Consider the following 144,179-nt stretch of genomic DNA (forward strand, 5'->3'; position numbering starts at 1 on the left):
GTCTTTGGTTACGATACTGAACTGAAACTATGTCCTAGATGCTCCAGTACCATGTATGAACTAGTCAAAGCTGTACTTGGGTTGACAGCCTTCAGCTGATAAACTTGATGCTGCTCGTTACCTACCATAGTCTAATGGACGAGCTTACTATCTTCCAACAACACCAATTCGCAGGGTGCTGCCAGGACTGAACTTTCATACGGATGCCAGGAACGGGGCCTCTTAGTGTCTACATTCCTGTTCAACACTCAACTGTCTTGGGTATTGAAAGCATACTGGAAGTAGAGAGGACATAATTTGAGGACACGACTACCGACATGAGGTACATCGTAGATGGGTCATCGTGGAATTTCGAATAGGACATAGGACACTACAGCAACCGGTGCAACTTCTCTTTGCATTGGGCAATGGCAGTGTCCACTCACTGGCAACCCACTGTGTCTCTGGAGTTGCTAAATCTCAGCTGGGCATGCATGGATCCCACAGAACAGACATCAGCTGGAATCCAACAAGCAGCTGAATGAGCAACAGCCGATGCTGGTGCAGAAGCACGATGACCAGTACACATTGTGAATAAATGACTGGATTCTAGCAGTGTTTTACTAGCGTCGTTGATGCTCTACAGCGTTTCCGACCTCACACGTAAGTGACTCAGCTCGGCCATCTGCAGTTCTCCAATTATATTCACACTGCTACTCTTCCCTCATTTGACTATTGAACTCGTTAAACTTGTTTGGATGTCTTCCCCAGTTAATGAAAAATAACTTTCTAAATGTTCTAGATTTTCTCTTTAAATTCTTTTGTACTAGAACTTAGTTCTTTCATACTATCCTGCTGTTCTCTTCTATTATCTTGCCGTCGATCGTTTAACAAGACTGTACTATCTTTTCGTGCTTCCTGCACTTTCTTTGATTTATGTAATATCATTTCTTCTAGTTCACTCATATCCTCCAATAATAAGCTACCCATATCCCAATAAAGGTTAATCTGAGGAGTGGAAGCAATATTACACTGATCGAGCTGAACGCTGTTAGCAGTACGAGGCACACAGCTACAATTGGACAACACCTCTTCACTGTTAGTTGTGTCAAAAGGAGCCATCAGTTCAGATTCATCTCCGTTTGCAGTAACACTGACGCAACTGATCTACTCTGGTGCAACATTATCACTACATACACCAGTATTCTCCCTCTGACTATCTAATACACTAACAGAGATTTTAGGTATAAACTTCCTAGATTTTGTTACGAGAACATATTGTAATTTCCTCTTGGCTGTAGTACAGAAGTACGACTCGTATTGTTCTCAACACCTTTGCTCATCGTGCCACTCTTGGTCACTTTATTATTCGAAAAATTTAAGACCTCAATTCCTGATTCATTTACTCTGCTGCATGAACCTGCAAATGACGGTATCTACAGCATGGAGAGACGAAAGAGGTATTTGAACATGAATAACATGCAGTGTTGTTGATGAACTGGGAAGAAGAATTATAGACCATCAGCCTCGTCTACTGGCTCTTATAGAACTCCTCTCATTTCTCTTTCGGAAAAATGTTTGACTGCACAAAGAGCTCTGAATTCTAATGAGATTCTTCTATGTTAGTCTAACGCACATTTTGGCACCAACTGATATCCATTTTCCCCACAAACGGTTTTGATGTGTTGGCAAGCTCGCCACACGCAACCAAATACATCGAACAGTACTGGAGGGTCAAGAAATCAGTGTTGTTATCATGGACTAGCTTTCAAACACCTGAAGAAATCCGAAGAAGATCGAGCCAGATGGTGTGTGTTCTGTACATAAGAATGAGGTAGACCTCAAATACGCTAAATGAGCTGTCATCATGACAGAGTATACAGTTTTCTGACAAGTCACGTGTGACTGATATCTGACGCGCTGTTCTTCAAGAGAACAGGAAAGATGACATAGTAGCAGATTTTTTTCCTCAAAACATCACCATGTCTTCGTAATGGAATGTATGGTAATTGTACTGGAGGATATACGGTTCTTTTCCGGATAGATCATTCTTTAGTATGCTGGTGTCACTACAGAGCGTTTCTATTTTATGAATGACAGTTCCCGGGTGTATCAGGCTCAATAACTGGCGTACATGGCACAAGATGAAGTTACCACTGAAATGCTTTGCTTCCTACACTACTCTCTGCCAACTTCTGGATTGCTTTGTAAGACGTATTACGCAACTCTTGGACATCATGCATTTTTTATACGAAAAGATTAAATTATCAGTCAGATGCTTATCATATCCTGCCGTGTACGTGCGGCGCAGTGATCATCGAACATGGGAAACACAGTCCGTATTAGGTGACATAACAACGATTGAATTGCTTGGATTTGCGCTATTCCAAGGATTACCCTCACAAGTGTGGAGTTATTAGTCAAAAGAGCACCAGCATTAAAACAGTCCAGTAATTTACATTTTATGACCATAGTATATCGCGGCCTGAGTAGATTTTAACAAAATTTCTTTGAGCATGAGGCTGTATCATCGTCTATTTCTTCTCAGCGTTTTCCCAGTATTACTGAGATAGCTTTGTTGATCATGATTGCCACTTTCTTTGATTCAAAACATATTCTGTATTGGGTCAATTATAGGCTTACACTGAGCGAGATTATCTGTCCACGGTTTCTGTGGCCTCTCTGGTGTTCATCTACAATGACTGGGCAATTAGACCTTATCATATGCTGATCCCTATACACATCCATTCCATTCAAGACGCACCTCTCTTAGTTTCTCGGTGGTTGGCTCCAAGGTGAACTGTTTTTGGATAGTTTTAGTTCTTATGCAGTCGTCAAAGAGACTATTGTTATCTGAAGCAGCATCTGCATGTACCTGACTTGGTGGTATTGCTCAGCGGTGTGTTGTACATCTGTTTGGTGTACTTTGACTTTAAGTCGAAGTTGAATATTTCCGTCACACAGAAGTCACTTTACTTTACAAAATTTCATCCTTGCAGCAATGACTGAAATGTGCGTCATAACCAACACTTTGAACATGGAGTTGTTCTTTCTGTAGTGTTATAACCTTTGTTGCAACGGACCGATGGGTCTATTATTGGAGATTATATGCAGCTTATATTGTATGAGTAGATTATGCCAGATTAAAGCTTCGTCTGGTAGTAGATGCAGCGCAAAGCAGCGTGCATCGGATTCCTATCTACAGACCCCTATGATGCATATAACAAACGGCAGCCGTAGTAATGAAAATCTCTGATCCACACCACCTACCATCACTGGAAATCTTTCCCACAATGCTACTGTTCGTTACACTCAGATATGAAACTACCGTTTCTCCTTCTATCGCATGTACGTTAAGACGCTAGCCTAAATTGTTTTATATACTTTGTACTATATCTCAAATTACATCTTCCCATCTGGATAAGTAGAGTGTATTATAACCATATCTTCGCAGGTTTGTAATATCTGCCTACAGACCATACAAGTTTTGCCGAGTCTATAAGATGATCCAGGAAGGAACAGTAGTTATGCAACCTACTTTCGAACACAACGAGATGCGTTTGGCATGTTCATTCTGAGGAGAGGTACTGCTCCAGTGCTCATTTACATGTTTGCTATGAAACGGAGGCTTTTCTTCCAGAGTTAGCTCTTCCATCGCTTGCGGATTAATTGACCGTCAATCATGTGGTCAGCTGTGTGTTACTTTTAGTCGTTTAGGTCATTATTTATTGAGCTTTTAGCCGTTTCTACTTAAAAACTGCATATATGGTTATTAGCAGAAGTATGAGTGTGTGTGTGTGTGTGTGTGTGTGTGTGTGTGTGTGTGCCTGTGTGTATGTTCATAGTAACCAGTTTACGCTACAGGTCGGAAACGCCTATATGAGACAACATGTGTCTGGCGCAGTTGTTAGATCGGTTACTCCTACTACAGTGATAGGTTATCAAGATTTAAGTGAGTTTCAAGGTGGTGTTACAGTCGGTGCACTAGAGATAAGACACAGAATCTCCGAGGTAGCGATGAAGCGGGGGTTTTCCCGTGAGATCATTTCATGAGTGTACCGTGAATATCAGGAATCCAGTGAAATATCAAATCTCTGACATCGCTGTGCCCGGTAAAAGATCCTGCAAGAATGGGAACAACGACGACTGAAGAGTATCGTTCAAAATGACAGAAGTGCAACCCTTCAGCAAATTGCAGCATATTTTAATGCTGGACCATCAAGTATCAGTGTGCAAACTATTCAACGAAACATAATCGATATGGACTTTCGGAGCCAAAGGCCCGCTAGTGTACCCTTGATGACTGCAGGACACAAAACTTTACGCCTCGCGTGGGCCAGCCGGCACTGACATTGGACTGTTGATGACTGGAAATATATTGCCTAGTCAGACGAGTCTTGTTTCAAAATGTATCGAGCGGATGGACGTGTACGGGTATGGAGTCAACCTCATGAATTCACGGACCTGTATGTCAGTAGGGGACAGTTGAAGCTGATGGAGGCTCTGTAAAGGCGTGAGGCCTGTGCAGCTGGAGTGATACGGAGCCCCTTATAGGTCTAGATACGACTTCGACAGGTGACTTGTACGTAAGCATCCTGTTTGATCATCTGCATCCATTCATGTCCACTGTGCATTCCGACGGACTTTGGCATTCGTATCATGACCATGCGACACCCCACACGTCCGCAATTGCTACACTGTGGCTCCAGGAACACTCTTCTTTGTTTAAACACTTTCGATGGCCACCAAACTACACAGACATGAACATTATTGAGAATAACTGGGATACCTTGCAACGTGCAGTTGAGAAGGGTACTCTTACGGATTTATGGACTGCCCTGCAGGATTCATGGTGTCAGTTCCCTCCAGCACTACTTCAGACATTAGTCGAGTCCATGTCGCGTCATGTTGTAGCACTTCTGCGTACTCGAGAGGGCTCTACATGATATTAGGCAGGTGTACCAGTTCTTTTGGTTCTTCAGTTTAGGCTGTTACTTGAAAGGGAAATGAAAAATATTCTTCCGCCGACAACTATTGCGAGTACAATAACCTACTTTTCCGCTCCATTTTGCGCCTGCCGTAATCAATAATTCTTTTTATGGTTAACTGGATTTCCTAAAATTCAACCAGGGACTCTGGGAGAGACGTGAACAGATAATCAAAAATACTATACATCTACTGTGTGTACCTCCTACTTTTAAATAATTAGTAGTAAGCATAAAAGGAGAAGGTCAAGTCACTTAACGTGTTTGTCTCAGCTTAACCAAAGTACAAGACTGATAAGTAACAGAAGCAACACATGACATTTGAGGGCGATAGTAGTCTCCTTATCACTTAATGGAAATCGCCGATATCAATGTATTGCCTTATTGTTACTGATTTAGATCACGATAGTGTGTTATAAGGAAAGACACAATCCGCTTAAGAGTTTACGGATATGACTAATGCGTTTTCTGAAGAGGATTTTTTACGTATCATTATATGATAAAAGGCTGCTTACTTTCAGAAGGTAGTGCTGACGGACACTAGACCAGCCTCCCACTGACGGTATAGCGGATCATGGCGAGGGGTCTAGCAATTTTGCTGTCCACGGCGGCAGTAATCCACCTGGTCAGAGCTGCGTCTAACAGCTCTCTCAACCAGTTTCCCGATGGCTTCCTGTTGGGAGCTGCTACCGCCGCCTATCAAATTGAGGGCGCCTGGAACGAGGATGGTGAGCTTGTATAGCCGTTCACAAATTATGTACACTCATTCTCCTTTTCAAATCATTTCTAACTTGAACTGATCTCAAGAGATGTATTTCACTTTAGCAATCGCAACATACATGCGTCTGTGAACAGCTTACTGTTTAACTATCGTTATATCATGGACACGTTTCCGCTTTTCGTTTCGAGCTTATGGCAGTCATTGTTATAAAATATTCTAGACTGAAATTTTTACAATTTAATATAACAAAGACGATGAATTATTTGTTCCATATAACAACTCACTTTCTAAAATTAAGTTGAAAAGTTTACTACAATGGTAAGCCGTAAGTTTGACCATCTTTAGTAAACGCTGCATTTATTTCCGATCTACCTACTTTCACTAGCAGTGTTTGTAATTAATCCAGGATATATCAGTCATTATTTATGTAAAATGTTTATTTAATTTAAGTCACTATACTGTGGAAATTTTTATGATTAAAATGCTGAACCCAAAGCGTTACAATTCCTGTGGGCTACCCTAATACCAGTTTCCTGTCGTTATTCTAAATCATTTAAGGTATTTGCCGATTCGGATTTTTCTGAAATAAAATAAGAAGAGATTGCCGATTTCTTCAATATTTGTTCGTTTACTGCATTCGAGCTCTGTCTCAGACACGAAAATAGGAGGGACCTTGCTGTATAATCTTCGCTGCATCACTCAGAGATAGTTTCAATACTATACGTAGGGCTCATATCATCATTGCCATCAGTGTTCGCCAAAAGGCAGGTTTTCACATGGTAGTTCTCCAGGATGTCCGGTCTTCTGCCATCCTCTTCAGGTCTACATAATTTCCTCTTCCCTTTATGTCGTCTGTTATCTCGTATCTCCTTCTTCCTCTCAGTCTTCTCCCACAAGAGAACCCTTCCAAAGCATCTGCTAGTAAGCACTTCGTTCTCAATGAATGTCCCAACCAGTTCCTTTTCCTTTCTCTTACAACCTTCAGCAGACATCTTCTCCCACCAACAGTTTCCAATACTCTTTCATTACTCACTCTTTCCATCCAGCTTATTCTCTCCATTTCCCTTCACATCCACATCTCAAATGTCTCTAACCTTTTATCATCCTCTCGTCTCAGCGTCCATTTTTCTGCCCCATATAGTGCCACACTCCAGAAAAAACATTTGCCAAGTCCTTTCCTAAGTCCTTTATCTAATTTGCCACATAAGTCTCCTCTTTCTGTTGTGCCTCCTTCGCTATTGCAATTCGAGTTTTCACCTCCTGGTGACATCTCAAGTCTTCAGTTATTGTGCTTCCAAGATATTTAAATCCGCCTACTTGGCTAATTTTAGATTGTCCTATTTCAGTATTGGACAGTCTGCGTCTTGTACTGATGACCATACTCTTTGTTTTTGCTGTGTTTATTTGCATCCTATATTCCACATAAGCGTCATTCACATCTTTCAGCATGTTATTCTCTGTCCGCTCATTTTCTGCCACTAATACCATGTCATCAGCAAATCTTATACATTCTATTCTCTTTCCACCAATATAAGCATCAATAAACAAAAAAAAATGCCTTGTTTATGAAATACATGTCGTCTGCTTACTGTGTCACTGCTTTAACACAATTGCTAACCCTCGTATAATTTCTAATACAGATTTCTTCATTGTCTTACATATAATTTCAGGTAACCTTTAATGAGCAAAGTTATAACAGACAATTACAGTTTTCCATTTGTTGCACTGCTTTACACTTTAATTTTTATAATAATGTTTATAGCGTTGGGACACTGAGTGGTACACGCAATAGTCTTCGTAACAGCACTGTTTGCAGTAACAAGTTGACGCAGGATTTCGCGAATGCGTCCACCTCCGTCAGGCAGTGAAGTTAAAGAAACGCCGAACGCCCCTGAAGCGTTGTAACAGGAGAACTACGGGGCGCCTGGGGGATTACTCGTCTCATCCTGGTGTTTAGAAATACTGCCTGCCAAGACAACAAGAGGCATCGAATCGCTGATCACTGTGGAGTAATTTGCTTTTATACCTTTGGGATTTGCCGAAAAACAGTTAAAAATAACCTGAAACAATATGTATGCCACATGGTCCATAGAACGATCGTCACTTCACCGTTGTTTATTGGTGCAGCCATCATCATCTCACATCCTACGAGACAACCCGCCATAGAAATCATCATTAACTCTAGCAAGCCTCTTTAAGCATTATTTGGCAGACGTCGAGGGCTGGGATTCGCTCACCCAGATGCTCCTTGCTTCTTTGCCCGTCAACCTCGCCCTCTGGTTGTGGGAACTTCACCCCCGTTCTAGGCTGAAGCTAAGAAATAAGTGAACTGTTTCCAGGCTGACTGTGATTGCTTACTCACCAGAGATCCCTGACACTGAAATCTGAACTTCATAAGGTATAGGGGTGCGAGAAGTGAATCCGAACTCTTCCAATATAATAGACACGTCGCTGAGGGACATTTTCCGTAGTATTTTGTATGAAGGACATGTGGGGTCTAGAAAGTAATCTTGTAATTATGATTTATACGGCAATGCTGCCCAATTACGTTTATTTCTATGAAAATATCTTCACAACATGGATTTGTCTGTAATGCGAAAACATCGAAACGTAAAACATAAAACACAAAGTAATTCCTAAGTTTTGTGAAGTAGTTGCCGTGATGTAGTGAACACAAGCCTGAACACAAGCCTGCCAAAAGATGAGACGTCTGGGAATTCAGCCGTCATTGACTGGGTATGCACGTATGGGATTGGCGAGCCCGGATTTCGTGACCACATGACTGGTGAGTGGATGCCAAGTGTAGACTGTAATCATCGGGGAACAGCAAAATTTGGTGGATATTCTGATACGCTGATGCGAAGCCGATTTACGGTGGAAAAATAATTTGTTCCTATTTTAGCCACCAGGTACAAATCTGGCGCTGTGAATGCAAGAAAGACGTACAGAAATGTTTCCACTTGTAATGTATTAGGAACGGGACGTGGACTGAAGAGGTAAAACAAGTGAAAAATGCAAATGGTTTGCTCACAGTTGTGCTCCTACAAAGCAGGAATCACATGCTGTACAAGGAGGCCTCGATAGCGTATAGACCTCATGGAACACCTGATAGGCCCTCAGGGTGTATTCCCTTCAAAGAATAACGGACCGAGAATAAGGGAACTTGTGATTCCACACCATGCATCGTCTTTTCGTGCACACCGCGCGGTTTAACAGTTTCCTATATTCGGCAGTCATGTGTAATTACTGCATCCTGCAGAATAAAATGTTTCATCACTCCCTCATGCCATCAACTATGTTCTGTGCCAGAAACCAATGAGCAATTTCCGAACGTTGCTGCGAAACATGGTATTTCAGTTGCTGCACCATTGTACGTGTACCAGTTTGAAACAGACCGCAAAACTTCCCGTGCTGTTGACCACAGGTTGGAATATTCTAATGACACTGAACGATCTGTAGCATTACCCGTGACACTTGCTGCATGGTCAGTTCCAGCAACAGCAACCTCGGGATAGGATGCCTTCCACTTTTAGGTGCCACGCACGGCTCACCCGTATTTTAGAATTTTATTATCATCTACTTTAAGCCATTTCGAGACGACGTCCCACTCCTCAAACTTTTCAGTCGACGATAATCTCGCGATGCAACACTGTAATTACTCTAATTACTGCCGTTCATATAAAACAGTTTCAGTAACAGCGAATGATCTCTCTTCTCAATAGCCACACAGTTCACGCACGTTACGGCTTGCAGAATGGCCGCTTGGATGTCATATAAGCGATGTTGATTGGTTGGTTGATTTGGGGGAGGAGACCAAACAGCCACGTCATCAGTCTCGTCAGATTAGGGAAGGATGAGGAAGGAGGTCGGCCGTGCCCTTTCAGAGGAACCATCCGGACACTTGCCTGGAGCGAATGAGGAGAATGACGGAAAACATAAATCAGGATGGCCGGTCGCAGGTTTCAACGGTCGTCCTCCCGAAAGCGAGTCCAGTGTGGTAACCACTGCGCAACATCTCTCGGTATACTAATAGTGCGCAAGGACAGATTTGCACCTGCTGGCGGCAACTGGAACTAATGTTCGGCCATCTTGAATCGGTTGCGCATTAAAGCATTAGCATTTCTACAAAGTTTCACTGCCATACGATAATTACAGCCCACGCTGGACACCCGTGAGATCTGCACTTAATTTATAATCACCCAGTATGACTGTTTTTACTATAACTCCCTTTTCCACCATGTGTGCTGACTGTTTTGTCTTCATACATACATTTTAGAACTTTAATTACGTGCTTCAGATAACCTCTTTGAGTTATGACTTCCCATAATTTCTGCATATATTCTCGGTCAAATCCTTAAGATTTTCAAGGTTGAATTCCTGTGTTTCTCCACTGTCTACCTAGCTGTGAAAGTGGTATGTGTACAGGTATGTCCCTTTGCAGAACCGTTTTCAAACATATTACTTATACAGCCACCGGTTGCAAATGACGTTAGTTTCAGCCGGTTGGCTCTAGAATTCCTATATATGAACGATATATACGGCTGCTAAGAAAAAGGCCAGCTTAAAACTGTAAAACCGTTTTGTTCTTGTGATAAGACGTCTGTGACGGCTCGTATCCTTTTACCTAATAAGCTTGAATAAGTATTTTACATTCTATATTCAAAACACTTATTCCCCTATCCTTTCACACCTACCTTTTGCACTTTTTTTCTAATATGTGCATAACTTGTTCATAAGACCAGGATCTTGGAATCTTATATTCTTTCCAACATCTATTAATTATTTTCAGAAAGCTCTGATTTAGTATTGGGCCCTCATATCTCCATAACTCTGCATTTACTCCATCTTCTACCGTATCCTTCCGTTCTTCATTTCGTTCAATGCTATTTCTAATTCTTATAAAGAACGTAGCAACCAGTCGCGGAAACATAGTTTATGTATCTTTTTGCAAATCGATTTCGACTGATTTCAGTCATCATCGGTGCATTTTTCTAATCGATACATGCCATAAGTAGAAGTACTGTCCTTGGCAAATGAAGTGACACACCATAGGTCAACACTTATTCCCCTATCCTTTCACACCTGACATTTGCACTTGACCTATGATGTATCACTTCATGATAGAAATCTTCCAAGGACAGTACTTCTACTTACTGCATGTATCGGTTAGAAAAATGCACCGATGATAACTGATATCAGTTGAAATCGATTTGCAACAAGAGAAACTATGTTTCCGTGACAGGTTGCTACATCGTCTATAATTTTATATTCCACGGTCGCTGCACAAACAGGGACCCTTATGACGCCCAACATTCAAAAAATTCTAGTTCTTCTACATTTAATTAATCTGCTTGTCCACAAATATGCTCTTCGTCTTCTTCCTCTGTTTTCATTAAAGTATTAGACCTTAAATGTCTGTAATGTTGTACCCATTTTCATCTTAGGACATATTAATATTTGCTACATCTCTTTCTCCACTATCTAGATACTTAGATACTTGATGTGCCATTACCTGTCACCCATGTGTATCATCTTCAACGGTGCTTATATTTTTATTCCAAGTCTCTTGGTGAACTTCCCTTCCAATATTTTTCCAGTTATTTCGTTTAACACTATATATCTCTCTTGCATCATTCACTTGTTGTAGAGGAGCTAATTTCTTGTCTGTTATTATGTTTGGAGTTTCTTCATATCACGACGTTAATCCTCTTTCCTTTCACTGATTTCTTTTTTTACCTCACATTTCATTGGCTGTAGTTCTTGCTGCTTGTATAGCGTTTTCCTGTTCCTCATTAATACTCTGGTTTATTTCTGGTTTTTGAAGGTAAGCATACAATCTTGTTTCGTATAATTTTTATACTCAGTTATTTTAATAGTTTAATTTTAAACATTTATTGTGTGTGTGTGTGTGTGTGTGTGTGTGATTTGAGGTTTTCGGGTTCGCTCTTCATGTTTTCATTATATTCCAACTTTTCGGGAGTCTCTGTTTAGGTATTAGCAAACACTGATACAATGATACACCACTTCCCTGTTGACTCTTAAATCTTTCGCTTGTGATGACAACTTTTTATTCGTAATGACATAAGCAATTAACGATCTACGTCGTTTCCGCACCAAATGAACTTACTTATGTCATTATTTACAAAGAACATACTTGTTGTCAAGAGTTTGTTAAATTCTTGAAACTTTCTCAGCTGCTCTCCAATATCGTTCAATGTATCTTCACCAAATGTACTTTTAACATCTTTCATTGTGATTTTACCAACCGGGCATCCGGATCTTGTATTTATGTATTTTGTTCTTCATAATCTCTTTAACTGTCTTCCATTTCGCCTTCTTCGGGGGCATATTTTCCAATTAAGATCGAGTGACTGCCGTGTATCTTAATGATGTTGTATTCTGTCATTCACAAAAGAGTGAATTCTGTGTTATTAGCCCACTTCTTATCAACAGTTAATGGAACTACACTAGCTGCTCTTTGTTGTTTACTAACTCCACTATGAATCAAGTTGTAGTCTCCTATATATTGTGTTCCTTAGAATTTGTTTTTTCGTTTCTGTTACAATCACTATACTCCTCTAATTCTTTAATAATCTGTATTTTCTTGTTTGGTAAACCATAAACATTTCATGCTCTCAGAAAGTCAGTTCAGGATGCCAATGTCACGACACAAAGATACATTATGACAGTTCTAACACCTTCATTTGGAAGTGGAACTGCAAAATCTCTCTTGCAACAAAACCTATAGCTCTCCCTAGGGACTCAGGAAAGAGCATGGGTGCTCCATTGTAGAGCTTCCAGTACTGCAACTGTTGAACTCCAGTATACAGAAATGCCTAATGTCATTTAAGTTCCTCCAAAATTTCCTCCCAAAGACAATGCATAAGGAAAGTGTCAAACACAGAAGCTAACAGGTAGTAATATTTCCCCCGAGTATCTATTCTACTGGAACACGAAAGCATATATATGTTACAGGTCTCACACTCGACCGGCAACAGGTGTCGTGTTTCAGAAAGTTTCATGATATCGCATGAACTTTGCATCCTCTACAAAAGCAACCATACACGCACTTCAACATCCTCGGCCAGTCACTTCTCTTTCGCTGTCAAATCCTCGCAGATTCTATTCAGTGGAAATTACTGGTAAGCTTCAGTCCGGTGACACCAATCTGGATCTATCTTCCAGGTGGAGAAGCCCCGAAGGCAAGCCACTAAGTTGGATTATCAGCAGAGCAACCTTGACCCTGTACAGCCAGAAGCTTGTTTTTTAACACCGAGGCAGCGTCCCTGAACCGTTCGACCACACCACAAGTATGACCCACTATGCCATTGATACATACACACCGAACTTCGTAGATAATCTTAGCAAGTAGGTTGTGCCTTTGCCGTAACATAAGTGTCAGTCAGGAATCTGGGTGAAGCAAGCAGCTCTGCATCGATTTAAGTAATGGGCAACAACGAAGAAGCTCGCAGCCTATCGGGTAATGAGAACCAAACTTCGACACACAATCAAGTAGAGCAACTAGATCATAGAAAGTGTTCTTGTATTATTATTAACGTGTCCAGTCGTTTTACAGAAGTATGGAAATCCATGAAGATTATATCTAGTAAATATTGCAGTTCTGAAGTAGGCGTCTCCAGACAACTTCTAGAGACATGGTCCAGACAATGGTAGAGCATTTCGCAATGGCCACTGCAACTGACAGCCAGGTTCTAGCATTCCGTAGCGGAAGTGTGAATATAGAGAGGTATAGATTCGGCCTCAAACCTAAACATTCCTAAAATTCTTGTCACGCATGCATGTTGTGCCCATTCACACCCGAAATCAATGCAACAGGCTACGGCTATCGCAATTGGAAAGAAAGTTCTCTTAGAATGTTTTATTTCGGTGAGGCAGAGAGTTCAGCATCTCATCTCGTGAGGGGAAGCAATTTTGGTACATATCCCCAAACTAGGTACGACTGAACGGGTCCCAGGACCTGCAGACGCATCGCTTTAACCTCAGCTGTAGAGGATAGACCCTGGACCGAATTATCATTGGTCATCTGGTCTGGACATCAGTGATCAGGCAGTTCTTAAACCATCTTGTATAAAATAGACATGGCTTAAATCCAGAATTTCTGCACTTGATAATGGCATAAGGCCGAAATGGCAATAGTGGAAATGAAAAGTTTAACAGTCGCTGGCAAAAATATGATGTCTTTCAAGAAAGGTATCAAACCGTTCTCAGAAGGGTTTCACGATTTTTCGATCAATTGTGGAACATATGACTGCTCTACGCTGTTGCAGAGCAGGCTTTCTTACTTTGGCGGCACAGTATATCGATATTTTTCTAAGTAAATAAAGCTTACGACTGTACCTGGAGACACAATATTCAACAAAATCTCCATCAATAGGGCTTCCTAGCACGGCTGTATTCGCACCTTCTCGTCAAAGGTTTTTTTTAAAAATATTTAGACTGTTCAGTGCCATTTAATCGTTTTGAGTAAGAGTGCGGTGTACCGTAGGAAACTGTTTTAAGTATTACACTGTGTGCCATAGCCTCTACCGGTACAAATTACACAGTAAGGTGTCCTCTTGAATGATTCATATTTGTGAACGATTTTGTGTTTTCTTGTTCCTCCTCTAACCCTGTAACAACCAGTCGTGAGTACAACTCACAGTTAAGAGGCTGAAGTGGGCTACAGAAATTAGTTTTGAGTTCTTTTAGATAAGCGTATATATATATATATATATATATATATATATATATATATATATATATGTGTGTGTGTGTGTGTGTGTGTGTGTGTGTGTGTGTGTGTGTGTTTAATCGTTTTCCTCGAAATTACTAAATTACCTGCGTTGTAAATGAGAGATACCAATCTACATTTTCAAGACTTAATCAGGTTTCTGAGTCCCATATTTTATTCAAGACTGTCATTTTTACGCAATCTAAGGGACCTGAAGGCAACAACTGAATCTCTTTAAGTGCCTTGCACACAAATACCTACGTATCAAACACACACACTTAGTGACAGTCGTCCCTTTGCAACCGCATGACGTCGTTGTGCATCTCTTCTACTGCATTCAGCGAACCCGACGCATATGTCTACCAACTATTTATTATAAACTTGTCGATACTACTGCATATCACAGTCAACGCATAACTAACACTGCTGGAAAGATAAATCCGAGACGAAACTGAGCAATACCAAACGCAAGATTCAGGGCAAAGATCAAGAACGAGATAACAAGACCGAGAGTAAATGGAACACGTTTTTTGTCAAACAAGACACATAGCGCACTCCGCTGACATGCACGTCGTTCTGGAGATATTTTATTGGCAATGTAGGAACAAAAATAAGCTGGCGTAAGAAATCGAACAATCACAATTACTCTGAAACCTGTTTTCGAAAACAGTAAATCTATTACAACAAAATACTCAGGAAACTCCCAGAGAAATCTCCGAAATTTTGTAGGTGATATTCGTGTTTGTCCTCTATGTTGACCAGCATAACACAGGTATATTCTTACATTGCGCAAGCAGGCATTCTTTCGCAGTAAAGCCCAGAGGAGGATTAAACGGATTCAGGCTAACATGGAAGCCTGGTGACAGTCTTTCTCCTGTCTCACAACTTTCGAAAATTAAGTATGTAGTGTAAAGAAATGATACTAAAATGTTAAATAGCACTATAAATAGAGTGGACTAATTTGTATCGATGAAAATACAAATAGCAAATAATACTTTCCCTGAGTGTCAATCACTCCACCTTTTTTTTTGTATATGTGCAAACGTCGTTACGTCATTCAGTCTAATCACTGTCTTCAACTCATTACAGGTAAAGGTGAAAACATTTGGGACCACATGTTCCACGAGCATCCGGAATACACGAACAACGGTGCTAATGGTGACGTAGCTTGTGACTCGTACCACAAGTATGCAGAAGACGTCGAGGCTCTTAAAGGTATCGGGGTAAGTCCAGCACATCTCCTTCTGAAACCTTTGGAAATGACTGCAATACGCCTTTTAGAAAAGGCGCTTTGCTATGGTGTCAGAAACGGCTACGGATGTGTTTTATACTTAATGGAAATTATAAAATAAAATTTACTGAGACTGCATATATGTGACACTCAATTGCTGCTACATTTTCAAAATTTATTTCAGAGAGAAGAGGAAGGGTTTCAACAGTTTCTGTGACATTACAGCATAGCATAACAGCTCACAAACACTGTCTCTCTCCGTTATTTTAGCTATACGTTACTTGTTACATATAAAGTCGAAGGCTATCCTTGACTGTATCTTCTGGGTTTACGATTTAGTTTGTTAATAATATTCCATCCTCAATCACAATATTTTTATTTTATAACTACTGTCCAAAGCGTTTAGAAGCTATATCTCCATTTTTTAGAGCTCTTTAGTCATAATAAACGATACTTCTGCTTCAGTTCTTAGCCGAACAGTTACAGAACGATACAGTTGCTTCTTTGTATCAAGAAAACTGACGCAATAGTAATCAGCGAAATGCTAGAGAAATGAGAGAAATAAAATATTGTAAAATATTACATGCACCTTACCTCATTACATTTGTTTTCTACATCAGTGAAAAACCTTTACAGTTACACTTACATTCTGAAGGATTTAGCACTTTTTTGACAGTCCTGCATGACTCAAATGGCGCAGATTTAACCTAAGTGGATATGTTGCAATATAAAATGTCGTATTATTCCCGTTTTCTTTTATAGGGCATATCCACCATTATTTAGACCTTCCACATTGTCCCTAGCCTTTGACATTTAGATGATAAGCTGAGCTGATTACTGAAGTAGGGGCTGCCCGAATGATGTATCGTTACCACCAAACTCTCCATTTTTGCATCATTTCTTTGATTGTAGCCACTTCAGATAGTTATTGAATAGTTTTACTGTTGATTACCATTGTGTGGTATATCTTTGATTTTAGACCTATAGGCATCTTCTTATCCCAAAGAATACCAGTGACGTTGAATTGCTTGCGAACAAGAAGAGCAACTAAAAATACCCAATATATTTTATTGCTTTTATCGCTAAGCCTCCCCCCCCCTCTTGAACCATGGACCTTGCCGTTGGTGGGGAGGATTGCGTGCCTCAGCGATACAGATAGCCGTACCGTAGGTGCAACCACAACGGAGGGGCATCCGTTGAGAGGCCAGACAGTCTGGATGATTGACTGATCTGGCCTTGTAACACTAACCAAAACGGCCTTGCTGTGCTGGTACTGCGAACGGCTGAAAGCAAGGGGGAAACTACGGCCGTAATTTTTCCCGAGGGCATGAAGCTTTACTGTATGGTTAAATGATGATGGCGTTCTGTTGGGTAAAATATTCTGCAAGTAAAATAGTCCCCCATTCGGAACTCCGGGCGAGGACTACTAAAGAGGACGTCATTATCAGGAGAAAGAAAACTGGCGTTCTACGGATCGGAGCGTGGAATGTTAGATCCTTAATCGGGCAGGTAGGTTAGAAAATTTAAAAAGGAAATGGATAGGTTAAAGTTAGATATTGTGGGAATTAGTGAAGTTCGATGGCAGGAGGAATAAGACTTTTGGTCAGGCGAATACAGGATTATAAATACAATATCAAATGGAGGTAATGCAGGTGTAGGTTTAATAATGATTAAAAAATAGGAGTGCGGGTAAGCTACTACAAACAGCATAGTGAACGCATTATTGTGGCCAAGATAGACACGAAGCCCACATCTACCACAGTAGTACAAGTTTATATGCCAACTAGCTCTGCAGATGACGAAGAAATTGAAGAGATGTATGACGAAATAAAAGAAATTATCAGATAGTGAAGGGAGACGAAAATCTAATAGTCATGGGGGACTGGAATTCGGTAGTAGGAAAAGGGAGAGAAGGAAACGTAGTAGGTGAAGATGGATTGGGGGGGAAGAAACGAAAGAGAAAGCCGCCTGGTAGAATTTTACACAGAGCACAACTTAATCATTGCTAACACTTGGTTCAAGAATCATAAAAGAAAGTTGTATACAAGGAAGAAGCCTGGAGATACTGACAGGTTTCAGATAGATTATACAAGGGTAAGACAGAGATTTAGAAACCAGGTATTATATTGTAATACATTTCCAGGGGCAGATGTGGACTCTGACCACAATCTATTGGTTATGAACTGTAGATTAAAACTGAAGAAATTGCAAAAAGGTAGCAATTTAAGGAGATGGGACCTGGATAAACTGAAAGAACCAGAGGTTGTACAGAGTTTCAAGGAGATTATAATGGAACAATTGACAGGAATGGGGGAAAGAAATGCAGTAGAAGAAGAATGGGAGCTTTGAGGGATGAAGTATTGAAGGCAGCAGAGGATAAGGTAAGTAAAAAGACGAGGGCTGCTAGAAATCCTTGGGTAGCAGAAGAAATGTTGAACTTAATTGATGAAAGGAGAAAATATGAAATTGCAGTAAATGAAGCAGACAAAAAGGAATACAAATGTCTCAAAAATGAGATCGATAGCAAGTGCAAAATGGCTAAGCAGGGATGGCTAGAGGACAAATGTAAGGATGTAGAGGCTTGTCTCACCAGGGGTAAGATGTAGAGGTATATATCACTAGGGGTACGATAGATACTGCCTACAGGAAATCTAAAGAGACCTTTGGAGAAAAGAGAACCACTTGTATGAATATCAAGAGCTCAGATGGAAACCCAGTTCTAAGCAAAGAAGGGAAAGCAGAAAGGTGGAAGGAGTATATGGAGGGTCTATACAAGGGCGATGTACTTGAGGACAATATTATGGAAATGGAAGAGGATGTAGATGAAGATGAAATGGGAGATATGATGCTGCGTGAAGAGTTTGACAGAGCACTGAAAGACATGAGTCGAAACAAGGCTCCGGGAGTAGGCAACATTCCATTAGAACTACTGACAGCCTTGGGAGAGCCAGTCCTGACAAAACTCTACCATGCGGTGAGCAAGATATATGAGACAGGCGAAATACCCTCAGAATTCAAGTAGAATATAATAATTCATATCCCAAAGAAAGCAGGTGTTGACAGATGCGAAAATTACCGAACTACCAGTTTAATAAGTCACAGTTGCAAAATACTAACGCGAATTCCTTACAGACGAATGGAAAACCTAGTAGAAGCTGACCTCGGGGAAGATCAGTTTGGATTCCGTAGAAATACTGGAACACGTGAGGCAATACTGACCCTACGACTTATCTTAGAAGCTAGATTAAGGAAAGCCAAACCTACGTTTCTAGCATTTCTAGACTTAGAGAAAGCTTTTGACAATGTTGACTGGAATACTCTCTTTCAAATTCTGAAGGGGGCAGGGGTACAATACAGGGAGCGAAAAGCTATTAACAATTTGTACTGAAACCAGATGGCAGTTATAAGAGTCGAGGGACATGAAAGGGAAGCAGTGGTTGGGAAGGGAGTGAGACAGCGTTGTAGCCTCTCCCCGATGTTATTCAATCTGTATATTGGGCAAGCAGTGAAGGAAACAAAAGAAAAATTGGGAGTAGGTATTAAAATCCATGGAAAGAAATAAAAACTTTGAGGTTTGCCGATGACATTGTAATTCCGTCAGAGACAGCAAATGACTTGGAAGAGCAGTTGAACGGAATGGACAGTGTCTTGAACGGAGGACATAAGATGAACATCAACAAAAGCCAAACGAGGATAATGTAATGTAGTCGAATTAAGTCGGGTGATGTGAGGGAATTAGATTAGGAAATGAGACACTTAAAGTAGTATAGGAGTTTTGCTATTTCGGTAGCAAAATAACTGATGATGGTCGAAGTGGAGAGGATATAAAATGTAGGCTGGCAATGGCAAGGAAAGCGTTTCCGAAGAAGAGAAATTTGATAACATCGAGTATAGATTTAAGTTTCAGGAAGTCATTTCTGAAAGTATTTGTATGGAGTGTAGCCATGTATGGAAGTGAAACATGGACGATAAATAGTTTGGACAAGAAGAGAATAGAAGCTTTTGAAATGTGGTGCTACAGAAGAATGCTGAAGATTAGATGGGTAGATCACATAACTAATGAGGAGGTATTGAATAAGATTGGGAGAAGGGAAATTTATGGCGAAACTTGACTAGAAGAAGGGATCGGTTGGTAGGACATGTTCTGAGGCATAAAGGGATCACCAATGTAGTATTGGAGGGCAGCGTGGATGGTAAAAATCGTAGAGGGAGACCAAGAGATGAATACACCAAGCAGATTCAGAAGGATGTAGGTTGCAGTAGTTACTGGGAGATGAAGAAGCTTGCACAGGATAGAGTAGCACGCAGAGCTGCATCAAACCAGTCTCAGGACTGAAGACCACGATAACAACAACATCGCTAAGTGCGTAATTTTGAGTTGTTGAGAGAGTAACTTGGAAATAACATAATATTACACTAGTTATGCATTCAAATGGAATGAAAAAGCCTACTAAAATGTGACAGTGACTGCAATGTGGTGGTAGTGGGGGAAAGGAAGTGTGACCGAACAGAGAGAGGAAGAGAAAGAGATAGAGAGAGGGGAAGGGAAGGCCGAAGGAGTTTCTATGAGATGGAGATGAGAGGGTTTATTTTTATTTGAGACAAGAATAAGGTAACAGTATTTGCTGTATCTTGTGAGGCTGTTCTATTCGACAGTCATTACTAAATACAGAAAGAACTCTGTTATATGTTCTGTTTGTTCACTTAGCGTTAATAAGCTGCTGAATGTGAGTTTCAGCCTCCTGTTATCAACAGAAGAAGAAAATGGATGTAACCTAGTTGTTTGAGAAAGGCCTCATTCCCAGTATCAGGTAAAAGTTATACCAATGGACATTTGATCCGTAACATCAAAAAAGATGCAAAATTTGGTGTAAAAGACCTCACAGAACAGGTTGTATTGACGTGTAAAGTCTACTTGTCCTTAAAAAATCACTTGAGGAACCAACACATAATGAGAGAAAACTAGCCAGGATTGTAAGTTAAAAATTGAAAGAAAAATCTATAGCTCTTAAAGCTGATGAAGGCAATGCCACTATTATAGTAAAAGTAGATGACGAAGCATAAAACACAGAAGAGTTTTTTGCTCAAAACAACATCAATGAAATTCAGAGAGATCCTGCACAGTATTTTGAGAGATAGATCAAAGAAACAATGAATAACACCAATTATCTCACCACAATTCAAGAAACTAAAAACATAATAATGAAAACTCCACAAGTACTGATTTAAAAACCCAAATCAAAGTGCCTGAAGGAGATATCTATATTATAAACGTAGCAAATTCTAAAAAGGCCGTTATTTCCATGTAAAGCACGGTCGTAAACAGCAGCTACATCGAGATAACAGACTGGCAGGTACCCAGTGAAGCTGAACTAGGATTTTTTGATATTGTAAATCTGTAATGAGGTGTCCCAATAAATTGAACATTAGAGATTATTAACAAAAGCTTTAGAAGTTTTACAGAACTACCAGAACAGAAATTATAGAACTTACAGACATTCTAGAGGAGGGGGAGGAAACTAGAATTTAACGTCTCGTCAGCGAACGAGGTCATTAGAGACGGAGCACAAGCTCTGATTAGGGAAGGATTGGGAAGGAAAACGGGCGTGCCCTTTCAAAGGAACCATCCCAGCATTGGCCTGAAATCACGGAAAACCTAAATCAGGTTGGCTGGAGACGGGTTTGAACCGTCGTCCTCCAGAATGCGGATCTAGTGTGCTAACCACTGCGCCACACCACTCGGTACAGACCTTCTAGAACTTGTGTTGAAACATAATTATGATTTTGAGCTTAACAACAAATTTTATGGTCAGCAAGATGCGTTAGCCATGGAATAAAATTTGTCTGTCTTGTTAGCAGATATTTATTTCGATCATTTTAAACACCAGATTTTTTTTCAAATCATGCATTACTTAGTAAAATCATTTAATTTACAGGCTTATAGATAACATTATCAGACTTTTCTAGGCTACTAAAACTGAAGTAGAGAAATTATGTAATATTTACAGCCAATTCCAACCTATTATCAAAGTCATCAGTGATCATGAGGGAGACGAGACGTAAAATGTCTTAGACCGAACAGTTTGCATAAAGAACAACAAATAGATCAAATGGCTCTGAGCACTACGGGACTTAACATCTGAGGTCATCAATCCCCTAGAACTTAGAACGTCTTAAACCTAAGTAACCTAAGGACATCACACACATCCATGCCCGAGGCAGGATTCGAACCTGCGACCGTATCGATTGCGCGGTTCGAGGCTGTAGCGCCTAGAACCACTCAGCCACACCGGCCGGCAAAGAACAACAGAAACACCTCGGCACCTACAGAAAATAAACTACAGATATAGCTGTCCACAATAGATCCCATTACATAAAATCTAGCACGATACAGTTAATGAGAGTATGAACGTCCGAATGCACTACTTGATTTTGGTGATGAAATTGTGTTATTCAAATAAATCACCTTGAACAATGTATACTGACCATCCACAATCGATTTCCTCCTTGATTACATCAGAAGAAAAGGAAACAAAACTGAAACTACAACTTTTTACCAAGAAGCACAACAACTATACAACATTTCAGTGTGTCTTAGATTGGAATAGACATTTATAAAATTGCCAGTCAATCCAAAAACAAAGTGGTATCAAAATGTGTTACTACACAAGCAGTAGAATAAAGCATGTCCTTCCTCATAGTGGCAGCAAACTTGACCAACATAAACAGCTGTCCCAGTATTTATGTAAGTAGTATAGGCACATAATTTGCCTTATGATGTAATGAACAGAAGTAAGTTTTACGTTTCCGTATTCATTGTACATCAGGAATGGTAACTCACCTTTAGGAGAGAAAATACATTCATCGAGTCATAAATCCAAATTTCACAATAAGCCATAGATAAACCACAGGCATTAAAGTCCACACATTACATGTGCTAATATACAGACAACAAATTTTTGCAAGACATTCTCAATGAACAAATAGATAGCGAGCATAATATATTACTTTTTGTAATCATTAATTAATGTCTCTTTAATACAACAGCCTCAAAGATATTACGATTACAGCCGGCCGGGGTGGCCGAGCGGTTCTAGGCGCCACAGTCTGGAACGGCGCGACCGCTACGCTCGCAGGTTCGAATCCTGTCTCGGTTATGGATGTGTGTGATGTCCTTAGGTTAGTTAGGTTTAAGTAGTTCTAAGTTCTATGGGACTGATGACCTCAGAAGTTGTGTCCTATAGTGCTCTGAGCCATTTGGACCATATTACCATTACAATTATCTTATCCCTATTTTAAATATAAATACACCCTCTTATATGAAAAACTTGGATACACAGTATAGGTTTCAACAAAAACATTAATTTAATAGTTCGTTTTGAATTGGTTATCAACTCTCTAGGTCATTGGCAGATAGCTGTAAACAGATAGTTCACACAACATCAATGAGAGTTCATGGTTGTACAAAGACTGATGAAAGAAAACCCAAATGCTAATTCTTAAATAACTATTAAATACATATCATTGTGGAATATCAATATTGTGTACTCAAGTTTTCGATATAGCAATGTTCTTGAAGTACAGAGTCAATATTCATAAAGGCCCTCTCATCATCATCTCTTTCCAGAAACTTCTCTCCCCCTCTCTCTGATTCTTTATCTCTCTGTTCAACCACACTTCCTCCTTCCCACAGCCGTCATATTTCAGTCACTGTCATGTTGCAGAAGGTTGATTTACTCCATTGAAATGCATTACTGAAATAATATGATGTTATTACTAAGTCACAGATTCAACAAGTATAAACTACACACTTAGAAATATTAGAACTAAACTGTAATGAGTGTTTTGAGTCACTATGTCTGTTTATAAGCATTACAGATCTCGAGGTTACAACTTGAGAATGTAAAAGAAAAACGGTTAACTGTCTCTCCTGTAAGTATTCTATTCCGTCAATCTATGTAAACAAAAATATTATAACATATAATACTCCATTTCATGAACATTAAATACGTAGTACTGTCATCAATATGCAATATCGTTTAAAATGTAACCATAACTGTAAAGGATATCGCCAGTGTAGACGACGAATGTTATGTGGTGAAATGCAAGTAATGTCTCCCAGTACTTTATTTCTTTCACTTCTCTAGCTGCTTATCAGTAAGCCTGCCTCATATGCTTTTCTTGTTACGTGAAGAACAATGGCTGGTTTATCGTCCATTGAGTTTACAGGGTTCTTGAAAATGAGTTGTAAGTTTGAAATACGCAGGATACTAATAAGAAAACAAAAATGTTGTCACTGAAGACAGAATACTATTACCAAATATACCCCTAGTCTACGCTACTTGGTTAGTAGTTACTTGCATATCCCGTGGCTCATATTTGGAACCTGTCAGTATGATGTAGAACGAGTAAGGGTTAGATTTTAATAGAGTCGTTTGTGGAACATTATACACTCCTGGAAATTGAAATAAGAACACCGTGAATTCATTGTCCCAGGAAGGGGAAACTTTATTGACACATTCCTGGGGTCAGATACATCACATGATCACACTGACAAAACCACAGGCACATAGACACAGGCAACAGAGCATGCACAATGTCGGCACTAGTACAGTATATATCCACCTTTCGCAGCAATGCAGGCTGCTATTCTCCCATGGAGACGATCGTAGAGATGCTGGATGTAGTCCTGTGGAACGGCTTGCCATGCCATTTCCACCTGGCGCCTCAGTTGGACCAGCGTTCGTGCTGGACGTGCAGACCGCGTGAGACGACGCTTCATCCAGTCTCAAACATGCTCAATGGGGGACAGATCCGGAGATCTTGCTGGCCAGGGTAGTTGACTTACACCTTCTAGAGCACGTTGGGTGGCACGGGATACATGCGGACGTGCATTGTCCTGTTGGAACAGCAAGTTCCCTTGCCGGTCTAGGAATGGTAGAACGATGGGTTCGATGACGGTTTGGATGTACCGTGCACTATTCAGTGTCCCCTCGACGATCACCAGTGGTGTACGGCCAGTGTAGGAGATCGCTCCCCACACCATGATGCCGGGTGTTGGCCCTGTGTGCCTCGGTCGTATGCAGTCCTGATTGTGGCGCTCACCTGCACGGCGCCAAACACGCATACGACCATCATTGGCACCAAGGCAGAAGCGACTCTCATCGCTGAAGACGACACGTCTCCATTCGTCCCTCCATTCACGCCTGTCGCGACACCACTGGAGGCGGGCTGCACGATGTTGGGGCGTGAGCGGAAGACGGCCTAACGGTGTGCGGGACCGTAGCCCAGCTTCATGGAGACGGTTGCGAATGGTCCTCGCCGATACCCCAGGAGCAACAGTGTCCCTAATTTGCTGGGAAGTGGCGGTGCGGTCCTCTACGGCACTGCGTAGGATCCTACGGTCTTGGCGTGCATCCGTGCGTCGCTGCGGTCCGGTCCCAGGTCGACGGGCACGTGCACCTTCCGCCGACCACTGGCGACAACATCGATGTACTGTGGAGACCTCACGCCCCACGTGTTGAGCAATTCGGCGGTACGTCCACCCGGCCTCCAGCATGCCCACTATACGCCCTCGCTCAAAGTCCGTCAACTGCACATACGGTTCACGTCCACGCTGTCGCGGCATGCTACCAGTGTTAAAGACTGCGATGGAGCTCCGTATGTCACGGCAAACTGGCTGACACTGACGGCGGCGGTGCACAAATGCTGCGCAGCTAGCGCCATTCGACGGCCAACACCGCGGTTCCTGGTGTGTCCGCTGTGCCGTGCGTGTGATCATTGCTTGTACAGCCCTCTCGCAGTGTCCGGAGCAAGTATGGTGGGTCTGACACACCGGTGTCAATGTGTTCTTTTTTTCATTTCCAGGAGTGTAGTTAGTTAGTTGTTCCACAGTTCAAATTCATGATAAACGTTATCATATGTAATATGTCAACAGAACAAGTGTACGACAATTACATTTAAAGAATAAAAATAATAATATTTACATGGGCACTAGTTGAATATCCGCAATTAACGACAAATAATTGCTACTGAAGAATTACTCTCTGAGACAGAACGAGCTGTCAAGAAGGAGCATCTTTAATCTACTATTAGAAACCCTTCTGCTATCTGTCAGGCAGTTTATTTCCACGGATAGACTATCAAAGAGTTTTGTAGCTGCATATTTCATCTTTCCTGTGCCAAAGTTAGACTACTTAAAGTATTGTACTGGTGAATATTTCTATTATTCTCAAGGCACTGTTAGGCTGTGGTTAATATTTCCAGCTGTTTGAAGAGATATCTGCATCGACATCTACATAAACAGCTATATATACCCATTGTAAGCCATTGTGTGGTCCCTGGTGGAGGGTTCACTCTGAACCACCATTAGTAATTTCTTTTCCCGTTGAACACTCAAGCAAAGCGAGGGCAAACCGATTATCTGCTTATTCGTGAACATAAACATTTCTGTCGCAAGGAAATGAACTGAAAATATGTTCAAGAGCTCTGCAGCAAATCGATGTTAATGATATTGGTCTGCAGTTTTGCGAATCGATCATTTTACCTTTTTCATAATATGCAGGAGTCATCTAAGCTTATTTCCAGCACCATACCTACGGGATGTACCACATACACACTTAGTTTTAATTATTTTCTTCCGCCCAATAAATACATTTTGCATAATTTCTACAGTCGTAGAACATTTTCCTATAACACATTAATGCATGAAAATACTCACTCACTTAAAGTGAAATATGTCATCTTCTCTGTTTTATCGCCTCTGTTACCTCAGTATCAGTTACACAAGTTAAATGCGTTTGGTAACCCTTTATGACGGTAATATGTCTCGGTATGATGATACGCGCTTTGCTTTATTTTAACCCCTTCAGACCATCTGGTAACAACAGTGTATATTAACGTGTTCTGTGTATTAGCTGCAACAAAAGGAATAGTATATTTCCCAATGGAAAACTAAAGTACCCATTTTTGAACATTCAGCCTTTTTATCATGCCCAAGTGCTGCCAGCTGTTTGGCATCACTATGAAAATAATCAGGAAGTCAATTTAGCGTGACCACCAGAATACACAGACGTCGTTGGTTCGCTATATTCCACTGTGTAATTAAATATTTTTATTGTTATTTTGCATGGTAACTATTGAATGACCGTTCTGCTAGTTACTACAATACAGAATATTTCGAAATCCGTTATTTTAGTTCATGAAATGGACCCAAGTATATTTTGGAAACGGGTACATATTTTTGTGTAGATCTTAAATCTAAAATCATTAAAAGATTTCGTAAGAGCATTATCACATAAGGAAAAATGTTCCTCCCTCCAGAAAAAATTTAGGTCTTAATGGGTTAAAACACTTCAGTCGTCTCTGGAATAAAGTAGTTTTTTTTATGAGACGTTTTGCTATCATCATGAAGAGTTCTCACTCTTTAAATTATTATGATAGACACTATTAATTTACCGTCATTAAAGTATTCATGGTATTGTTAAACGTTATTCTACACCTATGTGTTGTTATAGTATGCTACACAGAACTTGCACTGACACGAATATGTGTACATATAGAGTTACCTAATATGACCTAACTTCTGTATTTAGAAATTTTTACCTCACTGTGGTATGGTGCCGGGTGGTCTACAGTGAGAACATCGCTTATCTTATGTGATACTATCTTCATTGTGTCTGGATGGTTGGTATTTATCTATTGTATGTTTACTTGTTTTAATAAGTCTGGTTGCTAATGTTTGTTTGGACAATCAATATGTGTTTCTCTTCTATGGTTGCGTTTATTATAAAGTAGTTGTCTTACTGGGCTAGGAGATACTTATTGTTACTGTAACTGGATATTTTTATGTCACTGTCTATTGTGAAAAGTTGGAGTTTTCTTGGCGACGTGTTCTGACATACTGACTGCCTGCTGCCATATTTACAAACTCTTTTACATTCTTTATACCGTAGTTCAAATTCCGTAGTGGTCTATCCAAAGTATGCAGCATCGCAACTGTTTCACTGAAGTTGACAAATGCCTCTTTTTGATATATGTCAATGTCATCCCCGTTTATAAATGTCCGAAGAAAGAAATGCAGAATAAATGACCAAACAAACATTAGCAACCTAATGTTATTTAAACTAATAAAATACGCAATAGATATATAATAATCCCCCCACACACCATAAAAAAGATATAATTTATGAATGTACTCACACTAGATAACCTACCACCGTACCACAGCGAAGTAACAACTTATACAAAAATCACTCGAAAAATATAAAAATATACAAAGAGCTATAGCTCTAATTACCACCAATACAACACAAAGTATTAGTGCGTATTGCAATATAAGAACAAAGTAACGAGACGGCAGGGAGTCTATACAAAATAGAGACATAAATATAAAGTGGAAGTGCTGTGCACGAAAATCTTATAAATATGGGTGGTAGAACGTCGAGAGTGGTTTTAATTAGACTTGCACTACAGTCGCACAAAAACGGTATAAACCCATACAACTAGTAAAATAGGTTAGCTTACTGACATCCGTATCCTCAAAGTTGGTAATTACAGTTGTCGAAAAATTATCAGAATCTAAACAGTGTAGCATGTCTACAGTTTGGTTTTGCCAGGTTAAGTGTTCATCAGCATGCATACCTAACACTTTACTATTTTCTAATGTGTTTATCATTTCTTGTAAGGATACGATGCTAATAGGATGTGGGATATATTTGCTTGTAAAAATTGGATGAACTACATTTCTTCAAAGTTGTGTGATTTGTGCAAAACCTTTCAGCAACTTCCACAAAAACATCATTTACTGTTTTCTCTGCTGATGATTCTTTGATTTGCTTAATTACAGTGCTTGTAACACCGGCAAACAGGACTTATTCTGCCTCCTGATTCAAATAAAATGGTAAATCATTAACTTCAGCAAGAACAATAACGGACCAATTGTTGGATCATGCGGAACTCAAATTGTATCGTCTCCTCATGTAGATGCTGTGGCTTCACTTTATATATTACTGGGATACCCGATGGTAACTTTCTATGTGTGGTTTCAGGAGTAAGAACTAAACTAGGAATTTGCTTAACTGCAGAAAAACTTGACTTCTGCATACAATATTATGGCTGAAACAATCAAATGCCTTCGATAAGTCACAGATATTTTATCGTTTAAAGAGTTTAAAATGTACCTTACGAATGCATAAATTACTGACTCACTAGAACGGACCTTTTCAAATCCGAATTGAGAAGCGCTATGTATCCAATTAGTACCAAGTGAGCGAAAACCCTCGAGTACATTGCCTTTTCAAGAATTCCAGAAAATGATGTAAGGAGCGGCACTGGGTGGTAAATTTCTCAACTGTAGAGTCATCCTTTTTATACAGAGTTGTCAATGACATCATACGGTTTTTCGGAATAAACGATATGAGTCAATGAAGTATTACGTACGTGACTAAGACTATTCCGTGTCATTGGACCACAACTTTTTGATGTCTTATTGGAGATACTATCCTAGCCATATGAAATTTTGATTTTACAGTCATGATGATCTACCTAATTTGAGATGCAGATGTTACAATCATTTTTTTTCATTTGCATACATACCACAGTATAGTATATTGTAGTGTAGTCAAGTAGAGTGTTGCAAGGAGTTATAAATTCTCAGAAAAATACGATTACGGGTATACGGTGTAGGGAAATACAGGTAATGTACATGGTGGGGCTGAAGTATTTCTACAATTACCTGTATTTATTTTATAAAAGCTAAAGAACTTATAAATTTGCGGTTTATAGCAAACGAAAGAATAAATCACCAAATAAATTAAGGATGACGTTTACCTTCAACATTTGCACCGTTTGTTGCTCGAAGAATGTCTATCCCATATCGCTTCCACATCATACGTTTGACAACATTCCTTGTGAAACACAAGCAACATTACTTGTTATCCTTCCTTTTAATGCATCCAGATCAGGTACGTATGTAACGTAAACATTGTTCTTTAAGCACCTAAACAAAAAGAAATCTCAATGCGTTACGTCTGGTAATCTTGCAGGCCAGTCAGTGGGGCCATCAAGCCCAATTTACATTTCAGCCGGTTTCATTAATACTCGTAATATTTCTAATATGCAATATACAGTGTACCATCTTGGTGAAGAATCACGTCAGGCAGCAAGTCTCTCTGTTGCTGTTCTGCAAATTGTTGTAGCATAGTTAGCTATTACTGATCTTTCGGCCAATAGGAAGTGTCAAATGGCTCTGTTGTGCCAGAAATCTCACCACGCAGTCATTTTAGGGGACTCCCTAACGTGGCATAAAGCAACGTGTAGACTTTCCGAACCACATGTCCTTACATAGTCTTGGTTAATTTTACCTGATTTGGGGAAAGTAGCCTCATCTGAAAAACAGATTCGTTGAACGTACTCATTGTTCGCGTCGATTCGGGTCTGTATCACAGTCGCGAAAGCTGCTCGACAAGTTCTATCACATGGTTGTAACGCTTGTCTAATTTGGATCATTTGTGCATGCGGATGCAGTCCGTTGTTTAGAATTACTTTCACTGTGGTCTAGGGATGTCTAAATTGTGACATGCGCGTAGAGTAGATTTGGAGGGCTTCGTAAGAACGCCTGTTGCACAGCACCGGCATTTCATTCACTTACTGAAGGACGGCCTATTCGAGGTAGATCCAACACACTGACAGTCTGTTTAAGCGTCGTGTACCATAGAACAATACTCCTTCTGCTAGATGCTTCTCTTCAGCACTTTCTTCGAAAACTTCACTGCACAGTAAATAGCAATTTTGTCTCGCGATACCAAAGACTATACTGCGCCTCCTCGTTACGTGATGCCATTTTACAACAGCGATTGTAGTGGCCGCCTCTACCTGCGGCAAAGATATATGCGCTAACTTAGTTAGTTATTCTTTCATTTGTCACAAACGACGAATTTATAAGTTTTATAGTTTTCGTAAAACAAATGTTGATAACTGTAGAAAGACTTTAGGCCACCCTGTACAATCTGTGGAAGGAAGGAATGGGAAAAATTAGAGTAGAAGATGAACAACGAGATATTCGGACTAAAAATGGTGCATATAACGATGCAGTCATTATCTTCTACTGTTCAATCTCTTCACTGTATAAGCCAAGATAGTAATAAGAAAAAGTAGGGTTAGGCTCAGGTTGAATGGATAGAAATGTTAAGGTTTGCTGGTAACATTACTACTGGTAACATTACTATTAGTAAAAGTGAGGAAGCGTTACAGGGCCTGTAAAATGGAATTAGCAGCCTAAGGACTGCCCAACGCTGGTTGAGAACAAAGTTAACAAACACTAAATTAATGAAATGTAGCAGAAATTAAATTCACGATAAATTTAATAACCCAACTGGGGACCATGAGGTACACAGATTTAATGAATTCTGCAAAATAACAGATGGCTGACGGAGCAAGGAGGACATAAAAAGCAAACTAGCACAGATAGTAGTTTCGCTACGGAAATGAACTACTGTAGAATCAAATATATCCCTTAATTATAGGAAGATATATCTGGGAGTCTACATTTGGAACACAGAATTGAATGGAAGTTGAGCCACGGACTGTGGAAAAATCGAAAACGAAGAAAATGGGACCGTTTGAGAAATGGTGCTGTAGGAGGATGTTGTAAATTAATTGAGCTAATAAAATGAGAACTATGCTAATTCTCTGTGGGATCGGGGAGGGAAGCGGAATGTGGCGAACGCCGCCAAGAAGAAGAGATAGCATAAGATATCAGGGAAAAACTTCAGTAGTACCAGAGGGAGGAGTACCAGCTAAGATACGCACGGGAGCACATAGAATACATTTAACAAGCAATAAAGGGGAAAGAGGAAAGAGATGAAGGCGAAGAGAGTCCGTCTCACTGATATTAAGATATCACTTTGTTTTATACAATAGTTTGAAGATATTTTTTCCTTGGTCACTGCATAACTATGTTCACTCCGTGTGTCTGTTTATCTTGTAAAAAGACACATAATGTTCGTGCACATTCTTCCATGGAGTGGAGGGAGTTTAAAAAGAAGTATGACTTCAGCATTGTTTGAAGTTAATTTCACTATCGATTAAATTTTTTAATTACTGTGTAGATGATGAAAGATTTTTATGACTCCTTTCCACGCAACTCTGAGGCTGGACTACGTCATTTTATAATTTCGAAAAGTATCATGACGTGTTTTCGACTACTAGCAACATAAAACTCACACTTGCTTCAATGATAGTAAAAATCTAGCGAAGCAGCTATAGCGAAGTCATACAAATGTTTTGTCTCGCAAGTTCTATGAATCAGGACAGAATATCAGTTTGACGAAAATTGAATATCTGTTAGTTATTGTATTGAACCAGATATGAAAAACCGTAAAACTTGAATTGAGAGATATCAGACGGAATAGCCGAAGATAGATGTTTGTGAGACTCATCTTCAAGGACCTGGCATCTATAAGTGAGCCGAAAATTTATGAAGATGGACTGCATTTTGGAAGACAGGCAGCTGACGATAAAAATACAGCACAAATTGTTAAATGATATTACCAAAGAATGGTAACACGCTGAGAATAGGAGGTAAATAGAGCTACTGATGTTTTGGAACCTTGAAACAAGGACAATTTAACCAGTTTAGGAAAGTGGAGCTGTTTGAATGCAGAACTTTCCCGACGATTTATAGCCTAATGACTAATATATGTATGGTTGTCTTCCTCACTGGATCATTTCTTAGTGGACACGTTTATTAAGTGCTTTACACACATTTTACTGCTAATGGACTTCCCTATCATTACCCTTTGGTATTTCCTTACAGGCGGAAGTATATCGCTTCTCCATCTCGTGGTCGAGGATTTTACCAACAGGAGACCTGGACGTAATCAACCAAGCCGGCATCGATTACTATAACAACCTCATCAATCTGCTCCTCGAGAACGGCATCGAACCAATGGTGAGACCAAATCTTTTACTCTCCAGAAATGTGGCATGTAGTTCTTAAACAGCCTCGATTGTAGTGTTGCGTGAGCTCTTTTCACCTGGCCTCAATGAAATGTGAAAACAAAAATACTGTAGAATATTGTTTGGCAGTCAGAGATTGCGCATCACGTCAAATCAACAGATAGATAATTAGAATCAGTTTCTATTCTAGTATTAGGTGAGAATATTAAAGTAAGAATTTCAATATACTCTGTCGAAGAGTGTACTATACAATGCTCATCGTGATACCTAAATATGGAGATGTCACGTTGAAACCACATTGACAAGGACTGATAACCAACGAGGAACAAAACTAAAGGATGTTTTAGATTTATTGAAGAAACTATTCTAAACATAGACCTTCAATCATTTACGGATGCAAAGGAAAACGTAGATGTCTACAATATAACGTTCGGTTCATTTCCTCCCTGATGAATGTTGCCTTATGTGTTAGCGAGTGAGTCTACCAAGTCAAATAATTAAATCTGTCCCTAAATATCTCCCTTTATTTGCTCAATGACAAAATTGAACGTATAAAACCATAGTAGTTATTGTATAAAGTTACAACAACATATTAAGTTATCTGTGGTTCATGCAAAAAATTAAAACCCTTGGCATTGCAATTCATTGGTACTAGGGCAATAATATGTGTATAAAATAGTAGTAATTACTTTTCTGTAGCCTACAGCTTCTGAATGTCGAAGAGGACACTACACATACTGGTCATAATCGATTTCGTCTAAACTTTTAGTTTATGCAGGGCATGCCCAGAAATAAACGTGACCCAGGCGGGAGCTCCAGATGGCCAAGTGTTTAGCAAACAAAAGCAGTTCTGGTGCGAGTCGGGTGAGACATGAGTCATTATTATTATTATCGTATGCATCAATTACAGTAATACATATTTACAAAAACAAAGAAATATATATAAAAATTAACATTTGAAATTATATATAGTACACAAGTTTTAAAACGGCTCAGACTACACTTGGATGTTGAAGGACTCGATCCAGTAGAGTGCCTCGTGGGATGCTTGATGGAGCTTCTCAATGCCACCAGGGAAGTGTCTGATTGGACAGTCATTCACAATGTGGCTCATTGTCTGGGTGTCACTACAGTCACACACACACTGTCACTTGAAAAGCACCACTTGTGCACGTTGTATTTGCACCTACCCTCTTCAGTCCGATATCTGTTTAACTGCACCCACACCTCCCTTGGTTGGTGGAAGCCGGGAATTGGAACTGTTGGTTTGTCTACAAATTCGTGGTTTCGGGTTCTTGAAGCTTGTCACTCACGTTTCCACTCTGCGTCCTGGTCGAATCCTGTGGATAGCATTTGGACTCTCATTTCATATGCTGGTGTTCTTGATTTGAGGCGTTTTCTGGGCAGTGATAGCAAATCGTCATGAAGAGGGATCGAATTGTTTTCAGGAACTTGCTGACAGAGGTTGTAAAGAGCAGCCTTTCGACGGAGGTCTGGTGGACAGATGTTTGAAAGCACTGGTATCCAGCAACTAGGTGTAGACCGGACTGTACCACTAATTACTCTCATAACTGACTTCAATTGCACGTCTACTTTCACTACGTGGGCGCTTCGGAGCCAGACTGGTGCACAGTATTCTGCTGCAGAGTATACCAGTGCAAGGGATGCTCCTCGGAGGACTGATGTGGTTGCTCCCCATGTACTGCCTGCCAGCTTTCTCACAAGGTTCACTCGTGCTTGTTTCTTCTTGGACATGTTGGAAAGGTGTTTTTTGTATGTTAAAGTTCTGTCCAGAGTGACTCCCAGGTGTTTTGGGCTTTCTTTGTATCTGACTGTGGCAAGAGGGCCGAACTGTTGACTGATCTTTGCTGATGAAATGCGATTTGAGAGGTGGAACAGGCTTACCTCGGTTTTAGAAACATTTAGTCTCAGTCGCCATGTCTCAAAGTACTCATAAAGTTTAGTAAGTCTGTTCAGCAGGTGTTCTTCACATTCTGAAAGGTCTTCACTCTAATATGAAATTGTCGGGTCATCTGCATATTGAAATTTTCAGCATGTCAAATTCGGCAGGTCAGCTGTGTAGAGCGTCTGGAGCAGCGGAGAAGGTATAGAACGGTAATACGAGAGTCTTGGGTTGGATCCCGTAAGCAGAAACTTTTTGATCTGTTCTATTTTTAATTCATACCATACTTGCACTGAAAACAAGGGCAATATTGCTCAGTATACTTTATTTATTAATACGAGGGCATTTCGAAAAGTAAAGATACAGTGGCTCACAGTTCTTAAACAGAACATGTATTTAGAAAACGTCCGTTTCATCTTATTAACTGGATTATTTGTTGTTTTTCCACATAATCACCCCCATTATCCAAACATTTGTTAAGTCGGTGCACAAGCTTTTGTATCCCACATTCATAGAAGGTTGCCGCCTGTTGTCGGAACCACATGTCAACTTCATCTTTGGTCTCTTCATCGCCATGGAATGATTTTACAGCAAGATGTAACTTCAGGTAACGGAAGACATGGAAGTCGGTGGGCGCAAGGTCCGGGCTGTATGGTGGACGGTCCAATACGTCCCATTTGAATGGTTTGAGTAGTGCTTTGGCTACGAGCGCTGTGTGAGGCCGAGCGTTGTCATGAAGCAAGCGGACTCCACTTGTCGGTATTCCCCTGCGTTTGTTTCGAATTGCCCTATGAAGACGTTTCAAAGTCTGGCAATATACAGCAGCATTAATTATCGTTCCTGGAGGCATAAATACCAGCAGAAGAATGTTTTGTCTGTCCCAAAAAACAGAAGCCATGATTTTCTTCGTTGAAATCGACGTTTTGCATTTCTTGGCTTTTGGTGAATTCGAATGCCGCCGTTGCATTGATTGTTGCTTGGATTCAGGTGTATGGTAATAAGCCCACGTCTTGTCATATGTCACGAAGTGATCAAGGAACTCATCACCTGCTTCAGCACAGCGTGTAAGGAAGTAGAGTACAAAGCCCATACTTTTCTTTTTGTGTTCTTCAAATGGTTCAAATGGTTCTGAGCACTATGGGACTCAACATCTGAGGTCATCTGTCCCCTAGAACCTAGAGCTACTTAAACCTAACTAACCTAAGGACAACACACACATCAATGCCCAAGGCAGGATTCGAACCTGCGACCGTAGCGGTCTTTGTGTGTTCTTCCGTTAACAGTTTTCGAACCCAGCGCGCACACAATTTCCGTACCCTAACTTGACAGTCACAACGTCGTAAAGAGTTGTCATTGACACGTCTGGTATGATCTGATGCAATTCTTTCAATGTCTATTCACACGAATTGCTTCCTCCGTTCTCTGAAGAAGGGCATCAAAGATCACAGATGGCCAACCTGTTATTTGTTCGTCATGAACATCGGTCCTACCTTCAGAGAAATGACGACACCATTTCGTTACATTTTGTCGATTCATAATGTTATCATAAACAGAAACAATTTCAATGTGAATATCCACTGGTCGCTGACCTTTTGCATGAAGAAAACGTATGACGGAGCGCACTTCGCATTTGGCGGTATTCTGAATAGGTGCAGCCATTTTAAACATGACCTACTCCTACCAGAAGCAACGTTCAACTGCCGAACGACCGCGAGGAGAAAGCTAACGGTTCAAGGTTAACACCAGTGTTGCCAACTTGCTCGCCAAACTCTTCTGTTCCTCTGGCGTACGTTGCATCTTTACTTTCCGAAATACCCTCGTATATTTACAAAAGACGTGGAAAGAAGAGGCAAAAGAAAAACTGGCACTGAAAATAATTCCAGAGAACGGATTATACTACAGGATGGATCAAATAAAAACAGCACGGAGAACAGAGTTGGTTCAAATAGCTCTGAGCACTATGGGACTTAACATCTGAGGTCATCAGTCCTCTAGAACTTAGAACTACTTAAACCTCACTAACCTAAGGACATCAGACACATCCATGTCCGATGCAGGATTCGAACCTGCGACCGTGGCGGTCGCGCGGTTCCAGCCTGAAGCGCGAGAACAGAGTTCCAGGGTACAAAGAAACATAGTAGAGGAAAGGAAACACAGTACTAACCTGACTGTAGAAGATATGAAAGTGACCACCATTCATTTCTTAGGACTGGACAGATGGAAATGCTGCAGTGTCTTCCGATATGGTCTGCTGCAGTTCTTGAAGACTACGACCGTTGTTGCGACGCACCTTACTTGAGGGCTCCCAACAAAAAGTAATCGCTCGCTGACAGATCAGGCGTCCTGCGTGGCCACCCAGGGCCGCGACCAGACCGACCTCTGCTAACAACTCTGTCAGGCGTGAAGACAATGTAAATGTGCTCCAAGATTCGGCCGCCTGTATGGGCAATTGCTCCGTCCTGTTGGAAGTAACTATGGATCTTTTCCTCCTCCGTTAATGCCGCCTCAAATGGTTTCAAAATGTTGGAACTCGTGCGGGTAATGTTTATTTGCCCCACTCTCTCTTAGCGTCACGAATACTCGGCAAATAACTTTTCTAGAGGGGTTATAATTAAAGCCTACAGGACATGCGTTAGGCTTATTTTGACAGTCAACAGTCCTCCACAGCTGCATTGGAACAATAAGTTCCTCTTTTACGCGTAAATCGTCAACTGTTAATAGAAGAATCTAATTTTATATACCAAGTTCTCGCCCTACAACCGCTTCCTAGCAATTTATTTGCAGTTCCAAATGTTTATTTGTCTGTCTCTTTTCGACGCTTTTATGAAATTACTAATTAAACAACATACTGAACGTTATTTTGGTTTCTTCCAGTACAATTAACAGAAAAATAGAAAAGAAACCAAATTAAATGAAAATTTTCCACGTACGGACACTGACGCACATCCCGTGATCTGTCCACTGCACCAATCGCTGCCTTGAAATTACGTTAACGTAAATGGCTCATGTCTAACCCGATCAGAGCCAAAAAAGCTTTTATTTCTAAGCTCTTTGCCTTCTGAAACTCGTATTTGAGTCACTTTCGTTACTGGCAAGCCTACGTACACTACAAAACTGAAAGAAAACAGTGATGAGCACACGTGTCCACCTCGTAAGACTCTTCCTGTACGCAAAGAGATGCTTTCTTTTTAAGACATTTCGACTCCGTTGACGTGCATGATGGTTTTTCACCAATAAAGTATGTAAAACTAATCTCCTATTTTTCTGCGTCAAGGATATAAAAGGCATTTGTTTGGGAAATGATGAGATAAAAAAAGCAAGGAGGAAGAGAATATTTCTGTAACAGCTAATAGGCATGATAATCTCAACATTCCCTCATAATGCCGAATTTATGACCTGAGTACTGTAAGTATTACAAAAGCTGTGTAGTAGATTGACTGTCATAAAATATCTTTCAAAAAATGTTACTGTAGAATAATGCTACATCTGAAAAAAATAATAATGCTCAGAAATACGACAAAATACAATGGTTCCGGAGAGTCTCTGCATCTATATTAACAAAGAACTACTTATACCGTTAATTATAAAAATGTGTGGGTACAGTTTCACAAAAGTAAATGCTGCGTGTTACGAAATTATATTTTTAATTCACAATTGTGTTTATAGCATTGTATGGAATTAACAACAGCTGTACGGTATAGACTGTGAAGAGTAATCATCAGAAATAGTAACTGGTTACCAAAATAACACGATTAATTCTCGCGTAAGCTATTGTGGTTGTTAGATGTGTCACTTTAGTATAATATAGGTGCTGGATCTGATGATTAAACAGGTAAAGTATTGGCCGTTTCATTAAGTTTCGGATGTGCAGCCGCAAGATTTCTCCTCCTTCTTCTAATATTTCGGCGGAATAACGTTCAACCATCTTCAGAGTGCGCCGCAACACTGCCGCGTACAGGAGCGGTAGTGTTGCGGCTCACTCTGAAGATGGGTGAACGTTATTCCGCCGAAATATTAGAAGAAGGAGGAGAAATCTTGCAGCTTCACACCCGAAACTTAATGCAACAGTCTTTGCGCCGCCAAAAACCTGAAGATTCACAAATTGTTGGCTGTACATTGCGACCATGACTGTTGAGAACAAAAGAGTGTTCTCCAAAATAGATCGCTTGCTCCATTGAGATACTGCAAAATTTAACTGAATTTATATCTTTCGAGTACGAGAGTGTTTTAATCAGCGAGAGGCTGAATAAAAGTCGGGGGAAGAAGATAAGTGGAACCCGACAACGCAAATGCAGTAATGTTAACAATTGGAAATCCATTGTGATAGAACGATAATAACGGCTATGAAACATTAATACCGCTTGTGTATAATGATATAGTGTTGAGGGTCCCCTAGTTTGATAAGCAAAAGCCTGTGACAACAAGGTATAAGAGAAATAAACTTAGCACTACACATATATTGAACTATTTATTTACAGGAGCACATAATTTTATTGCATTCTCGTTTCTTGGTATTACCATGAACGGTTGTAACCTGCTGCACTTGTATCCTGATCTCTACCGATGTGTTCAGGTGACGATGTACCACTGCGACCTACCGCAAGCTTTGCAGTACATCGGCGGCTGGCCAAACCCACTGATTGCAGACTATTTCGTCGAATACGCTAGGATACTTTTCGCGAATTTTGGTGACAGGGTGAGTATTAGTTCTACAAATTCACACTGTATTACCATTACAGAGTTTAAGAACGAAGAGAGTTTTACAGCATTACGGTCTTCACGTATCAAGTACTTCCTAGTTTTTTGACTACTACAGTCATAGAAAATGAAACACATAAGAGGGTACAAAGATAACTATCCTATAATTCACACAGTGTATTATAGGATCTTTAAATCTCTGTTAATACGAGCATTTGAATCACTGTTGTCCTCGATAGAGAAAAATTTCCGCACATGGCCTTCACAGCCTGATTCTTTCTTGCTTGTAAAATAATTTTGGATTTTGATATTTTCAGTACAGAATGGACGTTAAAGGCCGACTTAATGCAACACTGTAATGACTCCGACAATAAGTAACTTAATTCAATGTGGTTAAATATAGAGAAATGATGTATACCTTGGAGAATTTAGTACTGGAGGAAAAGCCACGTGTGTGAAAACAGAGATGCGTAGAACGACTTTTATTTACTTTAAAGAAATTGGTGAAGACGGTAGAAGCAATGGTGTCAGTATGTTGGAAAGCAAGATGGAGCGAGGAGCGTCATAAAACAAAGCGAAACTATCAATAAGGGGGGAAATGCCTGGTAAAATACAGTGAATATTTCTTAAAAGTACAATAACAGACAGGACTGTATTCTTATTTCTCGGTTAGGTTGAAGTAATTGCACGTGTTTTGACACATTTTATGAAAATGCAATATAACGATTTATCAGACATATGCCTCTGAACTCAAACTAGAATTAGAAAATACATGTGTGGTTGTTTCTGTATCGAACATAACACTCTTCTCAATAACATAAGCGGTCAACGTTGCTGTACTGTATTGAATGAAGATACTTACTGAGCATGTAATTGGAAATTATCGCTGTGTTTTTTTTCATTTTATGGTGAACATAAGAACAGGAAGAAGTTTGGTTAAGGACGTTTCTGTATGTCTAGAATACAGGGAATCATGCTGTGATGTCAGAGTGATCAGACCTTCCTTCGTTCTGTAAAACAGACGCTATTAACTCTCAATCTAAATGAAAACTACATTCAGGATGTAGATAGGAACAGAAAGGAATTTCTACAGAGAGGGGTGCGTGATTTGAGAATGTGGTATATCGTGAGAAATTTATATTCTAAAAGCCGGAAGTAGTTCTGCGTACGGAGAAGACATCAAATGAAAAGAAAAGTACAACGCTACTGACACCATGTGATTGCTTAGGACTGCAGCCGTGATTAGGGGCCACTTTACAGTTGCTGAAGTGAGTAATAATATAGAGGATGTACGAGTTATTACTGCAGAGGTCGTTTTATCAATCAGTAATCGGTACAGAACATGATTCAAAGACCATTACTCGCATACAACTGGATTAAACAATTTCGCGACTTCTTTATGTCGGCACAGCTTAAAAAAAGCGTGGTAATATAGTTGACAGAAAGGTACCAACAGTGATAACGCTGGTGGTATTGGTTGTGACTCAGACGTAACATTTCAAAAACTAAGAGCAACGGACTGGTAACAGCAATTATGTTTTCACATTGTAATGCCTCGCATATTTCTTTACCAATATTTTGTGCTCTCTCATATCCATGGGGTTAGAATCATATCTAAATGTGAGATTAGCAGCCAGAGAAAATTCTGTTTTCTAAATTTAATGAGAGCTTTATCTTTGAAAACACTCTAGAATTTAATGACAACTGTGGAAGATTATACTCCGTAAGAAAAGTGCAGAAGACAGAAAAAATCAGGAGAGACTTGTCCAAGCGGAGCACGGTTCGTCAGGGGTTCCTTTATAAGCACGAAAGCCTCAGGGACATTTTCGTCCAACTACGTTTCAGAGGCTACGAGCGAGAAAATGTGTCCCAGTATGTGGTTCACTGTATTTTTCTAGAGGAGTGGATGGGAAGACGAAAGGTGAGTTTCTGAATAGTCTGCTGTCGCAAGTGACTGTCTGCCCAACATTTAATGAATGTTCAACAGAAGCATAGAGAGTAAGGCCAAAGAATTGCCACTGAAAGAACTAAATACCTAGGCCACATCCTTCAATCACCGTTGCTACCACAAAACTTATTACGTTTTTCAGATCATCGCCAGCATCATCTGCAAAATTCAAAAGGTCCTTTGATCACAAAACGTTTCCTTCGTTTTATGGCAGGTAACGATCATTAGGATTGTGTAGAAAATGACGAAGAGAATATGCAGATTCGTAGAAGAAATTAAAGCAGCTAGTATAATTATTAGGACTAGTAGGCTAGGACTTACTCCTACGACTGCGAAAGCAGTAAAACATTATCTATGTAATGAATCATACTGGCAAAACTGTTGTGACACCTACGTTAAAAAATTTAGAAAAACCCTCATCTCTAATAAAGGATACACTACGTTCGTAATAAATAATAATTACTACATTAGGTAGGATTTTTTTGAGGAAATGGCGTTCCTGAGGTAGCCTACTAAAAACTTTGCTCTGACTTATGGAAAACAACAGTTCTATATTTTCACCTAGAAACAGTGAGAGGAAGACACATAAAATTACGAACACAAGTATCCCCGAGCCTATGCTCCAAGTGAAAGTACGTAAGAATAGCAACCCCATTTGACCTGAAAGGAATATTTGCTTTGATCTATAGTCGCACTTTAATTTTGTCTACTGTCAACCGATTTCGGTACTACATACCATTATCAGACTATGCCCCAGTGTGCAGTCGTCAAACTCATTTGCCCAACAATGTGTGTTACATATATAGGGCATTTTTATGATACCCCCAGTTAGGGAAGACTGACGACTGCACCCGAGGTAAGATCTGATGAATTTACGTAGTACCGAAACCGTTTTCCAGTAGCCAAATAATAGTGCGACTTTAGAGTAGAGCAAATATTTTTTTCTGATTGAGTTGGTCGTTGTTCCAATGTACAGTGTGTCAGAAATATGTAGCATGCTATTCATTGGATTCACTGTGACCTAAAAGACATGCCCTTGATATGAACTCAATAAGATACAAAATGCAAAATTAAAAGCAACGTACTTGTTTCGTATTTCGGAGTTAGGAATACCCGTGAACTGACGAATTTCATTAATAACGTAACTGTCCCTGATGGTGCAACGTTAGCATCGCTAAATACACTAATATTTATACTAAGGTCTCTATTACAAAGTGTAATTTACTGACTCACAAGATAATTAGTAAAGTGGAAACCATTGCATTTGTTGTTTTCCAGAAATTCTTCAGATTTATTCACAAAATAAATTTCAGATGAGAATGTCTTGCAATGGACCATTGCATTTGTTGTTTTCCAGAAATTCTTCAGATTTATTCACAAAATAAATTTCAGATGAGAATGTCTTGCAATGGGCAATAGCATAGCTCACAAACTGGTAGATATTTTTGTTCGTGAAACAGAAATAATTATTTTTAGTAAAATAAAAGAGATGAAAGGCCAAACAAATTACTACAAAATCATGTAGCTAATATCTTACTAATGCTAAAAAGCAATGTAAACGGCACTGATGCCTTTGCACAACGACTCTGTATCAGTGCACCCCAAAAGTAATTTTCCTACCGAAATGGAGAAAAATAATTCTATTAACTTACATCCATTTGACAACCCTTAAAACTGAAAATAAACGTGTAATCGGCATTTATAATGAACTTAGGTACAAGAAAAATATTATTCATGCCAAATGCTTTCAACTAATGAGGCGTAAAAGAGCTGTCTTCGAACCCAAAATCTGCCAGAGAATTCGCTCGCTACTAGGTAACCAGTTACTACATAAATCATTTGACGTATTAAACCAGATACCCCTATGGAAACTACACACAGATAATTACTTTGTGCAACTGCAAAACAGGAATAGAAAAAAATAAGAGTACAAGTGTGAAGGAACGCAGCTCAAGGCAAAAAGTAGTAAGAGCTTTATCTGGGTCGCTGATTATGACAAAATGTCGCAGCACACAGACAAACAATATAAGACCGCAAATGTTTAATGCTGCTTTCAGATGAATAAGACTCTGTACGCTGGGGACCAAGAATAGGAAACATTCCTACCTCCAAACTTTTAAAAGTGGAACAAGACAAATAAAACAAATTACAATGGAATGAAAACACTTAGCTGCTTACAGGCGTTAACGTACTTCAACAGGGATAGATAAAAATGTGTGACCCAACCGGGACTCGAACCCGTGATCTTCTCCTTTCATGGTAAACGCTCTAGCCATCTGAGCCACCGAAGACACAAAACATACTGCGACTGCAGGGATTTATCTGTGGCACGCCCCCGGCGAAACCCACATTCTCAACGTACTGTCCCGCACTACATTCGTCGTGGCCCCGTCCATTATAGTCATTACTCGCGGCGCGCTGCCAATTCCCGTAAGAGTTCGGGCACTGTTTGTGCACCCGCACAAAAGAAGAAGATGGTCAACTGGCTGGTGAGCCTTAACTATATATATATATATATATATATATATATATATATATATATATATATATATATATATATATATATATAGTTGAGGCTGTTCTTTCGGACAGAATATAAATAAAAGAAAACTCCAAAATTAGCCTTGCACAAAGTTTATTCCAATAAATGAGATAAAGTTTACATTGGAGATATGGGCAGAATTTGTAATACTATATCAGTGAACTTTAGTATACTAGATTAGAATTAATAGTGCCGAGGCAAGTACTAGGGATCATAGCACGATCCCTTTGGTTGTCATTGGCGGCACCCTTACTGCACAGCGGTATGGTGACGATATTCTGTGCCTCGATTTTTTGTGCTTCACGGCAAGTCATCATGGGCTTACATACCAACAAAATATTTCCCGCTCGTTCACGGTGAGTTTCTATTGCTTTTCTTCGTGCCTGGAAAACCATACTTTAGCCAGCAAGCTCACCGGACTCTCTCCAACTCCGAACGTTTGGAACACTATGGGCAGGGCTCTCCAACCAGGATTTTGAGGATCTATCGCGCTAATTGGACAGAATTTGGCATCACATCCCTGAGGAGAACATCCAACAACTCTCTCAATCAATGGCAAGCTGAGTACACGCCTGCATAAGAGCCAGAGGTGGACTAGCACGTTACTGAATTGCTCAATTTCTGAATCGCTTTCTCTTGAACCAGTTATCCAGTTTTTCTCAAACTGTTATCATTTGCTTGTCTGTACATCCTATCTACCGATTTCCGTCGCATTCTGATAATTCTTTCGTGGGGCGTCGCTGTTTCGTTTGTCTTAGAGTGTATTATTAACTCAAGGTTTAGTCGCTTATGGAGAATTCTAATACTCTTTTTCTAGTACCTTCCGCCGCGGAAGTCGAACACGTGCCAGAAAAAATGGACGTGGTCAGCCCATAGAGGGTTCCGCCTCCGCGGCGGCTATTCCGCGCAGCCGCTCTCGGGCAGCGAGGGCGCCACCGCTACGCCACGTGCAGACAGCGGCCAATAGCCGCTCCCTCCGGTCTCGTATATAGGGACCCGCTCTGCCCTAGTCCAGTTAGTCTGGTACTCGCTCTGGATTTCGTTTCTATCTCGGCGGTTGTGCGTTCTGGTCGTTGCTCGTTGTTGACATTTGCCTGGCTCTGGTTCCGAGTGGCTTTACTTTTGGTGTTGTGGTATCCACAAGCCTCCATTGTTTATCTCTTCCTTGTTGTGTCGGTCACAGTCGGTCGTTGTCGGTTGTCGGTTGTCGTTGGTCTGTCGTCCGACTCATCCTTGTGTTTACCCGGTGGTGCGTGCTCCACCGCCGGTGGCTTCCCCGCCTGGCGGCTCCGATCCGCAGCCCAAGGCGTTCCTGCAGTTGGTTTTGGTTACTACACTTTTCATGGTGTTTGTTGAACGTAATTCTGTACTGTGTGTCAGAGAGAGACACTTGGCACCCAAGCCTGTTCAGTTGTTGTTGCTGTAACTGTGAGCACAGTATGAAGACGCTGACCCTACACTACTGTATATTTGCGTTTATAACAGGATTATTAGAATTTTATGTCTTTTAAAGGTGCCAAGCTTCTCTTTTTGTATCCTGCTTACAGGTTTAGGGAGATTGGTGTGTTTCTATTTAGCTGCTTCTCAGATCACGTACGTAGGTGCAACAAACAACATTGTTGTATGCTATCATAATGCTCTCACTGAGAAATTTGCATCTTCTGTTTTCTCATTTCTAGACACATCTGACGACCACATACATCGAAATCGATCATAAAATAAGGATAATTTTTTCCAGTGGGAATCTGTTTCGAATTCTATTAATATTAAACATTGGGTAGCTGTGTATTTCTATGTCAGTAAACATAGTCATCGCTTAACAATATTATCATCAGCTATTTGTCTTACACTCTTGAATAAATGTCTCTCTAGACTTTTCCATGCACCGTAATCTTCAGCTATTAGCACCTATGCAGCTCCCAATTTTCTAACGTCTTCTGTCAAACCTCCATTATTTAATCGTTACAGTGTTTCCTCGTCGCTAACTAAGAATTTTCTAAGTCCATCTTGCACCTATTGCCCAGACAAATGTTCTGCCCATCAAGAATGTACTTTCATTGTAGTCTGTTCACTTCCCTAATCCATTAGCTTGTTTTACTGTTCCTCTCTGTAATTCCAAACCTTCATATCTCAGTTCCTCACTGCTCTTTAAATATTTTTCATTTTAAATCTAACTCACTACCACGTAATAAAACTACTTAAACATGTCGATAGTAAGTTGCTCTATCCAGACACATTAAAATTTAGTTTTGGACGCATTATCCAAAAGTATTGTGGGATGTCTTGTGCTGTTACCATAAATCTGGATGCCACAGTCCGATCTCTGGTGACCTGCAGAGAAAGGAAGCACCCTAAACATCAAGCAAAATAATTTAATGTAAATGATAGTGTTGCGCATACGGAAACGTCTTATTGAAATAATAATTAAAATGAGTGGCCCAATCAAAAGTGAAAATATCGGAACCTCACCACACTCATAGATATATTAATGAGAGGATGGATCATTTACCTATAACAGAAAAAAGGGGTCGCTATAATAATCACGTTTATTATCATAAACATCAACGCATGAGTTCGCCACAGATACAACTGAATGAACTTTAATAGCTGGACAAGGGATTATAATAGTAAAATTTAACCTTGGCACAACTGAGTGGACATGATAGTTTTGAGAATATTTCGCAGATATGACAGGTGACTATAAGAGTACTTAGTTCATTAGAGAAAGAAAGTTGAAAAATGGAAACGAATACCAGAAAAATCGCCAAAGTTCGTAATGAAAGCAACTAGTTAGCTCCAAAATCTTACAACTGTACCAATGGCTCCTGAAGGGCGGGAATGGATTTTTGTTTCTATCGCGTCGTTGCTTGCAATGTTTGCCGATATAACCTGACTCACGTAACTTGAAAGCGGTAAGCAGCGGCCGTAGTCGTTGGACACTCTTGAGTTCTACGCGGTCTCTGCAGTCAGTGCTGAAGTGGAGATATACATTGTGCCACAACAAGGCTCAACTCATCAGTCGCCTGACAACTAAGTCGTTGTTCCACGCTCTACCAGCGGCAAGTGTTCAAATCTACTATAAGCGTGTGTTCTCCATCTTAATGCTCTCCGACTTGGCAGTTTCTGTCAGAGCAGGAATCTTGCTGATTGATAGAGGCAGACATTACGAATATCATCCTGTAACACTTGAGTAATAAGGTTAAACAAACACCTACTCTCTCTGATTTCGTTTTTAACAACGAAAAGTGTTGTGGTGAGAGTATGAAGCCAAAAGACATTTCACATTACATTATATGATTCTCGACACTGAGAGATAAGAGAGCTCCCACGTATACAGGCATGAAAATTTGCGTACTGTGCTGAAATTAACGCTTTAAACCCATGGTAAAGCTTATTTTAGAAATTTAAACAGACCATTCTGTAGCGTGGCCTCTGAGGCAACGGCGGTTCTCACGCTGCGCTCTGGGAAACGACTCTTTTCCTAGTTTTTTTATCTTTCTAAATGGATTCTTCGAACAATGCTGTGTTTATCTATGGAGCACAGCTGCCTTCACTGCCCAGAGTACATGGGATGGGGTAACATGATTGTTGTGTTGGCAACCTGAGGCAGAAGCTCAACCATAAGCTAAAAAATTGACGACCCTGCTAGTCTCCTTATCTTTTGCCAGCAAGCTCGTGGGCTCCCAGTTCTGCGCCGTGTTCATCGTAATAAAAGAAGAAGTGAAAGGAAAGAAGTAAACAGGACAGTCAGTGGTGTTAATCTACGTGGCCTGCAGGTGGCTCCTGTTGGGAATCGTGGCAGATGGATGGTATGCAAGGAGGCACTCTCCCAGTTCGCAACTTGCCGGTTCCTCAGGGAAGAGGAGGTGGGTGTAATCTGTGTACGCCGGTGGGCGCAGGAAGAGAAGAGTGACTCAGCCGTTTATTTATTTCTGCAAATACATCTCACCTTTAGCGATGACACTGCTTGTCCGGGTCCGCCGCTAGCGCCCAGTAGCTACTCAGGAAGTGGATGCTGCGTCTCCGCCCTCCGCACTCGAAGAAGGTGGCGCGTGTGTATGTGGCTTACACACGGTAGCCTAGGAGGTCCTCGATCTCATCCAGTAACTGTGGTTCATCTCTGCTCTATGAACCGCAATAATGGTTGTCGTGTGGTCAAAAAGTGCGCCGACCTTGGCCTGCCGTGCAGGTAGGCCCCATGGCTCCACTGAAATGTCAGGAACACTGGTGTCCTGGTCCAAGGCCCCCAGGCTTTCCAGTCTGCGTTGGAAGCTGTCAACAGCGCCGAACTCGTGACTGGTGCTTACGGAGAAGAAGACATCTCTTCGGTGGCTGTTGCCAGTGTTGAGTACAAGCATGAAATCTATAACCGGCTTATACCCAGCGATAATACCGTGTCAGGGAATCGAGTGCACGCATCTTGTACCCCATCGATCCTTCTGACCTACTACTCCCTTGTGAACTCCAATTCTGGGGTATTTATGGTGTGAAATATCGGCTGGTGTTGACCCAAAGTCACTTGTAATGACTGCTTTGGCTTCCATAATCCGAATGCGTCTGCGATTCATATCGCGCCCTATTTGCTTAACACGTTTGTTACACCAACAGACTGGTCGTAACAATATTCAGTACATCTTCTTGCGTTATCGACTCGGCTTCTTACTTCATGTAACAAGGCGATGTGATACTTCTCAGTCGTATTGCTTTACTAAGCTTCTGCTGATGCTAGCTACCCAGTTCGTGCAAACAGGTGATGTCCTGCTTTCCGCCTCACCTGCTAATGTGATGAAACGCTGTCGTTTCGTGTCGCGCTTGTTGACACTCCCGCAAGGAACACAAAGTGAACGAGGTCTCGCAATTATGAAATACTGCGGCCAGCTGCCTGATACAGTGTTGATACGTAACACCTCTCTGGAGCTCCATGTTTAGAAGAGACTGTGGTCTGTTGCAGGTGAAGTGGTGGATCACGTTCAACGAGCCATCAGTGTTCACCAGCGGCTACTCGAGCGTGGGCTGGCAGGCGCCCTCTCAGAATGCCCCGGGCATCGGCAACTACCTGGCGGCGCACACACTCATCCGCGCCCACGGGAAAGTCTACCGCCTGTACGACCAGCAGTTCCGCGCCACGCAGAATGGTAAGCGTTTCACTAGGATGATGATGATGATGATGTTTGGTTTGTGGGGCGCTCAACTGCGTGGTTATCAGCGCCCGTACAATTATCCAATCTTTGCTCAGTCCAATTTCGCCACTTTCCTGGATGATGATGAAATGATGAGGACAACACAAACACCCAGTCATCTCGAGGCAGGTGAAAATCCCTGACCCCGCCGGGTTTCACTAGGAGACACATCGGCTAAGGCAACTGTCACGTGACGTTACAGAGCAGCTGAATTTGGACATTGTTGACAGAACATTCCACTAAGACTCATAAGAATGGAGTACATGTCTACGAAACTACTATCACTTAAATTAAAATGGACAAGTTCATTTACTCATTTATGTATTCGAACCAGCTAGCCTGTAAATGGCTCTCATGCAAAACCATGCCTCGTTTAAGAGGAGATTAAAATGTATGTGTTATCGTAACACTATTTTCCTCTTGGAACAGCCGAGCTTTCTTTACTTGCACAAAAAGAAAGTGAATCTTTATCTCACAATGCCACCCTCGTCCCAGCTCTCCTCATCCCTAACTATTTTTCACTTATCTGCTACATTTACCTTCATTATATTCCAGCTTTTATCTTGACCAGTTCGCGTCATCTCTCTGATCAAATCTGCTCTGCTGCTATGCATTTCTCTTGGTATGTCGTTGTTCTCAGTATACAACTACCTAATAAGAACACTGTTTGGAGCAATGATAATAAGAATGATATCATTGTAATAACATATAGATTTACTACTACAACCACTAGTATCACCACTGTTGTTCTTATGTGCATAGTAGTTTTAACTCTCAATGACGTGTGTACACATGCAAGAGAGTGCCTGATGATCTTAATACTGCTACATAAAATGAATGATTCACTCTTTGTCCTGTTTGCGAATAAATACACTAGACCTACTTTTCAGTCTGATATTGTGCACACAGTTACACACTTCTGTTAAACGCTAAGGAGAGAACGAAAAGATGGAAAGAGTGCACTGAGGGACTGTACAGGCGAAAGAACTCTCTGTTGATGCGACAGAAAAAGAAATGGGTGTTGATGAAGAAAACACATAGCATCGAGCATTAGGGTTTGTTAGCCTTTTAAGACTTGCGAAAATAAGGCAGAAGGATTAACCCTCTAGAATTAGAAAAACCCTGAAGGAACTTGACAACGTATGTGTGTAGAATCTGTGATTCTAGAAACGTACCATACTATTTTCGGAACGACATCATCAACATTATATTGACCACATCAAAGGCAAAGGAATGTAAGAAATTATACAATCACCTTAAAAGAATCCATAATTGCTAACAATAATAAAATACGAGAATAGAAAATACAACTGTGGATCTGGTAGGGCCGGCCGAAGTGGCCGTGCGGTTCTGGCGCTGCAATCTGGAACCGCGAGACCGCTACGGTCGCAGGTTCGAATCCTGCCTCGGGCATGGATGTGTGTAATGTCCTTAGGTTAGTTAGGTTTAACTAGTTCTAAGTTCTAGGGGACTAATGACCTCAGAAGTTGAGTCTCATAGTGCTCACAGCCATTTGAACCATTTTTTGATCTGGTAGACCACTCTGGCTTCAGGAAATGTAAAGGCACCACAGACGTAATTTTAACGCACGCCGTAATCGAGGTGAGACGTAAGTGATATGAAGAGACTTTCGTAAGGCAATGGAACTAAAATAGCGCACAATGACAGAAAAACACAAAAAATAGTTTCAAGCTATAGGGAAGGACAGGTATTGCTTAATATTCCCAAAACCCAAGAGTGAACAGAGTTACTGGACGACCAAGGCTTGAAACTTGTCTAACACCTATAGTTTTTCCCACCTACCATTCAGTTTATGTACCGAAGGAGTAATAATGAAATTACAAGAGAGGATCAGAAATATGATTAACATTCATAATGAAATGATAAGTTTTGTTGTTGACATCGCTATCCTCAGTGAACATTAAGATTGGTTATATTACTTGTTGAATTAAAGGAACAGCCTAACAAATACAGAATACGGATTGAGAGTAAACCACAGAAAGGCAAATGTAAAAGGTGCAGGAGATGTCAGGTAAGCGACGATACTAATATTAAACTTTGAGACAGCATAGTAGCCTAATATAAGAAATTCTGCTAGCTTGGAAGCAAAATAACGCGTAACAGACGAGCCATGGAGGACAAGAGAAGCAGATTAGTAGAGACAAATACAGCATTTCCTGCCAAAAAAATTTACTGGTACCTGAGCTGTGTGACTGCTCAAGTTACGTGCTAGAGATACCAAAATTACAATTTAACCACAGCTACTCATAGGAGATAGGAAGTTAGGGGTCTTTGCTGATGGGCAAACTTGTGGTTGGTACATAATTTTAATGTCGGCTAAAGAAAAAATTTCATTGTTTCTGAATTACAGAATCAGAATAACAATATAAAAATTTAATTCGGACCTTTGTTCTCTTAAGAAAATATCAAGTCTTTAAATTTCGGTCGCTTGTCCTTCACCAAACTTAGAAAAAGTATCTGATTGGATAATTAGATGTGATTGCAAAAGCATCACAGACAGTCACCACCCTAAGCACACTGTGAAGTTCATTGCTAGTGTAACCAAAATTTACACAACACTAATGATATAAAAAGATCTCCTGCGTTCCGGCGGACAGGCCGGATATTTAACTAAAGGATGGGAGCACGGCTTATAGGCGGTGGTACTCGGAACAAACGAGTAGAAAGCAACCGCCGAGCAATTTCGAAGATGATCAAGTTGCAAGCCAGGGCAGAAAACACACCGAACACACACACGATCTCAGCCTGCCCGCCAAGGCGACAAACACCGTCTGCCCACATACCAGGCCGTTTCTGCAAAAGCAAATAATTCACGCTGCAGAAAAATTCAACTCGTGATTCACCTTTTTCAAGACCATGCAAGGATTACTAACTACGTGACTATCTGTAACATAACAACAAAAAACCGAACTGAGACATTTACCGAATAAAAGAACAATTAAAATTACACTGACCTAACAAATCGCTGTCCTTCATATTAAAAGAGAGTGTAAAACCGAAACTGGGCGAAGAGCACACTCATTAACATACTGCATGAAATTAACACTGCAAGAAACGTTTACAACAAGAAGTAACACACTACTCCCTTTTACATTTTCCGAAATAATTAGACTCCGTTCCGCGGAAACAACACTTGGAAGCCTTAGGCTTCTTAAGTTCAGTATAACAATCTCTTATTCAGAAGCATCCTTAACTGATCTCCGGCAGATACAACATGCCACCACCTGTTTCACAAATCTTCAGTGGTTAACAGCAGCATACGAATCATACGTAGCTTAATGCTTCCAGTTACGCGAAGAAAAAGACGTCCAGCGTGGTGAGGCGGACCCGCCACCCTTTTCGCACGCAAACGCGTCGACTAGTCAGCACCGTACATCCAGTGCGCGGCAAAACGGCAAGGACGGCGAGAACGGCGAGGTCCAGGCAAAGAGCCACGGAAACGTTGAGGAATCGACGCAAGCCCTGTCACCACAAAAATAGACACACACGCAATAACAACACCGGGAAAACACAACAACGACCAGGTCCACCAAGACAGAGGAAGCTCTAGGGAACCCCACACTCACTCCACCCTCTCGGATCCACTGTTAGGAGAGAGAGCTCGGCCACACGCCAAGCCGGAAAACCAAAGGCGGAACTGTCAGAGATACCTGACCAGACGAGAGCCGATATCAGCGACGCTAGTGGAGCATAACTAGAGCCAGTCGCCACGGCTCAGAATCAACCATAAGCCTCATTTCTAGCACGGCTTTTAATGTAGTGAATCATGGTCGATGGGGAAACCGGGAAGGAAGAGAATTGAAGCATGTGAGATGTGTGGTGTGAGATGTGGTGTGCCAGAAACGTGTTGAAAATTTAGTAAACTGGTAAGGGGAAAACATGTAATTCCTCCGTAGAATCGGTGAGGAAAGAAATATGTGAACAACAGTGACTGGAAGACCGGACAGGGCGATAAGGCATGTTTTGAGACATCAGTGAATAACGTACATGGGGCCAGATGGAAGCTTGAATGGTGAACACTATAGGGAAAGACAGACATAGCATTATATCTGAAATGAATAAGGACACCGAGTGCAAATATCATTAAATGAAGAAGTTGGGATAGTTCTGAAAACTGTTAAAGTACAAGAAACACGCGCAGGAAAGGTGGAGACCACTGAAAATATCTAGGCTGACAAGGTGAACATGACTGTCTACGGAACAAAATAAAACTGAGTTCTTTACGTGGAGTAACAGTTACGTTAACTTTATGATAACCAGCATTAAGTAATCAGTATCAGAGCAATATATTCTATTCCTCTAATGAAAATCAGTCCTGACGTGATACTTAAGTTACTGTAGGTATCTTCAGACGGTTGTACTGGTTTTGGAAATTTCTTCCACATGAAATCCTTCTGATAACTGATCAACGACTATGTATCGGGCATTGATGTCGACAGCTTGGGAAATAAATCGTGAAATATTAATCAGAATACATGGAAATAACGTTTCTATTTCCATGAAGAACCCCATATTTGATTGCTGTAGTTTAGAGAGATCACTCAGAAAACCATATTTTTAGTTTTAATCTATTTAAATTTTTACCTGTGAAAAACGTCGCTAAATGATCAAATTTCAAGAGCTAATTGTACATGTTATACATCACTGTTTCACAGGGAGAGTGGGCATTACCCTCAGTACCGACTGGTACGAGCCGGCGGAAGACACGGAAGCTTGTGTGGAGGCGCAGAGGAGAATGTTCGAATTCCAGGTAGGGAGAAATAACTATATACAAAAGGGAATTGTCACGTGCTCAGAAATATTTAGATGTACCAACCAGATGTGAAGATGAACAGGGCAACAGCCATCTGAAATAGGAGAAAAGTCTGAAGTTGGAAATTTCGAGGAACTGCAGAGGTATTGAAATTAATACTTCTTTGAGAGCTAGATTGAAATAGGTATGAATTTCCTTCTGTGTTCCTCAAACGTATCACCTGTATGATCTGAATGAAATTACAGTGCTGGCAATATATCGGTGTGACTTTTATTAATCCGTGCTTTGTAAGTTAATGGGTGAACGTGTAGTACTGTCGTGTTGGATTCCTAAGTGTTACATGTTTTTAGCATCCGTATTTTTACAGGGGGCAAACTCTCTCCTTATCAAAACTGGACAGTATTGTGAAAAGGACAGATTGCCACTAACCTTCTAGAGCAGATCTTGTGTTACATACTGGCACGAGAAAAAGACAGTTCTGCATTTGAGCTTTCGACCAAAAGGCGCTGTTCTAAAGTAAGAAACACGTACACATGTACACAAACACAGCTCTCCCGCACATGACCACTATGTCTGTCCTTTTTCCCGAACATACAAGTAACTGGTTTAGTTGTAATAAAAGTAAATTTATGGCATACTTGTCAAAAATTAAAACTATTTGCTAAAAATATTGCTTGTGATTTTAGTTTCATATTGAAATTCAGCGTAACGTGCAGTCTGAAAACTATCGTCTGTGTTGTGCCATATTTTAACATCCCAATGCTCAGTAACGCTCTTGAAATACATCCTATAAATTTACGCTTCGTTTATCACATTTTAGACAGTCTTTCGTTTTGGTTTCGGCTGAAAACTATCACTAGCATTCTGATTAAATTTTGTCAATCCTAGACTTTTGTCAATTGACTTTTGTCAATCTCGTTCATGAGACCCATTAGCTACTTTAGAAATCATCGTTCATATGCGTTTCTTTCAAATACAATTCATACTTACTTATTCTACTTCACGTGCTCATTGTGCGTTGAATCTTACCTCTTCTGAATTCAGGAGCTTTCACGACGGTGCCCTTTGGTAAAACAAATTCATTATTCAGTCCAAGATTGTGCGGAGGAGCAGGTCATGTTGTGTTTATGTTTCCCATTAGCAAGAGTAATCCTTCAAGTATCCCCATTGATTTATGGTGTTGTTGCATTTGGAGACTCCTGTTGTTAGACGATTGATTGTTCTCCAGGGTAGGTATGGGAGCGTCTCAAGGAAGTTCCTATTTCAGCTCGTAAACAGGACTGACTCGTGTCCTCTGCCCTACATTTAGGCATTTGGTCGCAGGTGTAATTGTTAATGTGATAGTTCTCTTGAGCAAACATTTTCTCTACCTCAAGCGAGGAGTAACAACAGTGCTCAGTTTGTTCTTTGCACAGTATAACGGTGGCTTCTCGGAGGCTTTCGAGAATTTTACTTGTGTCTCTTCGTATGTTTTACCATGATCTGTAATGAGCATGTAGTCCACATAAACACAGAATTGTATGTCCTGTTATCGCGGTATCCTTGGTACAGGTTTTGTATAAGAAAGGGACCAATGTAGTTCCTTGAGGTAATACGCTTTATTTATTTCTCTTTCGGCTATTTTTCGGTTGCAGAATGAACCTTTCTTAGGGGATTTCTTTTACTAGGCAAGTGTGCCCATAGTCTATCGTTAATTTATTCAATTTTCTTAGTAATTTTTTGTGATCGAGTGAGTCATACGCCGCTGTTTATTTTTTCTTCTATTCCCTCATAAACGTTCGTTCAAAAATTTTATGCAAATGGCGCAGGTGAGACACCAGACGGAATAGCGAGGGATCTGCATGTTCCTTCCCAGGTTCAAACAAAACCACTACGTGATCATTCTTGCATACTCGCTGCATCCAGTAGTCTCAAAACCAGATAATGGATATTTTTAGTAACGACTCCTTAGTTGCCTGTCCAAAATGTTTCATCTAAACGTTATTCAGGCTTCCCTTTCCTGCATCCGATTTACTACTGCTATCAGTTCTGCTGCATTGAAGGTTGGATCTCCTCTCAGGTTGTGTGCTTTCCTTTTTCGTGCTGTTGATCGTGTTTTTATTTTACTTTTTATTTGCCCATTTATTAAGGGCTGGTGTGCTACTACGTTTGGTGTAGCATCCGCGAAATCAGATAATTGACGATATTATTTATTATTTTCCATCCACATCCGTTATATTGTTTCAGATCCGGATCCTTAACGCCTGCTTCATTCGAGTTTCTTTTGTCACTCAGCGATGCCATTAGTGCTTTGCTGGCATTTATGGGGACTTCAGTGAAGAGATATTTCCCGAAATTCTCACGGTAAACAATATGTAGTTATTTAGCTTGTGTCCGGCGCCACGTACGCGATATTCTCTTAGGTCTAGAGAAACCATATAGTTTTCCGGTATCGCTTCCAACTCCGTTATCTCTTGGACTAGTTCTAGGTCTACATCATTCCACATTTCGTTTCACTGAAAAATTTTCCAGAGTCACAGACCTTCTAAGTTTAGATGTAACTGGTTGATGTTAAGTTTTGGATGTGGGTTTATCTATGAGTCACATGACATGTTGGTAACGAGTTTCCATGATAAACAAATTGCCCGCATTCTATCCCCTATGCCGTTTACAGCTGTCAAAGGAGATTAGGGCCTTCTGTCCACGGTTCTAGTCCTTCACCGTTTTGGCTTAGGCAGTTGCTGCTATGGCAAAAATTGGTTGGTTTCAAAAATTTCAAAACTTTTTGGTGGTTAGTAGTACAATGTGACACTGTAGCACTCCTGTCCTAGTGAGGATTTCAGTATATTTGTTATTTGTCTTTCAGGAAGGCTTTGTGCGTAGGTTGGAACTTAAATAGTGGCAACACTGTTGTGGAGACACTATGCAATGGAATCTTCTATTGTCGCTGATAGCACACGTTGTTAACATACGTACCTTACCTCCGAGCAAATGGACTCTCCCGTCCCACGTCACCGGCGTGCGCACAGTCTACATCTACATCTACATCTACGTGATTACTCTGCTATTCGCAATAAAGTGCCTGGCAGAGGGTTCAGTGAACCACCTTCATGCTGTCTCTCAACCGTTCCAGTCTCGAACGGCATTCGGGAAAAACGAGCACTTATATTTTTCTGTGCGAACCGTGATTTCACTTATTTTATCATGATGATCATTTCTCCCTATGTAGTTGGGTGCCAACAGAATGTTTTCGCAATAGGATGAGAAAACTGGTGATTGAAATTTCGTGAGAAGATCCCGTCGCAACGAAAAACGCCTTTGTTTTAATGATTGCCACTCCAATTCACGTATCACGTCTGTGACACTATCGCCCCTATTTCGAGATAATACAAAACGAGCTGCCATTCATTGTACTTTCTCGATCTCATCCGTCAGTCCCAGCTGATGCGGATCCCACACCGCACAACAATACTCCAGAATGGGGCGGAAAAGCGTAGTGTAAGCAGTCTCTTTGGTAGACCTGTTCCACCTTCTAAGTGTACTGCCAATGAATCGCAGTCTTTGGTTTGCTCTACCCACAATATTATCTATGTGATCGTTCCAATTTAAGTCTTTTGTAATTGTAATCCATAAGTATTTAGTTGAATTTACAGTCTTAAGATTTGTGTGACTTGTCGCGTAATCGAAATTTAGCTGATTTCTTTTAGTACTCATGTGAATAAATTCACACTTTTCTTTATTCAGGGTCAATTGCCACTTTTCGCACACTACGGATTTCTTATCTAGATCATTTTGCAAATCATTTTGATCATCTGATGACTTTACAAGACGGTAAATAACAGCATAATCTGCAAACAATGTAAGACGGCTATTCAGATTGTCTCCGATGTCGTTAATATAGATCAGGAACAATAGAGGGCCTATAACACTTCCTTGGGGAACGCCCGATATTACTTCTGTTTTACTCTATGACTTTCAGTCTGTTACTACGACCATCGACCGTTCTGACGGGAAATCACGAATCCAGTCGCGTAACTAAGGCGATAACTCCGTAGTCACGAAGTTTGATTAGAAGACGCTTGTGAGGAACGGCGTCGAAAGCCTTCTGGATATCTAAAAATATGGAATCAATTTGACATAACCTTTCAATAGCACTTATTACTTCATGAGTATAAAGAGCTAGTTGTGTTTCACAAGAATGATATTTTCTGAATCCGTGCTGACTATATGTCAATAAATCGTTTTTTTCTAGGTACTTCATGATGTTCGAATACAGTATATGTTCTAAAATCCTACTGCAAATCGACGTTAGTAATACAGGCCTGTAATTCAGCAGATTACTCCTACTTCCCTTTTTGGGTATTGGTGTGACTTGAGCAATTTTCCAGTCTTTAGGTACGGATCTTTCGGTGAGCGAGGGGTTGTATATAATTGCTAAATATGGAGCAATTTTATCAGCATACTCTGAGAGGAACCTGACTGGTATACAATCTGGACCGGAGGCCTTGCCTTTATTAAGTGATTTAATCTGCTTTGCTACACCGAGGATATCTACTTCTATGTTTCTCATCTTGGCAGTTGTTCTTGATTGGAATTCAGGAATATTTACTTCGTCTTCTTTTACGAAGGAGTTTCTGAAAACTATGTTTGATAACTCTGCTTTAGTGGCACTGTCATCGGGACTTCGCCGTTGCTATCGCGCAGTGAAGATATTGATTGCGTCTTTCCACTATTGTGCTTTATGTATGACCATATCTCTTTGGGTTCTCTGCCAGATTTCGAGACAGAATTTCATTGTGGAAATTATTAAAAGCATCTCGCATTGATGTACGCGCTATATTTCGAACTTCTGTAAAACTTAGCCAATCTAGGGGATTTTGCGTTCTTTTAAATTTGGCATGCTTTTTTCGTTGCTTCTGCAACAACGGTCTGACCCATTTTGTGTACCATGGGGGATCAGTACCATCACTTATTAATTTATGTGGTATATATCTCTCAACTGCTGTTGACACTATCTCTTTGAAAACATTCCACAACTTTTCTACACTTACATTATCAGATCGGAAGGAGTGAAGACTGTCTCTTAAAAAGGCGTTAAGAGCATTTTTATCAGCTTTTTTAAATAGATATACTTTGCGTTTCTTTTTGATGGTTGTAGGTGTTACGGTATTCAGCCTAGCAGAAACTGCCTTCAGGACGCTAATCCCTGTATTCGTCACCCCACTCACTATTTGTCCAGGAGTATTTGTTGCTAGAAGGTCAAGTATGCTTTCGCAACCATTTAAGCTTCGAGTGGGCTCATGAACTAATTGTTGTAAATAATTTTCTGAGAAATCATTTAGTACAATTTCCGATGATGTTTTATGCCTTCCGCCGGCTTTAACAGTATAATTTTTCCAGCATATCGAGGGCAGATTGAAGTCCCCACCGACTATAATTGTATGAACGGGGTACTTATTTGAAATGAGACTCAAGTTTTCTTTGAACTGTTCAGCAACTATGTCTTCTGAGTCGGTGAGTCGGTAAAACGCTCCAATTAATAGTTTAGTCCGATTGTCAGGTATAACCCTCTACCCATACTATTTCACATGAACTATCTACTTCAATATCGCTACAAGACAAATTACCTCTGACAGCAATAAATACCCCGCCACCAACTGTATTTAATCTATCCTTTCTGAACACTGTTAGATCGTTTGAAAAAAATTCGGCTGAACTTAGTTCCGGCGTTAGCCAGCTCTGTACCTACAACAGTTTGAGCTTCAGTGCTTCCTATTAGAACTAGCAGCTCTGATTCTTTCCCAACACAGCTACGACAATTTAGACTACAATACCAATCGTGTCTGCGACTACCTTACTGTGTTTTACCTGCCCGCTTCTAGACGGACGCCCCTTGTGTGGGAAACACAGTCACTTGTGAGCGAGCGGTCTAACGTAACGGTGTCACTACGTTTTCGAACCAGGAAGAACGGAGCTGGATCAAGATTGAAAGCTACTCCAATGAATGGCGTCATTATGGGTCTCCACGAAAGTCGAAAATGCGTCATAGCCCCAGTATGGCGAAAGTTATGTTGATTCTCGTGTACGACTGTGAGGGTGTTATCGTAATGCATTACGTTTCTCCACGGCAGACCGTCAGTCCACAGTATTACTGATCGTTTTTGGAGCATCATCTGCGACCAACTTTGCGAAAGAAGCAGTGACACTTTCTTCGTAAACCACCCACTATTTTGCACAACAATGTGGAAAAGCATACAGCGCCAGCTGTGTCTGCTCTGGTCGGTCGATGGGACTGGGACGTACTGTACTACCCTCCATAATCCCCGGATTTAGGTTCTTGTGACTTTCATTTGATTCCGAAGATGAAGGAACCACCTCGTGGCATTCGCTTCAGAACTGTTCCAGAGATTCGACAGGCAGTTGACCGCTCCATTCGCACCATCAACGGAACAGGCTCTGCTTACGGTATACATCGCTGGCAACGGGGTTCTACACAACGCTGGTGACTACTTTGAAGGACCGTAACAGATGCAAATATGTAACTCTTTTGTATCGGTTGTAAATAAATAGTTGTCACTATTTAAGTTCGAACGTCGTACATGCATACTCCGTTTGATGAATATTGCACTGTCGTATTGGTTTTGAGGTTCTCCTGTTATGAGTTTCATCTTTCAGTTTTTAAGGTCTATCACTCACTCCTCTATGGGTCTCTTGTACACTTAAAAGATCAATTTTGCGATATTTGCATAGGTCAGATAACAGTAATATCTTAGAACAAAAGAGTCCTTCAATGTTCATTGAAGTTATTTCGAAGAAAGAACTTGAAGGAGGCAGATATGTATGTTGTGGCATTGATACTTTCGCTTCGTGAACTCTGATGGCAGATGAATTGGCTATCTCCGATGGTGCTCGGGGTATGCCCGAAAGATTTCCTTTAGATCAATTTTCTTGGAGGCTCGTTCTTTTCAACTAACAAACTTTTTTTAAAAAAAACGTTTTTTGGAATTTCTATTTTTACGTACTTTTGCCGTAATCAATAAAGCAGTCTTAGCGGTCGACTGGTATTGAATAGTAGCGCTGTCTGACTAATTAGTCTATTTCTCTTTCATTACTCCCTATTTTACATTCTATCTTACTCGTCTGCCTTTTTCTGCACATCTACCTACCTGTGAAGCGTATACGTCTTTATTACCAATGTTTTAATCATTTAATCGGTTGGACTATTATTGCTTTATCTCTTTTCGCAAACGAATAACACGCCGGCCGAGGTGGTCTAGTGGTTCTAGGCGCGCAGTACGGAACCGCGGGACTGCTACGGTCGCAGGTTCGAATCCTGCCTCGGGCATGGATGTGTGTGATGTTCTTAGGTTAGTTAGGTTTAAGTAGTTCTAAGTTCTAGGGGACTGATGACCACAGCAGTTAAGTCCCATAGTGCTCAGAGCCACGAATAACACAATTCAGACACTAGAGCTGCCTTAAATGTAACAGTGGTTATTATATCACGAAATTACTTTGTGCTACCGCGTCAGTACCTTATTCCAAGATGTAAGCAAACTCCTCTTCCATACCTACATGGGTGTTCAACCTCTCATAGGAAATTGAAAATTGTTTAATGGTTATACATATGAGTTAATTACTGTTTAGAATCAATGTTCACTTTAACCGTTTCAAGACTATACTCATCACACTGGAATACTCTATTTCAAATTCTGAAAGTGGTCGGAGTCAAATACGGGGAACGAAAGGCTGTGTACAGACACCAGACTGACAGTTATAAGATTCGAGGGGCATGTAAGGGAAGCAGCGGCAGAGTTGGGAGTGAGATAGGGCTGTAGCGTATCCCTGGTGTTATTCAATCTGTATATTGAGCAAGCAGTAAAGGAAACATAAGAAAAATGTGGAGTAGGAATTAAAATTCATGGGGAAAAAATAAAAATTTTGAGGTTTGCCGACGACGCTGTAATTCTGACAGAGACAGCAAATGATGTGAAAGAGCAGTTGAACGGAATGGACAGTGTCTCGAATGGAGGATATAAGATGAACATCAACAAAAGCAGAAAGAGGATAATGGAATGTAGTCAAATTAAATCAGGTGATGCTGTGGGAATTAGATTATGAAATGAGACACTTAAAGTAGTAGATGAGTTTTGCTATTTGGGGAGCAAAATAGCTGATGATGGTCGAAGTAGACAGGATATAAAATGTAGACTGGTTAAGGCAAGGAAAGCGTTTCTGAAGAAGGGAAATTAGTTAACATCGTTCATAGATTTAACTGTCAGGTAGTCTTATCTGAAAGTATTTGTATGGAGTGCAGCCCTGTATGGAAGTGAAATATGGACGTTAAATAGTTTTGACGAGAAGAGAGTAGAAGCTTTCGAAGTGTGGTGCTACAAAAGAATGCTGAATATTAGACAGGTAGGGCTGGCCGCGGTGGCCATGCGGTTCTAGGCGCTGTAGTCCGGAACCGCGCGACTGCTACGGTCACAGGTTCGAATCCTGCCTCGGGCATGGATGTGTGTGATGTCCTTAGGTTAATTAGGTTTAAGTAGTTCTAAGCCCTAGGGGACTGATGGTCTCAGATGTTAAGTCCCACAGTGCTCAGAGCCATTTAGACAGGTAGATCACGTAACTAATCAGGAAGTACTCAACAGAATTGGGAAGAAGAGGAATTTGTGACGCAACTTGAGTAGAGGAAGTGATCGATTGGTAGGAGACGTCCTGAGGCATCAAGGGATCAGCAATTTAGTACCGGAGGGCAGCGTGGAGAGTAAAAATCGTAAAGGGACACCAAGAGATGAAAATTCTAATAACATTCAGAAGGATGTAGCTTGCAGTGGTTATACGGACACGAAGTACCCTGCACAGGATAGAGTATCATAATCGATGTCTACAATCAAGACACCGACACATTTATTAATCTATTGGAAACACTAACTCACAGTAAAAAAGACAAGGAATAATAAATTTTGTGACGTACGGGAATAATATCAGCACTTATGAAAATGCCCAAGCTTTGGCTGCAGTATGCATTGGTAGCAATCAAAATGTATTCCGGGCCGGGACAGGATCGTTGATCTTCCACTGGATGCGAATGGTCGTGTTAACTACCTCGACTACCCTGACGTGCTCCACTGACTGACCGATATTTCAAAGGGTCACTTCTGTCATCCATTTTCTACTCTCGAACAGATACTGTCATGCCCTTACAGGATGAGACGTATGATTAGACGAAGCCCAGTTCTTAGGCATGAAAACCCAAACTGGAATGTCCGTATTGTTGTAATGTACTTTGCAATGTCCTTCCAACAATTATGCATGCAAGATTATCTCAAAGAACAGGCACTGAAGCGATCGACAGCCGTATGAAATACCAGAACAATATTTGCATGCAGTGAGTCCTGTACAGGAAGAGACGTATGATTAAAGCCGAAACCCAGTTATTATGCATGAAATACTGAACAACACACGGCTACTGATAGCTGCAGTGCCTGTTCCTTCTGACATGCATTTATATCTGAAGGACATCGCAAAATACACCATTCAGATGTAAGGACATTGAAAAGTATATTAGAATAATACAGGCACTGCAATTTAGATTTTCATGTCTAATAACTGGGCTTCGACTTTAATCACACCTCTCTTCCTGTATGGGACTCACAGCATCTGTGCGAGGTAGGATGTAGACGGCATCTACGACATGGAACTTTGGGATGGCACCAGGAGTGTGCTCGGATAGGTAAGGCAGTAAAGGTCACCATTCGCATCAAGCAGAAGTTATGGGTTCGAATCTCGGTACAGCACAAATTTTCATTGTCACCAACATGCAGTGCTGCCAAAATATAGCCATATTAAAACAACACAGGATCTGCTATTTAGTAGAATTTTAGACGAACACTAGCCAAAAAATGGTCTAACCTAATCACAAGCTCACACTTGAGGTTGTATTCTACACCTGAGAGCGGGAAAGTCTCTTATCTTTTCACTCCTTCTCACTATACTTCCAATGCGGACACAACACCATGATAGAAAGACTAGGTAGTCCTAATGTCATGACTGACAGTAGACAAGAAAATTGCCTAACATCATCACAAGCTAACGATTCAGGCAGTATTCCTACACGAAAGAACAGGAATGATTCTTATCTGTCCCCTCCATTGCTCTAGCCTGCACACACACACACACACACACACACACACACACACACACAAACACACACACACTCTCACACAACACACAAATACACAAAGAAAGATATCAAATAAGTCTTCCCTTAACATGTGAGTAAGAATAAAAATCTACTTCTCTTTTTGTCCCAAATTTTGAGCAATCTACCCTTTGAAATGCTTGATTGTAGCGATGCGGTGTATTCCACTGGAGTTCTTCGTACGAAGTGTCTCACTATCTATGGCATTCTGTTTGGCTACTCTTTTACTCGATACCGACTGCATTAGACATCAAAACATATGAATATCGGGTGTATACCTGCGTGATAGATAGTGTGACCCTAGCAAGAACGTTCTGTTCCACCTGAAAATTTCTAGAATGTGAACATTTATCTCTTATTTTCCGTCTGTCCTCTTTCTTTCGGATGTAACAGAGGGCAAGTTCCACAATCTCACGGTGCCTCAATTTATGGCATGGCTGGAACTGCTTTATTTATCAGGTGGCTGTTTAGTTTTTAGTACCAGTATCAACATAGAGATATTGATTCATGTGGCAACTGATTCTGTCATCAAGAAATATAGGTTTGATTTGCTTTCTTCGCTGAAATTCTTTTCTGGGACGGAAGGTGCGAGCCATTGTCGGAAATTATATCTTCTACATACCACATGCAACGGAAAAATAGTTTCACTAAAACTTCATTATTGCTTTGCTTGTTATGACTTTTTTAACGCAGTCTGGGTTTCAAAACTAGACATCAACCCTACAGTTACAAAACCATAGTTCAATTCTTGATTAGTGTCAGAGCACTTCATTTGAGACTTCGCAATCATGTTGAATTCATCAAAGTTTAATGAACATATGTGTATGTGTGTCTGTGAAACAACGTTGCGATACTTGACGAAATAATTGCGTTGCTGAAGAATTTTTAGAGACTTTTGGATATCAAAGGAACGATTAGATGTCTACAAAGCATTGTAGAACGTCTTATTTCTGGAAAATATATTAATTTAATTTAAAATATAGTATATTAATTTAGTGGAGTTAACATTGTGGCCTTTGATATAATCACTGAACTTTCTGTTCAAAAATGGTTCAAATGGCTCTGAGCACTATGGAAATTTACATCTGAGGTCACCAGTTCACCAGACCTAGAACTACTTAAACCTTACTAACCTAAGGACATCACACAAATCCATGCCCGAGGCAGGATTCGAACCTGCAACCGTAGAAGCAGCGGGGTGCCGGAATGAAGGGCCTAGAACGGCTCGGCCACAACGGCCGGCGAACCTGCTCTATTTCTTACGAATTTTTTCAGACTTTTTTGACTATGAGTGAAAATGGTGTCATAACACTATATAACGATCTAGATGTGGTAAATAGTTAATTTGAAGTTGCACTGTGCCTTACAGAAATCGAAATTTACACGTTCACAGTTGCTGCTTAACCTATCATTTCACGCTGTAATCACTGTATTTGCTTGTGTGTGTGTGCATTTTACATTTTAGAATTTCCCGCCAACGTCATCTTGATTGCATCATGCTTTCAATATCATTGCCTCTGGAGACATTCTACACTAACACATGCACATTTGGTAATTTAAGTTCAATTTTCGTCCATAAATCCCACTGCCTCTCTGAAAAGAAATGAAATTGTGACACCTAAAGACATCAGATCACAAGTGTGATATGAAAGTACTGCGACTAAAATGCTGCCTACTAATCACAGGAGTACATTATCGAATAGTATAACTGACCGAAATTAACATGGTTAGGAGATTCATCATGTTTTCAAATGGTTGTAGCGCGGAAACAGTACGTTTCCGGATATAGGTTCTAATTCAAATTATTACATACTCACTCCCCTCCAGGAGCCCCAAAATTCTGTAACAGAATTTCCAAACAGCCTGTATGTAAGCGCCGGCCTTTGTGACCGTGCGGTTCTAGGCGCTCCAGTACTGAGCCACGCTGCTGCTACGGTCGCAGGTTCGAATCCTGCCATGGGCCTGGATGTGTGTGATGTCCTTAGGTTAGTCAGGTTTAAGTAGTTCTAAGTCTAGGGGACTGATGAGCTCATGTGTTAAGTCCCACAGTACTTAGAGCAATCTGAACCATTTTTGTATATAAGCATGTTGTTATTTCGAGTGAAGCACTGCTTCATAGTTTCAGAATTCTATAATCTTTTAACTGGACGCGACGGTTGCACGTTAGAATTCTGCGTCGGGCATGGATGTGTGTGATTTAGATTCGTTAGGTTTAAGTAGTTCGCCTCGCGGGATTAGCCGAGAGGTCTCAGGCGCTGCAGTCATGGGCTGTGCGGCTGGTCCCGTCGGAGGTTCGAGTCCTCTCACGAGCATGGGTGTGTGTGTTTCTCCTTAGGATAATTTAGGTTAAGTAGGGTGTAAGCTTAGGGACTGATGTCCTTAGCAGTAAGTCCGGTAAGATTTCACACATATTTGAACATTTTTTTAAGTACTTCTGAGTTATAGGGAACTGATGACCTCAGATGTTAAGTCCCATAGTGCTCAGAGCCATTTGAACCATTTTTTAACTGCATATACTTGGAAGGAAATGGTTCCTTTCGGTGTGTCTCACACATTCGTCATGGCGATTTAGTTAATGACGTACTCGTTAATAAGACACTACTCTTTTCTCATTCATCAGAAATGCAATCACAAGCTGAGAAAGTGTCCTAGTTTTAACAGGTTTTCTGTATAGTTAGTAAGTAGGGAAAGTAAAGAACACACGAAGTCCATTGACATTTATAAACGGAGGAAATGTTTAACATTTGCGACTACTTGATTGCAGTTGGGGCTGTACGCACACCCAATCTTCGTCGACGGTGACTACCCGGCCGTGGTGCGGGAACGTGTGGACAACAACAGCAGAGCCGAGGGTCGACCCAGGTCGCGCCTGCCCAGCTTCACGGAAGAGGAGAAGCAGGAAATCAGAGGTGGGACACCCTGTGGCAGCCATCACTGGAGGGAAATGTGTTCACCGCAACCTGTGTCGGCTGACCTCTAAGGATTACTGTTGTTTCACTTGAAGGAGAGGCACTTCAGTATTCACTTGTTTTTTTTTACTCCTACTACTCATTGTTATTGAAATTTTCAAAGTAAATGGCCATATTGAACTGATGTATGTGCGTTGTTACTCACCGTAATTTATCACCATACATTTTCCACAGATTTTTGGCATAGTTTCCTTTACTGGTAGTACTTGACGTGGTTGTTTGGTCCATTAGGAACAGCTGCACTATACAAAACAATCCACGTTTGTATTGTCGGCTGTTTTAATGTCAGCTATTGGCCTCTGAAAAGCACTATAATTAGGCGATAGATTTTGTTACTATCATCAAGTGTGCTGATGATCGTTATCCACTCATCTCATGATGGGGGCTAAGACGGAAAATTTTTCGTTCAGAAATTAAAAAACACTTGTGTGTATCTCAGTGCCTATTACTAACAACGACTACAAAACTAGGTCCACTAGGAAAGCAAAAGAACAATAAGAGCCACCAAAATTTGAATTTTAAAGAATTTCAAAACTGGTAGACGTTTGACTGAGATAATTTATTTAAACTTCCCCTGTAGATGATTGTTGTTTTAAATTAGACTTTATAATAGACCTAATCTCAAAATGACTTATTTCTAAAAGATAGAATTAGGTCTGACCTTCGTTTATGCGGAGCTAGTCTTTTCTGCAAACTACTTTGGACCCCTTTATTTAGCCCTTTGGTTGCTTCAGAGTTTTCTCGTATGTTTTCAGCGTTACGTTTCGGCGTATAATTCTATTGGTTTCTCCCTTTTGCATTTATCATGTCGTGTTTCACTGTCAGTATAGTTCAAAGTTTATATCCGCACCTGCCACAATTTAGTTTTTCTAAATATCATTTACCGCAGTGGACAAATTTTGCTAGTATGAGTAGTCATAGTCATTTTGTAAACGGGTTTGTCATGCGTTGGAGGAGCGAATAGGAATTAGTTTCAGAATCTCTGTCTAATTATGATATAGACCGGTTGATTTCTCTCTTATCGAACTATATAATCTTATCCAACTATATAATCTTCTGTTGCGATTTTGGAAGAACGTGTTCGCTATAAATATTTGAGACCTGAGCGGGACCTCCATCAGCATCTCTCCCTCTCATTAACTTCCTACACCCCATTGTCTCTACATACGCCCGGCACCTTCAGTTTTCTTCCATGAATATCATTCTAATCACCTACGTTTATCAAATTTCTAGCAGATTTGAAAGATTTTATCAGTTGCTTTTTACATTCACATAGTTTCTATTTGCGCACTCTTCAGCTCCTTGTAATATAGGCATGTGAACTTGTAAAATAATCTTTGGTTCTGGTTTAGTTTCAGTCCTCACAAAAGTAATTCACATAACGTGTTTCCACGCCGTCAACAACTTTTTTATTCCTGTAGATACGAAAATCGACTACAACATTTTTATACTGTTGTTATTGCCCTGTATTTATCTGTTTAGAAATCAGATTTTTTTTTCATTTCACTTCAGTAATCACAGTCCATTAGAACTGTAACCTGCGCAGCTCTCTTTTCATATTCTACTCGTATTTCTCTGCAACTTCAAAATTGCTAATAATCCATGCTTCGAATAAAAGAAACTTAACTACGCTCTGTGATGTTGCGTCAGTCCCTGCTAAGTAGTCCCCAATGTGATATCACAGTGGTGGGACTCGTTTACCCTTCAGATCTACAAACACAATGGTCTTCGGGAGATTACTTTTGAATGCTGTATGCCTGGCGGATAGTGTTTAATTATAATTAATGCAGTTATTTCCATTGCATTTTGTCCTCATGCCGTTAGTCACTTCTGAGTGTTTTGCCTTGTGTAGTCATGTGACACCTCAAAGTCAACGTAGGCAACGGACGCTCTACTCAGTGCTAAGCCTCTTTTGACAAACCGGTTGGCAGAACGACGATGTCTTCTTGTACTGGAACTCTGCAGTCGGTGTGGCTGATGATTTTTACTCGAAAACTAAACAGTGGCAGACGTCTAATTTCGGAAAAGTGGTCCTGTGTATTAGTGGTAATAGACGCCGTTATTCGACAAGGAACAGGTGCGACACTACAAGACGCCAAATGATTCACTTTTATGTTTCCGATGCGAATGAGTTTTTTTCGAATTTCGCAGGTTCATCGGACTTCTTTGGACTGAACGCGTATACGACATCGCTTGTCATGCCTGGAGAATCGGGGACCTCGCCTTCGTTGGAACTCGACAGCGGAGTCATCAGGTTCTACAATGAGTCGTGGCCAGTGAGCTCTGCAATTTGGCTAAGGGTAAGGTTCAGACGACGCCGTGTCTTTGAATATACCAGATGTAGCCTACTGTGCATAGGACATTATCTTAGTATCTCCTTCACTATCATCAAAGCAACATCCAAGACTACTGTATAGGAACTAGCGATCCTGAACGGGAATCAAGACAAATATTATGACTATACAACTGACTGCAGAGTGGACATCGCACAGGAGGTAAAGCCAACGTCCAAGCCATCTTTGTGAGTTGGCTACAGTCAGTGTCGATGTTCATTTCCCAACCTCCATGATTTACCGCCTTTCCGGCCATGCAGATTTCTGGAGTAAATAGGTTCGTTGACATCCGGCACCCATGTTGAATGTAGTCAGTTTCATTTCCTTTCCTTTCTGGGAGGCATGTGTAGCCTTTTTATGACTATCTACAAACCTGCATTCCCTCTGAATTGCCATAGTTATCACCTAGTTTTCTACGATTAAGGGTCTAGTTTATCACCTTGCACCGACACTCCTATCGGAGTTTATTTACTTCCCCTTGTCGTTAATACTTCATTTAAATAATACATAAATAAGAGATGAGACAGTGGGTAACCCAGTGGAAGCTGTTTGCTAAATTTTATCCACATTCACTGTGATGATGCGTCCACAGTATATGGCTCTAACTGCATTAAGTGAGACCATTAGGACACCATTGTTCCTCACGCTCAGCCACTAGTCATTTTCAGTGAGGTGACAATTGTCATGGGAAAGCGATATGTACATATGCAGATGGCGGTAATATCCCAGGCGGGTACCTCAGGACTTGTGTCACTTCAGTGTAGTGGTACTGTGTGATACACTTATTTATAGGTTAACAAATTAGAGGGTCAGAAGCACAGGGGTATCAGTACATTACTTGAAAAACCGTTGTTAAAGTTCACAGATTCCAGAGTTCTCTTGAGATTGTAAAATGGAGTATTTAGAGTAAATTAGACAAAAGGAGACATTGTAGCATTTTCCGTTTGCGTGCTGGAAGAAAAAGTCAATACAAATGATAAGTTTTATATCACAATTCGTAAAGGTCAATATGCATTGGAACCCTTTGGCTCCCAGAATATCTTTAATTAAGAAGGATGTGATTTATATTTGCTCTGTAATGCTTTATTATTGGTTGTTATCCATTCAGTTATCATGGAATTGATATCTAGAGCTATAACGAAACCCTTATGTCATGTTACATGAAAACTATGCCTTTTGTGATTTACAGTATGAAACACAATAAGAAAGAATACGTATTATCCCATTATTGAAAACCTATCGCGCCACCAGGTTCACGTCCATCTTCTAGTATATCATAAAAAGTTTAAGTGGATAACATACAACATTGAACTCGCTGCAACCCAACATAAATATAACGCATTTGTTGATACAGCATTTATAATAAGAAACAGTCTACTCATATTCTGATTCCATAAAGTCTCATCATCTAGTTTAAGTTCTTCAAGTGGATGATAATTTGTTGTTCTTGTCGGTTTTCCTTCTTCATGTTGAAGCGAAAGGAAGAATTCATGTTGTATAGACGGGGTTAATGGGAGCAAGGTCCGAAGATTATTTGATTTATGAAGCTTATGCTTTAGATATTGCTTGCACAGAGGTAACTAGAAGACATTTGTGGGATTTGCCTTTTCTGTCAAGTTTTGTTTCACACAAATGCATAAGAATCTCTTTAGTGGTAATTGTTTCTGACATCTTGTAACAATTTTTCTTTTCGTTAACCAGAGAGTAACACCAAGTGAGATTCCACTTTTATCCATTTGCGACAACAATTTCACAACTACCGTGCTCTGTATGCAATTCTCTCATTTTTGTGAGAAATATCACTTGTATCCCTTTGATTCTGACAACACAAAAGTAGAATGGGATTTCGCCCTCTTTAAGTACATTTTGGTATTTATTGTTAAAGTATGAAGTTACACGATTCACCAGTACTGAGCCTGGATGGGTCTTAGGTTCCCAAATTCCGTTAGACACTTGTGCTTAGAGCCAAGGTACTTAACAAATTACACCTATAACAGCACAATTTAAACGACACCTCCTGCTTCCTTTCTTTAACTAATGTCTTCTTCTTTTCAATAGGTGGAGAGTCAATTTAGTAAAACTATTCCAAGAATTTCCAAAGCTGCTTTTAACTGTTCTTAGCTGATATTTCTTCGACTAAGAGATTTAACATTTTTCCGCCCCCTATCATTTTGCCTTACTTTTCTTGGTACTACAATGTATACTTCATCTCCTTCGGCTTCGTCTTGCGGGTTACCTTAATAGGTTCTATATACTTCCAATCAAAAGATTCTGATAAGTTTTGCCATCCCTGGACACTAGTAAGACTCCTTCAGTGATTTTGTTATGACTTATCAGCTCTATTCTTACATTTAATTCTCGCATTATTATTACTTCCTTCTGGTTACTTCCTTTGTTTACCATAGACTTTTCTTCACAACAATTTAGCTACCTGTCATTCAACTCGTCAGTAGGAACACATATTGTTATAATTGCAAAATTTTGTCTCTTGATAATCACGTCAACTTGTAAGATGAAGTTATTGATCTATTCCTACATTGTAATGTTTCCCTTACAATTATTATTAATGGAAAATGTCGCTCTCTCTTTCATGTGCTACTGTACGTACAGAGACAATAATTTTTCACCTTGTCTTTGTCTTCCTTAGAACTCATATACACACTATTACTTTTATAGTGTCCTTAAAAGCTTCTTCTGATTTAGTGGCGCACCCTTGTATACTCCATGTGACTGTAATCATCGTTCGTTGACATAGCAGCTGCGGTCTTCTGTTACATCAAAGACTGGACTGAGAGCTTTCGCATTCGACATTTTTCTCTGACGGAGTTTCATCAGTCACCAGCTTGGAGAATTTGGAAGTGAACTGTTCTCCCTTGTCAAAACTGGCGATGGTTCCTCTACGCAGGCGTTCCTCTCCTTGTCAGCCGTCCAGTTTGGAAGGAACGCTATAACTTTTTGTACTGCATTCCGCTTGCCTCACCTTTACTATTCGGCAAGCTAACATAAGCTTCTCCAACTGATGGTCTATTTCAGTGGTATTGAGCCTCTCCATCAGACAGAAGGTAGCAATCCTTGGAGGGCAACATATATGGAAGAGAATATTTTCCTGAGGACTGCATTAAGTAATTATTTTATAACGATTTCAGACAGATAGTGATACAAACTAGTTCGGGTAACCATAATTAGAGAGCTGTATATTAGCAAAAGTAAACAATTGTTTTTTAATACAAAGTAAAGGACCTCTACATTATAATGCATTTCAGAAAGCTGGTTAGTTAGTTTGTTTCATGTACCATGGTTAATCTGCAAGATAAATCGTAATGATGTGAAACGATTCATTTTACATTGACATCCCACATTAATATGTAGATATGGCTACATGCTGAATATTTCTAAGGTTTTCTTATCCCTCGCAAAGTGGTCCAATTATCAGAGTTGGAAGGAGTTTCACAATAGTTCGAGAGATTGGACAGAGATATAAAGTCAGACACGAAACAAAAGCAATAGGTATCTGTCAATACAAACCTACTCTTTTTGGGAAGACAACCGAGAGAGGTAATGTTGCGTGCAAGGATTTCAGTGAGACAAATCTTAAAGGACGTGACGAAACTTAATTTTATCTCAGTCATGCAGACAACAAACTGAATGCAGAACATGGAAATGCTTTATCCGGAATAACAAACGTAAGATCTAAAGTAAGCAAGAATATGATCAAGAGACGACTTGTTATTACCAATGAGCAAGGTATCATTTGAAATGTAAGTGTAATATAATGCTCGCTGTATTAGTCAGCCACTGTGGCAGAAACTATCCAATATCCATCATTCCCAAATGTTGTAGTAAGGCTCCACCGCAGTTTAAAGACAAGAATGTTCCCGGAGAAGACGACTAAAATATGAAGAACTGACGGAAAAACATATGTTAGTAAGCAGGTGGGACATAAAAGATCAAGAATTATCCTAAAGCTGTTATATTAATGAATTAGGGTGGCAAAGGCAATTATGAAGTCCTGTAATTCTGTTAGTACAGCGTTTCATGTTTTCAATAATTTTCTGAGCAATAAATTTACCGAACAATTAGATTTTTACCAACAACTCAAACAAATCGAATTTTTCCAAATTTTATCAATTGTTCATCACATGAAAAGTATCAAAACACATAACGAGGCTCAATAAATACGTTGAAAATTCACTGAGTACACAAAACATTGATGAAATGAATATAATGTAATGCGTAACAAAAGTTAGTGTGAATCAAAACCACTTAAAGCTCTTGACTGATATTAACAAAAATGCATGGAAGGGTGCCACAGTGGGTGAACATTTCATACCTGCGTTATCGCAGTAGCCAGCTTAGTTCGTCAGGAAAGCATGATACTTCCAATTATGTTTATCGAAACTTTAAGAGATGCAAGGCCTATGTTGGTATAATAGACAGATAAAAATCGATGGCAAATAGTTGAAACAGTTTGCGTCATTCTTGAAAACACCAAATACAGCAAGGAAATAAGCCTAATTCTAAGATCAAAACTTTCAGCCTGTCACAGATAAACCATTACCATTTAAATTACTGTTCCCTTGTTGGTTCCCGTTTCAACACTGAGCAGGCAAAATTTTGTCAGGTCACAAAGCCTTAAAATGAGATCCAAAATTTTCAGTCTGCATCTACCTTTAAAGCAGGAGAAATGGTTTACTACCTGATTCTTAGTGGATGAGCGTGGTACCAAAAGTAAACATTTCTGTCAGTCCTGTCTGTGATCTTACTTTAAAGTACGATGTGAATTTTTAACGAAGTTATGTCAATTGGTTTCCAAATGTTCTTTGCATAACACGCATTGTGTTTCATCCATTAGTTTCCACAGTCCGTTAATATTGTTCGGCCGTCAATAGAGACTGTTAAATAGAATGTAGAATTGGTGGCTAGAATACTGCGTTCGAAACTCGTCTTACCTTTGTGTCACCGAGCGAGGTGGCACAGTGGTTAGCACACTGGACTAGCATTCGGGAGGACAACGGTGCAAATGCGCGTCCGGCTATCGCGATTTAGGTTTTTCGTGATTTGCCTAAATCGCTTCAGGCAAATGTCGAGATAGTTCCTTTGAAAGGGCACGGCCGACTTTCTTCACCCTCCTTCCCTAGTCCGACGGAACCGATGACCTCGCTGTTTGGTCCCCTCCCACAAATCAACCTATCAACCTACCGTTGTGTCTCATAGAACATTTCATACATTTCTTCGAAATACATGTGGACAGAAGAACCTCAAGAACAATATAAACGTAAACTTAAACATAAGAAAAGCGCAATTTTCAACCCGTTTCTAGTTGTCAACTGAGTAATACATCTACAGTACCAGATAAATAATTTGCTGATATTGACTACAGTGTGCAACTTTACTTGCGGTAACAATTATGTGAAAGGTAATCGCTAGTCAGCTTCAAATAACTGGTGTCTGACCAGCAGAATGTGAGTATACGAAGTAAGCTATTGACGTGGCTCATCTTATCATAACGATTCTGGTCATGCATTGTTACCTCAAGGCCTTATGGCGACAAGGATTGTTCGTGAAGAACCTTAATTAGCAAGTGATAAATAGTTATATAATTAAACAACGCAGTTAATAAGGGGCGACAAATAGTTTCTGTTTGAGGGCGTTGCTGCAGCGGAAATGCAACCAAGCATGACTGTGATGAGGGTACATAAGTGACTTTCTTGCGGTAAAAGCGGAAACGTGAACTATGATGACGTTATTACCAAATGCATCCAAACAGGACCAAAGAGCTGTTATTCTTTTCACGGCTGCCGCAGGACCAAATCCGACAGACATCCATCGGGCAGTGAGGAATATGTATGGGACCTATACCTGTTCATAACCACCATTGTGGAGAAGTGCACCAAGTTTCGGTACACCAGTTGATCTGCGAGGCCAGCTTCCTTCATTACGGGCAACAACAAGTAGGCAGTTGGCTATGTTATTAGCGCGGACCGTGCGTAACCAATCGTGCACTAGCAAAGCACCTCGACGTCAGCTTCGGTAACAAGCAACATATTATACTTCAGGCATTAGGCTGCCGTAAGGTCTACAACTAGTGGATACACTGGACGTTGAGCGCCGAACAAAAAGCAAACCGTGTGGCTGTTTCCCTGAAGCACCCGATGCATTTCAGTGATTAAGGCCACACGCTCCTTGAGAACACTGTTGCAGGCGACGAAAGCTATTACCAGTACTGGGAACTGTAGTGAAAGCGTCCATTATCTCATTGTGCCAATAAGTGCAAGAGCAAGCCATCTGTTGGAAAGGTTATGTACATCCCGTTCTTTTATTACCGGGATCCATTCATTCTTTCAAGGAACTTGGTGTATTCATCAATGAGGAATGGAACATCGCTGCACTGGACACATTACGGCGTGCAGTTAAGGCGAAACATCCGGGAACACTGCGGAAACAGGTGCTGCCGTTTCACGATTACATACTTCCCCGTGTCACAGATATCGTAGGGCAGAATTTACAAATCAAGTCTGAGACACTTGAGCGCCCCCCACGTGGTTGTGGTTTCTCGTCATACGTTTACGACACCGCTGGTCCTCTGGAAAGTCCTTGAATGATCGACCTTTCGGACGAGGATGTGCAGCAGTCAGTTACGGACCTCTTCACGCTGCTGGTCACGATGGTTGCTTCTTGAATCTGGACTGTACGGCCTTCTAGGGACACTTTTTTATCGCCTCTTACACGAATAGTAATCATTAAACAAAAGATCGCTAAAAGCATACAACCGAACTTCAGAATTTCTAAATCACCGGAGCTACGAATACAGCCCGTTCAACAGCTGCATACAAGTCTTCTTACAGTAACAAATTCACCAAGGTCGAAATATTCAGTCCTCGATGACCCGACTTTGAGTCGAAATCCAGTCTCGAACAGATGTATATTCTAAATCCTCAACTGTAGGACACCGAATGTGTTTACAATTCCGGATAATACTCAAGCCCAAGAGGCTCTCTGAGCAAACAATACTTTACGAGAACCAATCTCAGCGACCAGAAGACGAAGACGAAAGTCCCTGAGCTCTGGTCAGCCTTCCTATTTACAAATCTCGTCATGCGAACGTTACGTTATGCTATACAGCAACTTGGAATTCGACCACAGTTGCAGGATTCCACATAGTATGACAATTAATTTTGGCTTATTAAAAACATCACATTATTCAATTGTCACTGTACCAATAAGAACATACTTTATTCAATTTTATGCGGAACAAACGGAAATGGAGTGAAACTAATCAACAGGAAAACGTTACTGACCACATTAGTGCAATTCTACGTTAGTCAAGTAACAATACTGGATATACACTGCTTGACAGCTGCTAAGGAACAGAGATATTGTTGCACAGGAATAATCTAAGGTAATGATGCACGACATTAAACAAATTAAATGTGTAATATAGGTGTAATGTTATATTTATAACGGAAAATATTACAGATTTCACCACATGGGAAAACAGGATAACCGACATAAATAGCGTTCCTGTTTGACACAGATTAGACTCCCAACATAACGCCCGATATCGGACTCTCAGTAAAGGATATGACTTTGTCGGATACTAACACACATTTTGCACCTGTTATTCGTGCTAGCTACCAAACTGTTGAGGAATATATGGAGCGTATTGTCCCCTTCTGTCTCAAGGTGGTTTTAGTTATTGCCCGGTTCGGGTCAGGAGTGTCCATTGAGAAGGACCTACCAAAAGCATCCCATTCATACTCAAAATCGTTTACGTCCGGGAAGTATGTAGGAAATGCATACGTACAGTACTTCACCTTCCAGAGCGCCCGACACCTTAGCAATCCTGTTTGATCGGGCGTTGTCGTCCATAAAAAAGAAGTCGGGACATACCGCAACCCCCATAAAGACGGACGTGATCCAGAATAATCATCCTGCAGTACCACTGTTCCATCACGTTACTTCGCGCAACGATATGAAGTGGTTATTTTTCCATTGTGCATTATGCCTGTCCACACGATAACGCCTAAGTCATGTCAGTGCGGTTCATGAACTTTCTGTTGTGTCTAACGTGTTTCTCTCTGTCTCCACACGAACTGGTGGTGAGTATCACTTGCCACAATGAAGCAGGAATCGTCGGAGAACATCACTCTGGACCACTATCGCTAACCACAACCAACGTGCTTCATAAACCAACGAATTATTTCTCGACAATGGCGTGGTTGAAGTGGGATGCTTCTAATAGGCTTCTGGGCATGCTAACCAGTCTGATTTAATCGCCGTGAAATATTTTTTTCACAAACAGGCTACCGGCAGCGGTTGCCAGGTCTGCAGCGATCTACCTAGGTGTGAGATACGTGTTCCCTTTCGCTACTAGGAGTCATATCGATCCTCTTTGCGGTATGGTGCTCCATCTACGACCACCTGTATGCTTTCGTGCTTTCGTATAGCACTTCCAAATTCAGTGGCCTTTTTTAATCGTGCGCTATTTTCAGACGCATCCATTAGCACAGAAGTGACACTGTGACTGGCTTGGAAAGGCCCTGCTGTTCTTCCACGATCGTGAGCGCTCAAATGATGTTTTGCAGACATGTTGCTATACCACCCGGAATGTCACGCTAATCGGTTTCACAACAACCTTCATCAAACACCGAACTGCATGAACTATCAAATATATACTGAGCTTTTTTGCACAGGTTTAGCATCAGTTAACACTTCCGAACCTCTACATTTCCTTTTACTGTCATTGATCGGGTCTTCCGTAGCAGTGGTTGCTTGTCTTCTAGCGACTAGCTTTCGTTCGTTACCAGATGTCAGTTGTTCCTAAGCAACTGTCAAGAAGTATATTAAGCCACCACATGTCATTAAATAAGGTGATTGATTGTAAGATAATGGAACAACTCTCTCATGTTGGCGATAATCCTTTGTGGAATGCTGGTTAACTTATTCAATAAATTATTTATAAATGGTAATTCTATTTGCAAGTCTTTTGTTTGACAATAATAGGAGTATGGTCATTCCCTAGCTGGCATACAGGGCCACTATTTTTTATTGATTTTAACACAATTTCTCGTGTACATCAATGTTACCAATTTCGTTAGTAAAAATTTTATACACATGGTAATAATCTTAATGAAGTCATCTCACTCTCACGAATCCGACACTGCCTTTAGATTTTTTGTAGCATGTCTATAAGTAGTTTGGTGTGTCCAGTGAATAAATTAGGTTTCCATTGTAACATATTCAGTTTCTCGGATATCTTGCCTAACTTACTCCTCAAGCAAGCAGTGGACCACTCTCCCTTACCATTTCGGAACTTCCAAGTCGCAGAGCCGCTGTAACACGTCGAAAGGCGCTCCCCTGGCTGCAGTAACCGGGTCGCTCTGCCGAGCAGCAGGTCTGAACTACCTGGCCCAGCCATATGACGGCAACTTGCCAGCAACACAGAGCTCAACAAAATACTCAGCATATAAATACAATTCTCAGCACACATGCTGCTCCTCTTGCCTCAAGCGCTTCTTTTTGGCGGCCTATTTATCTACAGCTACATCTAGTGACATCTTCCATCTGTCTACCTGAAACGTCGCGTATCTGAGGTTTTCTACTATGTCTATTCTGATACAACTGCACTAAGGCACTTTTATTGCTGCTAGTAAACAACGGAACACTTAATTTTCTGATGCTGTGTTTGTTTTTGAAATTGCTATTTTAACGTGCGTCAGACTGTTTGAAAAATATTCATATCACTGTCTGAACATCATAAATAATTAATTTTGATTACTGCTCCTCGTTTGCATTTCGTATTATTTTACTGAAAACAGGTGGTACCATGGGGATTTCGGAAGTTGCTGAACTGGGTGGCCACAGAGTACCAGGGATATCCCATTATTGTAACGGAGAATGGTTACGCCGACACCGGAGAACTCGATGACCAAGGGCGCATCAGCTACTATGGAGTGAGTATATACCACCTGAATTTTCTGTTAAAGTCGTGTCAACATCCATTTATCTCAGCAACAGATGTATTAACCAGTATCGCCGGCCGCTATGGCTGTATGGTTCTAGGCACTTCAGTCTGCAACCGCGCTGCTGCTACGGTCGCAGGTTCGAATCCTGCCTCGGCCATAGATGTGTGTGATGTCCTTAGGTTAGTTAGGTTTAAGTACTCTAAGTCTAGGGGACTGATGCCCTCAGACGTTAAGCCCCATAGTGCTTAAAGCCATTTGAACCATATTAACCTGTATCGAATTATTTCAAGAGACTAGCACTAGTTCCGACTGACTCTTTCATGAATCTAAAACTATTCCTTCATCAGAAGCAAAAATCAACCTTCTGGTTTCTTATGGTAAAAAATTGTCCGAGCGTATGTACCGGGATACAAATTAAGCTAGTTAAGTAGCAAAGATGCAAACACAAAAAATAAGCGACGGTACAAGAGATTTAAAGTGTACTATTATCATGCAAATATTTAACAATGAGTGGAATCTACGCAAAACCTGTATTATCATGCCAACTGTTTATGTAACAAAGTACTGGATAATTGTCACTCGACACAAAATTTCCCAAAATTAACACAAAAAGAATTATCGGGAAAAAAAGTTGAACACTAGTAAAATTAGCGCAGCGGTATTTTTTATATTCGAGAAATCCAACACTATCTGGCTGTGTATTAACAAAAAAAAAAAAAAAGAACGAATTATGGTGGAAGAAAAGGTCCTTATATTAAAGCCGCACACTATATGTTTCTGTATGAAATTCGGCCCAAATTTATTTCCCAACTCTGTAAAAAAAATCTACATATTACGAAAACTGTAAACCCACAAACTATGATGCAATTTACTCTCGTATGCTAATCTTTGACTAAACATAACCTAATTTGAAGTGAACTGTAACTGGTCTGAAAACAACATGTGTTTATATTAGATAAACAATTGAAGTAAAACAATAAAATTTTCCACTCACCTAGCGTCCTGACAACATCGTTGCAGGTTTCTCTAAAGCGCAACAGCAAACATCAAGCAGGCAGCGGCTAAGCTAGATTTCTTTTTTAAATAAAATTTCCGAACTAAATTTAAACTGTTACATACCGTATGGCCCAGTGCGGTAATGCGTAATAATAAACCTTCTTTCAACAGAGGAATGGGGAAAACAAGTAATCCTATGAAATGATATTCCAAGGCAACGACTGTAGAATGAAGTATGTATGCAAAAAGACAGAACAAAACTTCGCATGATCATCAGAAATAACGTTCGTCTGTACAATACTATGCTTAACAAAATGATTATGATTTTATAAAGGTACTATGTTAACAGTGAAGTTCTATAAAAACCAAAAAGCTCAATCAGTCGACATCCTACTGCTTGACTCACGGTTGTGGGGTAGTCTTTCTCTCAGCTCTGAGCAAGTTAACTAGATGGCAATAATCATTTTGACAAACCATGCGCACAGTTCTGCAGTCTCACCTCATACTTATTCTGTTCAAGAAAATAGCATTCTTCAAGATTTATATTCTTTTCGGTCTCCGATAGATATATGCATCATATTCATTCTTGCTGTCCTTTACATTAACTGTTCATCTAACACATCCAACCACAAGTCAACACAGGACTGCTGAACAGGTTCATCACCTTTTCCACTTCAACTAAGAATGTATCAGACTCAGCAGAGACAAAGACTGTGCCACAACGAGACAGGATTTTGTTTAACAGCAACATAACTTACTCTCTCTCTCTGACATGCACATCGATAACTTGCAAATATCAAAAGGACATGTACACGTTACAAGTAATGCACTATTGTTGACAGTATGCCTCTGGAAAATAGTATATAGCGTAAATGGGATATTTAGTGTTCTTGTGCTAAACTCTTTGTGTGTGTATGTGTGTGTGTGTGTGTGTGTGTGTGTGTGTGTGTGTTTGTGTACAGTTACACTGGCTGTCACCCAGTGAAAGAAGGTGAACAATTCATTTCATAAGTCTAATATAATAATAGCCCTGAAGAGGCACACTTTATTTATGTTTATTATGTGGACATGGCCGCTTCATGGACGCTGTTCCATCCTCTCTTACCTATTCACTGAATGGAGACCACAGATCAACAAACTTGGAAACAACATCTGTGTTGATACTCTTCGTCGAAATTTTTACAGCATCGGCTACTTTTCTCAATATGCTTAAAACAAAAGTCGTCCTGATGCTCACCTAATGTGGGTTTCGTTTCCTCTTCCTTTCTGTTTGCAGTTCGTGTCTATTTATCAGTTTTGCTATTGCCCACTCTCTACCTGCTGTTTGCTTTAGACACAGAAAGACACATAAACTAATGTGATGAAAAGGCGATGAGGCAGACCCAGAGTAGATGAACATAATTTTTATGGCGGAAAATATAGTTTTCTATTAATTGTTTCGAAGTGCTTTAGGCCTAATCTGGGAGGGGGGGGCCCGCATCTCGTGGTCGTGCGGTAGCGTTCTCGCTTCCCACGCCCGGGTTCCCGGGTTCGATTCCCGGCGGGGTCAGGGATTTTCTCTGCCTCGTGATGGCTGGGTGTTGTGTGCTGTCCTTAGGTTAGTTAGGTTTAAGTAGTTCTAAGTTCTAGGGGACTTATGACCACAGCAGTTGAGTCCCATAGTGCTCAGAGCCATTTTTTTGGGAGGGGGGGGGTCTAAATGAGGAATACTCCGCGTAATCCTTTCGTCAGAGTATTGTTAGCTTTTCCTTTTGGGGTTCCTGTAGCAGCATACCACTTTCTCACCAGCTTTTTCTGTCATATTTGTATTGCCTGTCATTCAAAGCTTGAATATTCGTGTTTCAGATATAAGCAAGTGTTGTTGCGGCTCCAGTATAATCCGCATGGGAGCATTGCTAGAATTTTTTTTTGTAAAGATACCCATGACCTTTGTAGCTTGGACCCAATTATGAAATACGAAATTGTCCACCAGTCTTCTTAAGGGGAGTCAAAGTAAATGAAAAAAGAATACATTAAGTAAAATCAATTTATGTTATGTGGAGAAAATAAGCTATTTCCCTACATAATTAATAACTATTGTTTCCATGGAGTATATTTAGATTTCTCCTGCCTCTGTTGGTTTAAAATCTTTTTAAGTTTCCAAGCTTTGTGCCTTTGAAAATATTTCTTATCGGCCATGAATTAATTTATCTATACTATTCATATTTTGTTAGAGGACAACGCATTGTTAAGATTGTTTATAATTATAATTTCACTTTTTTTCATCTCATTTAAGATGTCTATCATTCAGAATATACTACTCTAACTCTTATATGACGTTGAACTAGTCCAGTTTCCTGCTAGATGACGCCTATATCTACTCGTTTTTCACTTACTTTCTATTTTTCTTTTCCTAAAATTGCTATGTGTCAACTGTACATTCAGTCGTTTTCTTCGTGTCCATAACTTCCTCTTACTGTTTAAAATTCGTGTAAAAGCTTCCTCCCTTAAATATTTCAATTTGTTTTGAAATTTAATAGTAACATTGTATTTTTCTGACGTCGTATTTGTGGAATTGCTCCACATTTGAATTTAATCGAACAGAGAATGACAAAAAAAAGTGCCGCATGAAACCATGCCCATCGGCAACAAGAAAATTACAATAATTCTGCATATTTGCAAAGGTTTTTGCTTCGAACTATGTGAACGATCTAGGTATGAACGAAGAGAACAGAGATTATTAGCTGTTGATCTGTACGAGAATAAGAGCAGCAGAATTATTAATAACACAAAATAATTATTAGTAATAGGACAAAGAAAACATCATCAGTGAAATACAGATAAATTTAAAATACACAAGATTACCTTAACGCCCACTGCTTTGCTCGAGTGAACTGTACGGTCCTGCAGAGATTTTTCTTTGTTTTCATTTAATGTAATTTTTATGTTATTGATAAATTTCAGTGCCTTGTAAGTTTTCTCGCTAATTAAGGTCATATAAGTATGGTCTTTTCTGAATGTACTTCTGACCAAAAAGGGATTCCGGTACCTCGAATCTAAAGTGTTTGTTAATCATGTCTTTGGTGTTATTGTGCAGACATTTCCATAGCAACTTCCATCCCCTAACAAACATTTCTTTATATCTAAGTGAAAAGCGAAATATCAGTTTTCATAAAATACTTTTAAACTTTTTTCAGGTAACGAAATAATTTCTTAAACCTTAGGGGTTCAATTTCCAGAAACACTGAAAATATATTTTTCTATTTCTAACCGAGAAGACAAATACGAACTGCCATAGGTGTATCCTTCGTGGAATTCCCAAAAATGCTGGAACATATGTTTTTTATTTTCTGATTGAAAAGCCAAATTGCAGTTTTTGTAGTTCTAGCTTCAAAATTACTTTATTTGCGACATACTTTCAAAAAGCCTTTCATCCCTAATTTAACCCCCTTAGGAATGGAATTTCGGACAATCCTTCCTGAAACACCTACAATATAAGAGCTACGCTCCCTTCCAACCTTCAAGTTTCTATCCATATCGGCTTGGACTGGGTCAGAGAATCTGTCTGACCCTATTTCACCGCCTTAGGAGTTGAATTTTCTAAAACATTGAAACACGTATTTTATCTCTGAATGAGAAGCCAAACACCAATTTTCAAAGATACAGCTATAAACACGATTTTGCAATGAAATATTTTTGTAAAACATTTCATCTCTTACTTTAACCTCTTAGGAGTTTAATTTCCGAAAGGAGTGACATGTGCATGTTTTATTTCTAACAGAGAAGTCATACAAATTTTCTTACATATGCTTCAAAAATACTTGCACAAAGAAATATTCCCTTAAAAGTTTTCATCCCCCATTTACCCCCATAGTGGTCCTACTTCCAAAAAAACGAAAACACGTCTTTTTTATTTGTGACTGAGAAGTCAAATACCAATGTTCACACATGTAGATTTACAAATACTTAAGTCTTTCTTCAATAATGTTATATTTTCAAGAAAGACTTTCATCCAGAATTCATCCTCACAGGGTTTAATTTCCAAAAATACTGAAAGATATATTTCATTACTTCTCACCACCAAGAAACCAAATAGCAATTTTCTTAAGTATAGCTTCAAAATTGCCTTAATAGCAACATTTTGCAAAAAAAGCCCTTCATCCGTTATTTCACACCCCTTGGGGTTGTCATTTCGAAAAATCTCTCCTTAAACGACGCATGCAGTAAAAGATTCACACCTTCGCCTGATATGAAGTCAGGCAGTTAGTCAGTCAGTTAGGAAATAGCGTTTTATATACAGAGATGAATAACATTCTCACACGAACTTGTAAAAAGCAACTAACACATATGAAATTCTCCTGCGAATGGACAATTTTCAAAACATCAATATTTTAATACATTTATATGTGTATCAATAACTTTATATTTTGCATCTAAATCAAATTCTGGCTTTATTGAGAAGCTTATTCGAATTTACGTACCCGAAGGTACGATACAGCATCGTTTGAGGGAATTACAAGAAATATTTAATGATCCGGAAAGAAATGTTCAAACAGAAAAATTATGTGTTAATTATTATTTCATGGACGACAACCATATTAAAGACATTAACTATTCGTCGCGTTTTTTTTGTAATTACCGCCTAACTGACAGTTCTGTACATCCACCAAACTACCTTTCTGAGTCAGTGGTCGTCAAACAACTTCCATTAATTCTCAGCTGCTTATAAAGCGCATAAGATAAAGTGACTAAAGTTTCATACTAGGTACCCACGCGTCCCTGTCTTTCTAAATGCCAAATACTCGTTTTAAAGGCGTGTATCGTGATGGAGAGTCTACTTCATAGTCTGTCTCCAGAATTTGCACAATTGTAGGAAATATTTCACTGTCTTTGTTTCAGAGTTACCTGGCTGAAATGCTTAAAGCTGTCAACGAAGATGGAGTGAATGTCTTTGGTTACATGGCGTGGAGCATTATCGACAACTTAGAATGGGCTTCTGGATATGCGTAAGTCACATACGTTTCCCTCTGTTTACTCATGAGGAACCTCTGAAAGTTCGACATTCAGGTACTCTGGTCCTGCTTTGAAAACCATTTGGAATTCGTTGCTGCTGTTGGACCTGTTGTCGTATGCATGTTGTTGACGAATAGAGAGTGTAATGGGTATGAGTTCAGATATTTCTATTGGTGTCTGGGATCGGCATACTGAACCATATTACATCAGTATTTACGTCATTTGCTGACTAATAGTTGTAATTATTGCAAGTTTTTTTGGTTGGATAGTACCTCCAAGTACCTGTGACAAGAGCAAGCCACTAATGCTTATTTTCCTCTAAGGAACTGGTCACCTGTTGAAGTGTAGATGCGTGGACACAAATGGGTTTGTCTATTCCAGCAGGCATGGTCCACTTAGTGGTACAACTACTGTTGTGCGGGAAACATCACGTTGTAAGGTATGTGACGTGTTTGTGGGAAGACTGTTCGTTGCTGGCAAAAGACAAGCAATACACAAATGTCTGTACATAATAGGGAAAGGATTACAAAAAATCTGCACTGATACTCGTTACACACTCTGTGTGTGTGTGTGTGTGTGTGTGTGTGTGTAGTGTTATATTGACGTATTTATATAGCCATATCAGAAAAAATGTTTACGTGATTTCAATCTCTGGCGCTAGGGACATAAATAGCTCCCTTCAGAAATTCCATTCATGACTTGCAAATGACTTATTGTGCTGGCTTTTCTGCTTCTGATGTATTTTCTAATCGCAAGGATCGTAAATCTTAGATCTTACTGTGGCAAACGAGACATCTGGCTTCAGATGTGGCCATTTGTAAGTTCCGAACGGTGCATCTAACCTTGCTCTTGAACACTTTAAATCCAACACACACACACACACCCACACACACACACACACATATACACTGAAATATTAATCTCGGCACATCCAAATACCAAACGGTCGATTTCCCGATGCCTCAGGAGTGTCCTATCAACCGACCTATTCATTAAGTCAATTCGTGTATCTTTTTCTTGTTCGCAATTCGATTAAGTATCTCCTTACTAGTTATTCGATGTGCCAATCTAATGTTAAACTTTCTTCTGTATCTTCACAATGATTAAGATCCTTAATTTTTCTGCTTATTGATACTTATTCTCGTCATCTTTTCACATCCTTCCAAGGCTACTTTCCATACCGTAATGTACGGAGGCCTTTAAGCATCAGTGAATGATGAAATTGCTCAATTTTAAGCTATAGCTCGCTATGGTGGTATTGCATAGTAAATATCTCACTATAATGACTTATACATGGCTGCTGGAAGAGCATAAATGTCGCTAAACTTTACTCGCTGCTTGAACAAGTGTAATTTCTTCCATGAACTGCTGTTGATCCAATTCCGAATTTTTACAAATGAATAACACTCCATATGAAGCATGAGAAAAGATATCTCAGTTTTTTCGTATATCCACTACCGATACCGCAAAACCATTTCAACGTCCCACCGACCAACTTACTCAGACCTTTAATCTCTCTTCGCATCTAAGCTCTGCGTGAATCTACAGATTCTACCAAATGTCTCCCTCTCTCATAGCTAATGAGTCAATAATTCTTCAACGCACAGTAGCACACTTTCAGAACCACACTGACGATTCCTTCATTAAGCTGTTTTGTCTAGTTTTAAAGTCGAGCATCAGCACTCTCATATTTCAAAATTAATTTTCTTTGTTTCCCTCCACTCAACAGCACTTCTACTATTTTTTTTTTCGTGGTAACCCCAGAAAGCCATCAAACTGGGAAGACCAAAACGAAATTCATAATTCAATGTTATCAGAAATTGAACTAAACTCCACCATCGTGCTGTGGAGACCCCACGATGTGTATATTTTCCGAATAGCGTTATTTGAATGCTGTGGGAAAGGACAAGGGATCTTCACAAAGCTCTACTTGTCGGCATGCGGACGTAGAAGCCGCTGCTTCCTATTCAAGAAGCCCCTCAATTGAACTCTCGATTCAAAGTGCAGTCAACCCACCAAGCAAATAAATCGTAACTGGAACCCGGATTCTCTGCAAGACAGACACGTTGAGTGCTCTGCTTTGAATGTGAAGCACATACAGAGTGACAGTGAATTATACGATACAGAATCGCCAAAACTTCTAAACGGTTTGCCTTAGGACGTTCAAACCCACGGCTGGCCGCAGTACATGACGGGAAATATTATGAGCATGCGAATGCAATTTGTTGTTGTCAGCCATCTGCCCGTAGAAATGTCACGGTACAGCATGCCTGAGCGTAAAGTGCGTGTGAAGGTCTACTATGGGAGCAATAACAGCCCAACTGCTGCTCAAAGGAAATTTGCTGCCGAGTTCAAGCCGAAGGCAATGGGTCCAAGTGTGCTAACAATCAAGCATTTGATTCGTAAATTTGAGAGAAAGGATAGTGTTCATGATAATGAATGTTGGCAATGTCGGTCGTCCAAAAAGGATGAAAACGCCTGAGAACATCTAGAAGACACGCGCTGTGTTTCAGACCAGGAGAAATCTATCAGACGAGCTGCACAACAGGTGCTAATCAACCGGGAGACTCTACGACAAATTGTTGTTGAAGACCTCCATCTCTTCCCATACGAAATTCAAACCCATCAGCCATTAAGCCCCAGGTCGTTTGGAGAGCGGTTGTGTTTAACCAACATTGTCCACAGAATTGACGAACAGGACTTTGATGTGAATACTGTTCGCTTGGATGTTGTCGTCAATAAGCAAAATTGGCGCATTTGGGGGACTGGGAATCCGCATTTCGCGATAGATAAGTTTCTTCACCCTCGACGGGTGACTATGTGGTGTGTACTAACTAGTCATGGATTGATCTGTGCGATATTCATTGATGCCACAGTGACTATCGAACGGTACGTGAACGGTTTGGAAGACGATTTCATCCTCATTATTCAAAGTGACCCTGATTTCGACAACATGTGGTTCATGCAAGACGGACCTCGACCACTCGAAGCAGGAGAGTGATGTCCCGGATGAGCACTTTGGGGACCAGGAGGAGCCTCTGGGGTACCCAGAGACCACTGGCATGGGGCCCGATTGGCCGCCATATGGGCTGCCATTCACACCGAACATGTCATAACCTAAATCAGAATATCTGTAGTGACGTTTACACGTTGTACAAAGTGTGTGCATGCCTTAGTTTGTAACTAACTTAACTTTTTTCCCCAATAGATCAATAACTGTCACCCTTTACATCAATCACATTGGATTTGATAATTTCATTGTACTGTTGACAAATAATGCTTATACTTCAACAACACTATACACAATTGGCAGTCGTTACATGAGAACATGCTACGTCATTTCCGGTGTGTCAGTAGTGGAGCAGTCAAGTATGAAAACTCATAATCTTTACGTCATCGGGATCATTGCCACGAGGTGTTCCATTTCGTTGTGTTATACTGATTCTTTTGAAACTCTGTTGTTTTCGATATCGAGTAAAGGGTGAACGTACAACGTAGCAACGTCTATGTCGGTCAGTATGACTGTGGTATTACTTCATGTATTAGCTGTTCAAATAATAGCTCATTAATGAATCTACGAATCTTGTAGACCTGATGGTCGAACTAGTCGATTTCACCGACATGTCCTTCTGTATATTTTTATTCGTTAAATTTCAGACATGGATTACACACAAAAGCAGATTTTTAATCATAAATGACAATTATGGGTGTTAGAATAGATACTTCTCTGTATTTTAAAGCAATTTAATATGGTTTTCAGAATACGACTTTTCGTACTTCGCTTGTCGGAACCTCGATGACTGTAAACGCTTCTAAGAATTTTATACATAAATACGTTAATACCAGTGTATCCGTGATATTGTCTGTCAGTAAGTTTACTTTTATTCTATGCCATCAGCATAGAATGAAATGCTATGTACTCTTTTTTTTAAAAAAAAATCTTGTCTTCTTTGGCTGTTCATAGGGTGAGGTTTGGCCTTTACCAGGTGGACTTCAACAGCACAGACCGGACGAGGACCCCCAAGGCGTCGGCGAGTTTTATGGGAGACATTTACAGAAACAGGACTGTCCCTGAGGAGTACTTCCAGTAGCCGTTGATGTTTTATGATCAGCCCTGTGTTGTGTCACTTGCCATCTGCATAATAAATATTCGAAGAAACTACTGATATATTCTGATTTTCTTTCTTGGTATAAATTCACTTTATACGTATACAATCGTAGCTAACAGAACCACCAACATAATGCGAAATATCCTGTCATCCATTATCTATTATTTTTTATTAAATCATTACACGGTGAGTTGATTCTCTTACGTTTTTGTAAAAATAAACGTATACGTTTCTTTGTATGTGGCTAGCTGTTTGATAAATCATCTTCAAAACAGTAATACATATCTGCAGAATTCAACTTTTGGTATAGATAAACGATTTTAAACATGGCTGAAACAGCAACTGTTGAAATTCTTCACGGTAAATAATGATAGCCAAAACAGTTGCAGGATAAAGATTTATTAAAAATTCTTGGCCACGCTTTCGGTGTATATAAATATACCTTCATCAGACGTAAAATACACTAAAATCACATCCTGAAAGGGAGATTAATAAAAGAATTGTGCCCAAGGCGTCGTCAGTAGTTATTACATAGGCGAAGTACTGATGGTGAGGTGTGTTCGCATCGACCCTATGATCATAATTATGTTGTATAAATGGAGATGATGTTTTAACTACTGACGACGCCTTTGGCACAATTATTTTATGAATCTCCATTGCAGGATGTGATTTTCGTGTATTTTACTTCTGATGAACGTATATTTATATATACCGAAAACGTGGTCAAGAATTTTTAATAAATTTTTATCCTGCAATTGTTTTGACCATCATCATTTTCCGTGAATAGGTAAAAGATGTAGTTCGCCATTGCAACTTGCTTCACAACTTTGTCTGCAGCATTTTTCAAACTCTTAATTTACTGAGACTGTAACTTCACACATACTACATTAACTCAGCTTCTACATCTTTTTCGTTCCTTTTGTCGAGTACTTTCTGGTTACAGCGATTTATTATCCGAGTGCCACATTATCTACCTAATGCTAATCCTGATTTCTCTGACATGGCGTTTCAAAGTTAATAACTTTTTCGTCAGGATTTGTCGTGATTTTGGAATCCTTCTTGATGTTCTTACGTAATATGTGGCTTCATATAAGTGGTATATGACTTCATCATCAGCTAGATGTGAAATCCCTTTCCATACGACATTCAAACTGTGGCATTACGCAATGTGTTACGTTACGGACAAAGTCCGCAACGTGATGTAAGTCAACATCACTGTAATGACGAAAGTGACAGCTAGACTACCGATTGTTCCTCCGATTCAATACAATGGCAAATCGGAAGAAAATATTCCGCGACAATGAAACGAATTCATTGAAGATCAGAACAGTCCACAAAACTTACAGGAAGGTCGACGCTGGGCTGTCTATGAATAACTAGTAAGAGGTGAAATATGGCAGAAGGCTAATTAAGGGGTAAGTAATTTAGCAAAAGTGGAATGAAAACGAAATGAGATCGTCACGTTGTTAGTAACCGAGATTAGAGGAGGCACAAAGTGTTGCAGTGTCTTAGAAACAGATCATACCCTATGCGATGTCCGTCAAATGAAGCGAGAACACGATCTCTGTAGTATTACTCCTCAGAAAACAGCCCACGTCCGAGAAAATACAGGAGGCTACTAAGCCTATGCAAAGGTATGACTTTGAAAATAAATTTTTTCACATCGTGTCGTAATTATGGGCACTGCTATTTTTTTCTGCTAAATCAGTTACTATTGTCAACAAATAATATGTGAGTTTTAAAGCTTTTTTTGAAATTCCAAATACTGTAACTAATGTTTCACAAATCATTGCGGAGGTGAGGCGCATATTCTGACAACATGCATTTTTGTTACTGAACTAACAGTCTTGGAGACGATGATTGGTAGAATATAATTCCACGCCGTAATGGCGAATAAAATTCGGAAACATACCATTTCAGAGCGGCCTGGAAGTACATCACGGGTGTCCCAGGAAGTGGTGTTCAAATAATTTTAATTCTAAATCATGACAGTTTTAAATAAATATCCCTGACCATGGAGGTTTTGTTTTCGAATATTTTCGAATATTACCTTGTTTGTGTGTGTGCGTGGGTGTGTGTGGACGCGCGCGCGTCCGCATGAGTATGTGTTTTGTCACGTTTGCAATTTAAGGACGTAATGTTTAAATGCTGCTACCTATCCACAATGAAGAATGCACAGAGGTATTATAAATGATTCATTCATTCTCAAAGTTGTAAATTTTCCATTGCTTTACATGTCCAGATGTAACCGACGTACGAATGCAACCGAAAAGTCACCAGGTGTGCATTTATCGCTCTACAAATGTTTTATGATTCCCCTTTGGTCACACGACACATGTCCAAGCGGTTGTCAAATCCTACCTATCCTACCTATCCACAATGAAGAATGCACAGAGGTATTATAAATGATTCATTCATTCTCAAAGTTGTAAATTTTACATTGCTTTACATGTCCAGATGTAACCGACGTACGAATGCAACCGAAAAGTCACCAGGTGTGCATTAATCGCTCTACAAATGTTTTATGATTCCCCTTTGGTCACACGACACATGTCCAAGCGGTTGTCAAATTCGCTATACCCTTATGTAGCACCAGCCTGCCAACGGTCATCAAGACAGCATCGAGCCGTGTCCTAAGATTTTCCAGTGTTCTTGCCAGTGGGAGTACGAAAACACGGTCTAATGCGTATCCCCAAAGCAAGAAGTCACAAGGCGTTATTTCAGATGACCTACGGAGCCAAGAGAACAGAGCCACATCATCATCTTCACCATTACACTCAATTCAGGCATGAGAAAGTCCGTCGTTTAGGGAGCGACAAACATCGACGCTTCGATCACGGTATGCGCTATCATGCTAATTGATGAAATACTCGGAATCAATAGTCAATTATGAAAACAACAACCGCTGCTACATATCAGGGTAAGAAGTACTAGTCGCAGGAGAAACCCGGCCCGCAAGGCTTCATTGGTGACACTCAACAGAAAACATAAACCATTGGCGAACGTCGTTAACAAGTGTGAAGTAAACGAAGATGTGTCTCTCAGTCTCACAGTGTGGTGATTAACCTCTCTAGATAAATGGAAGGTTGTTTCTTCACTCTTACCAGCTTGGAAGCGAAATGTTCATCCCCAAGTGCTTCCTGAATTTTTATGCAAAATTAAAGGCACCGTTCGTACTATTTTGGTTTTAATTGTTGCCCAAGCTGCAGACGGTACAGTCTGAAATGTGACAGCCGCTGCTAAATCTTCCACACGTTTAGCTGCAGTATTCCAAGTTCCTGTTTTATTCAGATCGTTGACTTTTTTGGACTGTAACAGTTAAAGCTCTCGCGTAATCAGACACACAAAACTCGTTTCTCACTTAGCCGCCATTTTGTCAAGGCACTGCCCTCGTAACGCCAATTGGTGGACACAATGCAAACCCAGCGAGCTTACGGTTCTATTAATGCACCTGTCACATTTATACATTTAATACTTTGGAAAATACAGAACTCTGAGAACGAATGAACCATTTATAGTTTTGTTGTATTTTTAAAACTGTGAAAAGGGACAGCAACCGCGAACCCCTTTCCAAGAACTTTGTCTGAAACTGAGAAACGAGTTTATCAAACAAAAGCTGGTGCAGGCGAGGCCAGCGATGTGGCGTCCGAGATACGCCACGCCTGCGGCATTAAACAAATGGAGGGGAACGGCCGATAAACACGGCTCTCGGCGGTATTCACTGGGGACGGCGACCAGCCCTTTTGGTACAAAAATTAACTTTCGTATCGCAGCTAATGAATCGCCGAAGGTGTGCTGGTCGCGTTTCTGTAGAGAGATGAGTGAGCCCGTCTACATTTTATGTTCTCTTTTTATTTTGTTTTTAACACTCAAACATTTTCGCACTGCAGCCTTTTACTGAAATTCTCATTCTCATTCTGTTGAGTATTATATACTCTGAAACAGTATGATTGCAATCACTACTAAAATTTTACTTCTGCTGAGTAGAACATACAAAGCATCTCGTATTTCCTGGTCTAACGTGGCGAGTACAAGTAAAGTATGGTAAAGAGCGTACTGCTCTTCTAGCAGTAGACTACCGTACGCCACTGGAGCATGAAAGCTCTCGTCACCTCTCAATTTTAAGTGATCTGACTGCGATCCTAAGGACTTGCAATCGGACCTTTGAGAGAGACAGAACACCACAGAAAATTAAACTACAGCCTAACTTTGCTTGAGGTGAATGTTACCATTTACCGCAAAATTAAACATAAAAGCTGGTAAGTTCAAAATGGCTCTGAGCACTATGGGACTCATCTGCTGTGGTCATAATTCCCCTAGAACTTAGAACTACTTAAACCTAACTAACCTAAGGACAGCACACAACACCCAGCCATCACGAGGCAGAGAAAATCCCTGACCCCGCCGGGAATCGAACCCGGGAACCCGGGCGTGGGAAGCGAGAACGCTACCGCACGACCACGAGATGCGGGCGAAGCTGGTAAGTCTCTTCTGTAATAGAATAAGTCATCCTTTCGTGTAGTATATTCAACAACCAACAATAGAAACACGCCCAATCGTACCGTAGGTCGGCCGTTGGGGCCGAGCGGTTCTAGCCCCTTCAGTCTGGAACCGCGCGACCGCTACGGTCGCAGGTTCGAATCCTGCCTCGGGCATGGATGTATGTGATGTCCTCAGGTCAGTTAGGTTTAAGTAGTTCTAAGTTCTAATGGACTGATGACTTCCGATGTTAAGTCCCATAGTGCTCAGAGCCATCTGAACCATTTTTGAGCCGTACCATAGTCATTCATTTCGATTAAAGCAGAAAATTCAAAAAAATAATTCTCTCTAAAGAAAGCAGCACATAATTCGACATCCCCATTGCAGCTAAATACTCCTCTCATTTCCCTATTAAACTCATTCTAACTCAATTCTTATTCCTGTCACCTGACTCTATCAACAGATGTTCACACCACCGATTCTGCCATGCCGCCACGTTCGCTACTAACTAGCACTGTTCGTTACAGTGACTTGTCCGCCGAATAAACCTGCACACTAGAGAAAGTTCTGGAGTAGTGGTTCCCAACGTGGAGGTAATTACCTCCTTAGCAGTAAACTGAAATTTTCTGGGAGGTAGAAACTAAACAAATCGATTCTGTTTCACACACGAAACTAAATTATTTTCAAAAGATCATTACTACTATTACAATTTTGTAAATCTCCAATATTGACTATATGAGTTATCAATAGGTACTTTTTGGCAATAAGTAGCACTAATGCGATGAAGGTTACGGGTTCCTCACATAGCACTCACACTGTATACGTATGTTGTGCTTTGTCCCGTACATCGCTGATGATGAAAGTGAGACATACACGTAACAAATGCTAAATACTCAAGAAAATTCCTTCTTGTTGTAGATAGTACCTGTAGTAACCCTGAAAGTGGTTCATTACTCGCTTCGAAACACATAAATGAAGTAACTGACAGTTCGACACATACATACTTACTACATAAGGCTCTACACAGTGTTATTATTGCTATTATTATTGTTACTATTGTTATTAGACTGGTCCGACACAAAGCATTAATATACTGAAGTCGTCCAATATGTGTCAGTTCAGAAGTGAGGAGTCCTACAGTCAAGTGATTCACAATCAGTAAGTATAATACGCTCATCTGAACTTGTTTGATTTTAAATAGGTTTGCAGGGTGCAGGTCGAGCAAGTTCCGGAGTGGAGAGGAGTAATGCAGGTGAAGTATGTTGTGTAGCAAGTGTTTATCATTCCTGTGTATAGATAGCTTTCTTATCTGAGAACGAGTTGTGGGTAGCACTTGCAATGCACTGCAGATTGCTTCATCATTCATTCTAACACACACATTAAATAACATTAATCTTTCACGTGTTTCATCGTTTTAAAAATAAAGCGTTTCAAGACAATTTTTCCATTCAACAGTTTAGTTAGGAGCTAAAGTTGTAATAATGTGGGAGAAGGGGTGGTTGGGGGGGGGGGCGGCGCAATACATGGCAGGGTGGGGGGCGGGAAGACGAGGGTACTAGCTAATGTCTGATTGCACACATAAGTAAAGGTGTAGGTTCTAGAAGCTAATGTACGCCATCTAGCGCCTGGTGCTAGGTCACTCGCTAGTGAGGATATCGATCACTGTATCGTTACAAGCATTATAGTGTTCCAAGTGAGTGGACTATCTAGACTCGCTGTTGAGCAAGTACCCACACTTTATCACTGACGTCACTCTGTTGTAGAATCGTAGAACACGTTTTATGCAGTTGTATATTGATCTTCCTGTAGACAAAAATTCTTCTCAGCAGGAATCAGCATGGGCTGCGCAAACAACCATTTGAAAGACCCTGATCGTTTCGTTTATCAAAAGGCAGATACTGACATTCAGACTTATTCCCTTCTCCTTGACTTCTGGAATGCATTCCATGCAGTTATTCACCGTCGGCTATTGAACCCAACTGAATGTATAGATTATCAGACCATCTTTGTCGCTCGACTAAAGGTCGAGTAACTGTAACATAGTAGTTCGTAATACTTAACCTGTGTTAATCTTTTGGCGAAATCTTTCTTTGAAAGTAAGCGGAGGTTGCTATCAATGAGCCACCTACAGAAAAAGTTTAATGAACTCTTCGGATGTTGTAATAGATATTTGAGTTCCAGTGTGACCTGAATTTTATCCTTTGCATTTCGCTATAGTAGACACAGAAGTCGTAAACATTCACTGTTAATGAACTATTTGAAAAATGAAAACATGTGTTATCAGCCGAATCTAGGTTAGTGGCTGCCTTCATTGGTCCAGGCAGTTATGTCAATGGCCTATAGCTTAATAGCTGTTGCGACGGTACCTAACGATTATTGTAGAGCAGGGCTTCACAACATACGTGTTCGCGGAACAAGCTGTGAGCAGCAAGGCGCGAGCACGGAGCAGCGCGAGCACGCTACCCCCACTACCGGACCAGAGCAGAGAGTGGGGAGAGTCACGTGGGGCACACAACAGCTGCCGCCAGTCAATGTAAATCCGCGGCCACCTGCAGGGATATCACTCACGAATTATTACTGCCACAAATGAAACAAATAAAGGAGAATGTACACGTGCCACATAATTTTATCAGCTTAGTGTATGCCTCTACATTCGTATTAATTTGTGAACTGTTACACAATAAAAGGTGTCACTCAAGTGTGGGATTCTCGGTTATATTGTACTTTTTGCCCTTTATAATTGCGTCTATGTTCGGAGTAATTGTTATTGTGCATTGTAGGCGCAGTGTGCAGTTTAAATTTCGATCAGACAATGCGTTTCTCAGGCGCGTCTTGTTATATTTCATTGCAGGTAACAGTTGTTCACAAACATACGTGGAACCGAACATTGATATTATTGTAGTCGCCAGTTTGTGCAAACAAGGAAATCTATCCTGTGGGAAGTGTCTGTAGAATTCCAAAATGTTTTTCTTGTTCTGAAATTTGTCTCTGTATTCTCTGTCACACTGCAGGTCAATAATTTCTAGTTGCAGCTCAGGACAAATTTCTTCAATATTCGCTGAATATCGACAGGAGAACAGATCAAAATCAGTGTCTAGAGCTGTCAGATCTTGAAAGCGTTGATCGAATTCTTCCTTAAGGGCAACTAAAATATGTGAATAACGTTCACAGTCTTTGTGAACATCTTGCATGGATGATAATTTAGGAAAATGAGCTAGATTTCCTGTTGCCAGCTGACGCACCCAAAGTGTCAATTTCATTTTAAAAGCTCGTATTCGATCTATGAAATAAGTCATTAGCAGATCTTATACCTTGCAGTGAAATGTTCAAATCATGCAGATGGCTAGTTAAATCTGCTAAGAATGCGAGATCACATTTCCACGAAGGCTCTTTCAATTCAGGAACACACATGTTACTTATTTCCATGAACATATTTATCTCATCTAATAGGCAAAAAAGTCGATTTAATAATTCGCCACGACTAAGCCAGCGAACCTCGCTGTAATAAGGCAGGCTACCATACTGGCTTTCTACATCCTCAAGAAAGCTTTTAAATAGTCTGTGTTGTAGCCCATGCATCCTTATATAATTGGTTGTACGAACAACAACACTCATCACATATTTTAGAGTGATACTCTTTGCACATAAGTTTTCCTGGTGGATCACACAGTAAACGCCCCTTATTTCATTCGGCACGGTCAATTTTTGCATTTTCTCCTTCAACAGCGCGACGAAACCTGATTTTTTTCGCTGTCATCGCTTGTGCACCGTCTGTAGACACTGAAACTAAAGAATTCCACGACAATCTTATATTTTCTACACTTTCTTCAACACTACTTAAAATATCACCTCCAGTTGTAGTGTTCTTCACGGCTACTACATCGAGGAGCTCCTCCCTCACCTGAAGATCTCTATTAACACCTCTAATAAATATGGCAAGCTGCGCTGTTCCAGTGATATCAACACTTTCGTCCAGAGCTAGAGAATACGCCATAAAATCTTTACAGATATTTGCAAGCTGGTTGTGGACGTCGTCTGCCATGTCCTGTATGTGACGCATAATGGTCATGTTAGATAACGGCACAATCCGAAACTGTTCAACTTCAGATAGACACAAATGTTCCACGGCAACTACCAAACATTCTTTTATTAAATCGCCATCAGAGAGAGGGGCCCAGGGATTTTGCTAAAAGCAAAGCAATTTTGTAACTCACTCTGAGAGCTGCCTCAGTTGATTTTTCTTCGTCGTCCAGATCTTCTTCGGATAGCTTCCTTTTAAGTTTAATAGCTTCCTGTGCAAGATCTGGTCCATCACATTTTCCACTTCCGTAGTCTTTCGCGTGGTACGACATATAACGTCGCTGCAAATTAAATTTCCTAAAAGAATTCAGCGTTTTGTGACATACTAAACATTTTGCAACACCATCTTTTTCTGTAAACAGATACAATTCCTCCCAATGGGGGTTGAAGTGCGAAAGCATGGCTGGGGTTACACAACGGCGACTTGACATGATTCTTAAGCAGCGAAGTGACTGTTAGAGCTGATCGTAGTACTTTAAACGTTACACGGTCGGCGCGAATTCAATAGGCACGCTGCGGCCCTATTCAAACGTGCGCCTGCATTTCCCTCCCTCGCCTCCCTCCCCACCCTCCCAACTCCGCAACCTTGCACCTGCTCGCGAGCACGTGCCTGAGCAGACGCGAGTACTCGCGCTCAAAACTGGCCAGTTGTTAAGCCCTGTTGTAGAGTGTAGCTGCTCTTCCAAACAGCATCCCATACGAGCGAACCAGTTGATTCTTTACCTGTAGTTACCCGTACATTAGCTACCTGGGCTATGCATGGCTCTGTTGGAAAAACATATAGCTGGATGTAGTTACATGGTCTAACCACACACGTCTGCTTTCATGAACCGTAGGTAATTCGCTGCAAATAATAACCTGTAACTGTGATCCTACAGTCAAATAGTCTAAGCATTGGCTAGAATTGCGAGTTAATAAAATCCAGAAAATAGAATAAAAGTTAAATGAATAATTTAATAACAAGGGTGCTAATCCAACATCTGTAATTCATGTAAATGACAGTAAATTGTGTTGAATAACGTTTATTCAAGAAGGGACATATCCGATTAACGGGAAATAGCCCTACGATATTCAGTTAAAATACACTCCTGGAAATTGAAATAAGAACACCGTGAATTCATTGTCCCAGGAAGGGGAAACTTTATTGACACATTCCTGGGGTCAGATACATCACATGATCACACTGACAGAACCACAGGCACATAGACACAGGCAACATAGCATGCACAATGTCGGCACTAGTACAGTGTATATCCACCTTTCGCAGCAATGCAGGCTGCTATTCTCCCATGGAGACGATCGTAGAGATGCTGGATGTAGTCCTGTGGACCGGCTTGCCGTGCCATTTCCACCTGGCGCCTCAGCTGGACCAGCGTTCGTGCTGGACGTGCAGACCGCGTGAGACGACGCTTCATCCAGTCCCAAACATGCTCAATGGGGGACAGATCCGGAGATCTTGCTGGCCAGGGTAGTTGACTTACACCTTCTAGAGCACGTTGGGTGGCACGGGATACATGCGGACGTGCATTGTCCTGTTGGAACAGCAAGTTCCCTTTCCGGTCTAGGAATGGTAGAACGATGGGTTCGATGACGGTTTGGATGTACCGTGCACTATTCAGTGTCTCCTCGACGATCACCAGTGGTGTACGGCCAGTGTAGGAGATCGCTCCCCACACCATGATGCCGGGTGTTGGCCCTGTGTGCCTCGGTCGTAGGCAGTCCTGATTGTGGCGCTCACCTACACGGCGCCAAACACGCATACGACCATCATTGGCACCAAGGCAGAAGCGACTCTCATCGCTGAAGACGACACGTCTCCATTCGTCCCTCCATTCACGCCTGTCGCGACACCACTGGAGGCGGGCTGCACGATGTTGGGGCGTGAGCGGAAGACGGCCTAACGGTGTGCGGGACCGTAGCCCAGCTTCATGGAGACGGTTGCGAATGGTCCTCGCCGATACCCCAGGAGCAACAGTGTCCCTAATTTGCTGGGAAGTGGCGGTGCGGTCCCCTACGGCACTGCGTAGGATCCTACGGTCTTGGCGTGCATCCGTGCGTCGCTGCGGTCCGGTCCCAGGTCGACGGGCACGTGCACCTTCCGCCGACCACTGGCGACAACATCGATGTACTGTGGAGACCTCACGCCCCACGTGTTGAGCAATTCGGCGGTACGTCCACCCGGCCTCCCGCATGCCCACTATACGCCCTCGCTCAAAGTCCGTCAACTGCACATACGGTTCACGTCCACGCTGTCGCGGCATGCTACCAGTGTTAAAGACTGCGATGGAGCTCCGTATGCCACGGCAAACTGGCTGACACTGACGGCGGCGGTGCACAAATGCTGCGCAGCTAGCGCCATTCGACGGCCAACACCGCGGTTCCTGGTGTGTCCGCTGTGCCGTGCGTGTGATCATTGCTTGTACAGCCCTCTCGCAGTGTCCGGAGCAAGTATGGTGGGTCTGACACACCGGTGTCAATGTGTTCTTTTTTCCATTTCCAGGAGTGTATATACAGAAATTATACTTATGAAATGCAGTTACGTCGAGAGCGTTACGAGAATGGCAACAAAGTTCCCTGACTAAATAGTCATAAAAAATGAAGTCCATTTCGTAATCACAATATACGAAATATTCACCAGCTCAAGACAATTCTGGGCTCAACATAATGATTTGCAAATTATCACAAGCGATACAAAGAATAGTAACTCATACTCCGTCTATCCTCAGCTCCATATTAAAAGTGATACTATAGAGCACATTCAGATCTCTCATGAATCAGTGTCCTCAAATGTTAAGAGTACTGTGGCGGCCGATCACCGCACAGAATCAATCACCGATTCGACTGAATCATCCTCTTTACCACAGGCCAGACTGCCTTCTTCCAAAACTTGACACCAAGTTTCCTCTTCAAGATCTAACCCAAAAGAGTCTTCAATAGTTATAGTCTCACAGCGGCTGTTCATCGCCGAGGACTTATCATATACACGTCGGTTACATTTTCTTTAGTCTCAGGCGTCTCTGCCACTTTATGTTTTAGCATACTGTGTGAAACATATTTATGTTCGCCCTTCCACATCGACTCATATTTCATGCTTTCATCAAGAGCCCTCATTTCATTTCCATCCATAGAAATAAATTAACAAACTGGTTCCTCCGAGATATCTAAATCAGTAACTTCAACTTTCGCACCTTCTTCACCTAAAACATCACCTCTACTTCCCTTTAGAAATAAATCACGCACATCCGACGGTACATAATAAAATTAATCACCCGCTGACGAGACAATTGCTACGTCAGCTTCACTAATGTCCTTAGAAACTCCCGTCAATACACCGCAAAATTCACCTCCAGGTGATGCGACTACATCTCCGCCGTCTTCACAGAGAGTTTCATCTACCTCCTGCGGTACAAACTCATCTCCATTACTTTCACATACGTTACTGTAATTGTTGCTAGTAACTAGTGCCTCATTAGAATTCGTCATAAATTCCACTCCGGCATATTCAGATCCACCTCAGCCTCTCTTCTGATCCCAGAATCTTTCAACAGACATACATTCTTTTCATCATGCAATTCTTTCATAAAATTTTTTCTCGAACTCAGCACGCGTCTGAGAGACCTTGTTCTTCTCTCTTGACGTTTCACACCTTACTTCTCCATAGCTTACTTTTGCTGCCGATCCTCAAGCGCGTAGCTGCTGCAAAATCTTATACTCGGAACCCCCACCCTAACTGCCTATAATGCTATAGATCTGGGATCTGGATCGCAGGATACAGTTAACCGTTGGAATTACAGTTGTAATTCTAAACGGATTATATTCATATCCCAGACAAGAAAAACCTAACTGAGATGGAACCTAACGGTTATTGCTAAATTGTTGCTCTTCTAAACAGCATCCCATACTAGCAAACCTGTTGCGACTTTACCTACGATTACTTTTGCCTTAGGTGCTTGTGTTACGCAGAACTCATTTTACAAAGAACCGCTCGATGTACTGCTAACCCACTCCCCTGACTTACAAGGTACCAGAAGTTGAGGTTAAAAACTGTATATGTAGACTGAAGGTTCATCCCCTACCCATACTAAATGCTAACAAACGTTATATGCCAAAACATTGGACTATACAATGTCAGTTATACATCAAATTCAGTAATATTTGTGCTTCAAAGATTGCGAAGAATACTTCTTTATGTCTCTGCCTATACGACTGAGCGATTTTAATGCAACGCTTGGTCTCTTTTAACATTTATTATATCGTTAATGTTGTATGCTTCATTCTGTGCGAAGTGGCAGTGTCACCTTTCTTCTCCTGACCACAGAATCACTTAACTAAGTAGTTTCCAGTGTGGCCACTGGTACCGAAGACTCAGACATATACTTTTTCACTGAGGTGGGGGAGCTGTTTGGGTACCATGGATGACAACGTGGTAGTTCATGTCGTGGTGATACGTGGCAGTGGTATGTCTCCTCATTGTTCACTCTCATCGCCCTCCTCGTCAATAAATTAATAAATGAAAATAGCAAGGAAATAGATAAAGAGGTGTAATCATATCTAGATATATAGACAATTTTATTACAATAAGTTTGGTGGAAACAGCATCGTGATCCGACTGGATAATCACGAGATATTTGAAGTTTAATTCAGCTTACTGATATGAATTCAAGTGAGACATAGACGAACATAGACTGTGATTGTTGCATAGCATGTCGGTGTTGGCCACAAAAAAGCAACCCACTGCTGATGTGACATCGCCGGAAAGACTCGAATGACAAGCAAAAAAATATAAAAACAATAAAGGGTTCAAATGACTCTGAGCACTATGAGGCTTAACTTCTGTGGTCATCAGTCCCCTAGAACTTCGAACTACTTAAAGCTAACTAACCTAAGGACATCACACACATCCATGCCGGAGGCAGGATTCGAACCTGCGATCGTTGCGGTCGCGCTTTTCCAGACTGTTGCGCCTATAACCGCTCGGCCACCGAATGACTGACAGCACTGGGGCTGACACACCATTGTTAGAAACACGGCTGGCAGTTGTAACGAACGGACGTGCGGCTTCATATAGTTAAGGCTAACCGGCCATTTACCTTCTTCTTGTTCTGGAAGCACATGCATTGACCGAACTCTTACGCGACTCGGTAAGATTGTCTGCCGCGTAATGGGCAGAGGCACTACGAATGTAGTGTGTGGACATTAAGTTGGCAATGTGGGTCGCACGGGGAGCGTGCAAGGGATAAATTCCTGCAGTCGCACTGTCCTCTGTGGCTCAGATGGATAGAGCTTCTGTCATGTCCGAAAGAACAGATACCATCTTCATGTATCACGTGGTAGTTTAATAGGGGGAAAGGAATCTTGAGCAAAGGGCCTGAAAGCAACGAAGCATGCTCGACTAGAATAAAATGTCAAAGACGTTGGGTGTGTAAGATATTTACGAAAACCTCTAGTCCAGAAACAAATGGATATTGAACGTTTATATCTCACAAACCATTCATAATAGCGTATATATCCATATTACAAAGCTTCTTGCGTCCCAAAATTACTCCGAATTGTTATAATTTAAATACTAATAATGGATGGTAAACTAATTGGGACAAGTGGAAACAAAATCTTGGTGTGTATAGTGGAGATACTGGCCACATACCATCCGACTTTTGAAAAAAATACCATCCACACAATTCCGAATAAAGTAAGAGCCCACAAGTACGAGAATCGTCGCACAATCCGCTTTACAGCTAATCCATCGAAGCTGATGACAGGAATAACGTATAGGAGAATGGAAAATTTGGAAGTCTGTTAGATGACGATCAGTTTGGCTTCAGGAGAGGTAAAGGCACCAGAGATGCAGTTCTCGCGGCCCCATTAGTAATGCTTCGATGTATATGATAAAAACTAGGCTATTGTAGCCACACACCTTCAAATAAAAATATCAGATAAAAAGAATTTACAGTTCTTATTCACAACCATCACAGTACTGTTTAAAATTGGAAGTCAGATTGCATGCAGTTTACAGATTATGTGATTTTATTAATAAAACATACGCATCAGTCGGTTCTACTAAGAAATTCATCGAAGGAGTTGAATGAGTCGGTCACCAATAAATGTTTTAGATTCTTCTCAAACTGAATTTTATTATTAGTTAAATTATTGATGGCTGATGGCATGTTGTTGAAAATTTATATTGCTGAAAAGTGGACACCTTTTTGAAGCAAAAGAAGTGGCCTTAAATCATTGTGAAAGTTACTCTTATTTCTAGTATTGATTCCATGAACTGAGCTCCTTGTTAAAAAAAAAGTATATTTTTAACGACAACTGTCATTAAGAAATAATTATATCGGTAGGCAGTAGTCAATATCCCCAGTTGTTTCAACAACCTTCTGCAGGACGTTCTTGAGTTCACACCACAAGTAATTCGTATTGTACACTTTTGAGCTTGGAAAGCTTTAGCTTGACCTGATGAGCTACCCCAGAAAATTGTCCCGCATGACATTATGGGAAGAAAGTAAGCATAGTACGGTAGCTTTTTTGTTTTTTATGTCACCTATATCTGACAATATTTACATTGAAAATAGAGGTTTCTTTAGGCATTTCAGCAGTTCTGTGGTATGCTCCTCCCAATTAAATTCATTATCAATCTGTGAGATCAAGGATTTAATGCTATCAACTTTTTCTATATGCTTATCGACGTATTTTAGGCGTATACTGACAGAAATCATGTTTCAAGTTCCGAACTTCATATAAATTGTTTTTTCAAGGTTCAATGACAGGAATTCGCTGGGAGCCATTTTTTAATATCCATGAAAATTTCGTTAGACCACCTTTCTAAGGCTATAACCGGTTTACTATTTATTGCAATATTTGTATCATCTGCTAATGAAAAATTCTTGACATCTAGTAATATTACCGATGAAAGACCATTGATATACACACGAAAAAGTTAGGACCCTAAGATGGAACCTTGAGGGACACCAAATGTGATTGGTACCCATCTGGATGATGCCTGATAGCTTAATATGCTTGACACCCTGTGTTCTCTGTCAGAGATAAAGGATTTGAACCGTTTTTTAGCATTTCTTGTTATACCATAAAATTGTAGTGTACTTAAAAAGGATATTGTGATTTAGTCAGCCATTTGCCTTTCACAGATCAGAAGATGTGCCACTAGCCTGTAATTTACTATCGAATAAATTAAGTACATTCCCACTATATGTAAAGATGGCCTTCTCAGTATCAGAACCCTTTAAAAATCCGAGTTGACTTGAATAATATTTAATTTGTGGCCAGATGGTTAAGAAAACTGTTGCATATTATCTTTTCTAAAATTTTTGGCAATTCCTGCAACAGTGAATTTGGGTGGTACTGTTCACTCACATTAAAAATAAGAGTTTAATTAGAATAAGTAAATTTAATTTCCGATGAACAAAAAAACATGTTAACGAGAATTAGGCCTACTCTCAACTGTATGTAAACAAAGTTACCATGTGTAAAACTTCTAGGTCCAGAAAATTAAAATTTACGCTGTGTTTCGCAAATAAGAATTAAAACAATGAAGTTATGCGCTCTACTTAACTTGCTGGAAAGAAAAAAGAACAATTAATCGAAATTCTTTAAATTAACTGCGTCAAAACGTAAACAAAATTCCGACTGCAATCCTACTTTATTATCTTTTCGCATTTTCTATAATAATACACAAATAAAAGTAAAAACTTTAATGGTAACCTTGAAAAACACATTAATACAGGTATTTAATTAGTTACCTGTATTAATCTTTTATTAGCTTGTAAATCACTAATCTGTACGACAGCACAGAACTCGCGCGTCTCACCAAAAATAAGCAGCTGCTGCTGGACGATAGCAGGTTGCTTCCCACAAACGATGAGTCACAGTTTTTGTGACAGATGTGCTCTCCGATCCAGCAGGAGTTCTTGGTAGTGAAGGCTGCGACCGAAAGGAGTCAGCGTCTTATGGACTATGAAATCCTAAGTAGTCAAAACAGTATATTTTGGAAGACAGACAGTAGTTATTGTTGATGTAATGAGTTACTAGTGTGAATGAAGCAGCGAAAGTGAGGTGATATGATAAAGGAATATTGTTATGTCTATTAAAGGTATATATGTGCAGTATATCTGTACAGAGAGGGTGATTTGTGATAATTTCCTATGGGAACCAACTGCTGAGGTCATCGATCCCTTGGTTCACACACTACTTAATCTAACTGAAACTAACTTACGCTAAGGACAAAACAAACACCCTTGCGCGAGGGAGGACTGAAACCTACGATGGGGCGAACCGGGTAAACCGTGGCAAGGCGCCCAGGACAGCGCGGCTACCACGGGCGTCAGAGAGGGTGAATCATACTCACACAGGAAGTTGTTAAAGTGTAATTCGCCAGTTTATGATACTGTGAAACAAGAAACATATTATGATGCTTCATTTATTTAAAGAGAGAAGTAATTAGATATTTGTGCGTTTTCAAAATTTGCTTTTCTACTGATTACGAATTAAAGGTACTATATTGCGATTGATTCATAGTAAAAGACGCGAGATAAAGTAACTTAATTGCGATAACAGTTTGGCTATGACGCATATTGGCCAGTCAGAGGAAAGGAAAAAAGGGCTGAATGAATTGCTTTGCGACGTCTAGATCAAGTCTGGAGCCCAGCCACCAGAACAGACATAATTGTATCACGGAATTATGAGTTAAATTTGACCACTGAGTGTTGCAAAGTAACACGAAAGAGGAGGACGAAAGCGCGAAATTCTTAATTTTCTGTGTAAACTGTGACGTTTGAGTTAACTAAAAGCTGCATAGCATGTTACACTAGTTATCATCGAACACTAAACTTTCGAAGAGGCCGATTTGTACTAAAATATTAGGGCAAACAATACTACCGTTGAAAAGTTTTGTTAACACTTGTGAGCTGACTGTTGCGAAAGAATGCGATAGCGAGTGAGTGTCGACTATCCCGGATTTGTTGTCTGTTCTGTACCAATGAATGAGAATATACGAGGGTCCTTCAGTAAGTAGTGCAACATTTTTCTTCTGAAAGTTCACTTTCTTCAGAATCCGAATACATCATATTACTTACCACTGTTTTAGCTACAACATCCTATTTTTCAACGAAATCTCCGTTCAAGATGTCGGCTTTACGCGACATTATACTGGTACGTGCTATATGCCCGTATGGTACAACCCTACTGGTCGACGACAGACGCAAAGTTTTTTGCGTCAATTACGCCACATCAGCTGCGTGAATCCTTCATTCAGCCGAACAGATGGAAGTCTGACTGTGTGAGATCCGAGCTGTAGGTTGGAAGAAGAGTCCAATGAAGTTCTGTGAGCTCCTCTCAGGTGTATAGTCTTGTTTGGGGTCTTGCGTTGTCATGGAGAAGGGGAAGCTCATTTGCATTTTTGTGGCGACGAACATGCTGAAGTAGTTTCTTCAATTTCCTGAGGGTGCCACACAATAAAGAGTTTATCGTTGCACCTTGAAGGAAGACATCAAACGGAATAACCTCCTTGTTCTAACGGCGACCGGAACAGTCGCGGGGTTGAATTGATGGAAAACGCGGTGGGACCCGCGGATCGGCCCGCGAACAACACAACGGGAGAGGACGGACACGACTAACGGAGGACCTTACGACCACAACAAGAACAAAACTACAGGGTCAACAAACCCAAACTAGACAATCACATTCACTCGTAAACAAAACACGAAAGTAAATATGCTGTCAAAGGGGAGGTGATATGTCCTGAGACGTACGCAAGGTTAGACTGAGAAACAAGAAAAACAGGCGATAAAACGGTGACTTAAAGCGTAAAATGGCGAAAAAATACAGAAAGTTAAAACAGAAAGCAAAGGGGTTGGCTATGTTAATAAAATACACAGGAATCAGACAAGTAACATAGTAGACACACAATTAAAAAACATGGCGACAGTCTGGTTTCTGTTCGAAAGAGATAAAAAAATCACACCCAGCGACAGTATGATGGCCTTTCGCAACACTTCCCAAAAGACACAACACGGAACACTCACTGTAGAACACCCACTGTAAAACATTGCACGAAAATGGCGGCACAAAGATGACATTCCCGAGCCAAAAGCAGATGGGGGGGGGGGGAACCTGCAGGAGGGGAAAAACAAGGAGGGAGGAGAGGAAAAAACGAAAGGGGGGGGAACCAAGGAGGGAGAAGACTCATAAGGGGGGAGAGGGGCAGTGCAGACGCGAGAGGGAATGAGAAGAGGCAGAGGAGGGAATTGCAAAAGGACTCGGGGGAGAGAGGGGGCAGAGAGAGGGGAGGTGGGGAAAAAAAGAGGATGGAAGGGAGGGAGCCCGGGAAGAGAACAGAGGAAAGGAGGGGAGTGAGGATCAGAGTTGATAAGAGGGACAAATGGAGGGAGAGAGGGCATCATCCGTGAGGGGGAACTGGCTGAAAGAGAGGCAGGCGCTTAAGTACGCTATCGGGGACGATGCTATTGGCTGCTGCAACCACGAGCTCCACTGTGGTGCCCTCACTCTAAATGCAGGCCAGGAGGCGCGCGCCAGCACAGCTTAAGGCGTGATGGTACAGTGATCTCTAGGAGTCTTCAGCGTCCATGACGTCTGGCGGGGATTCAAATTCCACGGCGCATGGTATCAGGCCCCTCCCCCTGAAACTTGCACGTAGGGGCGGAAACACCCCGGACAGTGCCTTGGTGGGCGGCAGTGGGAAGAGGAGCTGGGCTCATCAACCGCTATTGGTGAGGAGGAAAGGATGCCCAAGGTATCGACCGACGTCACACGCCGCCTATAGGTCGCGACGATCGTGGCAGGTGTCCAACCTGTCTTGCGCCCATACTCGTGGGCCCACACAGACGTGCCAGGGGCATACCACCACGAGGGCTGGAAGTGGGGGCGGGAGGAGGATGGCATAAGCAAATGGAGCAGGGTCTGCAGCTGTCGCCCATGAAGCAGCTCTGCTGGACTGCGTCTGTCAATTGACGTAGTGCGATGTGTGCTCAAAAACAGGGTGAGGGCCGACGTGATTGGAGAGGTGTCGACCGCCTTAGTCAAAGTGCGGACAAGCCTCTCCATCGCGCCATTGGACGAAGGGTGGGAAGGGGGGCTACAGATATGTTTGATACCATTGGCCTGACAGAAGTTGTGGAAGGAGGATGCCGTGAATTGGGGACCATTATGGGAGACCTATGTGTGTGGCAGACCATCCATGGCGAGAACCTGGGCCAGGGCCATGAGTGTAGCCTCTGTTGTGGTGGATGCCATTCGGACAACGTATGGGTATTTGGAGCAGGCATCAACGATGAGTAACCAAATGGACACCAAAAAACGACCCCGAAAAATCGGTATGGATACGGTCCTAGGGCCTGCAAGGCACAGGCCAGGGTGCACATGACTGAGGGGAATGCGCCTGGTGATGCGCACATACAGTTCACCCACGGACCAGGCGCTCCACATCGCCATCGATGAATGGCCAATACACATGCTGGCGAGCCAAAACTCCCATACGGGACATACCCAGTGCCCGAGGTGTAACAAACCAAGCACCCAAAGCCGCAATTCCGGAGGGATGACCACCCGATGGGCATCCGACTCTGTGAGCAACAAAAGGACATCATCGACCATGGAGAGCCTGTGGGACAGGTGGCGCCACGGGCTGAAATCGGACTGCATCAGACGAGTATCATAGGACAGCCACCCATGGACCACATAGTTGAGAACCTGCTACAAGACAGGGTCGCGGCAGGTAGCTGCAGAAATGTGAGCAACCATAAGAGACAGACCGTCCAGTGCATCCAGGTGGGCGGAATCAATGTGAAAGCAGGGGACCTCCTGTTGGTCAAAGGTAGGATCAGGGCCCGCTGGGAGACTTGACAAAGCGTCCGTTTTAGCGTGATGGGCGGTGGGCTTATACCAGATGGTGTAAGCGTAATTACGTAAAAGAAATGCCCAGCGCTGGAGACATTGAGCCACCTGCTCTGGAAGGTGAGAGTGGGGACCGAAAAGTGTAACCAAGGGTTTATGGTCCGTCAGGAGGGTGAACTTTGCCCCAAAGAGACAGATGTGAAGATTTTGGACAGCGAACACGATCGCCAGAGCCTCCTTTTCAATCTGGGAGTAGTTCCATTGTGCTGGGGTCAACGTCTTAGAGGCTTAAGCGATAGGCTGTTCGGAGCCATCGTCATCCCAGTGCGCAAGGACGGCCCCAATGGCGTATGCTGACGCATCAGCCGCCACAACCAAGGGGCCGGGTCTGGAAAAAGCAAGGCTGTGCATCGGGCTATAGGGTGATGTGCGCCTGAAGCCCGAAGCACATCCGAGATCTAGTGCAAACAACGACTCAAAAGTGGAGATCGTTGAAGTCCAGAAAGGGAACAGCCGTGTAAATGACGTTAACTCCGTCGGAAATTGAAAAGCGAAACAGTTGAAACGCATCCAGGCCAAAAATATTCGAAGCTGACGGATGGTCGACAACAAAGAGGGTAAGGAGCCGGGGAACACGGTTGTACGTCGTCTGGACGAAGAACGCCCACGAAGGGGAATGGAACCGTGTCTGTAGGCGACCAAATGGCGAGAGGGCGGTGACAATGAAGGAGAACCCTGCCGGGTATATGTTGCCATATTAATCAGGGAGACGGTGTCCCAGTATCGACCTGAAAACTGACATCCTCAGTGACAATGCGGAGCATGAGGGAAAGTTTCTCCACTGACAGGTCGTCCTGTGGAACGACCGATTGCAGAGCATGGACTGTATCTTCAGGCCCAGGAGGGGCAGGACTGGAGCGAGTCGTGCGACTACGATAAACCGATTGGATGTAACCCTCCTTGTTACACAGCGTGCACGTTTTCCAGCGGTGGGGATAATCAGCCCGCAAATGTGCAGTTAAGCACTGTGGGCAAGATGGAAGTGGGCCGTGCGACCGGCGACGAGGGGCGACCGAAGGCGCCGATGCCACAGAGACGTCGGACAACGAGGAGTCCCGACGGCGCTGGCCTCTGTCGGTCGGGTCACGTCGACGTCGCGAGGGCGGAACCCGCCGTGACGCCGCGATCGCCGCCACCTGTGGTCGCGCCAAGACGTTCGTTAGCCACTTGAGCAATTTCATAGGACTGGGCAATGCGAAGATTCTCTTCCAAAGAGGGGTTGTCGAGTTTCAACGCTGCAGTACGGACCTCAGGATCGGGATGCAGCTGAACCACCACATCCCGGATCAGGGAGTCCGCATACGAAGCCTTACACTGCTGATTGGTGCACGTAAAATCACATCGACAGCTGAGACCCTGCAAGTCCGTGAAATGTTGTTTCAGCCGATGTACGTAGGTTTCCCAGTCGTCGTTAGCGTCATTAAAGGGTGGAAACGACGGCGGACGTGGGGAAGCATCGGACACCCGAGGACACTGAAGCTGTTGTGGTAACGCGTCTCGGGCATCGACTCTGTCCGTTAGCAACTACAGCGACTTTTGTAAGATGTCTAACTGGAGCTGCTGCTGCTGCATGAGCTGCTGCTATTGCTCCAGCAGACAGACTAACTTCGCCTCCATACCAACAACGACCACCGTTTACCTCGTCGCCAAAATGTTTTAACGGCGACCGGAACAGTCGATGGGTTGAAGTGACGGAAAACGCGGTGCGACCCGCGGAGCGGCCCGCAAACAACCACACAACGGGAGAGCACGGACACGACCTACGAAGGACCTTACGAAAACAACAAGAACGAAACAACAGAGTCAACAAAACCTAACTAGACAACCACGTCCACTTGTAAACAAAACACGAAAGTAAATACGCTGCCTAAGCCGAGGCGATATGTCCTGAGACGTACGCAAGGTTAGACTGGCAGGCTGAGCAGGAGGCAGGCGCTTAAGTACGCTATCGGGGACGCCGCTATTGGCCGCTGCAACCATGTGTTCCACTGTGGCGCCCTCACTCTAAATGCGGGCCAGGAGGCGCGCGTCGCCTCAGCTTACGGCGCGATGGTACAGAGACCTCAAGGGGTCTTCGACGTCCACGACGTCTGGCGGGGATTCAAATTCCGCGGCGCGCTGTACCAGACCCTTCGGAGTCCCAGAGGACTGTCGCCATGATATTGCCAGCGAATGTTGCGCTTTTGAACTTTTTCTTCCGAGGAGACGTGGTATGGCGCCACTACATGGGTTGCCGCTTTGTTTCCGGTCCGAAGACATGAATCAAAATACCTGTGACAAAGTTTGACAAAAAACTGTTACGATCAGTCTCGTAAAGTGCAAGCAAATCCGCACAGATTGTCCTTCCTTGCTCGTTATGGTCTTATGTTGGGAGCTGAGAAACCCTGTGGAAACACACGAGTACCCTAAATGGTGGAAAAGTGTGTCAGCACTACCAACAGAGGCGTCAAGTTGTGCAGCGAGGTATTTGATTGTCACCTGTCGATTACCTCGAATGAGAGTGTCCGGCTGTGTGCGACCGGCTGGCACACGGGAGATCGAACAGTTTACTGCGAACTTGTTACGATGACGACAGATGCGTTTAGTTACGACTCACCGTGCTTTTGTTCACGACCAGGTCTCCATATACATTCTGTAAGTGCCTATGAATATCTGCAATACTCTGGTTTTCCACCAAAAGATACTCAATGACTGTGACATGGCTCCGCAGGCGTTAGCTGGGATAGACACCGGGTAAAACGTCAGACAACGCCCCAAGGCCAATACCTCGGATACGTGGAAGTTGTGGGGTGTAAGGGCAGGCACAGTTTTTCTAATAAAAGTGTTTTTAATTTAAAATTTTGCTACATTATTAACTTGATTTTAAAACGGTAAGTGAACATTAGTTATCATGAACAGCATGAACAAAGTTCCTGAAGCATTATTTACTCATCAGTCTTTTGAATAATAACAGACCAAACAACAGCTCTGAGAATCAATTTACAAGGCTTAGAACTCAAACCAAAATATTCCTAGATATCACCTGTGGTCTCTAAGGGCAATAAAATGTTGATCACAAAATTTTAATTAAGACAATAGCTTAAATGCTATAAAATCTGATTACTGTTAACATACACTAAAACCCCATAGCTTCCTCGATGCGCACAGTAACACAAAATATTTTCCTTCCTTTTAAATACTTTACACCATAAGCCTCCCTACATGTGATGCATACGACACCCAACAAATTATGACAAATAATTAAGCATAGATGCTATAATTACCCGGGTATGTAAATCTTTTCCTTTCAAAATAAATCTAAAAAACACACAAATCAACTCTTAACTCCATTAGAAAAAAGTAATATACAATACATATCTTTTGATTTCGTTATGGTCATGTGCTGTTGTGCACCGTGCTGTCCTCCAGGATCACATGCGGCGCGGGAAAGTTTTTCCACGATGTACAAAACGTTAACAGGGTGCAACCAACCTACACAAATTGCATACTGAGATTATACGTTGATATGGATGCGGCTCCAAAATCATAATACGGGCGAGGGAGTAGATGCGGTACTACTGAACACTGCGGCTACAACGCACAGCACAAAAAGGTAGTACCGTGGGGCATACGAGAGACAAATCAACAACTATTGAAGGAAACCTCAGCAGAGGCAGTGAGATATTTGGGGCTTTAAGCTCTTGGGAGGGCCACACCAAACTACAGAATGACGTCGCAGGATAAATGATTAAAATACTATCGGAAATTTCGCCACTACAAGTAGAACGGTAAAATACCATAACCAATGAACTGCAATTAACACGATTCATCAGAATCCAACTGAAAAGCTTCACAGTCCATCTTCCCATTACCACAAAAAATTAACAGTACCTCCAAAGTTCACTCGTGGACACTACCAGAGTGTCAAATTACTCGTTATAACTGTAGAGAACAGAGTTTAACACACTTGGGGCCGATGTAGGTTTCTTAATAAGACAAGCAATGATTCGCTCCCTCACTTGCATCCACCTTCGATCGTAAATAGTCATTTACTTTAAAGCACCTAAACAGGTGACAATGCCAATATCAATGCTCTCCTCCCAAGTTGCGCTCTGATGGGAGACTGCAGTACCGAAGCAAGGCTTACACCACACACAAGTGTAGTGAGTACATAACATTTCGAATAGGAACCTATATCCGGAAGCTTTCTACGACAGTTTCAATGCAGATAATTATCTCATCCACATCCTCGTGAGGAACGTACTTAGGCGTGACCCAGTACAATGGTTGCAATCCATTTGAAAAGAATATTGACTCATTCCGTTATTACTTCCGCATTTGCATTAAAACTTACACCTTATGGTTTCCATTAGTCTACAACAACAAGAACTCAGCATCTGCGGCACCAGTCGCAACGTACTGATTCATTGCAACAACGGCTCGAAGTGGCAACCACCAACGTTGTTAAACACATTGTATCTCCGAATAATGTTCTGGTACACTCTCTCCATCCCACCTGGTCTCTTTTCAATGTCTTGTGCAGCGGCCAGAACTAGTGTCAGCAGATCTTCCTCTTTCTTTTTTTTTTTGGTTTCTTTGAGGGAGGAGACCAGACAGCGAGGTCATCGGTCTCATCGGATTAGGGAAGGACGGGGAAGGAAGTCGGCCGTGCCCTTTCACAGGAACCATCCCGGCATTTGCCTGGAGCGATTTAGGGAAATCACGGAAAACCTAAATCAGGATGGCCGGACGCGGGATTGAACCGTCGTCCTCCCGAATGCGAGTCCAGTGTGCTACTTCCTCTTTCTCTACAGGCGTCTCATAAATTAGGATCTTCATACGACCCCACAAGAAGTAGTGCAAAGGGGTTAAATCCGGCGATCGTGGCGGCCGGGGTAGGCCCACCACGGCCTATCCATCTTTTACCATACCGTCTGTTGAGATGTATCCGGACAGCCAGTGAAAATTGAGGTGGTGCTACATCATGCTGAAACCACATTTCCTGACGGACATTCAATGGCACAGCTTCCAAGAACGGGTCCAGTGCGTTACGTAGGAAGACCAAGTATGCGGAACCAGTGAGCTTGGATGGAAGGAGGTATGGCCCAATCACATGACCGTTCAGAATACCTGCCACACGTTAGTTCCAAACCCGCCTTGAAGTCGCTGAACATGGGTGGCATGTGGGTTTTCGTGCGCCCAGACATGGCAATTTCGAGCATTCAGAACACAATCCCTTGTGAACCAACATTCATCTGTGAAAAGAACTCGACGTGGAAACAGGGGCGCGTCGATGCAACGGTGCAGGAACCATGTGCAGAAGGCGACGTGTTATGGACCCATAGCGTGTGCCCTTTGTAAGTGCTACGGATATAATTGTTTCTCATGCAGGACGTCCAAGACGGTACTGTGACTAACAGCCATTGCACACGCAATTGTTCGTGAACTCGTTGACGGGATATCTTCAATGTGACGCAGTACACCTTCTTCAAATACGGGAGTGCGGCGTCGACGTTGAGCACCATAGTCCTGCCTCCTCACGGTGAAAGTACCCGTTTCTCGTAGCTGTTGTGTCACTTGGGCAGACAGTTTGTGTGATGGAGTGTGACGGTGTGGAAAACGTACCTGATACAGCCGACTAGCAGCTCTTCCGTTACCTCCAGCTTCGCCATACACAAGGAGAATGTCTGTGTATTCAGCAAACGTGTACTGCACCATGTTTCCGCTATTGGTGATGCACAGGTATTGACTCGCTCTCACAGCAAAGTGGACGATAAGTGACATCTGGGGATCGTTTGACGTAGTACACGTCATCGTGTCTACCCTGTTGCATACCAGGATAGGGAACTCTGAGACGTTTCTCTTGCCCAAAGCAGACGTTGACGAGGTACACATCTGAATTGAAACTGTCGTAGAACGGAAACGATACGATCCCGGACATGAGTTCCTATTCAAAACGTTCTGTACTCACCACCCTCTACATGTGCTAGAAGTTTGTAACGGGAATTTCCGACCACCCCATATTGACATCGCGGCGAGTACCGAAATGCGGTGAGCCAGATCGCTGGTTGATCATCAGCGATCAGCTTGTTATCTTTGGCGCGTCTCCGGGCATGAGCATCTTTGCGTTTTCGGCTGGGGCGCGCGGGACAGCGAGAGGCAGTCGGTTTGGGGCGGCCGGTGAGACTGGCGGAGTTGTGGCTCGGGGTTAAGCACATGGGTGATGTCTGTTACGCTGGGCCTGTTCGCGAATCGTGAAACTCCTGCGGCGGTTACTGGTTGCCTGGATGGCATTTCGTATAAACTGTGCCAAGCCTCGCAGTGACAGGGGGGTCCGGAGTTGGTGTTGGCCTAGATGTTTGTACAAATTCAAGTGCCTGTGTGAGAAAAACGGCGTGGGCCTGTTGGTTACTTCGTCCTTCTGGCAGCCACCGCAAGCGGATGTTCGGTCAGAATGTCTACAGTTTGTGGTGAGCATAGTGTGAACAACTTCTCGTAGGATGTGCTCCCTGCGTGACTCTTAGCCTGTGTTATTTGTGCGTGCCGACTCCTTGTCTGTTACTGCTTCCGGGTGTCCTGTAAGATTTCACAGCAAAACTGTGTTTTTTTTTTTTTTTTGGCATTCTGTGTTTCTGGCTCAGCCTCCGCCTAGAAAAGGGAAAGATTTGGAATTCCTTAATGCTGTAATTTAAACATATAAAAAGAAATTGTTTTTTTTGTTCCTGTTTAATGCCAGACAGATTCAAATTTAGTTTAGCGGGTTATTGGCTTAACTCGCGCTTCACGCACTACATCAGCTGATGTTGAAACTGTTTTTTTTTTTTATTCCTCTTTAATGTCAGACAGATTCAAATTTAGTTTGCCTGGTTATTGGCCTAACCCGCGCTTCACACACTAAATCAGCTGATATTGAAATATTTTTTTTAAATTCCTGTTTAATATCAGACAGATTCAAATGTAACTTCATTAATGTATTTGAAATAAATGTGTTGGATTGACCTTAATGAATTATGTGCATTCGAAGTAAGGGACCTAGTCCTTCATTAGTGCTTAACAGTAGCGTGTAGTTCGGGTTGTGAGCTCCTTGCTCGGAGCAGGCGGTCTGCAACCGCGCAACCGCTACGGTCGCAGATTCGAATCCTGCCTCGGGCATGGATGTGTTTGATGCCCTTAGGTTAGTTAGGTTTAAGTAGTTATAATTTCTAGGGGACTGATGACCTCAGATGCTAAGTCCCATAGTGCTCAGAGCCATTTGAACCACTTGAACTAATAGGCGTATGATTTCAAAAACAAGAGATATTTAAATAGCGAGCCTTACCTGCTCAAACAGGACTCTGCTTGGAACGCGCTTCCGTTACAGGAGTCATTTTGAATGCCTGTGGGCTGCTAAAGAGGAAGAAATCACCATAGACTCTGAGCACTATGGGACTTAACATCTATGGTCATCAGTCCCCTAGAACTTAGAACTACTTAAACCTAATTAACCTAAGGACAGCACACAACACCCAGTCATCACGAGGCAGAGAAAATCCCTGACCCCGCCGGGAATCGAACCCGGGAACCCGGGCGTGGAAAGCGAGAACGCTACCGCACGACCACGAGCTGCGGACAAATCAGCATAGGTGAGTGGAATTTTTCTGTAGGAGGAATTTTAACCGTGCCGTCGCGATGCATTCAGACAGACAGGTAGGGGCTTCATTTGCGTACCGTACGTGGTGGAATCACGTCTGGTCCTTGACTGTTAGAGCAGGTAGGATTGGTGGAAGACCGGCAGAGACGGTGAAGTGCGGGGTGGAGCCACGGTGAGCCGGCCGGCCGCAGGCGGATGCGGTCGTCGGTAAATCAGCCGACAGCCAGCCGGGAGCCGTAATGCCCGCGGCCGGGCCGCGCCGGAGAAATAGGGACGTCTGGCGCAAGTATTCCAATAAAGGGCTCTGCCGGCGGGAGCGGCGGCTGCGATTGCCTTAAAAAGACGACGGCCGGCCCGTGAGTCACGGCGGAAAGAAGGAGCGGGGCCGCGCGCTCTGTTGTGAGGGACGGCTTCTAATTAATGCCGGTGAGTAACAGTCGCTTCCGCTGCGGGCGAATCGCGGCCCGGAACGGCGGGGCCGGCTCCGCTCCGGGGCAGGGTGAGCTGTGGCGAGCCGAGGCGGGCTGAGGTGAGTTGGAGCGGCAGCCCCCACCGCATCGACCCGCGCCGCCGCTGAGTGAAGGACCCGCCGTGTGCAGCTCACCGCGAACCCGTGTCTGCGGTCGGGCTGCGCGGGACGCACAGTGGCGCGTGGCTCCGCCACGGGCCACCGAAACACGTGAATACGAGCAAACGGAGTCTGCAATTTACGCTTTACTCCGGAACTACCCAGGAGTGGCAACCTTACGCGGAGAAAGCTGCGACCAGGTTGGTGCCCTCTTCCTTCTCGAAGTCATTCGATAAAATTCCACAATGGTAATCTATTTTTGTCCAAATGGGTCAAATGGCTCTGAGCACGATTGGACTTAACATCTCAGGTCATCAGTCCCCTAGAACTTAGAACTACTTGGACCTAACTAACCTAAGGACATCACACACATCCATGTGTGAGACACGTGAATACGAACAGACGGAGTCTGCTATTTACGCTTTACTCCGGAACCGCCCAGGAGTGGCAACCTTACACGGAGAAAGCTGCGACCAGGTTGGTGCCCTCTTCCTTCTCGAAGGCATTCGATAAAATTCCACAATGGTAATCTGTTTCTGTCCAAATGGTTCAAATGGCTCTGAGCACTATTGGTCTTAACATCTGATGTCATCAGTCCCCTAGAACTTAGAACTACTTACACATAACTAACCTAAGGACATCACACACATCCGTGCCCGAGGCAGGATTCGAACCTGCGACTGTAGCAGTCGCGCGGTTCCAGATCTATTTCTGTATCCATTCGAATAATCCTTAGGCAGGGTTTGATCAATCAACTTCAGCTTCATCTCTCTGTGTTTGATTTTCTTTGTTCTCAGACTTCCATCATTCTTACAGAGTGTCCTGCTTTTTCTTCCTGGGCTCATCACTGCCTCCTACTTGCTGACTTCGTTCTTTCTTGAAATACCACCTTTTGTGTTACTTCAAAAAGATGTACTGTACTCTTCATCACTATGTTCAGTTCTAATTTCTGTGCCTTTCACGTCTTTGTTCAGTTTAAAGAACTATTTGGAATTTGCATCCATAAGACAGTAGTCTTCCTCTCTTCATTACGTCAGCTGCCTTTCAGTTTTTGCAATAGAGACTCACAGTTACATGTTAACTTGTATGCAAGATTGGCCCATATGGCTCTGAGCACTATGGGACTTAACATCTGATGTCATCAGTCCCCTAGAAATTAGAACTACTTAAACCTAACTAACCTAAGGACATCACACACATCCATGCCCGAGGCAGGTTTCGAACCTGCGACCGTAGCAGTCGCGCGGTTCCAGATCTATTTATGTATCCATTCGCATAAGCATTATGAAGGGTTTGGTAAATTAACTTCAGCTACATCTCTCTGTGTCTGATTTTCTTTGTTCTCAGACTTCCATCTTTCTTACAGAGTGTCCTGCTTTTTCTTCCTGGGCTCATCACTGCCTCCTACTTGCTGACTTGATTCTTTCCGGAAACACCACCTTTTGTGTTGTTTCAAAAAGAAATACTATGCTGTTACCACTATGCCCACTTATAATTCCATTGCCTTTCATGTCTTTGTTCATTTTAGAGAACTATGTGGAATTTGGGTCTGTAAGACAGTAGTCATCTTCTCTTCATTACGTCAATTTCCTTTCAGTTTTTCGAATAAAGACTCACAGTTCCATGTTAATTTGTACGCAAGACTACTATTACTCTTAGGTGTAGATATTTTCCTCAGAAAACTTTCTTCAGTTTTCTTCTAGTTTTCTCTTATCAAATGGTTCAAATGGCTCTGAACACTATGGGACTTAACTTCAGAGGTCATCAGTCCCCTAGAACTTAGAACTACTTAAACCTAACTAACCTAAGGACACCACACATATCCATGCCCGAGGCAGGATTCGAACTTGCGACCGTAGCGGTCGCGCGGTTCCAGATTGTAGCGCCTAGAACTCTCGGCCACCCCGGCCGGCCTTTCTCTTATCCCCAGGTCCAGTTAGCTTAAATGTTTCTATTGCATACAGTGTTTTGGACCTCAGTATTCTATGACAGTGTCTTCATTTTTTGTTTCAGGACAAATATTTTTGTTATACTTTTAATTTTTGTATGGAACTCCCTTTTTGAAAGACTGTAACTAATGAAGAACTGGGAACGGTAAGGTGCCAGGCCACAAAACAAGCCATTTAAACCAGAAAAGGACGTTTTATTTTAAAAGGTGACTGCAAGTATTTATTACGAATTTCTTTAACACATAAAGTCTCATAGGAATGCAAGTACATGAATAATACAATTTTAGAGTTAGAAATTTAACACTTTATCTTGAGACATCAAATCGCTTACGCCACACGCTAGTGGCACTGTTTCAACTGAAGTTAAATAAAGCACGGTATGAAATAAAACGGAGAGAAATATTAGACGCAACAAATATTCCACAACAACACATCCGACATAAATTAAGGTTTAATTATCAAATCTTAACAAGTAGTGATAACGGATGAATAAATACTACTTAAAGATTAGCGCCCAAATGGCTTCAACAATAAACAGTAAAATCAATCCAGTGTACCGAAGACAGCACAACAACTGATACATTAGACATCGGCCTTGAACCCGATAGAAAGGAATACCAATGTTAGTGAGACCCCGAAACAAATTTTCAACAACTGTAGTGCTAACCAAGAACCCTTCGGGACAGCGAATAGCTCGGAAAAGCAGCTCGTACAGTCCACATATTAAGGTGTTCGCCAAAACAAGCCCATATTACGTAGCTATTTCACTTCGCCCGTGATTTGTGTAGATACCGTGCAGCATACGCAATACAGAGGCCGTCTTCCATCAAACTCGAGCGAATGAGCGTTGTGGCACAGTCTTTGTCTCTGCTGAGTCTGATACATTCTTAGTTGCAGTGGAATAGGTGCTGAACCTGTTCAGCAGTCCTGTGTTGACTTGTGGTTGGATGTGTTAGATGAATATTTAATGTAAAGGACAGCAAGAATGAATATGATGCGTATATCGGAGACCGAAAAGAATATAACTCTTGAAGAATGCTGTTTTCTTGAACAGAAGAAGTATGAGGTAAGACTGCAGAACTGGTCACCACTGCAGTCCCAGGTAGGCTCCATCAGGGGGTGACTAAACAAGAATAGAAGAACGAATGAAGTTATCAGCGCACAAAGGCGACACCTGGCAGCTACGGCCTACTGTCTCTTCTGAGGTGGGGGTACAGCTGTTGAAGCACTCCCCAATGGACTAAAATAAATACCCCCACCCCACTCCCCCAAAATCGGACCCCTCATTCTCAAATGTGCGCACATGTTCTCAGATGCTCGTCGACGTTTTCCGTACGTGACCATATTAGGATGGCATGTGATGCCAACAGTCGCCATCTCTACCACCTACTGACTTGGAAGTTCAGAGACAAACGAAGTGTTCACTGAACTGGACGAAGTACTTGGTTTACTAACAGAGACAAAATTCGAAACTCTTTGAAACACTTACGATCAAACAAGGCATAAGGTACAGATAACATCATTGGATGAAGTGGCAATTAAATAATTATTCACATTGGCGAGTAGAGTCTACAAGATTGGAGACTTACCGTCGGATATGCAGAACAATATAACCCACACAATTCTGAAGCTAGCAGGAGCAGATAAATGCTAAAACTCTCACGTATTTACAAGTCAGATATCCAAACTTCTGTCAAGAATAATATACAGAAGAGCAGAAAAGAATATTGGGAATATGTCACACGGTCAATTTCGGCTTTGGAAAGATTCTGACATTACGCTTGACAATTGGGGCAACACAAAGGAAAACTATCAAAGCTCCTTCATGGGGATTCTTGAAGTATAAAGCGCTTTCGGCATAATAAAATGGGACATTATGCTTGAAATTCGGAGAAATAGCTGTACGCTCAAGGGAATCATGAGTAAAATACTCATTTGAACGATTCAGGAGGGTGTAGTAAGAACAGAAATCGTCGGTTTGTTCGAATGCATGAGACCTCAACCCCTGAAATAAAAAGGGAACCAACAATAACGAGTTTATTGCCACAAGTAACAGATGTATTTTTTCACTTAGCGTGCTGCTGACAAGCTCTGTTAAATGTCTAACCAATTCAGTTCGATGATAACGTTATAGAATGGGCTCTTAGTAAGAAACGACTTAAAAATACACTTGAAAACAGTTCACTTATCAGAACACTTTTTATTTTAATCAGAAGATTATCAAGACTTTTATAGCTGACTATTGCACTCATATCTGTGCAACAGTTCAATTCACTACAGGGAAATATCGATACATTTACCTCATGCTATTAAATAATCAGACTGCAACGGATTCCTTAAAACAACTTTCATAAATGTATAAACGTACTAAGAGGCTATTATTAATATTTCCAGTTACTTAAACAGATGCCTGCAGTGTACAGGTGTGCGAACTCCATATGCATTTCTAATTAATTTCTTTCACGGAATGAATAATTCTTTCTGAGCGTTGAATTAATCCTGAATACTATCCTGTACAGCAGTGAAAGTAAATATGTAAAATACGTCAACTTTCTGATTTTATGTCCCCAAAGTTCGCAATTACTTTTATGGCAAAAATAAGCGAAAATAAACGTCCTATAGGCCTACTACGGGATTGTCCAATCTTTTAGCACACCTGAGCTACGGTGGAAGAAGAGTATTTTTGGGCCGCACGTAATATACTTAACTCTAGCAATAGCCACTGAGCAAAAATATATTCAGTTCATCAGAACTATTCTTAGCGGAATTTAATGGGACTTTTTTTCAACCGATACGCGGCCCGTAGATTGGACACCCATGGCCTGCTACATGGTTTTTCCAGTTAAGTGTTCATCAACATTCACACTAAATAACTAAAAATTTTCGAATATATTGATAATTTTTTGTCTGTAAACCACATTCGTTGTAGGTATGTGTTTTGAGTGTGCAAAACTGCACGAGTAGCATTTTTTCAAAGTTGAAAATTAGTCCATTTGTGCCAGAATTTTCCTTGCCTTCATCTTTGATTGGTGTTTTTAATTAATCCATGTATCATCTGCAAAAGCAAATAATTTTTCCTCCCGATTCCAATATAGTGATAGATAATTAACAAAGATTAAGAACAGTAATAGGGTCACATGTACTAATGACTGCATTGTTCATTTATACTGCTTTTTCTCAGTTTGTTATTTTCACATTGCTTTAGTCTATAGCCGGCAGTGGTGGCCGAGCGGTTCTAGGCGCTTCAGTCTCGAACTGCCCGACTGCTACGGTCGCAGGCTCGAATCCTGCCTCGGGCGTGCATGTGTGTGATGCCCTTAGGTAAGTTAGTTTTAGGTATTTCTAAGTTCTAGGGGACTGATGACCTCAGATGTTAAGATGTTAACTCCCAAAACCATTTAGTCTTTCTGTGTTTGCTTTTCATACATGCCTTCGAAGTTCTTGTATTAAGTATTCTGTTTTTTTATTAAGTTTATGTGCACTATAGGCAAACAGATGTCATCAGTAGAATTAAGATACTTCAGATAACTTCGATTAATCAGTTTCCTTCACTGTTTTCCGAGTTTAGAAAAACGTTTTCAAGTACAAAGCTATTGAGAGTAGTCTTGGTGTGTTCTGTTCGGCTAACATATCCTTAATTTTCAAGTCTCCTGATAAACTGTGACAGAAAGTGTAGCATTGATGCTTATACTTGACAGTGATTTAAGAAGTATTGAAACAAGTCCTTATTTCTCAGGAGCTGTGAGTGCAGATGTTTTTGAAATTGAGTCAAAAACTCTCCCAAACTCTGGAATCCAAGATGGAATGGTAAAGCATGTTTATTGCTCTTTTTATGATTCCGAGACTGTGTGAAAAACAGTTTACACTGATGTGCTCATTTCTAAAGATAACAGGTCCTTTTGCTAGAATGATATACAAAGTTTTTACTCTCATATACGATTGGTGATATTTTTAGTATATATCTGTGACAGTACAGAGAGTAAGAAGATACGGTTTCTTTTTTTTCCTTTCTTTTGCATGCCTTTCTTTTTATCATTTCGTGAAGTAGGAAAATTGAACTATGATTAGATTTTGGGTAATGTCTTCTTCTGCAGATGTTGTGTAAGTAGTTTTGAGCGTTTCATTTGCGTTTTTTGTCTCTGTTTCTATTGAAACACCACTACTTCAGACAGCACTCCTTCCTTAATACCTTTAAGGCATTTAAATAATAATTTCTGAGACACAATGATTTTAATTATCAGCTAGTTTTGTTTCTGTTAGTTTTGTTTCTGTTTCAGCACTTGAACTACACGATCATTACAAAAATCGTCACATATTTCACAATTTGTTAATTTTGTTACTCTCTGTGTCATCTACCATCATACCAACACACTTCTGTGATGTCTCTCATTTCAATCACTTATCTTTAAAAATTTTCGTATAAATTCTCACATACCGTCTAAGATATTGCACACGAGTTTTTTTTTTTTAAGTTGTTATGACTTATCATGTTCCTAAGATGGTTTGCTTAGGAACTTGGCTATTTCTTAAATAGATAACTATTAAAGCTTGAGATTTTCTCGGTAATTTGTACAACTTAACTTTCTTAAACACTTACTTGTTTTATCTACCACCTTCGTTTCGTTCACAATTGTGGTCAGTCCATCCTGTACTATTTCTTTATTGATTGATAAATGCTTCTTTCATCGCCCTGTCTAATGTCCGTTGTAAACCAGGAGTTCCTGTAAGAATGATAGGGAATGACATGTAGTCGTTTGCATTAAATTCAACTGCGGTTTTTGTTCTGTTGTATCTCATTTCATATCCTAAAACCTTCACTGAAGAACCGTTCCATTGTTGCCGTCATTATTACTCTTTGAAGTCTCCAGTTATCATGTATTAGTGTCTACTACACCTAAATAAAGGGCACTAGAATTTAGTAGGACTCTCAGGAACCTGCTATGGACTGTTTAGCAAAACATCACCATTTCAGTCATTTGACATAAAAGAATAAAACATTAATTGCATTGACTCAAGTTATTCGAAACAACGGATAATAAACTTCACATTGGGGCTGTCCTCTACATACACAGTTAACATTTTTGTGTCACACTGTGTCTTCAGTGAATCCTAGAACACGAAGAGCTTGGTCCAGACATCAACAGCTGACCGTGCTGTTCCAGTGTAGAATGGAGCCTGTAGTCACCTGGAGAGTGTATGGGCAACTCTTTGTAGCGGCGCGTTTATTTGCTTTCGCAGTGGCGTTGTGGCGCCAATTAACTAATTGCGGAGCCACCATAATCCGGGAGACGGCGCAGCGACCATTAGGGTGCACTAAAGCGCATCACGCGCTAATACCAGAAATTACCAACGCTGGCGTCCGCCGGCGACTAATGCTGGTCTAATCGACTTAGGGCCGCCTGTGGGCAGTGATTTATCGCGCTCTCTCCACTTGCTGAATTCTGCGCCGCGCTACGAGCAAAGCCTCTCCCGGAAAATATTTCCCTCACAGGTGAAAAAGGATACGAGCATCCCGAGTGCGCTATACTCGTTGCCATGAAACCTAAACACCTTCGTTTAGGTAGCTCGGAAGTGAAATCCTAATTTATTTTTACACCGACCATTGACGCACTGTAGATATGCTTCAAACGTACAAAGGGGAGCGAGTTGCATCGAGAGGGCATTACACCTTGGAAACTATGACATTTCGTGGTCGGTATTTCGGTTTAGTGTTGTATTTTAGTATCACGTAAGGCAACATGCATTGGAGACTGTCAAAAGAAATTTCTGGTATTTTCTACTGTTACCGTGGTTGTGAGATCTGCAAATGTATAGATGTAACAAAACCAGTTAGATATGGATTATTGGTATTTGTATCTACGAAAGAATATCCTAGAATATGAATTTTCTTCGTCAAAATATAATTAATAATTTCTTCATAATGTTGGGCCACAGACGTAATATATCTAATCCATACATAATGTAAAAATGTATGTATATGTATGTGTATGTGTATCTAAATACGCTACCTGAATACCCTACTAAACCACTTGAACAATTCCAACCATATTTCCTACACATATCTCTTACTGTCAGGCAACACTCACTATGTGGTTAAGAAGCTCCTATTTATCATATTTCAGGAAAATAGCATCATAAACAATGAGATGCGTAAAACGCTGCCGTATCATGCATGACGTTTAACTTTAGTATTTCTATGCCACTAACTCCATTCGCGAAACAGTTTGAGGACATTATCCACATTTGTCGCTAAAGACGTCTACAACAATATATTATGGTACCATACATACTTCAGGAGACATGATGTGATAAACACTAAGATGAGTGAAAACTGCCGCATTGTACACGACGTTTAAAAGTATTACTTCTTCGCTACTAACTCTATGGGCAACGTATTTCACAACAGTATCCACAGTCGCCTCTGAATGCGCTTACATCAATACATCAATGTGCGACACATACGGTAGTTCAACAGATATGTCATAGGCACTGAGAAGCATAGAAAAATTCCATATCGTGAATAAAGTTTTAATATATTTATTCTTTACTACTGAGACACTCCGTAGCACCTGACAGCACTTTTGACAGCTTTCAGGTGTGAAGCGCAGACGGCTGCAGGCGAAAACAATCGCCGTTGATAGAGTTATGAACAGGCGTTGCCATAGAGACGTTTACAAAATCAGGTTGTGGACACACGAAGCAAAAGAACCCAGCGTAATGAAATTGCCTCAATATTACACTACAGACAGAGCTCATTTTTTGTTTTCGATTATAATAGTAAATTGGCAAAGTGAATACACAGGCAACGCTTGGTTTGCCAGGTAGCACGGCATATTAAAGGCATGTATTTGTGAAATGCCTATTAATGGAAATGAATAATGTTAATTATAAAATGTGTAATCACTCTGACTGAAGTAATTGTACCTCATGAAGAAACAAACAAATAAACAAACACACATGGTCAATCAGGAATGGCTTCGTACAGATTCACTTCACCACCCGCTGGTGGACCTTTTAGAATGTTCTCGCAAAATTCCATAGCATCCTGAAGAGCATGTTTTACTATCTTTCCAATTTCGTGTATCTTTTTATAATACTATGGGAACCTCACCCTTGTATACTCTATCAGATGACACTGTATGATGCAGCCTTCTAGGCTCTCCGAAAAAATGTAATTGTTTGACGGGCGAGCTGATGTAAGCAGACGCTCTAGCATCTTAAATCTTGTCGTTGAAGTAATTGAATTACTTGAATTTTAAGGGACAAAATACCTGCTTCTCATCCCTTAGGGAGCCCTTCACTTCCCTGGATACAACAGTCCTCTTAAAGCAGAGGTTCAAAATACAGCTTCAGTTGTTAATTCCGTTATTTTCACGCGACTGGCTACGGACTGTTATAAGCCCATGCTCAGGTGGCGTAGCTGTGCTATGATCCCCGAGCGCCATGTGTTCCATGCGCGGTGTGCTGCCTGTGAGCGCAGGACAGGGATCACACTGCGCCTGGTACACGAGGCGCTCGGGAATCACAGCACAGCTACGACACCTGAGGATGGGCTTGTAACCGTCCGAAACCAGTCGTGTGAAAATAAAATCATTTACAACTGAAGCCGTACTTTCAACCTCTGCTATAATAGTTGCGGATGTTCTGCCAACATTATTGTTTGTTGTCCTCTTAAAGTAAGATTTATCAAAATTAATTAGTTCACCATGTTCTCCAACTTGAAATTCCACATTTTTCTGCTGTTTGCTATTAATTCAACATACTCTTTTGGAATTCAAACACAAAATTTTTTTCAATACTCCAAAATATCTAGTATGTGGTCGGCATGAATGACCACGTACAGAGACATGTGGGCAACTGAATGAAGTCTACCTACTGCACTAAATCCCATACATTCACAACATTGTGGGATTTCGGTTTCGTCCTGTACATCTGTCTCAGAGGAAGATAAGACCTTTACTGGTGCGTGGACCGCAGTTTTCAAAACAGTGGTGAGGAAAAGTGCACTCCTAATTCGCGCGTTTTCTTCCCTCACCATCTTACTAAAGATATACTACGGTGCTATCATCTTTTAAATTATGAATACTGATCATATTGACCCACAACTGCAGCATACAAAATAGTTCTTGCACTGGAATATCAGGTAAGGGGAAACTCTACATACAGTCGAAGACATCGGCACCCATTTCTTCATTTTGAAGATACGGAGACTTTGCGTACTTCAGGGACTCATAAAATATATTCAGTTCTTAGAAGATGAGCCTGCAAATTTCTTTTGGTTGCAAGTTCTGAAGATTCACAGAGATAGAGATTCTTTAATGTCTCATTAAGCTCCTCAAATGATAAGAAACACCCATCTGTGGTCTGCTGAATTTATGATCATAGTATTCCAAAGAAATGCTGCCTGTAGAAGCCGTATATCAAACATCTGTCTTGATAGGCAGCGCGGCACATAATGATACGTTTCTCCACACGTAGTCGAGAATCTGAGTACTCAATTTCCTTTCCAGAATTGTCGCGTCCCAAGCGTGGGTATTGCGAGGGATTGAGCGACACGGTTCGTGGATGGGATTTAGCCGGTTGACCTTAGTGAGAGTGACACTTTTTGATCTGGCTAAGATGTAGAAATCCCTGGTGTGAAGGTACAAGGCTAGGAAGCGGGTAGAATTAAAGTCTTGATAACTTTAACAAATTGCAGTTTATTCTGAATGAATACAGCTCACCCTAACTGCGTGGTGATTGCATTCACAGGAAGGCCAAGTCCAATACAGAGACGGTGACTAACTCCACCGTTCCGACTGCCTACTAGAAGCTCTGCAATATTTCCTAGCACCCTACGGTAGAGTCCCGCGGCTACGCCCTAACGCTCTCCAGTAACTATCTCCGGCTGCCTGCCTACAGCCCGTCCCTCAGCCCAAGTCGGCTGCTGCTATCACTCTAACTACTCGACAAGAAGAACGCTCAGAGCGGCGTGCTCTCGGGTTTTGTTAGCGTTCCCCCTTCGACCCCGCCAGCGCTTGGCATGACGTAGCGTCGAAGGCAACTTGTCCTTATTTGGTATCGTTAAAGCATTGTTGTTGCTATTGTTCTTCAGAGGCTGAGTGGAGGGATGGAGGCGCCTCTCCCTATATGGTCACGCACTGCGTCCTGAGCCCTTCATTGGCTCCTCATGACGTAGCGCTGTCCCCACCAAGGGCCCTCTTTCTTTCTCTCTCCACTCCCAGACCTCTCTCACTAGCCAGGAATGCTTTCTGTTGATACTTCTTAATTGATTGCTTATCATGAGTCCCTACACAGACCTTCTTTTGTATCTGCTGACTGCTTTCTTATCAAGCGCCGCTGCCCAACAGTTTGACTGCAGCCTCGGCTGAACCTTCGGCCACGCCTGGCGTCCAGTGTTACAACTTTAACTTATTCCTACGTACTATTCTCAAGGTACTGCAATTAGACTTGGCTTGTTCCTGCGATTACAACAGAATGATGTGTGGACCTCAAGGGAAAAATTTGTGAATATTAACCTGCTGTTTCGGCGATGCTTTCTTTTTGGACTTCACTTTGCGGCAGTTTCCCATTCGTTAACGTGTGAATTACAGAGAACACCCGCTTCATGCTAATGGAGTTGAAACTGTGAAAGTTTTTTGACACAGCCGCACTCTAGGTGAGCCACAAGTTACAAATATAAAGGGGTTGTCTGTGTTGTTGCCCCAGATGATAATTAGGCGAAATATAAGCGGTGGGTCCTTGAGGTACGGCAATAAGTGAACATGAGAACTAAGTTTAAACAGTTTGTAACGTCACAATAGGTTTCGTTACATAGTTAAAAGCTGTGTTATGTTGCTATCAGCTGATAGACATTACCAGCGTAAGTTCAATTACTTTACATAATTAATGAACAGTGAAATAATCTCAGCCCCAAATTACATGCATGTAGAAACAATTATGGATCAGAGTCTTTTATTCTCATTACAATATGCACGTCCTGTGTCCCTATTTACATTTCCCCACCTCTCCTTAAAGTACGTGATCAGGTGTGAATGTTTTGAGTGTGGTAGCGGACAAACCAGAGATTTAGTGGGTCTCAGAATCTTGTACCAACTTTAACACAGTCAGTGGAAGGCAAAGAGCAGGAACAGGATGGTTCGACCAGAGGTGCGAAAGTCTACAAAAACGTTTTCTTACCAGAGGTTAGTCATGGGCCTCCCCCACCACCTCACTCTGCTCGGGAGAAAGAGTCGCACAACGGTTACGTGGAGTTTTTTGGAAGACAGGTAAGCGACCAGACGTTCCTTCTGAACGCTGCGTCGAAATCAGGACAAAGGTATTTGTATGTTTAAAAATGTTTAATTTTAACAATTCATTTATCAGATGCTTTTTAGCGATTGATTAATTAAGAACCATTTATTGATTTTTGTTCAATTTATCCGATATAAGAATAATCTTCTCCGTTCGAGATTTCCGTTACGACCCGCCACGTGGTGCATAGTTTCAAACTGCAACCGCCGAGAAAGCTAATAGAGGGAGTTGTAGCCAGTTTTTGCGATTGCTGAACATTTATGCTAGCGTGTGTCGATGTTATTGTTGAAAATTTAGTGACGAGTGTAGCTTTTCTAAGATGAATCGTTTCGTATTCAAGCACTTCGCGCTGGAGATACCAGCCACGAGTCCTGCTCGATGCCAGCCACTGTATATAGAAAATCTGCATAGAGAAATAGTTACGATATTTGCATTTCAGTGATAACTTAGTGCATGTGCTTGTATCAGCATAGTAGTAGTGACCACGTGCTCTCCAAGATATTCCTTCCCCCCACCCCCACAGGACGATGCAAATCAGAGGCAACACGGCTTGTAATTCAAAGGAGAAATAATCTATGTGCATAGTTATAATCTTTGCTCATAGTTAAATGAAAATTCAAAGCAGAATTAGTGAAATGTGTATTCAAAAGATTGTTAAGAAGTAACTTCGTAAATTTGTCTAATGTTGGTTAAAATAAAATTAACTTTGTTTTTCGAAGTAATTTCCGTTCTCGGCTTGCTCTTTTAAACCATACCTAAGGAAAGAGAATAACATCAATCACGCTGCCCCTTTACTCAAATTATTGGCACAAGACTAGATTCGTGCAGGATGTAGTTTTCTCTGACCATCCCCAAAATTACAATTGCGGTATCCGTTGCGAGTTCAAATTCAATCGATAAGATTGTATTCTGAACTTTGATGGGCCTGAACATCAATTCTAAAGCGGGCAGAATGGTCAGGGAAGGTTACGCTGCCGAGAGAGAAAAAGTGTGCATAAGATCCTTCCCCACAGCAGGCTTATATAAAAATGAATAAAAGTAATCCCTGCTGATAAAATTAAGCAAACTCCCTTCTCAGCCTCCCACAGACAGGGAGAATTAACGACATTCACGATCGCAAACCAATCGCTGGGAGCTTGCAAGTTTTATTAAGAAAAGCTGCTTATAAAACCCGCAGGCTACGCCCACCCATCATCACTGTGTCTGACATTCCAAGTACGGTCGTATCGAAAGGCTCCATTGCGAGCCAGGAGAAAGAGACTTATTCGCGCCCGAGGCCGCTCTAGTTAATACTGCGCGCTGTGGACGGCGGCCTGTCGCGTACTCGCTGCGTCGCACTCCGGCCGGACACAAGTGTGCTGACCAAACAAATTGTCATCATTCCAGATGGGCTGGCTGGCGAGCGCGTGTTACATACCGCACGGCTGTCTGCAACTTTACATCACTCTCCCCAGAGAGAAAGAGCAACCATAGGTGGCTCAAAACGACCTCCTGGGCGTTATGAAACTATTTCGCCACTTGTGGAATTAGAAGGCATTGCAACGTGTATTTCATTTGCAGACACAGTAACGTTCGGTACATAGAAGCATGCCTTCATGATGTCAATTTCACACATGACAAATGCTGTTGACAAAAGACAAATTAATAAAAGCAGTAAAAACACAATACTGACAATCAAGTATGCATTAACATTACTCTATGAATCGATGGACTTAATTCTATTTGCTGATTCAATGAAGTTTAACTCATTATTGGAAGAAATATGTCCTTAATTACGTCATTGTCTTGAGAGAAACTTGATAAGAAACGCTTTCCATATGTTAATATGGATGAATCATTGTAATAAACACATAACATTCTCGTTAATGGCAAATGTCCAGTTGCATGAAATGTAGTTGGCAATACATTAAGCATATCAAATAGTTCACATGATAAATCACAACGTGTGGCATTCAGGATAAATCCACTATAATCAATTTGAGTGTAAAGCGAAGCTCAGGTGTATCATAATTTTAGATGTAAATGTGACATCAAGAGTGGACTTAAATGAGAAAATTATACATTCAGAACATTGTTTAAGAGATGGATGATAAAGATGCATTAAAATTGTAGGGTAATCATCTCTTAGGGGATGATTCATAAACAATTCTTTCTCACAGTCGTACACTCAACCATCTGAGAATACTGCCGATTCAAGGCAAATTCTTAAGACACATAAATATCTAAAAATTAATAAAATAATAAACATTAATAAATTTGAATTGTGTTAACTAACAGGTTAGTTACCTAGTTGTAACTAACCGGTGGGAAACACCTAACAAAATTAGGGAGCTAACAATTCTGACTTTAGGAAAAGCACAAATTTAAGTCACTCAATTTGTTAAGTCCCAAAACACTTGACAAAGTTAATGAAATGATAAAATTAGAATACAAAAATTATAGAGCACAAGGTAAAGTTTAACTGTTCGTCGAGATCCAATACACAAATCTGGCCCCAATTAATCCCCGTTCACAGGCCTCTGTAGTAACCTGAAGCAAGGCTGTGCCAGGCACAAAAAAAAAAAAAAAAAAAAAAAAAAAAAAAAAATATATATATATATATATATATATATATATATATATATATATATATATATATCAACAAGAATCCTTGTAGCAATTGACGAAGCCTGACAGCCGAAATAGAAGTGGCCAGGATGAGTGTAAACAGGAACAGTTTGCAGAATGCAGAAACGTCGGAAGCAAGCAGTATCACTTACTCTGGTGATGACAGCTGACACGTGACATGGAGTCAGCAGCAGCAAGTTTCTCAGTTCGTCGTGCCTCTGCCGGACACGTGCCGGTGTCCTCGCGAGTCCTGCGTATTCTCACAGAATAAGAGTCCTCCCAGTGCGTCCTCTTGCTCTTGAGAGTCGGCACAGTCACGGCGTGCAGCCCTCCGTAGCCGCTGCCTTTCTCATACGCTCCAGTCCGAACACCTAAAGACAATCACTCCAATCTGCGCGGCCAGCACTATAAAAACCGCTCAGGCAGACTTGTCATGCCCTCCTGTGGGACACGGCCATACCCATTGTTGGTTAACTACCACTTATAGTAGTAGGCAACCACTATCGATACGAACCACAACGGCTCACCATTTTTCTTTTATCGTGAGCTTTCGGATGTTCAGTGAACTTGTTAACAGCCTATTATTGCTTAGTCAAGACTAGAAAACCTGAGAGGTCTCATCTGTTTCCTTAATTCTTACTCCTCCTTGGAGAATCGCTCTAATTATGACACCCTTGATGTTGGGAATGTGATGCCTAAAGAATAGTACGTAGATACTTTATAATTAATCTCGTTTCAGTTTCATTCATTTGGTTTCTTTTTTATTCTGTGCAGTTGTTTAATGATATATCCCACCAGTATGAAATAGTATAATAGGTAAAGAGTGTGTACCATTAATAATGACATTTACTTTTCCTAATATTCTGAAGTTAGTTTTAAATATTGTCCCTTAGATTCTTGTCATTCCACAAAAAGGCAATTTCAGGCAGTTTTAGATTCTTCCAAGTGACATAAATTGTCTGGTTTTACAATTTAAACTAAAAAAAATGAAATGATCGTATGGCATTGTTGGCCGGGAAATTACTAAATTTGTAAAACTGTTGATACCAGGGAACCTGTTCGATGAGTGGGTCGTGGGATCCTCTTTGCGTCAGTAGGTTATGCTTAAACATTTCTTTTATTATTATTATAATTTTTTAATCCCAGAACTGAAATTCATATACACAGATTTCCTGTTCTCGACCATGCGAGGTCCTCGAAAGGAACTCAGTACCGGACACTACAGCTTGATGGAGCCGGGCGAGAGCAACGTCGGAGCCAGGGACGGCAGAACACTCAGAACTACTGACGAGACAATAATATTTAGGATGCGATCTTTTTCTGAAACAGGGACCTGAATAACCAACATACTCCAGTAAATATTTTGAATTACCTCTGCCAACTAGTAGCAACACCCCTGACTCATCAAATGGTTCAAATGGCTCTGAGCACTATGGGACTTAACATTTGGGCTCATCAGTCCCCTAGACTTAGAACTACTTAAACCTAACTAACCTAAGGACAGGTCCTACGTAATTCAGCAGGCTTCGGCCTCCTCAACACAGAGCGTGAATCACGACCATACGGCGGTGGCCTTGCCAGTCGTCAGTGCAGTAAATCTGACTTACCACTGACAGATGTGGAACAAGCCTCGATGTGGGATTTTATTGGTAACAGCTCAAGACACACACTGTGAAAAGCACATAAACCACGATAGCTATCGTACGTCATGCAATAGCACAAATCTTCGACACCTGAGACTGCCTAACGCGCAATGCCAAAACGTACTACGAAAATACCAACTAATAATTACCAGTTTCACTTAGCTACATACGGACCAATACGTGCGCTTAAATCAGTCATTGACACCGAGACACGTTTTCTTCGAGACTTAACAGCCATGAAGCGAAACCAGGCATTATCTCACCCAAACAAAAACTTAAATAGCCACAAGTGCGTGTAATCAAAACTCATCTAAGAAACACAAACATCAAGATTTAGAAATGTTCATACATCCCGGCCAGCAGAATTAATGAAAGTTCATAGCCAAGCTCAATGCTCGCTCGCTCTCTCGGACACGGCCCTCGCACACTACACTTCCAGCCGGCCCTTGTGGCCGAGCGGTTCTAGACGCTTCAGTCAGGAACCGCACTGCTTCGCAGGTTCGAATTCTGCCCCGGGCATGGATGTGTGTGATGTCCTTAGGTTAGTTAGGTTTAAGTAGTTCTAGGTCTAGGGGACTGATGACCACAAACGTTACGTCCCATAGTGCTTAGAGCCATTTTGAACTACACTTTCACGGCCAGTTCACACTGAAACACAACCGACAGGATGACAATTGAACCCACCACTTTCTATTACGGTGGATTAATTCTGTAAACAGTAAACAAACGAACTGACTAATCATTTCTTCTCGAAGGACGTGCAGATTTCATTCAGCTATGCGATTGATGTAGCCACTGATTTAGAAATCAGTACACGACCTCAATGATATTCTCAGTTTAAAAGATCTCACTGTACAGCTGACAGTGCAAGACATCATGAGAATAAACAATTAATCACAGATCCTCCAGACGTTTAGCAAACACAAAGAGAACGTAGTACCCCAGAAGCAACCGCACGTCACTGAGGAAATCTCGAAAGGCGAGCCAGAAGCCATTTCCCTAAACGTGGTGCCGGATAAATGCAGTTATCAAGAAGCGGATCTGGGCAAGAATATCTGGGTTGGGGATGAATGCATTAAGACATTAGCCAAGAGAAGAGAAGGGAATGAGATCTGCATACTAGACGTAGATTTTGCCCAAGGCAAAGCACAGCTTGAAGAATACGGAGAACTGCTCAAGCAGCCCTGAGAGGAGCAAAGATAATCTACGTCACAGGAATGATAGAGGAGGCTCAGCAAGATTCCTTGGGCAAAGAGAAGTGAAAGAAGTACCATAAAGTTATATTCCTTAGGAAGGGATACCATAGCCGCCGAAATTTCGTCAAGGACATTATCGGGACCACACTCATCAATGAGTTCAATAATTTAAGTGTGGAACACAACACTTCCGCGAGCTCCTCTACTGTAATGAACCAAAAGATCTGTTTCAATTTCACCTTTTTTATACTGTAGATATAGATTATCTACCACCAACACTGAAGGATATATAGAATACAATAAGCTGAAGAATCCAGGCAGAAGTCATTCAAGCTGAAGGAGAGACATTCCACGAGAAAATTCAAAAACTGATCAAGAGAGTCAGTATTTTGCAGAATATCCCATAAGACTGGAAGAAATCCGTCATATGCTCTACACTCAAGGAAAGTAATGAAATGTAGTGCACCAACTACAGAGGAATCACTCTCCTGAACGTCTGATGTAAGATCTTGTGCAACTTTATAATAGAGAGAATCGAGACGCGTGCAGAAGAGGTGATTGGTGAATAGCAAAGGGCTTCAGGAAAGGGCATTCGACTGTCGACAACATCTATGTGCTACGACCTACGACAACTCATCGAAAAGATGTGGGAATATGGTGAAGACCCATATGTGCTCTTCATAGGTTTCAAGAAGGCATATCAATGCATCCATCTGGAGAACCAGATGAATTGCTTAAGCGAGATTGGAATAACCAAGAAATTCTTCAGACCAGTTCGAGTTTGTCTCACTGATTGTAAAGGCAAAGTAAAGCTCGGAAACCAAGTCTCGGAGAGCTTATACATGAACACAGAGCTGAGACTAGGAGATGACATGTCACCTATAGTGTTCAACATGGTATTCGGAAAGATAATGAGGGACGTTTTACACAGGAACTTGGAAGGGATCGAGTTAGAGGGTGAGAAAAGTCAAACATCTCTCATTTGTCGACGATGACGCCCTGACCACGAGACGATGTGGAACAGCGGATGAGCGAAAACGTGGAGCGTGCCTTTCGCGGGCAAGTGCTCTACCAACTGGGCTACCCAAGCACGACTCACTAGCCGTCCCCAAACCTCCAGTTTTGCCAGTACCTCGTCCCCTAGCTTCCTAACTCCACTGAAGCTCTTCTGCGAACCTTGCAGAACTAACACTCCTGGAAAAAACACTTCTATGAAATTTGGAAGGTAGGAGAAGAGGTACTGTCAGAATTGGAGCTGTGGGTACGAGTCCCGAACCGTGCTTGGGTAGCTCAGTTGGTAGAGCACCTGCCCGTGAAAGGTAAAGATCCCGAGTTCGAGTCTCGGTCCAGCACACAGTTTTAATCTGTCAGGAAGTTTCAGGAATGAGGAGGTTCTCAAGAGACTCGCCGAAGGAAAGAGCGTCATAAGTCACTTTTCTTCGAAATTGATTTGTTTCTACAGCTCGATTCAGACTGATCACACGCGTCTGTGTGAGGCTAAAACTCGCCATAAACCAAACGAGTCCAGAGACATTAACATTCAAACTTTCCTGTAAAGGGAAGCCAGCTTTTCACGGGAAAGAAGCAGGCAAATCAGTGGTGAGTCATACGGCCACAAGAGGGTATAGAAAACACAACTGTAATGCAACCTGTCCGCCAGTAAACTGGAGGCAAGGAAAAACAAGAAGGTGGCTATTTCGATAGATTTTGGAAAAAATTCATTTCTGCCAAATGTAGCAAACAATGACCTTTCCCTTAAGTAGTAATATTCGACGTATTCTTTCAATATGCAAGGTCTTGCAACAGGCAAAGCCTTTTTTTATCTTGAGTGCGTTGTGAAGAAGGGTGCAATGAGATGACATAATTCATTTTTCAGTTCGTCACTCGTGTCTTGGATACTAAATAATGGTCAATATTCAGGAACAATCATTCGAAGCAAAGACGTCCAGTAAACATGGGCTGTAAATCGCTTTGAGAGCTATGAGCAATTGTTCCGTGGATGATATGTGTTTCACATAACTAAGATGAACAAGTGCACTAGTTCTTAAGATATGGACTAAGATGAACAAGTGCACTGGCTCTTAAGATATGGACCATAAAACACTTGTTTACTGGACATTTATCTTGTTTTGGTCCATACTAACACCTCCCAAAATATAGAAAGGAAAATCCTTGTAGTAGAAGGGATTTGTTTCTCAGAATAGAAACTCAGGAAGTGTTCATTGCTCACAACGTTTGCATTTTAGACACCATCTTTTCTAGAATTTTTGCTTCAAATGATCGTTGCTCCATGTACCTGATTACCTACCATTCCACGTGGAACATCCTGTATATTTTGCGATTCCGCTAATGGTCAAAATTGAAATTTCACTGACTTCCCCTTTGCGTATTATGTAATTTTCCATCAAATTAGTGGCCTGGTGACTGTAAGAATTACATTTCTTATGCGTGGTCAATCGTACTTAGAGCGCTACAAAAGTATTGGGTTATGGAACGCAAAGACACTGATGGTAACAGCTGAAGATTCCATGGAAATAACCCAAGCACCCAGATGTAAACTATCTCTTTTGAATGTAGTCAGTGTTACTCAAGAAGTAGAAACCACTGTTGAATTCAGGGTATGTTGCAATATGCCATTTCAGAACTAAGCCTCTTAATATCATCCGATTCCCGCCACTGCCGTATGCAGGAATATCAAACGAATTATCACAGGCAAATGTAAAGTTGCTTCATAGGAGTACCATGAAAACGTCAACCAGTGAATGGAACATCTGAACTGCCCATACAGGCTTAAAATGGAATATTTAGCCTCAGAGTTCCTTACTTGTCTAGTGCACAATAGCTCTGCAGTTATTTTATGCTCGCTGTAACGTGACTCAAACAAATCTGTTATTTCTTCTAAATCTCCTTACTATTGGACAATAGGTCGCCAACGTATTTCTAGAGGCTCCAATATGTTGATATTTGTGCTACAGGACTGTCTGTTGCACATTAGGAAATCTATAGTGATGCATTTTTTATTTATTTCAATTACATCGTATGATATATTTTCGCACAAAACTGACAGCTGTGATGTTCATTCACTGATAGGTGATGAACTGAATCAGGTTAATGTAGTTCTTGCAAATAAGCGTTGCAACTCAGAAATAAACTTTCCTAACAGCGAAAAAAGTACTCTGTCGAATGACAGCGTGTTACTAGTAAAAGCATTTTTAACGTATAAACTGCAGTAACGGACAAGTCTTAGCAAAATATTTGTTAATACCGTAAATTTGTTTACTTCTTGCAATTTTCTATCAGGGGATTTAAAACTAATATTATCCTTGAGACTACTGCTTAAGACCAAATATTTTCTTTAGCTGTTATTCTACTACTAGACCTACACAATAATTATAAGACCTCTGCTTAGTAATTAATTATGACATGAACCTTATCAGGAACGAGCTGCTACAATGACTGCATAAGGACATAAAATCGTCTCATAAATGCACTGATCTGCTTTTGTAAAATACGTAGACACTATACTGCATTAATATATGAGGTACACAAGACTGCAGTCAACGAGCAAACGAGACTAAAATTAAGTTTGTTGAATACGCAAACCCTAATTACCTAATTTCATTCCAATAGATTAACTTCTGTTCTTTGAAAAGTAAAGTTGAAACTCAATTAGCCGGCTAATTAGTGTCCTATTCGATGAGCCAGTGTGCACAGATGGAGCGCGGCGGTGACGTAGCACGTTTCGATTATGATGACGCGTAGAGCGGTAGTACGTAGCTGATAAGTGCTCGTCGCACCAGACCACCGCTCTGCGAGCTGAGGAACGACGTCGTTAGTGCCGCCAGAGACAAACGGCCGCCATTACAGTCCGTTTCGCGGGATATGCCTCTCATCACCACAACAATACAGCTGTGCATCGCTCAGTTCTCCGGAGGTACATAGCGAATTGTGACGAGCATGCCAAAGGGTGGCGGATGGTTGGCACGGGCAGCTCACTAAACATGGCGCCTTACAGCGATATTGTTAAATATGAATAAGAATACGAACTAGTATGTACTAGCAGCCAAACATTCTGCTAGAAATGCTAAATTTCTTTACGCATGTGTCAATTCCTGAAATAGGGTTTGATCGCTGCTGAAAAAACCATTCGAATACTGCCTTTTCAAGCTGCTTGCCTCCTACTATTTTCATCGCTTATTTCGACGAACACCCATGTTCGTTATCAAGGACAGATGCAAAGCTTATTATTGAGGACCTGCTTTTTTCTGTCTGATAATGTACATGTTCCCACACTTAACATCTCTGCCCACAATGATCGCCGCTGAAAAAAACGCTTGAATACCGCCTCTTCGAGCTCTTTGCTTCCTGCTGTTTTCATCGCTTTCTCGACGAACTTCCATCTTCGTTCTCAAGGTCAGATGCTTATTACTGAGTGCTTTTTTCTGTCCGAAAATGTCGACGTTCGCACGCTAAACATCTCGGCTTGCTGCTTACCACTCACGACTCTGCCTAATTTTTAGTCATTTGTTTTTTCTGCCAACGGTAAGACAACGTGTTTCACTTCAAAATGTGTACGCTGCACAGTAAATTAAAACACACGCACAAAACGAACCAAAAGACACGGAAGATGGAACGCATACCGACGAATCAGTGAATACGTTTAGTTCGCGACATAGAGTGATGTAGCCCTGCACTCATTGACGGGCACCACAAACAAAACAATGAATGTATTGCTCGTACACGAATGCGCTTATTATATCCGTTGTTCACTGGAAGATTTTATCTTGTGATAGATTCGTTGGGGATTTATATTCGAACGTTAAAAAACGTACAGTGCACTGTATACTGTAACAACATTGGAAGAAACAACAATTGTAATGATACAGTACAAATTTCCTTTTTCTCAAAAGGACCCGGAAAGTTGGTGGTCCATAGAGCTCGGATAATTGGAGTTCTACTGATCTAGTTGGTACTCGTAGCAACACATTCTGCTACAAATACTAAATCTCCTTAAGTCCGTATCAATGACATATCAAACCCGTGTTGAGGGGAACGGGGAAGGGACAGTGGTTGGGAAGCAACTCATATTAGCTCTATGGAGATGGTCGAGACGAACGATTTCTTACAGAGTAAAACTGAAAACAAGTGAAGGAAAATATATTATGCTACAGCTTTGTAAAGGGTACCTGCAGTGTGCGAACTGTTCGCGGGTAGAATGCCAGACGAGGCTGCACGGAGCGAAGGAAGCAAACTAGGGCCCAAATAAGCCGACATGGAGTATGAGACTTTCATGAGCGAAAGCTCTGCCTGAGTCTCGCAGTATAGACATCCAAACTTGTCCTCCATGCAACCGCGAAAGCAAAAGTCACGCACAAGAATAAAAATCGTTTAAATGAGGTTCGTTTTTTTTATTAAAAAATCTTATGTATTGACAAGTTTAATAAAGAACCAGAGGGAAAAAATTGCGTGAGCATACCACAAGGAAAGGGAACAGCCCGAAATAAAGTACACAAGAGAAGCATAGCAGACAAGAATGGTTACCAAAGACAATACTGTCAGCTAGTTATGTTGGTTACAGCTGAAAACAAAGGACAACTGGGAGAAGCCTGCCGACTGTTATCGACTTGTACCACCGATTCAGGACTAGGAAGCTGATCGCCCAACTTACAGTTAGCACGCTGCAGATACTTTCCTCTCAGAGAGGACAGATATATATGAAACACTTTCTGTATTTTTAATGATTCTTCACATTAGCTGCAGAAATACAAAAAAAGAAAAATGCAGCCCACCTGGATGGTACAACGCTACTGGAAGCTTTTGCAACACAGTATCATCAGACACTTTCAGACGCAGTGAGGATGGTGTCGCCTTCGAAATAGTTGTCGAGATTTCGAGAAAAACGCGGACTTCTTCTCAAAATAAATTACATTTTCTAGCCATCCACCCCCGTTTCTCGCTGGATACGCTCTTGATGTGTAGCCAGCGAGACATTTCGGAAAGTTTGTGACCATGGATCTGGAAAAATAAGCATTTTTCAGTTAACTATACATATGTTACCATTGATAAATTCATTTCGTGGGAACTTTTTTTACAAACAAAACTTAGATTATAAATAAAGCAAAACAGAAGGAAAGCTATTTACAACATAAAAATCGCAGAACTTACGAATTATAGGGAACTTATTATGAATAATTATGAACTTACCTCAAATTTTAGGAGGTAACACTGTCACTATGGCTTCATTAAACTGTGCACCATATATTGATTCTATTGCTTATTGAGCTCAAATGAAATGAAATTTCACATTTTCATAAGAATGTTTAACGTTTGTGTTATATGTTTTGATAAAGTCATTGCCCTCAGGACTAGAGACACATCCATAAGTAGACAGATTAGGAAACACGACGGGAGAATTTTCATTCGCTAATGTTTTCGACCTTTACTTGAAGGTTCAACAGCAGTCTGTTCCGTCTTCATCGTGTTTCCTTACGTTTACTCCTTGATCTTTACTCATCTGAATGCCCCTCGATGGCGCTGTAGAACACGTGAAAACTGATATCCTAATGACAGGGCTATTTTAAGCCCAGGCGACACAAGCGCCATGTTCGCGTTCCAGACAGGGAGGGGTGAAAGAGGTGCTCCTAGTGCAAAGTTTGTAAGCAGGATGTTCCTTAACTAGAAGCGAAAGCAACCCCTGCCCAACTCTGTGAGTTGAGATTTACTTTGAAAGGTCCTACCAAGTGCCCAAGGAACGGCCACTAATGTATGAGCCATGGAGAGAAAATGGGAGGGGGCATTCAGGAGTCGGACTGTATGTAGCTAGTGTGGAATACTATTCTCGAAATGGTTCTGCCTGATGTGTAATTAATTCACTTTCAGATTCACATAATCAACTCTCTACACCCTTCATCTCCTTTCCCAAGATAGCTTCCGTCAATTCCCCTCGCAGATGATGCCCCCTCTCCCTCCATTTAGCCCTCCTATCAACTCTCATCCTCACCTTCCCCTCCCTACCTCCCTCTCTTTGACTCCCTTCTCTTCCCTGAGTTCCTTTGCATTCCCCTCCTCTGCCTTTCCCCACTCCCTCTGGTGTCTGCCCTGCCCCCACCCCTCATTATGATTCCTCACCCTCCACCAGCTCCTCTCCCCACTTATCCCCCCTTATCTGTCCGTCCTCCCCCCCCCCCCCCGTTCCTCTGCCATAAGCTGTGGTGTAAAATCTCCGTGCCAGCTTTTTGTGCAGTGTTTTAAGTGAGTGTTAAGTATTCTGTTTCTTTTCCGAAGTGCAGCGAACAGAAATCATACCGTCGCTAGGTGTGACTTTCTCTCTCTTGCGAACAGAAACCAGACTGTCGCCATGTCTTTTTTTAATTGTCTCTCTACTATTGTACCTGTCTGCTTACTGTGTTTTTTAACTATCATTGCTAACTCTGGTTTTACATTTTAACCTCCACAATTTCACGCCATTTTACAATTTAAAAGTCACCATTTCTATCACCTCTCTCTTCTTCCTTTTTTTTTTTTGTTTTTTACTATCGTATTGACCAGCTAGGATCACGTTAACAACTTCAGTTCCTCTTCTTCCTTTGTTGTTGTTTCCTGTTTTTCCAGTATTCCCTCATTTTCTCGCCATGAAGTCTCTACCTTTCTTCTGTCCATGTTGCTCCCGATTTTTTTTTATTTCTTCTGCTTTGATAGCCTTCCAAATTTAGTATTTTGTTTTTAAAACGGTTTCTTTCTGCTACTTCTGATTCTTTGATGTTGTTTCTTTCAAGATTTTTTCTTACTTCTGTAATCCATGCTATCGTCGATTTCTTCTTCCAGAAATATAGGAGTATTTGTTTTGTTAGTCTATTTCCATCCATTCGGTAGAGATGTCCAAAAAAGGTTAATCTTCATTTGAGCATTACTTCAGATATGTTCTCTATATTTTTGTAGATCTCCTCATTACTTCTTATTTTCCAACCATCTGCAGTTTTCATTGCACCCATTATTTTTCTAATAATCCTTCTTTCCAGTACCTCTAGTTTTTCCATCTTATAGTTCATCGTTAGGCATTCAGATCCATATAAACATTCTGGTCATACCACTGTGCTGTAGTGTTTTAGTTTTGTTTTTCTAGATATACATTCCTTGTTGTAAATATTTTTCGTCAAACCATATGCTCTTTCTATTTTGTTAATTCTTACATCCATTGCAGATTTTTCTAGTCCAATCTGTTGTATAGTTTCTCCAAGATATTTAAATTTATTTACTCACTCTATTTTACCTATTTGTGTTTATACGTATTTTGGTGCATTGTTTATATTTGTCATGAATTTTGTTTTTTAATCTGAAATTTTTAGATCTCTTTCTATTATTTATTATCTTCTTATTATCTTTTTAAAACTTCTGTCGGCTGATGAGCTGCGTACCAAGCTGCTGCCAGCCCGTCCCCGTCAGGGAGAATAGAAAACCAATAAAGAAAAAAAAACATAATAATTAACTGAGACTAGAGTTAGGCGTCTCGCATCACTTATCAAATTTAATTGGATATCGTTCCTACAATTGTTCCTTTCGGTATAGCGAGATCTTCCTACCAGCGTCCAAACGACAATATACAAATAGTCACATTAAACAGTATGTTTAAAGA

At 41.3% G+C, this 144,179-nt stretch overlaps 1 protein-coding gene across 1 annotated transcript; it reads left to right on the forward strand.

Annotated features, from left to right (window-relative positions):
• The first annotated feature begins 5,508 nt into the window (after positions 1–5,508).
• On the forward strand, positions 5,509–89,236 carry LOC126094820 (myrosinase 1-like). Its single transcript, XM_049909396.1, has 11 exons — positions 5,509–5,692; positions 15,506–15,639; positions 32,464–32,598; positions 39,083–39,205; positions 48,649–48,832; positions 53,554–53,648; positions 66,599–66,743; positions 68,955–69,103; positions 78,955–79,089; positions 84,976–85,082; positions 89,054–89,236. Exons 1-11 carry the CDS (start codon positions 5,539–5,541, stop codon positions 89,178–89,180), a joined length of 1,488 nt encoding a protein of 495 aa, XP_049765353.1. The 5' UTR covers positions 5,509–5,538; the 3' UTR covers positions 89,181–89,236.
• The last annotated feature ends 54,943 nt before the right edge of the window (positions 89,237–144,179 follow it).

Source organism: Schistocerca cancellata, chromosome 8, assembly GCF_023864275.1.
Source record: "Schistocerca cancellata isolate TAMUIC-IGC-003103 chromosome 8, iqSchCanc2.1, whole genome shotgun sequence".
NCBI lineage: Eukaryota > Metazoa > Arthropoda > Insecta > Orthoptera > Acrididae > Schistocerca > Schistocerca cancellata.

Coding starts and splice junctions, on each gene's coding strand:
- LOC126094820 (XM_049909396.1), top strand. CDS start 5,539: ATGGCGAGGGGTCTAGCAATTTTGCTGTCCACGGCGGCAGTAATCCAC. Junction 79,090..84,975: donor GGCGCATCAGCTACTATGGA/GTGAGTATATAC, acceptor TCTTTGTTTCAG/AGTTACCTGGCTGAAATGCT. Junction 85,083..89,053: donor GAATGGGCTTCTGGATATGC/GTAAGTCACATA, acceptor GGCTGTTCATAG/GGTGAGGTTTGGCCTTTACC.